This window comes from Schistocerca serialis, chromosome 5 (assembly GCF_023864345.2).
Source record: "Schistocerca serialis cubense isolate TAMUIC-IGC-003099 chromosome 5, iqSchSeri2.2, whole genome shotgun sequence".
Classification (NCBI taxonomy): Eukaryota; Metazoa; Arthropoda; class Insecta; order Orthoptera; family Acrididae; genus Schistocerca; species Schistocerca serialis.
Genome location: NC_064642.1, coordinates 384,779,552 through 384,890,284, shown reverse-complemented (window position 1 = coordinate 384,890,284; position 110,733 = coordinate 384,779,552). Strand labels below are relative to the sequence as shown.

Below are 110,733 nucleotides of genomic sequence, written 5' to 3'. Positions count from 1 at the left end.
ACAACATAGTATAATGAGAACCCACTTGTAGACGTCAGGAGTGGCATTAAATGAGGCTCCATAGTTAATAGAGCCAGCGGCTGGGGTCGCTATATATTCTGGGTAACCACTCGCTGAGTGTTATGGGTGGCCAGTCGCTGTGTTTTGAATCATAAGTATACGAAGGTGACGTGCAATGTTAGCAGTGGGCCACGCACGGAGAAGTGCAGCCAATGATGTATTTCTTGACTGTGCATAATGGAGCACGTTGCTGCTCGATGCAGAGATTTAATAGTGGTAGATACTACCGAAGTGTATAATACATTTCTTTTATTTCCATTAATGATCACAAAACGTTCAGTCCTTAGACTACCAGTTTTGGTCAGCAATGACCATCCTCAGATCTGCCTTATAACATGTCCTAATATAATAAAGCCATAATGGCATTGTCACAGAATATACACAAAATCAGCTTAGGATCATCACACAATTTGTTTTAAATATGTGCAGTGATGCTAAGCTGATAATGTGTGTATTCCGTGGCAATGCCACTACGGCTTTTGTTATTTTAGTCCCTGTTACAAAACAGATCTGTAGATGGTCATCGCTGACTGAAACCAGTAGTCTAAGGACCAGAAGCTTTGTGATCATTGATGAAATTAAAAGAAATTTAGTCAAACCAATGGAGAAGGCTAAACAGTATTTACATACCAGCTGGTCTCAAAGCATCCAGTGCACGTAAATCTGTCTTAGTTGAGCAACACCTGCAAGCTATAGCACAAAGAATCTATACTGTATCAAAGACATCAATCATTTCCTGGATCATCTGAAATCTGTCCCATCCCACTCCAACCACATACCTCGTTTGTCACCATTGATGCCATCTTCTCCATGCACACGGTCTGTTTGCTGCTGAACATTGCCTCAACCAATGTCCACCCAATTCCAACCTATGATCTCATTCCTGCTCACCTTAATCAGCTTTACTAACAACTACTTTACCTCTGACATTGAAACAGATCAGTGGCACAGCTGTGGGAACTGGGGTGGCTCCTTCCTGTGCCATCCTTTTCATGGGTCACTTGGAAGGGGCTTTCTTGGACTTGATAAGCATTCCACCCCTGGCTTGGTTTAGATACATTGGCAACATTTGTGCCATATGGACCCATGGTGAGGGTGAACTGTTGAAATTTTTGGAATCTGTAAATACAGTCTCCCAGTTAATATTCACATGATCCTATTTTGAATCCCATGCCACTTTTCGTGTTGTTGACCTCATTCCCAAGGAGAGTCAGCTGCACACTTCTTTTCACATTAAACCCAGTAACAGACAGCAGTACTTATATTTTGACAGTTGCCAACCTTTCCTTGTTAAACATTCCCATGCAGACTCCTTACAGCAGTACATCACCATTCTCATCTCAACCTTTACTGAATATAATACTCCACCAGTCTAGTCCAAGAGCAGATTTCCTGGGCTATTGTATCCAATCCTGGTACTACTGATACCTCCAAAAAGCAACTTAGGACTAGGGGTCTTGTCACTCGGTATTATTCTGGACTAGAATGTATTAAGTAGCTACTTCGACATGGCTATGACTTCCTAAAAGTGTCCACTGAAATGAAGTGCATTCTATCTGACATTTTGCCCGCCACACCTAGAATAGCTTTTTGTCTCCCTTACCCGTCCCGCCCACAGTCTCTGCGGTATCCTGGTCAGATGCTATGCTTCCTCTGCACCCATTTCCTTACCCCATGGCTCCTACCCCTGCAACCATCCTCACTGTAAGACTTGCCCTGTGCATTCTCCTACCACCATCTGTACTAGCCATGTAATTGGCAAAATATACACTATCGAAGGGAAAGTCACCTGTGAAACGACACATCGTATACCAGCTGTTATGTGAACACTGTTTGTCCTTTTCTATTGGTAATACTACCACCAAGTTATCAGTTAGGATGAATGGACATAGACAGTGGATGTATACAGTACCTTGTTCTAGAGCATGTTCTACAACATGATAGTCATGACCTTGGTGCGTGTTTCACCCCATGTGTCATATCAATTTTTCCCCTTGACACCAGTTTCTCAGAATTCCACAGTTGGGAACTGGTATTACAACATATCCATATTATTATATTTTCAAGTATATTATTTTTGTTGATATGTTAACACTAAGTAATTGGTGCCATCAATAGCAAATCTCAAGTTGATTCAATATTTCTAGATTTCCAGAAGACTTTTGGCATCATTATTCACAAGCAGCTTCAAATCCAATTGTGCATGCTGGGATTCATGATTTCCTGTCAGGTAGATCACGATTCATAGTAATTGATGGCAAGGCATCTAGTTAAACCAAAGTGATATATGTGATTCTCCAAGGAAGTATTATAGGGTCTCTCATGTTCTTAAGCTACATAAGTGATTTAGGAAACAGTCTGAGCAGTCCTCATAGATTGTTTGCAGATGATGATGTCATTTACCATCTAATATAGCCATCAGAAGATTAAAAACAAATTGCAAAATGATCTGAACAAGGTATATGCATGGTGTGAAAAGTGGCAGTCAATCCAAAATAATGAAAAGTATGTGGTCCTACACGTAAATACTAAAAAAGTAACTTTTAAAGTTTGGTTACATGATAAACACAAAAATTTTAAGGTTATTGATCAGCTAAATAGTTAGGACTAACAAATACAAACAACTTAAATTGGAACCATTATGTAGCAAATGTTGTGGGGAAGGCTGTGTTTTATTGATAATCATCAAATAAAAATGTGGGGAAGGCTGTGTTTTATTGGTAGATTGCATAGAAGATGCAGAGACTTCCTACAATATGCTTATCGATCCTCTTCTGTTTTTGCTGCACAGAATGGGATCCTTACAAGATAGGATTGATGGAGGACATGGACAAAGTTAAAAGAAGGTTAGCTTGTTTTGTATTCTAATGAAGTAGGCAAGAGATTGCAATGAATATGAAAACAAGAAAGCTATTTTTAGTTGCAGTGAGATCTTTCCATGAAATTTTAGACACATTTGCCAAAAATATTTTGTTGAGTCGCACCTACATTGAGAGAAGTGACCATGATTGGGATAAGAGAAATAAGAGCTTGCATGCAAATATTTGGGTGCTCATTTCTCCCATGTGCTGTTCAAGAGTAGGGTAGTCGAGAAATAGTCTGAAAGTGTTTCTGTGAAGCCTCTGCCAAACGCTTATGGCATGAGTGCATCTTCCTGGTGTCCTGTCAATGAGGTCAGGTCTTTGTGTTGTCATTACATCCAATATATTTCCATCATGAGAGGTGGTGCTCATAGAAAATTTAAGACATGTGACAGTCCATGTGGTGTGCTCAGATATTCTAATCAGTAGCTCTTGTCCTGCAGTAGCTAGGACTCTTGTGTTTGAATCCTAGTGTAGCAAGCATATCCTTTTAACTTGTCATGTATAACAGTGGATAATCTTTGTTTTGCTACATTGGTGCTAGCACTTCTTTTGAATTAATTTTGGCATGAAAAATTAACAGCAGCCACTGAATTGTTTGAAAATTGCAGCAGGAGAGGAAGACGATTTTCACATTTGAAATCAGCACTGGAAATATAACTACATACAATTGAAAAATCTAATACAGCTGAAAATGTGAACAGAATTGTTGCCCAATCCTACCAACACATGCACATTCCATACAAAGTGAAAGATTTCTTTCTCAAATGAAACTGGCATTGAATGAAAGTTAACATTTTCTAGCTGATGCCTCTATTTATATGATTAGTTAATTTTTAAAATCCAAAAGACAGATACCAGCATTCTTCACTGGATCTCCTGACAAGCCTCTCCCTCACAGGTCAGCTGTGGTCTGCACCACACAGTACTGCTGCTCTCAGGAGGTGAGGTACTGACATTTGGCAGCAATACCAGTGGTCAACTGGGCCTAGCAGACTTGACTCCACGAGGGGTGCCAACAAGAGTGAAGCTTCCTCACACCGCAGTCCAGGTTGCGGCAGGCAGCAGCCATACTGTCATTCTCTCTTCAAGAGGAGAGGTCTATACATTTGGTAGTTTCCAGGTGTGTAACTATATCATCTTCTGAATGAACATTTCTATAAATAGCTGATTCATTAATATAAATTGTTATGAGCAAAACTTGGCTGTTTGGTTAGTAATAGATACAAAATTATACAGTTTTTGATGTATAACATGAGAAAAGCTTGTCTGTTGCTAGCTTTTTACATCAGAAATGACAAAAACCTATTAGTGAAACAACTGGTTGCTAAAGTCTGTGATGGATTTGTATCAAGCATAGAATATAAAACTTCTTGGCAGATTAAAACTGTGTGCTAGTCCACTGTGAAGAAGGGTAGCGAATCCTGCCTGGAGAGCTCAGCTGGTGGGGCAATTGCCTGCGAAAGATGAAGGCTCCTGGTTTGTATTCTGGTCTGACACATGGTTTTGATCTGCCAAGAAGTTTCAGATTAGCCCCCTTTCCACTGCAGAATGAATTATCTTTCTAGATGGAATATAAAACTGAGAAACTATAGGAACATCAATTTAATAAAGTATTAGAGTGCTTTCCGTGCTCTTCTGTGTTTCTCCTATGCCTGTGTTGTAATACCTCCTTTTTCTTGATTTGAATAATGTTTCTTATGTGAATTGTTGCAATGTTCCTTAGCTGCTGCCTGAAGTTTCTCATTTACATTTCAGATTTTCATGTGGACTATACATTTATGTACCAGTTCTGCTCTTAATATGATTAGATGCTGTTCACCAGAATTGGTAGTGTTGTTAAACCCACAAAGTATTTCAGTACAAGTCCTTATCTCATAAAATTGAGCAGGGGCAGACAATGAGTTGCTAACAATCATGTATGGATTAAATATTCATCACTAAGATGTGTACTAGTTATTCTGCCAAAAGTATGGAAGTGATTGCTTTATGGCCTGACAAACCCTTGAAACAATCTGTCATGGCTTGGTCTGAGCAATTCATACATAGGCTCTGGGGGCAGGGGGCGGTGGTGGTTGTTTTGATGTGATTCCCAGCAATGTGTGCCTCTACAGATCAGCTGATGGTATCTGAAAGAAAAAAAAGCATCATGTTCATCCCTAATTCATTGCCTAGCAATTAAATGTTTTTGATCTGTTCCAGGCATATGTGCCACAGATATTCACAATAATTTATAAGAAGTCTGACCAGAGTAATATTTTCCACATTATTAGGTAATTGTGAACATCTTGTGTCCTCTGAAGATAAGATTATTTTTTCAGAATTTAAAAGGTTCCTTTGTTCCAAAATACAAATGAAAAATGTGTTGGTAAATTGTGGATAGAAGCATTCCTCAGTGTTTTTCACACAGGTTAAGAATTTTTCATGCAGGGTAAGAATGTCATTATCATGGAACTCTTTTTTTTTTTCAGTCCTTACATTTATGTAAGAAACATAATTGAAATAAATTAACTGCTTAATGACCTATTCTCATGGGACAAGGTTTACATAATCTGTGAGCAGTTGTTACTAAATCTTAATTGCATTGAGAGTGTTGATAATAGCTGCCTATACTTAAAGTGATAGTGGGTGGAGGAGTTACACTGAAATTATAGACGGGTCATCCTGATTTAGGTTTAGTGTGATTTCTGGAAATAATTCATATGAATACTGGGATGATTCTTTTAACAAGGTTTGAATGGTTTTTGCTCTTGTCAAAAAAGCTAGTGTTCTATTTGTAATAGCTATATATAAGAGGTAGATTGTGATGTGTTTTATAAGAATCGAGATGCTAATATTAAATTTAACAGTTTCATGATACATTTGCATTGCTGCTTAAAAGTAACTTCTCTAATGAACCAATTGAGAACGTCATTAGAGCACAACAGATTAATAAAAGGATTAAAGAGTGAGAAGATGGAGACAACACTTTTCTGCCTTTTTGTGGAATATATGCTATGGTGAAAGATTGATGAATCTTATAAACAGGAAAAGGAACTGTCTAGAGCAGTTTGATACTATAAAATTATAATTTTGATCAGGGCCAGTTTAAGATCCAAGCAACACAAGGGACAACTTGGGGCACCAAGATGAAAGGGGTATCAGAGGTAGATTTCTGTACATAGTGTATCACAATTAATAGTGCCCATTGTGGCATCTAGCTGAGAGGGATGCCAGGGGTACACGACTGCAAAATTTGTATACTATGTGTCTCAAAATTCGTACTGAAAACTGATGTGTGTGAAGGTGAGCAAGACAAAAGGAGGGGTGGGGGCACCAAATGGTAAGTTGGTTTGTGAACTGCTCTGATCTTAACTGTCAAAAATTGAAGATCGAATGTCATATCCTTTCTGCTGCACAAGGTAATTACAGTGATCCATATGCATGATAATTACCTAATTAGCTGTAAGTTAATAATATCTATTGGTACACTAAAGATGTCTAGATAGTTATGGATTTATGTGTGTTTTCTTGTTTCAGAAAGGCCAACTTGGTCGTCCCGCTCCGCCACCAGGCCACGAAGCAGCCGGTAACAGTAGCCGAAAAGATGGTCGTCCACCAAGAGATGGTCCCTGGTATTCGATTCCAGGCCTTGTGCCAAACATTGGGCCCCGACATGGTCGAAGGGCAACATGGGTTGCTGCTTCTGGGGACCAGACATATCTCAAAATTGATGAGAGCCTCATTAATTCCTTGAGCCTGACACGCTCTACGGTCATGGCCAACAAGCAGAGTATAAGTAGGTTTTAGTAGAAAATAGCAAACTAAGTGCTCAATTTTGCAACTGACTAAACTTTGAATCTTCAGAAGAATTGTGTGCATGTATGCATGACAGTGAGGATGAAAGGGGAAGCGGGAGGGCGCATTCTTTCATTACATTGTTTCTTTATTGCATTCCTAGAGACTCTGAAGTTAGTTACAGTTGCATATGTTTATGCAAAATGTTTCCTCTATATTTTGTTAGATGAATGTGTTTGTAAGTTACCAGTCTTTTCTTTTTTCTAGTTTTGCTCCCGACACAGAGTGATCACATAAGTTCCTTTAAGTGTTTAGTGATCAACAAACGTGATGGAAACTGTAGCAGTTTCAGTGGACCAGATCAGGTGGACTTCTCCCATACTGCAACTTGTCTTGATCCACTGTACAATGTGCTTTGGAGGTAATTTACAAAGATGTCCTTTATTTTTTTCTTACCCATTTAATAGTGTAGGAGCAAAATTCAAGTAATGTTTCCAAAAGAGTGCAACTGAAAAAAGTAATTTTACTTTTAACTTTTTCATTGTCTTAATCCTTTAACACAGAGGTAATTAAATTACAGCTAGGCAGATATGCAGGAAATGGACCACATAATCAGTAATCCCAGCAGCATCTGAATAAAAAATGTTATGTGGTGGCACTTTGTGGACAATGAGGCATAATAACTCTACTTAATCACTGTCATAAACTCCAATTCCTGTCAACTTGGCACACCTCATTACACATTAAACTATGTCTTTTGTAATAGCAATCAAAACAATACATGGTAATGCTAGGAGTTACATGATATTCCCCATGAGTAGCTTTTGTTTCTACTGACTCTCTCTATACATCTCAAAATGAAAGTAGAAGTATCTGCAGAAATACCAGGGGAAAAAATGCACTTTGTGGGTCGTAAGACAGACATGCAGTTTAAAGGCTTCATAACCAAAAGTCTCTGAACCCTCCATGAATGGATTTACATTTTGTGACATCAGGTTTTTGCCTCCCACAACACGTCAGTGCAGACGTAATGTATTAACAACACAGCTTTGTTTTGTGTAAGTATTAGGCAATCAAGAAACTGTCTGAACAGCACGTAACTATGGAGGCATGGACTCAGTCAGCATTATTTCAGAGTTACTTGTGCCCCCTTCTTCTATTAGCACTGTTATTTTGCAGTAAAAATGTAATTGCTCTGTTAAGCTTCCAGAAGTAATGCCAAGTGTTGCCAGACTAAACTGTTACTTTTTACTTCCATTACAGATCATCTGTCAACAACAGTGATTGAAAAATCTAGCAACAACAGATAGGACGTAGTTTTTATGATCCTGGTGCTTGCTGGAAGTTAGTGGTCACAAGAAAAAAAGTGTAACATCATTTAGAGTGGTGCAACCTACTCTTTCATTATCCTAATTAAAGTAGAAAACCTCTCCTTCATGTACTCATGTAGAAACACATTCTGGAACATCGTAAGTGGGATGTCCATGGTAGAAACTGGTACACTGCATCAAGGAACCATTCTTCAGCAGACCAGGCATCTGGTACCAGTATTATGAAGGAACAGTGGTTCAGTTTATAAACTTTGTAAATGTCAAGGTTCCTCAAAATTTATGTACAATCACGTAATTTCTTTTGTTTTTTAGGTATTGGTGATGTAATAGCCCTTTTATTTTTTACAGTAATTTTGTTTAATTACTTCTTGAACACAGCAGGTTCACAGTGGCTTCTCGAAAAAGAGCTACTTTACTCTTTTGTATCAACAAACAAAAAAGAACTCCTTCATAATTTTTAAAATTTGAATGCCTTACTTTAATTAGTTTAATAATCATCTTAAAATTTATCTTCACTTTCATACGAATGCAGTACGTGATCTCATGCATGAAAAGTATTATCACTTGGTAGCATAATAAGAATAGAACTGGCTCTTTCAACATCAAATTACAAATCTCAATTAGAAAGATGCAATGTCATGTCATTTAGATAGTCAGCAAAGATTTACTTTCATTGCATGAGGCCTTCAGCAGCTCACTTGATATGGCAGAGTTTCAGCTACATAGATTACCAAAGTGGCATAGGGATGTACATGAAGCTTCTTTCACTCGGATACCATCTGCTGATCAGCACACACACACACACACACACACACACACACACACACACACACACACACACACTCTCTTAATGTGAAGTACAACAATTGAATCATGAAAATTTCAGTAAATATAGAAGGAACAGTGGTAATTTAACCAGAGCCTAATATCAGGAGAAGCTTACACGTAAATTGCTTCAGATCAAGCCGTGACAGATTGTTTCGAGTGGTTATCAGGACACAAAGCTCTCACTTCTATGTTTGGCAGAATAATTGCTACAGATCTTGCTGATGAACATTTAGTCCACATAAGATTTTTTGTAACTCACTATCAGTCGCATCTCAATTTTATGAGGCAAGAACCTGCTCTGAAATACTTTGTCGGTTAGAAATCTGTAAATAAATGTATAGTCTACTAGAAATTTGACGGAGTTACTCAAAAATCACGCTGCACATTTTTCTCAGATGTTAGCTTCACTGTAAACTATAGAGATATCAATGAGATGAATCTGGAAGCAGTCATGGACATAAAGAACATAATGAAGGAAATCAATGATGATCTAAAGAAAACTGAGACCTCCCTTTTAGGATGTCAATAATTTGTTAACACCACAGTAATGGTTAAAGACAAAACAACTTGTGTAAAATATGGAAAATAATTTAATTGGATAGATAAAAAATCTACTCACCAAGCAGCAGCAGCAGAACATACATATAAAAGAAGGTTATACTTAGGCAAGCTTTTGGAGACAGTGACTCCTTCTTCAGGCAGAAGGGTTGAAGAGGAAGGGAGAGGGATGAAGGAAAAGGACTGGAGAGTTCTAGAACTGCGGATCAGGGGAGACTTACGAATGGGATGAGAAGGAAAGACTGATTGTTGGGAACTGCATCAGACGAGATTTGAAAACTGGAGAGTGTGAGCACTCTTACTCAGCAAGCCACCTCCTGAATGTGCCTGGCATAGACAGTAAGACTCTATTTGGGAAAATAATCTGTTATGGTAACCATATTGCACAGATTGATTCTGTAACTTTATTAACAGAAAGCTGAAGTTGACATTGACAAACTGTACCATAGAAGTAAAACTACATTCGGAATGGGGAACATAAAATGCAGAGTTCCACTAGGTTTGATTTGGACTTGGTCTTGTTTTTAATCAACATAACTGACCTCCTAAGCACTCTAAATGGTGTTTCAAAAACTGGAATGTTTGTCAGTGACACAAGTATATTGATCAAAGTGTACGAGACTACAGAGGACAGTCTGGAACTTCCTGTTTGCCACATATTTAAGGAACCACTGGTTTGGTGGAAACCTACCTCCACAGTGCTCTAACTTAGAAGAAAGTATAGTGTGGTCCTCACGATCAGATGCCAGTGTTAATTAAAAAAGAAACCTACTGCCTCCATCTTATCAACTCCGCAGATATGCTGCACACAAAACAATAAATTTAATTTTCTGCTCATGTTCCTTTTCTGAAGTCAAACTGCAAGCCTAACAACAAAATGCTGTGTGCTATCACGTACAGTCATAATCAAAAGTACCCTTTGGCAACAACTGGCTGGAGTCACAGCTATAGACAGTCCTTCTCCCTGATTGGAGTTGTCAATAAGCATGATCTCCAAATGCACATTAATTGTAGCATCATAGCGACTGATTTTCTCAAGTATTATGCATGAATTGCTCTGACAGCCATACATGATGAGAAAATGAGTAGTTAGTAGTTCTTATGGAACCATGTTTTATCTGAGAAAACTGCATTATCAGTGTGTGGGAATAAGGTTACTTGATTGTGTGTATTGCATCTAAGTAACTGTCATCTTAGTGGTAACAATGAAAATGTGGATATGGAGATATCAGTAGGAGGTTAAAGAAGGTTTTCACACTTGCCAAAAAGTTTTAAGGCGTTAAGCAATTACTAGCAGACAAAAATTAGCCTTGTCAGTACTTACATGAAGAATCCATCTCAGCTAAGGAAGTTGATAGAACCTTGATTTATCAGTGAGTGTAATAGATATCTACTGATGCCTTCATATTGGAGAATTGCATAAATACAGGACTGCAAGGAGGAGGGGAGGGGGGTGCAGGGTATTAGGACATTAATCCCATCATCCAACAAACATGCACAGTGTTCTGTTTTTGTAACTTCGAGGTAGCAAAAAACTTATGTGACTTGGTGGTATGCTCCACTGAAGAAGTATTTAGTTGGTCAAGACTGGTGGACTGTCTTTATGGAGATCCAGTAACACTTGCTACTCTTCAGATAATTTTGTTTCCACAGCCAAAAGACAGCATAAAATTGGCATTTTGGGGTTGGATGGCTACAGCTGGTGTGGGAGAATTAATTGAAGTTTCACCCAGAATGGACTCAGATAAATATAGTCATGTTTTATAAGAATGTTTTATCTCATTGTCTACCAGCAGAGGTGCCTATCATCTAATTGGAACTCAACAACACGTGCCTCCATACATCAGAAGCAGCTGCTTTAGTTATGACATGAATTGCAATATACATTCACAGTCCCCCCCCCCCCCCCTTTTTTTTTTTTTTTTTTTTTTTTTTTTTTTTTTTTTTTTAGAATCAGCACATAAATGAAAAACAACTAAAAGATGTCATAATGGATACCTTAAAGTGTTGGTGATGGAATGACCCATGAAGTCTTCAAACATAAGTGTACTTGAGTATGTTTGGGCGTTGAGGGCTTGAGTCTGTGATCTGTGTCAGGAATGTACTCAAGAGACTCTTCAGAATCATGCTTTTGCCGTGTGGGGGATCATTAGGCAATATCACCATATTGCCTGTTTCAGAAATGCACTCATGACTCTTCAGAATCATGCTTTTTCTATGTGGAAGATCATTATGCAATGTTGTCACCATATTTGGTGCTCCCTCACCACCTGCACCCCTCAAAGATTCAGCAAAGTATTGAGACTGGGCAAAAGTGGACTCCATGTTTAAAAAAAAAAATCACCTTTTATTTTAAATTTTATCATTTATATATTTACTTTATTATTTTTTGTTTGCAAATTAATTTGGTGAATGCCATATTTTTCAAGCCACAATAGTTCGGGATGATGAGGATTTGTGGTCCTTACATAAAAACGAAAACTGGTTAGTTCATTTACAGGTTCTCGTTTATTATTGTTTTTAACGTTATGTTTGATATGATGTCCATTAAATTCCAGCAAGAAAGAGCTGTATTTTTTCTCAGTTTTTTGTTATCAAATTGAGTTGACACCCCAGCTGCTCCCTCACACCTTCTATTAAGGACAGATCTGCGGATCTTGCTTGACATTGGAGTGCCCCAAACCCATGCAGACAGTTCACAGAGAGATGTGCTACGCATAGTCGAGCATTGCCCTGCTGGAAAATGGCATCACTAAACTGTTGCATGAGAGGTAATACATGATGATGCAGAAAGTCCACGAGGTACCATTGTGCCTTTGGATTTCTCTCTGTCACTATCAAGCAAGACCTTAAGTCGTATCAGTGGTTGCTTTTGCTGTAACTCCAGGAGTAATGCCACTGTGCCTCCCCAAAACATTGGAAGAACGGGACTCTCCTCAGGTTGCTGCTCTTTTCGCCAGAGATAATCATTTGAGGTAGTGCATATTGCTGAAAACATTGGGAGGCCATTCATCAGCAGTCCATGCTTCCTGGTCATGGCACCACTCAAAAAGTAGCTGTTCGTGATTTGGTGTTAACAGCAGCCTACAAATGGGACGGTAATTCCCTAGTCTGGGTGCTGCTAGTCTCTGACCAATGGCATGGGACGACAGAGAATGTTGCAGGGAGTCCATTACTTGTTCTTGGATGGTATGCACAGTTATGAAAAGATTATAATTGTGCTTGGTGCACAATATAAGAACCCTCCTGTGTGGTGGTTAGACGTGATTGACCAGAACCTTGACGACAAGTGTGCCTGTCCTCGCTTTCTGAACATAGGAACACTGTCACATCCAAATGCTGCATAAATTTGAATTCTGCACGATTCAACCAGCCAGCAAAACAGCCACCCACAATATGTTGTTGTTGTTGTTGTTGTAGTTGTAGTCTTCAGTCCTGAGACTGGTTTGATGCAGCTCTCCATGCTACTCCATCCTGTGCAAGCTTCTTCATCTCCCAGTACTTACTGCAACCCACATCCTTCTGAATCTGCTTAGTGTATTCATCTCTTGGTCTCCCTCTACAATTTTTACCCTCCACGCTGCCCTCCAATGCTAAATTTGTGATCCCTTGATGCCTCAGAACATGTCCTACCAACCGGTCCCTTCTTCTTGTCGAGTTGTGCCACAAACTCCTCTTCTCCCCAATTCTATTCAATACCTCCTCATTGGTTATGTGATCTACCCATCTAATCTTCAGCATTCTTCTGTAGCACCACATTTCGAAAGCTTCTATTCTCTTCTTGTCCAAACTATTTATCGTCTATGTTTCACTTCCATACATGGCTACACTCCATACAAATACTTTCAGAAACGACTTCCTGACATTTAAATCTATGCTCGATGTTAACAAATTTCTCTTCTTCAGAAACGCTTTCCTTGCCATTGCCAGTCTACATTTTATATCCTCTCTACTTCGACCATCATCAGTTACTTTGCTCCCCAAATATCAAAACTCCTTTACTACTTTAAGTGTCTCATTTCCTAATCTAATTCCTTCAGCATCGCCCGACTTAATTCAACTACATTCCATTATCCTCGTTTTGCTTATGTTGATGTTCATCTTATATCCTCCTTTCAAGACACTGTCCGTTCCGTTCAACTGCTCTTCAAAGTCCTTTGCTGTCTCTAACAGAATTACAATGTCATCGGCGAACCTCAAAGTTTTTATTTCTTCTCCCTGGATTTTAATACCTACTCCGAATTTTTCTTTTGTTTCCTTTGCTGCTTGCTCAATATACAGATTGAATAACATCAGGGAGAGGCTACAACCCTGTCTCACTCCCTTCCCAACCACTGCTTCCCTTTTATACTCCTCTACTCTTATAACTGCCATCTGGTTTCTGTACAAATTGTAAATAGCCTTTTGCTCCCTATATTTTACCCCTGCCACCTTCAGAATTTGAAAGAGTGTATTCCAGTCAACATTGTCAAAAGCTTTCTCTAAGTCCACAAATGCTAGAAACGTAGGTTTGCCTTTCCTTAATCTTTCTTCTAAGATAAGTCGTAAGGTCAGTATTGCCTCACGTGTTCCAATATTTCTACGGAATCCAAACTGATCTTCCCCGAGGTCAGCTTCCACTAGTTTTTCCATTCGTCTGTAAAGAATTCTTGTTAGTATTTTGCAGCTATGGCTTATTAAACTGAATATTCGGTAATTTTCACATCTGTCAACACCTGCTTTCTTTGGGATTGGAATTATTATATTCTTCTTGAAGTCTGAGGGAATTTCGCCTGTCTCATACATCTTGCTCACCAGATGGTAGAGTTTTGGCAGGATTGGCTCTCCCAATGCCGCCAGTAGTTCTAATGGTATGTTGTCTACTCCCGGGGCCTTGTTTCGACTCAGGTCTTTCAGTGCTCTGTCAAACTCTTCACGCAGTATTGTATCTCCCATTTCGTCTTCATCTGCATTCTCTTCCATTTCCAGAATATTGTCCTCAAGTATGTTGCCTTTGTATAGACCCTGTATATACTCCTTCCACCTTTCTGCTTTCCCTTCTTTGCTTAGAACTGGGTTTCCATCTGAGCTCTTGATATTCATACAAATGGTCCTCTTTTCTCCAAAGGTCTCTTTAATTTTGCTGTAGGCAGTATCTATCTTACCACTAGTGAGATAAGCCTCTACATCCTTACATTTGTCCTGTAGCCATCCCTCCTTAGCCATTTTGCACTTCCTGTCGATCTCATTTTTGAGACGTTTGTATTCCTTTTTACCTGCTTCATTTAGTGCATTTTTATATTTTCTCCTTTCATCAATTAAATTCAATATTTCCTCTGTTACCCAAGGATTTCTACTAGCCCTCGTCTTTTTACCTACTTGATCCTCTGCTGCCTTCACTATTTCATCCCTCAGAGCTACCCATTCTTCTTCTATTGTATTTCTTTCCCCCATTTGTGACAATTGTTCCCTTATGCTCTCCCTGAAACTCTGTACAACCTCTGCTTTAATCAGTTTGTCCAGGTTCCACCTCCTTAAATTCCCACCTTTTTGCAGTTTCTTCAGTTTTTATCTAACCGATAGATTGTGGTCAGAGTCCACATCTGCCCCTGGGAAATGTCTTACAATTTAATACCTTGTACCTAAATCTCTGTCCTACCATTATATAATCTATCTGATACCTTCTAGTATTTCCAGGATTCTTCCATGTGTACAACCTTCTTTTATGGTTCTTGAACCAAGTGTTAGCTATGATTAAGTTATGCTCTGTGCAAAATTCTACCAGACGGCTTCCTCTTTCATTTCTTTCCCCCAATCCATATTCACTTACTATGTTTCCTTCTCTCCCTTTTCCTACTCTCGAATTCCAGTCACCCATGACTATTAAATTTTCATCTCCCTTCACTATCTGAATAATTTCTTTTATCTCATCATACATTTGATCAATTTCTTCACCCACAATAAGGCCACTTTAAAGCTGTCTCGTCGGAGTATATGGCATCTCCATGTCATCAGCAATGCTCATTCAGCATCTGTAGTTGTTCACGTACCTGGTATGCCCTACTGGGCTGGGTAGCAATGCTAAATGTGGACAGTACTAATGCACTTAGGTGATCATCATAAGAGTTGCTGGTCTGATCATGTAGATAGCTGCCAATAGTGTGTACATCTACAAAGTTAAAGTGACATCTGACGATGTCTTCTGAATGCATCACATTTTTAGTCATCCAATGTAATAGCATATTTATTCACAACATAACCAAGCTAACAATTGGGAAATTGTGAGCTCCAACCCCCATCATACAAATTTATTAAATATTTAAATCATTTCTGAAGAAAAATACAGAAACCAGTGGGTGTAAGGAATTATTTGTCATTAAAGAATAATCAGTTTGAGGGTTTATGAGTGTGAAGTCCACCCATTTTCAGACTCCATAAAAATTTTAAAAAACATTTTGACACATTTCAAATATGTCTTTATCTAACAAATGTTATCATCTGTATATTTCATACCTGACATATCATTTTCATATGAAAATCCCCATATGTAAAAGAGTGATTTGTTAAACTCTCTGCTTGCTGTTTCTTACGTATTGTGTAAAAGGACAATTTAGAACATGAACAATTCTAGGTTGTTAATTGGTACTTTGTGTTTATCCTGCAAAATAAGCTTAAGTGTTTGCTGTAAGAAGTACATAGTTGGGGTGGATCTCTTTTTAATGAACTGTCTTTTGCTCTTTTTGAATAGAGTATGGGTTTGGTAAAAGTGTAACACTAGTTAATAATAATAATAATAGAATATCTGTCATTCCACAGCACAAGTTCATGCTGTTTCTTTTTTCCCCTTTTTGTTCTTGATTATCTTACTCCACTGCTCTGCAATGGATAATACTAAAATATTATCCTACTTAAGTGATTATATTGGGTTCTTGAAAGGTTTCACTGGAATAAAAAGAAATAAGTGCACAAGGTAACTAGTGTAATAAAATATTATGATGCACTTGCTTATAACTAAAAAAAATTTTTTTTTTTTACTTTGAAATAGCCATTTAGTAATCATATTGTCTCTCTTTTCTTTCTTTCTTTCCCTTTCCGATAAAAGAGGACCAGGAAAATAGTGATGGCTAGATCATAGGATTCTATAAAATTTCCCAAGATTTGGCAGGTTTTTTTTTAGTAAAGTGTTTTGCAATAGTAGTTTGCTCTCTTATGTGTGATACACAATCAAATTACTCATGACAGTTCAAGAATCAGAGATAAACACAACTTGTGTTGTTGACAGAATCTTCCTAATCTAATTATTGTTCACTGATGTGTTGCACATCAAGGTCATAGATAATGTTTTGACTATAATTGTACATAGCCTTCTTGGAAACGTTTTAGAATGCTGCTAGTGGGTAACAGTCTTATAATTGTCTACCATTTTAAAACTGTTTTTGTGATGAGTATTTAATTGCCTGGAAACTGACTGCAGTTGAAAGCCACATTGCAAAAGTGACGGAGTAAAACATGAATGAATGGCACACTGGTTTTCGCATGCCTCCATATTAGTCTTTACACATCAGAGATTTGTAAATTAATTTAATCTCTTGGCAAAATAAATACCTCTCAGCAATTGACAGTAGGCAAATAGCTCTATGAAGGTTCCAACCTAACCCATCAGATAACAACCTAACATCTTTTTGAGTGGCAAGATTGGGGGTGATACATATAATCAAGGGAAGTAAAAGACAGTGATGAGAGCTCTTGAAATAGGGAATTTGTCTCACATCAATATCAGAAGCAATAATAAATCCAAGTAGCTCAAAGGATAGTGGTCAGGTAAAATGGTCAAAAATGGTTTTTATTTTGACATTTAACCTCTCTGTAATTCTCCAGGCATGAGCTATTAACCTCTCTTTAATTCTTTGCGCATGAACTATACAGTATGTCCTGTTTGTGTTATGCAATTTAAACCCAAGGTGGACAGGGCTAGACTGGTGCAAGCTTGCTCTAGTGTCCACACTAGTTCAATTCCTCCCACCATGAGTGTAAATTTTGAAGCTTAAGTAAGTCACAGAGTAGTTTATGCTTTGAGGATGATGGGATGTTAATGTCAGAATTGCAGTCTATATTTTTCCTATGAATTATTCTAACAATTTATATGCCAAAAAGAACGTTTAATTCATATCAGTGATTTGAATTGCTAGCGGAAGCAAGATATCCTCTGCAATGCTCAGACTATATAATGGTTTTCTCTCAAATGACTCTTATTATGGATATTAATCACCACAAACTGACATCTAATAGGAGCCTCACACATTATCATCATCATCATGGTCTGTCGTAGAAATGCCATATTTGGAAGATTACAATCATCCCTTTACTAAGTGACAGATTGGAATGTGCCTCATCTGTGTTTCACAATACAGTACTGTGGTCAGATGAAGAGCAGTATTAAATGTTGGGGAAACCAAAATGTTACATTTAGGGAATACCTTCCAATAACCTTAAACCAAATTTGATTCATACAAATGTACTGTGGCTCATTGTAGGAAATTCATGAGTAACTGCTGCCAAGTATGGGCTCTTGAACCAATAACACTGATAAACTGATTAAATTGTGTATTCAGGAGATACTATTCAACACTCAACAACTTTTACCTACTGTATGCTACAATGTGGCAGGCCTTCATGCACAGGGAGAAGTTAATAAATACATATTTTGATGTAACAGTACTTGAAAATACACCATCCTCTGACAAATGCATGATCAGGGTTCTTGTGGTCACCTCTCATCTATATTGCAGCCTTGCCTTGCTAAACATTACTGTCAGTATTGTCAGTAGTGGAGAAAATTGGCACCAGTCTGATAACATTGGCCAGTATTCACTTGTTCGTTACTGCTGCCAACATTACTTGGTAAGCATACTTTGTAGAGAAGAAGTTTAGTAGGATCTGTGTGTCGAGACTGCTCCTGCTCCATCACAAGGTTTGTCTGCTTTACTGTTAACTATGAAATGGAGGTATTTATGAGCAGGAAACACAGGTAATGATTTGTGTGTGTGTGTGTGTGTGGGGGGGGGGGGGGGCACACTTCTTTCTGGTCAGCTAACCCAATTCTTATTGTAGGTGCACTGTGGGGAGGGGTGGTGGAAATCACTGTGTGGCCATCTCAGCATGTGAATTTGCTTGCCTTTAACTAGGTCATGAATAATATTTGTTTGATCATCTTGCAAGCTGTTGCTAGGGTGTGAACAGAAAAACGCAGTGTAGGAGCTAGAAAATTCATTATTGTTATATTGTCACTCATTGTAATTTTTTGTGTTTTGTACCTTTCTGCTATTCCAAGGTTTAAAACAGAAACAGTGAACTGTTCCCCATTCCTTCTTCCCTTCATATTTCCCACACTTGTCATTAATTTATGTTGTGCAGAAGACGTAGTGGAAAGATGCATGGAAAATACCATTTTTCCAAGTAGACTTTATTTCATTATTTTTTACCCATGATACTGCTGATGGGGAAAAGACACCAGATACATTATCTAGAAGTATAATTGTGTCTATAAATAATACCCATTGTGTTTTATCAAATTTGTAAGTTAAGTACCTAGTGATACAACCTAAATAATGAGGGATTAATATTGTGAACTACAATTTATCAATTTGTATTAAAGAATATTTCAGGTTAATTTTACTTTGTGATGACTAACAATCACTATGCAGCGTAATGTTAAAATACAGTAGACACTCTTGTCTTGCTGTTATAGAATTTTCAGTAGAATAGCACCTCATAGTAATTTATACCTTTTGCAGTTACCACCCAGGCAACCAAGAGCTCGCATGTTACAACGTTGTAGCAAGTGAAGTACCACCTATAGAGCACTCTGTACAGCCAAATCTTTCTATCTTGAGTCCCGAGCTGGCACTTCCTGTCATTCCTCACTGCCACGTGACACGCTCTCAGGCCGCCTTGCATCTTCTCGGTTGCCTCGACACACTCACGTGCCGTGCCCGTGATCGTCAAACAGCAACATTGTGTGATGAGGCACATGAAGGTCGCCAGGCAGGAAAAGTGTACAGCCGTGAGGACTTCTCAGCTGTGACACGCTTTGAAAGTAAGTCTACCTTAAACAACAATTATGTCGTTAAATTTTCTAGAAATATGCACTGGCAGGATAAATAAGCTCTGTTAATGTTAGGTGTACATAAAGTTTATATACTAACAAGATTGACATTGAGTAATTTGGACACAAAGTAACAAAGTAACTGTAAATTTTGTTGATATGATATGAAACTGATCAGTTAATGAAGGAAGAAAGTAAAGGTGGTTTCTATCAAGAATTTTTTATTACAAGGCAGGATGGCCTCACACTGATAAGAGCTTCTGCAGAAGGACACATGTCTGAGAGTGTATAGTGGCAACCTTCAGAACCTAGTATAGACTGGTGAAACCTGTGTAATCATTTAAAGATTGTCCACCTCTGTGTTCTTTTTGCTGGTAAGATTTGAAGTTCATCAAGTAGAAGGAATTCCCCAAACAACAGAATATCTGGATTTCATAAGTTGAAAATTTATCGAAAGAATGCAGTAAATTACTTCCTATCATAATATATATTTTCTACAACTAACTTTGAAATACTTCTCATACCTTCTGTGAGTACATTTGCGCACTGTTATTCAATGTGTTACAGTTTTGTGTGGAAACTTGTCTGATATAACAAGGCCATTAATACTAGAGGGAAAAAAATCAGTAGAAATGTGTGTTGCCCGGCTAAAATATTCATTATTTAAAAACATAAAAATGCTAACCATTCCTTTATTGTACACTTGACACACAGAAACTGGCAGTGGAAAATCATAGCCTAGCATGGCACAGCACTGACACGAATGAATTACAAGAAGCCATTTTTCCAGAGTACATTGAGAACATGCAAAAGGGGAATTATCTCTTGAAATATTATGCAAAAATTGTCCTGTATGTATTCCAAGAAGACAAGAAACTTTTCTGTGAATAAAATACACTGTTATTAGCTATTGATACATTACATAGACCCTTAATAGCACAAAATTTGCTAATTCTCACTGTAAGTGACTATTCATTCTGCTTGCTTTCTGTGTAAAGGGGTGACGATTTGATTCAGTGTTAACTTGCAGCAGTTCTTTTTTCTTTTTCTTCCTTGCTGTAAGGTAAATGTCCTATATAGAAAACATCCCTCTGTTCTGCTGAGTAGTTTGTTTCCTACAGTAAAAGTGATATTTTTAGGGGCAGTTCAACCAGGGTTGCTTTTAGTGGCAAGTGATAAAACTGCCAAAAACATTTGCAGTTAGCCCACTCATATTGGATGACTGTTACTTATGCAAATTAATAGCAGTCACAGTAGTAGTAGTAGTAGTAGTAGTAGTGATCACATATTAATTCCAGCACCATTTAGCAGTAGTATAAAGATTCTCAAAAGCTTATTCATTTGGCACAACAGTAGGGATTTTCTTATAACTTTATAATTGAATTCTGGTAGAGGGAGGCTACAACCAGTGACTGATTTAGGGACCACTCAAAAGTAACTCTTATAAAAGGGTTCAGGTTACTAGATCTTAGTTTTTGAAAAATAAAAAATGGATAATCATTATACATAGTGTTTTGTGTTGTCATTCAGACAATTTCGTCCATATCTGTGTTTTGACAGCGTATTGGGTGATAAATGACACAAAATCATGCCTTAGTAACAGATGGAAAAAAACTTTGATTATATTCACAAAAATGTATCTGTATGTAATTATTTAATGGTAAAAAACAGCCTGAATGACAAAGTGAAACAGTATGCATTATGATTATCTATAACAATGTATTGTATTATTCTTTCCCATATTATTACATTATCTTTCATAAAGTTAATCTTCACTTTGATTAAATACTTTTAATTATCCATGTAAAAAAATGTTCACATGAGAACTTGAACCCATGACATCCTGGTTGGTATGTATTTAATTGCTCTAATCACTAGCCCAACCTTCTGGTTGTAAGTGGGAGAACTCTCAAATGTGATGACTGTTGCCCTCATTTTTTGAAAACTGTCTAATAATCTAAACTCTGTATGGACACATTTAGAGGGCTAAACTGCTTAACTTCCTGATAAGATCGCTTTATGTGAAGGGGAATATCATTCTGGAGTAATTTATCACATCAGTTGTGGTGGCAGTATTGAGCTGCATTGACTGACAATGTAACACAGTGAATTATGTCTGTTGTCACACCATTCATTCTGTGGTAGTTAATAGCAGTTCACAATGTGTGGTCTGCTGTGCGAACCACCTCACTTTGAGTCCAGTCACTTTATTTATGAGCCATGGGTCCTCGTCAACAGGCTATTCATGACTTTGTCATTGCTCTTGTAGAGGAAGGGGATTTGTTGGTATTTGAGGCTGTGGCACAGTATGGCATTCCTGAGTGCACTGCCCAGTTGTGTATAAAATGGTATTGTGATACATAAGAATGTAGTGGACATTTCAAAATTGTATTTTGGCATGTAACAACACTGGTCCAGGATAGTAAACGTGTAATTACATCACAGCAAATTCCTTTTTTAAACACAGTACAGTTGAAACACACTACTGTGTCTCCCATGTCAGTTGACACTGTTCAGCAGTGGTTGTGGGAGACTGGACTACAAAGCAAACATGTGACTATCAAAGGGAAGCTCTTTAATGATCATTGGCTCTGCCGATTAACATTTTCTGAGGGAAGTACCTATTGTGACCGATGGAATGTAATATTTTTTAGTGGATCAGTACCTTATACAGTAAATGATGGCTCAATACAAGCACATAGTCCACATGCTACCTGTTTTGAGACCATCCTGCAAGGGATGTGTCAGTGCCTGTATGTCCATAGCAGTTTTCAGCTGGATTTGTTCTCCTGTACTTGACTGCAATGCTGCTCGCAGAACAGGATAAGATTTGTCTTCTTGACTAGCCTTCTCCTGTAAAAGATGTTAGCCATATCGAAAACATATGGACAAAGTGAAACATAGCATGTGAAAAAGCTGGAGTGACTCTGTGCCAAGAACTTGTGATGACATGTGGAATATCACCTTAGCTGCCTGGGAGAAGGTGTCAGAAAATGAGAGAATTATTATGAAATTGAAGTGAACAGCCATTGGATGGGATATTAAGTGACAAAGAAACCACTTGCTGTGCTCTTTTAAAGGCAGAAAAAATCTTATTAAGAACTGTGACTTATTTGTTCTGTTAATTTTCTGTCTTCTGTAAATTAAGTAAATTAATGCAATAAAACAAAAAATAATTGCCTACAGTGAGGTTCAGTCTACCTCTTACTGTCATGCAGTTTCTTAACAATCTGTTGTTTACTTCACCAGATTACAAAGTCATTATACAAGGGGCTGCAATATTCAGGTAATTATTGTTTTTGTGTCAGTGATCACTTGGGAACAACACAACTGAAATTCCACTGATTGCAATGAAAAATGTCCCTCAACAGTGAACATGAACAAGAGTTAACATGGCCCTGGGTCACACAAGAAGAGTAATTACTTTACAACAAGAAAATGAGAGTCACTATGTGACAGATCCACCATAATGTTAACCCATGCATCCCACCAATAGGAACTTCTCACAGAGACATCTACATCTACATCTACATCCATACTCCGCAAGCCACCTGACGGTGTGTGGCGGAGGGTACCTTGAGTACTTCTATCGGTTCTCCCTTCTATTCCAGTCTCGTATTGTTCGTGGGAAGAAGGATTGTCGGTATGCCTCTGTGTGGGCTCTAATCTCTATGATTTTATCCTCATGGTCTCTTTGCAAGATATACGTAGGAGGGAGCAATATACTGCTTGACTCCTCGGTGAAGGTATGTTGTCGAAACTTCAACAAAAGCCCGTACTGAGCTACTGAGTGTCTCTCCTGCAGAGTCTTCCACTGGAGTTTATCTATCATCTCCGTAACGCTTTCGCGATTACTAAATGATCCTGTAACGAAGCGCGCTGCTCTCCGTTGGATCTTCTCTATTTCTTCTATCAACCCTATCTGGTACGGATCCCACACTGCTGAACAATATTCAAGCAGTGGGCGAACAAGTGTACTGTAACCTACTTCCTTTGTTTTGGGATTGCATTTCCTCAGGATTCTTCCAATGAATCTCAGTCTGGCATCTGCTTTACCGACGATCAACTTTATATGATCATTCCATTTTAAATCACTCTTAATGCGCACTCCCAGATAATTTATGGAATTAACTGCTTCCAGTTTCTGACCTGCTGTATTGTAGCTAAATGATAAGGGATCTTTCTTTCTTTCTTTGTATTCGCAGCACATTGCACTTGTCCACATTGAGATTCAATTGCCATTCCCTGCACCATGCATCAATTCACTGCAGATCCTCCTGCATTTCAGTACAATTTTCCATTCTTACAACCTCTCGATATACCACAGCATCATCCGCAAAAAGCCTCAGTGAACTTCCGATGTCATCCGCAAGGTCATTAATGTATATTGTGAATAACAACGGTCCTATGACACTCCCCTGCGGCACACCTGAAATCACTCTTACTTCGGAAGACTTCTCTCCATTGAGAATGACATGCTGCATTCTGTTATCTAGGAACTCTTCAATCCAGTCACACAATTGGTCTGATAGTCCATATGCTCTTACTTTGTTCATTAAACGACTGTGGTGAACTGTATCGAATGCCTTGCGGAAGTCAAGAAACATGGCATCTACCTGGGAACCTGTGTCTACAGCCCTCTGAGCCTTCTGGATGAATAGCGCGAGGTGGGTTTCACACGATTGTCTTTTTTGAATAAATGATGAGTCCCATGAGGCCACAGTTTAACTGAAATTCCACTGTTAGCGATGAACAATGTTTTATTATGTCACTCAACAGTGAACATCAACAAAAGGTAAAGTGGACCTGGGTCACACAAGAAAATAAAAGTAATTACTTTACAACAAGGAAATAAGAGTCACTAGTTGACAAATCCATCATAAGGTTAACTCTACACCCCACCAATAAGAACTTCTCACTGAGACAATAAATGATGATTACCGTGAGGCAGAGGGAGTGGTGGCTGCACCAAATGATCGCTGAATGTCTCAAAGAACTCTAAGCAAGAAGTTTCCAGTGGGGCCACAGTCAGCGACAAGTGGCAGCGGCACACAGCAATGAGGATCGTACAGAGAAGCTGAATACAATAAGGCTGTCATCAGTAGCAAGTGACAACTACACGAGGTGATGATGAGGCAGTTTGGGAAGTGCGCTGCAGACAGTCCTACAAGGCAGTGGTCAGTAGTGCTGTGACTGCAGCTAGTGATAGCTTGACTGTTCAGAGAGACAGCTGATGTTCAAGATTGAATCTCAGCTGGAACAGACAAGTTATGTGTGTGCATGGTAGAAGCTTAAATAATAAGTTTCCAAGTGGTACAGGACTGGTGTTGAAAAAACAGTTCTGTGATTGTGGTGCTGCCTGGGTTGACATCGTTGCACGGATCTTTTCGTCCACCAGCAACATCTTGCATCAGCACCTGACCCGACACCAGTGCAACATGAGATTGCAGGAAAATGTAGTGTATCCGCACAGTGTGGCAGCTCCTGCTGTGTAAGTAGCTTCAATAGGATGTTCTCACCAAGTCTGATTTCAGTCACAAGAGTAGGAAGTTTCTGATAGTGTCTACAAATACAGAGGCTCCCATGGCAGCGGTCAGCAATGAGCCATGGCTGTACCAGATGGTGCCTAGGCAGCACGGTCAGTGACGAGTGGTGGGTGCACATGGCAATTGCATAGTGGCTCGTGGGACATATCGAGAAACTTAACCCAACAAGGCTGTGATCAGTGGCTAATGACAACCACAGAAGGTGATGGTGAGGTGGAAGTGTGCTACAGGCAGAGTCTTACTGAGGCTGTGGTCAGTTGCTGTAGGTGCATCCAGTGACAGCTTGACTACTCAGAGAGACAGCTGATGTCCAGGACTGGAACTCAGCTGGAATAGGCAAGCTATGTGTCAGGCACTTGGTTATGTAAATGTCCAGCTGAAGCTTTCGCAATTGGTTTCCAGGCGGCATGTAGGAAAAATGGTTCTGTGATTGTGGTGCTACCTGGGGTGATGATGGTTTCTCAGTGTAATGCAGACTTTCTGTAAGCTTGCCACTAAATATGTTTATGTTTACCAACAGTGCAATGTGGAGTCTTCCGCTGATCCAGTGTTTATTACTGGCAACTGAGTAGTGATGATACAGTCACCAGTAATCTGATTGTATTGCAGTACAGCCAAGTTTTAGGATGTAACACATACAGATACAAAACTTTTTGTTGTTCCACCCTTAACTCGACCTCATGACTTCAAGGGCCTTTCTACAGGTGAAATCCTAGGAATGACAAGGAGCAGATGTTCTCTTGTGTTTTTGAAGGCTAAAGGGTAACTCCCTCAAATACACACACAATTACAATTATGACCAGTAGTCTGTAATGTGATTGGCTCCTGTGTAATATGGTGGGCAGTTCAGTTTTCAGCCACTGCTTTTTCTGACAGCAGGTGTATACATTTGTAGTTTTGATTATTGTGTACAGTAACAGTCATACACTCAAAAATTTTCATTTAGAGCTCATAGTCACAGAAAAATTTTCAGTTTCCCACACGTCATTTAAAACTTTGTGCCCAGTTGCCGCAGTACAAAAGACAAAAAGTCTATAATAAAATTTTAAAAAATGTAGAAATGCAGTATATTTAATATGGAGAATATATATCTGAAAAGATTTCTGAATAACTTATTAACTGGAAGAGCTACTATTCCACTGAAGAATTTATGGATGACAATGTTACAGTCTGAGGCAGAGAATACTGATTACTATGTTTATACGTTCTCTGTTGTAGCTACACTGTAGTGTTTTATAATAATACAGAACTTCAGCCTACTTCTTTTTTTAATGAACAGGTATGTTTTTATTGTAAATATACCATGTATTCAACATGCACAATTGTCATAATTGTAAGTGACATAAAAATTTATATCAAAATATTCATCTTTCCATTTTAAACAATTTTATAACTTTAATTGTCTGTCTTGCATAAAAAATCAGATGATTTTGAAACTATACATGATTTCACATTTTTATTTGTTTCTTTAAATTTGCATGATAGAAATGTGATACTTAGTGTCTGTCTTAAGTTCAGGTATGTATTATTGATGGTGGACATCTGCATGAGACTTTAGACATTCTCATAAAGAAATCATACAGTGTCAGTTCATCTTGGAGGTCAGTTGAGTTATATATTTAGTTAGCTATGTGTTCCATTGATCACTTTCACAACTTATTATGGTGATTTTAAACATTAACATTTAAAAAAATAATTAAACATTAACAATTATAATGGTTATTGATGTCCATTTACAGGTTAATATAGTGAAAACTATTTTTGTTTTATCATAACAAGTATACACTAGAGGTGATGCAGCTATATAATTCAACAAAATTGTTGCCAGAATGGAATACATTAATCAGGGAGAAACATATTTTGAGTTTGCTATACATCAGGCAATTCGCATCATGATACAGATGATAAAAAGTTCATGGCACAACATAATTAATACCATTTTTAGTCAAATTCTACTTTACGGTTATGGAGGCTACTTTTGTGTAGTGTTATAATTTCCAACACTGTTATTCATTTTCAACTATAATAGTTTACAACAAAACCTTTGTTAAAATACCCTTTCTTTAAAGGCATGTCCTTAAGTTTACAGCAAATAAACATCACACTACTCTTATGACACACTTTAGTGCAATTATTATTATTATACTCCTTTCTCAGACGTTATGTCTGGTTAAAAATGGAAAGTGACGCGGACCTTGATCAAGCGTGACTTCCTTTTAACTGTGTGGTATATGTTACATTGCATTTAGGAACTTTCGGGTCATTGAACAAGTATCAATAATTACAGATTTCTGTAGTTGTATATATAAGTTTGTATGTAGCTGTATTGTGTTGATGCACTGGTGGATATTGTGTGGTATGACTCCTGTAGTTGATAGTATAATTGGTATAATGTTAATTTTATCCTGATGCCACATGTCCTTGACTTCCTCAGCCAGTTGGATGTATTTTTCAATTTTTTCTCCTGTTTTCTTCTGTATATTTGTTGTATTGGGTATGGATATTTTGATTAGTTGTGTTAATTTCTTCTTTTTATTGGTGAGTATGATGTCAGGTTTATTATGTGGTGTTGTTTTATCTGTTATAATGGTTCTGTTCCAGCATAATTTGTATTCATCATTCTCCAGTACATTTTGTGGTGCATACTTGTATGTGGGAATGTGTTGTTTTATTAGTTTATGTTGTATGGCAAGCTGTTGATGTATTATTTTTGCTACATTGTCATGTCTTCTGTGATATTCTGTATTTGCTAGTGTTGTACATCCGCTTGTGATGTGATCTACTGTTTCTATTTGTTGTTTTCAAAGTCTGCATTTATCTGTTGTAGTATTGGGATCTTTAATAATATGCTTGCTGTAATATCTGGTGTTTATTGTTTGATCCTGTCTTGCAATCATGAATCCTTCCATCTCACTGTATATATTGCCTTTTCTTAGCCATGTGTTGGATGCGTCTTGATCAATGTGTGGTTGTGTTAGATGATACGGGTGCTTGTCATGTAGTGTTTTCTTTTTCCAATTTACTTTCTTTGTATCTGTTGATGTTATGTGATCTAAAGTGTTGTAGAAGTGGTTATGAAATTGCAGTGGTGTAGCCGATGTATTTATATGAGTGATTGCTTGTGTATTTTGCTAGTTTCTGCTCATTTTATAAAGAATTTTCTTAAATTGTCTACCTGTCCATAATGTAAGTTTTTTATGTCAATAAATCCCCTTCCTCCTTCCTTTCTGCTTAATGTGAATCTTTCTGTTGCTGAATGTGTGTGATGTATTCTATATTTGTGGCATTGTGATCGTGTAAGTGTATTGAGTGCTTCTAGGTCTGTGTTACTCCATTTCACTACTACAAATGAGTATTATTATTATTGTTATTATTATTATTATTTCGAGAGAATGGTAAATTGTCACCAGAAAAATCTTATACCTGATTGCATTAGTAAATGACAACAAATAAAAATTTCAATTGAAAATTTCTGAGGGAGAAACCATATTCAGCTACAAATGTTTGTAAAAACATGTTGTTTGATGTTTCATCAAAATAATGCTTAAGTTTCTATGTGACACTCTAAACAAGCAAATATATAAACTGCATCTTGAAATCAATAATCAAATGGATCTTCCCCCATGCGGGTTCGGGGGTAAGAATAGGCCCGTTGTATTCCTGCCTGTCGTAAGAGGCGACTAAAAGGAGTCTCAACTGTTTTGGCCTTTAATGTGATGGTCCCCTACGGGGTTTGAACACTACTTTTCCAAATTTTCTGTTAGTGCGTACCATTTGGGGAAGGACACCTTACGTGGTGCATCTTACATCCATCTTGCCCTAAGATCTGGCACACCTGATATTTTCATGGAGTTGGACTTACATCGAGCTTCCGGCCACATCCACTGCAGTGTGTTCCAGGTAGCATACATTCCCTCCATTATGCATTTCCATCATTGCTCCATTTCTTAATGGATATTCGACACCCGACAACCAGCACGGTAGCCAGTGCCGCTGCTGCAACACCGGTACGATCCTCTCCCTTGTCATCACGTACTGTTGCCTCTCAGCTATGTCAGACTGCACCAACCCCCTTGGTTGTGGGGGGCACTTCCCCCTCTGTTTCTCCTGCTCCATCTACTTCAGGAGCTACACCACCCCAACCATTGGGGACATTAGTTCCCCCTTCCCAGCCGGAGAAGTGTGAGACTTCTTTGGCTACTCTCGCCAGGAAGGGGTCCCTTGGGGCCCTCCCATCCCAGGCTTTGCCCAGTGCCAAAGCGGACACCCGCAAATTTTTGAAGCAACCACCGGTCGCTGGTCGTAGGGCCTCACGGTCGTTGTCCGTCCCTGAGACTGACACAGTGGAGCCCTCCCAGCCAGACCAACCAAAGGCACAGCATGCAAAGCAGTCAAAGAAAAAGGCTCCCAAGCATCCTGACATTGTGGTGGCACCTGTCCCACCGCAACCTTCCACCTCTGCATCTGAGGATGAGGTGGAGATTCTGGCGTCTGCTGAGGACCTTGATCTCGCTGGTCCCTCAGACACCATGGATAGCACTAGCACAGGTGCTTAATTGGAGGCAGCAGGTGACCCAGAGGTGTAATCTGCCTTCCCAGTCCTGTCACGCCTTTCTCAGACATGGACAATATCATCCTCCAGTGGAACTGCAGCGGTTTCTTCCACCATCTAGCTGAGCTCCGACAACTCATCAGCCTTCACCCTTTCTTCTGCATTGCTCTTCAGGAAACTTGGTTTCCAGCAATGCGAACCCCCGCCCTCCGTGGCTATCGGGGTTATTATAAGAACCGGGCAGCTTATGAAAGGGTGTCTGGTGGCGTCTGCGTCTATGTCCTTAACTCTCTTCACAGCGAGTCTGTCCCTTTACATACAACTTTAGAGGCTGTCGCTGTTCGGGTGTGGACACCACAGGCTGTTACCGTTTGCAGTCTTTACCTTCCACCAGATGGTGATGTCATGCAGCATGTCCTGGCTGCGCTGATAGTGCAATTGCCACCACCTTTCTTGTTGCTGGGCAACTTCAACGCCCATAACCCTCTGTGAGGTGGGTCAGTGGTGACAGGTCGAGGCGCCACCATTGAGCATTTATTGGCACAGCTCGATCTTTCGATTTTGAATGATGGTGCCTTCACACACTTCAGTGTCTGTCCAATGGAGAGTGCATGACGACCTGTGTGGTAGTGTCCACTTTCCGATCTTTCTGTCACTGCCACAGTGTCCATCTACTGGGCGCCCTTGCAGGTGGGCTGTGAATAAGGCTGAATGGGACTTGTTCTCCTCCACTGCCGCTATTGAGCCTCCCTCTAATGATGACATTGACGCGGTGGTCCACTCGGTCACCACCGGCATTGTTACTGCTGCAGAATCTGCCATTCCCCGTTCTTCTGGGTTCCCTCGGCGGCGGACTGTGCTTTGGTGGTTGCCTGAGATTGCTGCAGCGATTAAAGATTGCCAGCGGGTGCTCCAGTGTCACAAGCGGCATCCCTCCATAGAACACCTTATCGCCTTCAAACGGCTGCGTGTTGAGCCCACCACCTTATCCGCCAATGCAAGCAGGAGTGCTGGGAGCAGTATGTGTCCACCATTGGCCTCCATGTCACTCCACCGCAGGTCTGGGCCAAGATTCAACGCCTCTATGGCTATTGGACCCCTGTCAGCATCCCTGCGCTCTCACTGAATGGAGCAGTTTGCACGGACTCCGACGTAATTGCCAATCACTTGGCAGATCATTTTGCTCTGAGTTCTGCTTCTTCAAATTACCCACTGTCCTTCCCCTCCATTAAAGAGCAGATGGAACATCGGAGCCTTTCTTTTCGCACCCACCATCCTGAATCCTACAATGTTCCATTCAGTGAGTGGGAATTTCACAGTGCCCTAGCCGCTTGCTCTGATACCGCTCCTGGGCCAGATCTCATCCACTGTCAGATGCTGAAACACCTTTCAGTGGATTGCCAGCGATGGCTCCTCGACCTTTACAACCGTCTCTGGGTCGAGGGTGAGTTTCCGTCGCAATGGCGGGAAAGTATTGTTATCCCCATTCTGAAACCTGGCAAGAACCCTTTGGAGGTGGACAGCTACCGTCCCATTAGCCTCACCAACGTTCTTTGCAAATTGCTTGAACGGATGGTGAGCCAGCGCTTGAATTGGGTACTGGAGTCTCGGGGCCTTCTGGCTCCATCTCAGGGTGGGTTCTGTAAAGGCCGCTCCGCTGCCGACAATCTGGTGAGCCTGGAGTCGGCCATCCATACTGCCTTTGCCCGCCATCAGCACCTGGTCGCTGTCTTTTTTTACTTGCGGAAGGCGAACGATACGACATGGCATCATCACATCCTTTCTACGCTTCATGAGTGGGGTCTTCGGGGCCCTCTGCCGATCTTTATCCGCAATTTTCTGTCGTCTCGTACCTTCTGCGTGCAGGTCGTGGCCTCCCATAGTTCCTCCTGAGTCCAGGAGAATGGGGTACCACAGGGATCTGTCCTCAGTGTCTGCCTGTTTTTAATTGCAATAAATGGGCTCGCTGCAGCAGTGGGAAATTCTGTCTCCGCTTCCCTGTATGCTGACGACTTCTGCCTTTACTATAGCTCCACTGGCATTGCAGCTGCTGAACGTCAGCTACAGGGCACTATCTGTAAGGCGCAGTCTTGGGCTGTAGCTCATGGGTTCCAGTTTTCGTCAGCCAATACCTGCGTTATGCATTTCTGCCGGCGATGCACTGTTCACCCGGAGCCGCGGCTTTATCTTGACGGCGAACTTCTTGCTGTGGTGGAGACACATAGGTTTTTGGGAGTTGTTTTTGATTCCCGGTTGACTTGGCTGCCTCATATTCGGCAGCTTAAACAGATGTGTAGGCGGCATCTAAATGCTCTGCGATGCTTAAGCCACACCCACTGGGGCGCCGACCGATCTACCCTGTTACGGCTCTATCAAGCGTTAATCCAGTCCCATCTGGATTATGGGAGCCTGGCTTATGGCTCAGCATCCCCATCTGCGTTGCGGGTGCTGGACCCAATCCTCCACACTGGGATACGCCTTGCCAGTGGTGCTTTCCAGACCAGCCCTGTGGACAGCATACTTGTGGAGGCAGGTGTCCCTCCACTGCAGTTACGACGCCAACGTTTGCTGGCCGCTTATGCTGCCCATGTTTTCAGCTTGCCCGGGCATCCTAACTATCGTCTACTATTCCCACAGTCGCACGTCCATCTTCCAGAACGTCGGCCCAGGGCTGGATGTACGATCGCGGTCCGCATCCGAGAGCTTCTCTCCGGGCTTGGGGCTTTACCTCTTCCACCTCCTTGCCGGGCACCTCTGCGTACACCCCCATGGTGTGTGCCTCGCCCTCGCCTTCAGCTGGAATTGGCACAGGGCCCGAAGGACTCAGTCCCTCCGGAGGCCTTCCGCCGCCGCTTTCTTTCCATCCTCACCATCAGAGCTCTGGCATTGTTTACACCGACGGCTCGATGGTTGCTGGTCGTGTCGATTATGCGCTAACTCTAGGGGACCATTCCGAACAACGTTCATTGCCAGCTGGCTGCAGCGTTTACACTGCTGAGCTGGTCGCCATCTTTCGTACCCTAGAGTATATCCGCTCCTGCTCAGGTGAGTCCTTCGTTATCTGTAGCGGCGATTCCCTGAGCGGTTTACGAGCTCTCGACCAGTGTTTCCCTCGTTCTCATCTAGTGATGGCTATCCAGGAGTCCCTGCATACTCTTGCCCGTTGCGGCCGCTCTGTGGTCTTTGTGTGGACCCCCGGTCATGTCGGTATCCCGGGTAATGAACATGTTGACCGCCTGGCAAAAGAGGCCACCAGTAAACCATCTCTGGACGTTGGCCTCCCAGAGACTGATTTGAGGGCAGTCTTATGCCGCAAAGTTTATGCTCTATGGGACAATGAATGGCACGAACTGACCACATGTAATAAACTCCGTGCTGTCAAGGAGACGACAGCTGTGTGGCGGTTATCCCTGCGAGCCACTCGCAGTGTCTCAGTAGTCCTTTGCCGGCTCTGCATTGGCCGCTCCCGGCTGACACAGAGTTATTTACTGCCCCGGGAGGACCCTGACCCTCCTCTATGCCGCTGCGGGGCGGCTTTGACAGTGGCCCACATTTTGTTGGCCTGCCCCCTTTTAGCTGTGGTCAGGCAGACATTTGTGCTGCCTGATACGCTCCCTGCCCTTTTAACTGATGACTCTGCTATGGCTGGCTTAGTTTTACGTTTTATTCGGGCAGGGGGTTTTTATCATTTAATCTGAGTGTTTATGTTTTATTTTATTGTTTGTGTTGATTCTGACCTTTGGCCTACGGTTTTAAACTGCATTTTTAATGTGTTCTCGGCTTTTCCTTTCTTATCTCTATGGTCGGCCAACCACTGTCACACTCTGTGTGATTTTAATTTGTTTTGTCTGATATCTGTCTGAGTCTTTCTTGTCCTGTGTCGTCTGATGTCTTTTCTGTTGTTCGTTTTTTATTCTCTGTGAACGATTTTAGTTTTTTTGGAAAAAGGGACTGATGACCACCGCAGTCTGGTTCCTTTAACCCCCACAAACCAACCAACAAATGGATCTTACACCTACCTTTTTTCCACATCTTATATAACATCAATAGCTAGATGAGAGAGAAACAGCTAGTCACTTGTAGAAGGTATAAAAATTTAATTCCAGTCTCTTACTTCAAAAATTATGAATTATTCTCTGACTACAAAGATTAGAAATTATTCTTCTGATTATCCCCCACAAGTCAGAACTTGAATTCAATGACAGATAATTAAACCACCAATATTTCACTTATCAGCACAAAAATTACATAAGTCACAGCTGGACTAATGTAGAATGAAGAAAATGCTGTGAGTTCAAAGATCGAAAGTATTTTTGAAATCCCCGATTTAGATCAAGAAAGTCATTTATTGCTATTTTGTTGAATACACTGAAACGTGGAACATAGTTCATAAGAGCCACTGGTCTTGTACTAATTGCCTAATTCAGGTAAAACTGGCTCAAAACTGCTTGCTAACATTATTGTATTGTATTTTATTGTATTTTTATTGATCCAGGCAATCATAGTATTGTACAGCTGTACATATGATATTGGATAGGTCAAGAGAGCTATTTACAAGTAATTTTTACAAATTGATTTTTACATTATTTTGTAACAAGGAAATTATCTATCTTAAACAAAACAGTTAATACAAAACATAGAATAGTAAGGTTGTACATACGATATTGGACAGGTCAAGGGAACATATTTTCAGGTAATATTTAATAATTTGATTTTACATTATTTTGCAATGAGGAAATTAGCTATCTTTAACAAAACAGTAAATACAAATGTTGTATGGTAAAATACAAACAGCCAGTACAAATGTAATAGTAAAGTAGTCCAGTGTATTTCATAGACATGCACAGTATATAATAATCCAGTATATTTCATAGACATGCACAGTATATAATTTTCAGACCTAATTGAACATTTATCATATTGCTTACGTGTTTAACCCCTTTCAAAAAATGATCAACTGCATAAAAGCAATGGTCCAAGAGATATTTTTTTAACTTATGTGTGAAAGCTCTTGGGTTCTTTGTTGCTTTGATTACATTGCGTAAATTATTATACATTAGTATCCCAACATTTAAAACACTTTTTTGGTAGCAGGTAGTTCTGGACTGAATCATAAGTAGGTCAGATTGCTGCCTTGTTGCATAGTTATGAATATCTCCATTGAATTTTAGTGTGCAGTCATTGTTTAACGGATATGACTTGACAAATGAGACGATATTATAAATGTAAGCAGAGGGCAGTGTCATAATGCCATTTGTTTTGAAATGTAGTCTGCATGATTCATTATGTCTTAGATTACATATTATGCGTATTGCCTTTTTTTGCATTTTGAAAATATATCTACCTCCAGGCGAGTTCCCCCAAAATATGATTCCATACTGTAATGTAGAATGGAAGTAAGCATAATATACATGTATGAGAACAGATTTTGTGACTGATTTTTTGAGTATCCTTAAAATGTAACACACAGTTGAGAGCTTTTTTGAGATATAATTTGTGAGAGTCTCCCACTTAAGATTTCCTTCAAGCCATATGCCAAGAAACTTGACAGAGTCCACACACATAAGCTCTTGGTTATTTAGAATCACATCAGGCATTACTAGTTTTTGGGATGAGAGTCTGAAGTTGATGTACCTTTTTTTTTTTTTTGTATGTTTATAATCAGTTTGTTCTCGTTGAACCATTTGCTGAGTGACGACATAAGCGGTTTAATTTTTTGGTTGTGGTCCTCTGTATCAGTACCCGTTATTAGTATACTTGTGTCATTGGCAAATAGTGTGGTATGTCCTGTAGCAAGCTTCGTGCTTATATCATCAATGTATAGCAGAAACAGTATGGGTCCCAGGATTGAGCCTTGTGGCACACCATATCTAATAGGCATTGTGTCAGAGGAGTGGACAGTAGATTGATGGGTGGTTGTATTCTTTTTTTCAAAATTAATTTCAACTTTTTGAAATCTGTTTGATAGGTAAGATTCCAACCATTTGTTTGCAATTCCTCTTATACCTTTATTTGCTAACTTCTTAAGGAGTATGGTATGGTCAATTACATCAAAGGGTTTGGATAAATCTAAAAAGATACCAGTAGTGATTTCCTTATTATCCAGTGCTTTTAAGGTTTTGTTGAGATACTCATAAATAACTGTGGTAGTTGTCTTTTGCTTTCTAAAACCATGCTGGTGTTTTTTCAATAGGGATAGTTTATTAGTAAAGTCTTCCAATCTGGTGTAAAATAATTTTTCAGATATTTTTGAGAATGAGCTAAGTTGTGCTATGGGCCTGTAATTGGCTACATCATTTTTAGAGCCCTTTTTGTGAAGTGGGGTAATTTTAGAAGTCTTTAGTAGGTCAGGGAAAACTCCATTTGTAAAGGATGCATTTATTATGTGGGTTTGGGGTTCTACAATGGATTCTCCACATTTCTTTACAATTAAATCAGGAATGTTGTCACTACCACTGGAGTACTTATTCTTTAGTCCTTTTATAGCTGTAAGTACTTCAGTATTGGAGACTTTGTGAAGAAACATTGATGCCTGTACTGGTATGGTTTCTATTAGTGTTTGGTGTTGAGTATTTGGTCTGTGGCAGTTGTTCTTTATCAGGTTTTCTGCTATTTTTTTTAATTTTAGTTTTAATGTTTTGTTTATAACATGCTGCTTACTGTTTGTTTCATTTTTTACAACTGTCCACAAGCCTTTCATTTTATTGTTAGATTCCTTTATAAATTTATCATTGTATAATTTTTTTGCTTGTTGGATAACTTTCCTGTAGATTGCAAAATAGGTCTTACAATATGACCTAAACTGATCATCGACGTCATGGTGTTTCATGTGATTTTTTAAGTCACACTTTTTTTGGCTGGAAATCCTTATCCCTTTTGTTACCCATGAGTTTGTGTGTTTGTTTCCGATTTTCCTGGATTTCAGTGGAAATGCAGTATTGAAGTGGTGGAGAAATGTTTCATGGAAGGAATTAAATATGTAGTTTACATCATTTTCTTTATCGACCTCTGCCCAGTTTTCAGCTCTTAACAGATAGTTAAAAAGCCTTATATTATCATCATTTAATTGCCTTTGCATTTTAGTTATTGTGGGATATTGTCCTATGTAATTTAAATTCACTGTTAGTATTTGGGCTTCATGGTAACTGTAACCTGTACTGATGACTTCGATTGAGTGGTGTAGTTTGTCTGCGTTTATGAAAATCTGATCAAGAGCTGTTTTTGAATTTTTTGTGATCCTGGTTGGTGTGTTTACAGTTGGGGATAGGTTGAATGAATTTGTAATATTCAACAATTCATCTTTGTTTTTTCCAGGTCTGAGGAAGTCAATATTTAAGTCTCCATTTATTAATAGATTTTTGTTTAGTGAGTGAATTTTTGTGAGTAGTGCTTCGAGGGAGTGTTTGAAGGTTTGGATGTTCCCATCAGGGGCTCTATATACATTCAGCGTCAATAGGCTATAGTCTGTTAAGATAATTAAGGAGAATTCAAAGTCTGTTTCTATTTGCATATTATTGTACTTTGTGAGGCTTTTGTATCTTAAATATTTTTTGACATAGAGTGCTGTACCACCTCCCTTACTTTTGTTCCGACAAGAATAACCAGCTAGAGTAAATTCGCCAAGTGGTGTTTTTTTTAATTTTGTCTTCTGTTAACCAGTGTTCAGAAATACAGAGAATATCTAAGCGTGGCTTTGTTTTTAGGAAGAGATCTATTTCTAGTAACTTATTAAACATTGACTGCACATTATGGTGTAATATTTTAAAGGATAATAGTGACTGTTTTCCAATGGAATGATTTTTGACACCACTCACTGGGTTTTCTTGTAGTTTTGGTTCATGAAAATTTTGCTCTGCACCTGTTTTCCTTTGGTTTGCTGCTAGCAGGGAGCTACTGGTGTTCTTGCCCATAAAAAATTCTGGCTGTAGGCTGGAGGTCTGCGTTTTCGTGTTGAAGATCTTGTCACAGTTTCCGGTGGTACTGATTTGGAGTGTGGCTGCACATTTTTTGCTGTTTCCACTTGGATGTCGTGGGATGACTGATTTGTGACACTTGACGAGATATTTGCATAGGATGTTGGTGGTGACTTAGTGCTGAGTGTGGATACCTTCCTCTTTTCTAAAACTGTTTCTGGTGTTTTCCTTGATGACCCTGACTGCATATTCACTTTTGTTGTTGTTACTGATGGCTCTTCAGCTCGTGGTGTTGCTGTTGGTTCAGCTGCAGTATTGCTCATTCTTCTGAGATTGTCCACCAAATTAGCTTCATTGGACCACAAATATGTTTGATGCCCTGGTGTAACACGTTTTATGGCACTTCTTGTTACCAGTGGACTTTTGATGGCATTCAGCAGATTAACACACAGTTTCTTTTTCCCATTTTTATGTAAGTGAAGCCCATGCCTGGTGAAGTCTTTCCGTTGGAGGAAGCTATTTACATCTAAAACTCTGATGTGTTCACTGTAAGATGCCTTCTGCATCAAGTAACTGTGCATTTGGTAGATTTTGCAGTTTTCATTTGGCATGTCATATCTATACGTATTGTGCATAGAATTAGTTGTGTGTGCCTAGTTTTTGCGATCGTTTCATCTAGTGATGTCATAAAACCACGTTTTGATCCATTAATATCATTTGCACCAGCTAAGATGACAACATAATCATTTTGTCCTAGACTAGACTTTTTGTTTTGTATATTGCATGTTGTTTCTTTGAATATAGCATTCGGCTTTATCAAAGATGTAAATTTATAGCTGGTTGTTGAAATTTCGTTCAGTACTTTTGCACAGTTCCTACCGTGACTATCTGAAAGTAACAGTACCTGTTTTTTTGTTATTTGTAAGCTGACTCATGTTTGTGTTTGTTTTCGACTTACTGCAGTCATTTTTCTTAACCATTTTTAAATTACACGAGAAGTGTTCAGAAGCACTTTGTAAGTTACCTTTATTTACTGTTTCACATTTTTCATGTTCACTCTTACCTTTGTTTACTGTTTCACATTTTTCATGTTCCCTCTTCTTCAATGGAGCGTCATTTCTTTCGTTAGTACAAATATTTAAAACAACATCACTGTACAAATTTCGAACTTTTTCCTTATGTGGCGGTTCAGAAAGGTTTTTGATCATGCTTCCCAGTAGCAGAGCATGTTGTCTTGTGGCTTGAAGTTCTTTCTGCAGTGTTTCTAATACACTGGTTTCGCGATATTCATGATACATTCCAGTCGCATCTAGATAACCGTTGCACTTTGTTCCACAAGCACACGATATGTTTTTGAGATTTACTTTTGCAAAACAGTGTGGATGATACCACACATGCATCACTGGGCAAGTTCTAATACCGCTTTTTACTATTTTATCACACGATATGCACTTTTTAGATGCTAAATACTCATACTTTTCAGAGCGATTTATTACTACATCAACGCGCGCCGCCATCTTGTATCTTGGATGCATTAATGGAAAGTTTGCAGAAAACAGTGTTCATGTTGTAAAGGCAGATAGAGATAACACTGCAATAGTCACATATGATGATGATTACATCAACAGAACTCTGAAATTCTTCCCTCAAAATATCATAAACATCTAGAAACAAATGAAATGAGATGTCATGTGGCTAGGGCCTCCCGTCAGATAGACCTTTCGCCTGGTGCAAGTCTTTCGAGTTGACGCTACTTTGGTGACTTGCTTGTCAGTGGGGATGATGATGATGATGATGATGCAGACAACACAGCACCCAGTCCCTGAGTGGAGAAAATCTCCAACCCAATCAGGAATCGAACCTGGAACCCTTTGCATGGCAATCCATCGCGCTGACCACTCAGCTGTCGAGGTGGACATAGTAACAAATAATAGGTACTAACATATATTAGATAGAACAGAGAGATGGAGAGAAAGGAGTTGGTGAATCTTAGGTAACCAGAGGGAAGGAAGATTGTGGTTTAGAGTCTTGTTGACTGCAGGTTTGTTGCAGACAGAGAACAAACTGAGATCAGGGAAGAGTTGGGAAGGAATTTGGCAGTGTGCTTTCAAAATGAACCATCCCAGCACTTCCTTTAAGCATCTTGGGAAATTATTGAAAACCTAAACCTGGATGGCAATTTGAACCTCTGACATCCCAAATTTCACTTGATCTGAGAAAGCATTTGTGGAAACCAGAAAGAAAAGCAGGGCAATAAATAAGTGGTGAACAGAAATACAGTAGACGTAGTATAAGAGGGAACAGCCAGGGATGGTAAAATTAGGAGGGAACATGAAAAGACCAAAATGGTGAAGAACAAGTTTGGTTGTACCAAGCATTTATAGTGATGCTGATTCCTACTGTGAAATTTCTAAGTAATTTTAATGGAGAGTGTGTCGAGGTCATCCGTTTGATGAAAACTGTCTTTCTTTCCCTTCCCTTTCCTGTCCTTTTAAAGCTTATTTGGCAAAACTTCAGTGGCATTACTGGCTGCAATTAATTAGTGTATTTGGTCTTTCCCATCCTTTGGTTACATAGAAAAAAATCTGTCCCTGCTCAGGCATAAGTTACTAGTCTCACCTCTCCTACCAGAAATTAAGTAAAAATTGTTCCTAACAACAACTTACAATTTAATGAATGAAAATCATCTTTAAAATGCATTACAGCTTTAAAGTTAGTGTGCAAACTCATGTTCCACTAGCTCTAAATACTGCTGTTTACCTCCTATTTCCTACAGTTATAATAACATACTAAAGTCTTAGCTGATAAATGATGATAGCCAATGTGGTTCTTTTTCTTTGGTCCCTTTAATGTTTTATGTTGTGTACATCTGGATGTGTCTTTTTCCATTCAGTAGAGATATATTCATTTCAACAGTGTGGAAAAGAAAGCTTGCTACTTACTGTAAAGAAGACATGTTCTTTACAGTAAGTAGCAATCTGTCTTTTCTGCATTGTTAATATTCCTACCTGGAGTTTCATTGTTAGATCTCTGGATTTGTCAGTTCTCCAGGATCAATGACTAGCAGATGAACCACCAGATGGCCGATCTGCATCTGTCAACATGTATACATGAAACTTGTGTATGAGTCACAAATTACATATAAAGAAATCCAAAGTATTGCAAACAGTTTTGGGAAAAAATATATTCCTGACACTAGAAAGTGTGTGACATCACCAAATAGCCATAGTCTAAAACTGGGAGTTCAGCTTATTATTGCAATTATGGAAAAGCATTGTTCTCCCCTTTTTCTCCTTTTCAGTATAGCTGTTAAAATGAAACCTACATAGAGAAAGGAACTTTTTTCTGCTAAGTTTATTCAAAATTGAGTGTTTCTGCAATTGAAGACTTTAAATAAAAAAAGACTTTAAGTGTCAAAGTCATGAATTTGAGAAAATTGTGTTTTAAATATATTAGGTAATTTATGGTCGTAATTCCACTATTAATGTGTTTTATTTGAAAGCTGAGTGTAATATGAATCTGGTTTCCAAAAGAAATTACAAACATTGTATTGTAATAGTGCAAAAAGAATACTGAAAGTGCAAATACAATGAGAAGCTCTAAGTGCCATTGTTCATTACTCAACAACAAGTTAGTAAAAGTTCATTCTGCTTTTCTAAAACTGGATGTGGTCATTATTTTTGAGGTACTGCACCACTTCAAATCTTTCTTCTTTTCTTTGCAGATGTGGTTGTATCATCAAGGGTAGATAGTTGCTTTTCTTGATGTCATGTACTTGTACACGTTTTCTCAAAATAAGGATACCTTCCCAAGCCTCAGTTTCATTTAAGTTTCTCCTGGTCTTAACTACATCAGGCTTATGTTTGTCCAACCATAGTCATTGTGTTTTGGATATATTTAGATTTGCTGTGTTTATATTACAATCTGCTGCTTTCTTGAAATCTAAGCAGTCAGACGCATTCATATTACTGATGATAAATGGCTTTATTTCCTTACATCTTCTGGAACAATACATTTGGTAGCTCAAGCATAAACAGTCTGTCCAGTTATGGTGCAGGTTAGCAGTCAGTAATGAGACTTACCTCCTGTGCTGGAGAGCTAAACATCTGCAGCCTCCACCATTTTATCTAGCACTAAGGAGTAAGCACGCAAAACATAAAGCCTGTCATATGTTAACAACAGTGGCTGTTAAAATGCATACCATCTGTCGATTGCATTTGGAACTACATTTTCATTCATACAGTTTGTGCCTTTTATACATTACTGGGCTTGTTATGTAGATCCTATTTCATACAAAACCTCAAAGTTCCTTATTACAGAACTTGTCTTCTTTATTTCAAGTCTTCAATTTTTATAAAGCTCTATTTATGCATAATTTATACATTGTGTTTATTGTGTGATTGAAACAAACAGTCATTGAAGAATAAGGTATTATTCTACAAATTTCAGGCCATGGTGGTGGATGGGGCTACTCCGGGCATTCGATTGAAGCTATTCGGTTCATGGCAGACACTGACATCCTTCTTGGTGGCTATGGACTTTTTGGTGGTCGAGGAGAGTATACAGGAAAGATTAAGGTAAGTTTCAATAACATTTATCATCTTGCATGCCACATTGTTACAGAGACCAAATTTCATGGTGAATTGTTTCAGCTCACTTAAAAATTTGTTGCAACTGAGTTAAAGCAAGGATTGGCTGGTACCAGCATAGACATGGGATGTGGTACTTGCTAGAATTACTTCTGTGGAACAAAGGAGAGTATAAAAAATAAAATAAAATAAATGAAAGTGATTAGAGAGAATAATAATAGAATAACTGATCATTTGAAACTGTGCTGGAAGGATAGCAGTTTTTACATATTCAGAATGTTGAGAAGAAAAAATTTTTGCGGGAGGTGAAGTGTTTAATATATTAAAAAGGGAGAAAAATAGTTCGTGTACAGAAAAAACTGAAACATGGTAGATTGTGAGAGACAGTTCAGTTATGAAGAAAGAAATGATGATGATATGAGAAATTGGGAGCATGGATATGTTGTTTGCAGAACTAGACTTCAAAAAATAAAAGTGGTTCATGTTTGAGAACACATTAATAATATTGATGAAATACTGATCATCTTACTACTGAAGAGTAGCTAATTTTGTTTCATCAGTATGAATTTCAGTCTCTGAAAATAAGACAACATTTATTCACAACAAAACTGTGTACTATGAAGATTAGTAACCCTGAAGTGTGTTAGAGTTTTCCTTACAGCCAAGTTCTATTTTAGTTTTTAGTAAACTTTATCCTGTGAATGTCATATGCATTTAAACAACACTGTCAGATTAATTACGATTATTATTACTAAACAAGCGGTTGTCTGAAGAGCTTCAGCCTGCCATTTTTCCACTGGTTCAAATAGTGAAACGCCAAATTAATTCTCTGTTGAGCAGAAACTGTTTTAGCATATAACTTAAATGAAAACACTTATATAGTATTTGCAAAAATGTGAAGAACTTAGTGGCCAAGCATTGAGACAATGTTGCCAGAAACAGAATATAGATAGTATCAGAGTGTAACATGGAGAAATATATTTAGATGACTAATAAATTTAAATGATTAGTCACATTGACAGAAAAGCAAATAACTTACGAGATTTAGGTGTATGTAAATGTGCACTATAACAAATCATAACAGACAAATTTAAAAATGAACTGAAAGGTGATAAATTTTAATCTCATTGACAAATTTACTTGTGATTTGTTTGTGTCTCTTGCATGGAATGCATTGGATGCAGTCCTTTGTTAAATGTATTTATAGAAGTTGTAATTTTTCTTCCATTGACTCTTAGCATGTGTGCACTGAATTTACCATGTTTATCTGTTATTGTAAAAGTTATATACAGTTACCTGGTGTGTTGTATTTAAAGATTACAAACTACACAGTTATAACTTAGGATGTTGAGAATAGGAATGTGTCATACAGTTTTGTTCTAGTATATATTTAAAAAAGATTTGGCAGCAGCAGACAAAGGTACAAGGAAAAAAAATTGCATAACTGTTTACCTTAGGAACCAAATATTCATTTATCTGAAAAAAAAAGAGGAAAGGAAGTTTGAGGGAGTGAAGCAAATTGGTTATTAAATGTGTAAGTTGCCTAGGACTCATTATGAGTGTGAACTGAATTCTCGCAAGGAAATGGTCCTATCTGACATGTCGAAACCTGCATATTCTATATGGAAGGATAAAGAAATATACTGTCAAAATTCTAGCTGCTAAAATGTACCATAAATATTTTTAAAGAAATTTTGAAAATTGCCTAATTCGTAGCCCACCAGGCAGCTGGCAAAATGTACACCCCTTCTGGTGTTGTGGCATGCTGCACAAATGTAACACAGCAGGCACATATATTTAATTGACAACACATTAGTAAACAGATAACACTGCACAATTGTAATTGTAAAGTGAATTTTGGTAAGTATTAAGAACGGAGATAAAACTGGATTAATATTCATTGTATTTTTTTTATTTGTGTCTGCTAATAGCATTTGTCTGTACAGGTTCCAGAGTTTCACAGTAATGTGGAATCCAGTTAATGTTTTCAGTCTTGTAAAAATGAAATATGAAGAAAGTGGTACTTACATGTGTCATTTGTTAGTTAATTTTGTGGACATTGATTCATGTGGTGTCTAGCTTTCATTAGAAACTGCGGAAACTTAAAAAGAAATCAGTAATAATTCTGACAGTTCCATGAATTGTGTTTTGAATGATAATTGTTGTTCAAGTAAGAATCTGGAACAAGAATGCATTCCTAACCCGAAGGAAACAGGTACAGTAATAGCTTTCAATGACAAATCATAAACTGTGAATTTCTGGTTAAACAAAGGAGGGAGAAAATGCCTAAAATTATATAGTATGTAAAGCTGGTTTCATTTCGTAATGTTTGTTTGTGAAGCACATAAACCAAAGAAAGACTGACACAAAGTTAGAAATATGCACCAAAATTAAACTTGTGAAAATGTGAAAGAAAAGCTATTCAAATGATTTAAAATTTTGCATGAGAGATAATGCACTGTTACCAAGGAGGATCAATGAGACCATGCTCTTCCAGATTGCAAGTGAGATGAAAATTGTTGGTTTCCAAGCTTCTTTGATCTGTTTAAGCAGAGTTGAGAAGTCATACAGAATAGGAATTTTAAAGTTTCCTTCAGAGCAATGTGTGGAGGGGATGAATTTAATTGACAGCAATATAGAGAAATTCATAGCTGGTTTGAAGTAAAGCTGATCAATCAAATTTCAGGAAAGAACTGCATGCTGTATCATTGCAGGGTGGATAAAAGAGAGTCAGTTGTGCAACCAATTAATGCTATGGCACTTTCGTATACTCTAATGTCAGTGATACATATGAGTGGATTACTGTTTCTGTTGCTTTCAATCTATTGTCAGGAACCTCAAGGCAAATTAAGCCCACAAATAAAAAGGAAGGCCTGATTTGTTACAGAAATCTTGTAACTGACACATCAAAATTGGCATAAATGGGAAAGCATAATTTTAGCCATTTAATTTGTAATGTCTTTGTACCAGTTGCACATCAAATAATTTGTTACTTTTGTTGAACATTTGGTTTGGGCCTAACAACACCTCCATATTTGAGTAAAACAACAAAATGGCTATTGATATCATTTTGATCCTAACCAGAAAATCTAATATAATTGAATCTCTCAATAAATATGTTTTCAACACTAAAAAACAATTTTTGGAAAGTTGCTGGCAATGTAATATTTGATGGCTCTCTGTAATTTCAAGTTTATCATCAGAATGGTATTCTTACTATTCTTAAACTTCCGTCATTTGTGCATTATCAGTTTTTGTCAACATGTTTAACAAATTTGATCAAGTATGCTTGGTACACAGTGCAATATGCAGAACAATGACATCCATCCCCAATCCGTCTAAACAAAATTAGTAATTACTGTGAAGTGCCCGAATGCATTAATTTTTCTTTTATCAGATGTGCCTGGATTAAGGAAAATGTTCATTTTCATTATTCTGTTTACACTTCGCATTTTTGTGACAACTCTAGAGAATAAACAAGAAACTGTTCCATTGTTAATAAAATATACATTACTCAAAAGCTACCATAAGAACTATGGTACAGGAATTGTCAGAAAATGATATATCTATAAGAAATATTTGATTTCCACAAATTAAAGTCGCAATTGGTGGAGGTCATCTGTAATGCTACATCAAACACATTCTTGATTCTTTTCTCCTCATCTGCCAGTCAGCTTTCGAAGCATTTCATCTGAAACAGCTTAGCTGTCAATATGACCTGCAAGTTATTCAAAAAATTTATGATACTTGGCTTTTTTGGTATGGTGTAGGTGTTTAAGATCTGCAAGTGTGCACCATGGACTTTTATGTTACACTATGCTGTCTTGTAAAGACTGTTTTGGCTCATTTGCCGAATTGTGCACTAGACAGGAAGGGCTGTACAAGCTGCTGTTACAAGAGGTGCTGCATGTGCAAAATTGAGTACCTTTCACGTTTTTTTAAGTACTTGCAGTGTGTCCTAACAGCAGAAATTTTGAAATTGCAATTTTTCGATGTGTTCTTCCTGCATACAAAATTCCAGGGTAGGTTTAAACATGTTGGATTGGACAATTCCCTTGTTGGATCTGTGGGTGATCTATTTATTCCATAATTAGTCTCATTTCCTCCAACCTTTTTCTCTCTTTTGCTGGATTCTAAAAACTGTAGTATGTGATTTTGTCTGCTACTGCCTGTATAAATAGAATGTTTTTCTATCTGTGATTCATCATCATTTCATTTTGAAGACTATTTACTTGAGCAAATTGTTATATTCTAGCTTATGATGCACTGTTAAGTCCATTACAATAACTTTGCTAATCCATGCTCCGTGCTAAAGATTGCTGCTAATAAGATATACTATTCTTTGTGAAGTCAAATAGTTAAAACATATCCCAGTACTGTGTAACCATCATTTGTGATTTTATGTACTTCAATGCTACTGAGAATGTGAACATGGACAAAAGGGGAGAGGTCATCATAGGCTGTGGAGATGGTTGGTTACTGCCCTAAAATTTACTGTCTTCATTTCCTGGTAATTTTCATCTGAAAGCTCCATGTCTGTGTCCATGTTTGATTGATTATGAAACTATTTTTTTTTTATGTTTCCACCTTGAGGAAAACACAGTTTGTTGGTTTCCTCTGTTTACCCATAAATTTTCAGTCAACATTTACTTACATTTTACAGTAGAGGAAAGAGAACCCACTGATGATGGTGTAACATCACCAAAACAGGTAGGGGTACACAGAGAAAATCAAGAAATGGTGCTTTGCTCAAGGCATAAAAGAAAAATCTTGAAATGGTTTGTGGCGTAGATAAAAGAAATGTATGAACTTTTTACTTGTAACCACACAATGGCTGTTGTCATGATACCTGAACTTTAATGAAGATCACTGAGGCGCTACAAAGTTGGTTTTGGGGCTCAGTTGGTGAAGTAGTCAGTACTGTTTACTTATGTAGGCATTTCCTCATTCCTCGCTGAAGTTTGTTGAGCATATTATGGCACTTTCAATCTTACTAAAAAATACTGTAACGAAACTGATGTACCATTTTATTTCTTAACACAAATTACTTCCAATTCATTTCTGCAAGTGAAGTGTTCTTACTTGTTTCAGTTATTTGACATTGGTGTTGATGGAGGTGAGCAGGAAATTGATGGAGAGATGCTAGCTGAGACAGAGGAAGTTCCTTATGAATGCGGTCCACGTCAGAAGTATCCCATGCTCTTTGAAGAACCCATTCCCTTGCAGGTTATTTCTCGTTTTACATACAAGCAAATAAATCATGTCCTGTCAGTAAATTTCTAGTATTAAAAATTACCAACTACAGTAATGATTTTATTGTTTATTCAGGCTAATAGGTGGTATGTAGCTTGGGCACGAGTAAGTGGACCATCAAGTGACTGTGGTTCAAGCGGACAAGGGATGGTAACAACAGAAGACCAGTAAGTTTCAAAATCAGTGTTATCACTGGCGCTGTAGTCTATATGCAAATGAAATTACATGTGTTTAATTACTTTCTGTGGTTGGTTGTCTAAATTACCATAAATATTTCTCCTCTAGGGTAGTTTTTTACTTTAAATCATCAAAAAAATCAAACAATGGAACAGATGTTAATGCAGGGCAGATTCCACAGCTCCTGTACCGTATTGTTACACCTGAAAATCAAGCACCAAACCGCCAGCTGGACCAGTCAGAACCTGTATATATACTGAGTAGAGAATTCTCTCATTCCGTGTCAAGGGTGAGTAAACTCCATGAGTGAGGCAATACTTATTAATGTAAATTGTGAATTTAAATAATTGTTTTTAAATATTTTCTAGAATACTTACAAGAACTTAGACACTAATTTGTTTACATGAGGCTTGTTTTCTTCCTGTGCATGAGGTTTTTTTTTTCACCTAATCTTCTTTGTTGCAGGAATGCTTCCAGTCACTCCTGGCTCTTCTACAGTGGAGCTGGAATACTTTCAAAGCTGCTGTCATGGACATCACTCATTTGAATGGCACGACATCAGGACAGCTAGCAGCGATGCTGGATTTAGAAAAGCTCATGTATATCAGCAGGGCAACACTTAGACTTCTGCGTACATATACAAATGAGATATACCCAAATCAAGGTTAGACACCCCAAATTTTAATGAACATTGGAGAAATTGGCATTGAAATTCTGTAATAATCAAAACATTGCTGATTTATTTCTGTTATAGTTTGATATACTTTTGACTTCTTTATGCTTATGTAAATGCTTGAATGTCATATTAGCCTCACTGTGGTGGTTTTCTGCCAGTGCACACTTGAGATAATATAAAGTTTCTGGATGTAGAGTCAATCATGGTGTGAAATAACTATTATTAAATGGATAAAACTGATATTTTGCCCAATGTTGCAGGACCTCCTTCTAGAAATTGCTGTACAGTGTTATGAGAGTCCATTTATATTTCATCATGACCCCTCTACTGGGCTGGAATCATGTCATAATTTTTTCCATGGCAAAAGTGTTTTAAATGCTGTTTCTTATTGTCTCATTTAATATTAGCAATGATTGGCAGTTTGATGAATGGTATTTAGAGTTGCAGTGACAGTTTCTTGCTAGTCAGTGAGGCCTGCAAGCTGTAATCTTCAGTTGGTCAAATGGATCCTTACATGAAGAACTCAATACATTCTGTAGAACATGTGAAGGGAGAGTGAATTTTACCTGTAAACCTGATTTTTATTTGATTTCATTTATTATTGGTCCTGTAGATCATACAATTTGTACAGCAAAGCACATCATGATATAGGACAAGTCAATTTGAAAATTATGTTTATATGGTATATGATGAGAGATGACAGTAGTGGTACATAACTCACATAGCAGAATACATACAGGATATATAGACAAAATATAAAGAAGGTGGTGTGTGATGAAAGATGACAGTGGTGCGTACTGCACATAGCAGAATACATATAAGAGATACAGACAGAATAGGAGTAACAAACAATAATTAAATTATCTTACTAAGTAGAAATATCTAGCAGTGAATATACAGCTTATTACAAGTAATTAAAATATTGTGGTACATAGTTCACATAGCAGAATACATAGGCCTATATGAGATACAGACAGAATATAGATAAGATACAATAATTAAATTATCTTACTAAGTAGAAACATCTACAACTGAATAAACAGCTTATTGCAAGTAATTAAAATTTTGTTTCAAGAAATTCATGTATGGAATAGAAACAGTGATTTAGTAGCAATTCCTTTAATTTAGTTCTCATTATTTTTGGGTTTTTGTTTGTTTTTATGTCTGTTGGGAGGTGGTTGTATATTTTAATGCCCATACATTTAATCCCATTCGCATATAATTTTGTGTTGTGGGCTATAATTTGTAACTGTGTTTTGTTTCTGGTGTCGTGTGTGGTGGTCTGCATTTCTGTCGAGGGTGTCCAAGTGCTGTACTGTAAAACAAGCTAGTTCCAATATATAGAGGCATGGCAGTGGCAGGATTTTTAACTGTTGAAATAGTGGTTTACAGTGTTTAGTTCTTTTTTTACATTTCATTATTCTTACTACTTGTTTTTGTAACTTGAAAACTGTGAGAGAATCAGAGCTCTTTCCCCAGAAGATTGGGCCATAGCTCAAGACAGACTCAAACAGGGCATGGTACACCAGCTTCAAGGTATCTACACTGGCTGTGTCTTTTAATGATCGTAATAGATAGCAGGTTTTACTAAGCTTTTGTGACAATGCCTCAATATGTGGTTTCCAATTTAGTGTGTTACTGATGGTAAGTCCAAGAAATTTGGTGTCCTGCTTGTACGTAATGTCATCTTTGCCGATAACTATAACTGCATTGAAGGGGGTTAGATTTTGTCTAGTATGGAAGTTCATGCTTACAGTTTTTTGAGTATTTATGAGTAGTCTATTTGCTACAAACCATGATTGTAAATGATGAGTAGTTTCATTAACTGCATCTTGCAATGTGTCACCTCTACTGGTTGATATTTGTGTCGTCCGCATACAGAAAGGAGCTGGCATTTTGTATGTGTTCTGGGTTCTGATGGTTAGCTTCAGTGTAAAGTCCATGTTTAGGAAGGTATGAGTAGATGAAATAAAGTGCATCATACAGGAGCCTGTCCTACCAGAAATATGCAACTTGGTTCACCTGTGGCTGTTATTAAATTACTTCAAGTGGTAGCCAATATAATTTGAGTATACAAATGCCTGTTTTGTTCATGAAACGGCAGTTTATTATTCAGTGTACATATAAAGTTCCTAAAGCTACCTCTCTCTTATTAAAGTGTACGCTGACTCCTTCTATATCCCTGACAGTTCTCCTGTGGAACATGGCGAATCTAAAGAGCTTTCTATGGAACAGATGTATTGGTTATGTTGCCAGTGGTATCCTCAAATTTTTCTGTGATGGAAATGTCTAGAACATTGTTCACTCAGGTTCATTAGACTAAATGAGAAACTACTTCATATAATTAGTAGCAAAATTGGCATATGAAGCCACCATAGTGACATGAAACCCAAAGGCTTGCATGGGGCAGGCAACCATGTACATTTTAAGAGCAAATGTCTTTTTTTCCTTTAAAAAAATTCTGATTGTAATGCTAGCAAAGTCTTTTGCATTTTTAACTGAAAGAATATATTCTCAGATCACTGTTACAATTATAACAGTCACATGAAGAAGAAAATGGAATCTTTCAGCAGTAAGTCAGTTATTGTGAACAAAAGTTTTAAACTGGATTTAAAAGACATCAACAATCCCAATATTAAAAATTTTCAGCTAACAACTAGTCATTTTAGACCCTCCGAGTGTGAATACATTGCTGTAAATGCTAGAACCACTTACTTTTTTTTGTAGGCGAGATTATTCAGGATAAGTAATTGAAGAATGATAAGAATATTCCAGAATGAATTTTCACTCTGTAATAGAATGTGCACTGGTTTTAAGCTTCCTAGCTGACTCCTGGACCACAGCTCTAGGACTTTTGCCTTTATGGGCAATTGCTCTACCGAAGGAGCTATCAAATCACAACTCACGACCTCCCCTCATAACTTTATTTCTGCCAGTACCTCTTCTCCTTTCTTCCGGAATTCACAGAAATTCTCGTGTATATCTTGCAAGACTAACATTTCTGGAAGATAGGATATAGCAGAGAAATGGCTTACCAAAGGCCTAGGGGTTGTTTCCATAATGAATTTTCATCCAGTAGCAGTGTGTGTGATGGTTGAAAACTTCCTGGCAGATTCAAACTTTGGCTAAGCCATTTTCCCATTTCATCCTCTCATCCAGATATGAACAGAGATCTTCAGTGAAGTTTTGAAGGTAGAAGAAGAGGTACTTGCAGAAGTAAAGCTGTGAGGGTGTGCCGTGAATCATGACTGGATAGTTCAGTTAGTAGAGCACTTATCTACCAGAGGCAGAGGTCCCAGGTTTGAGTACTGGTCTGACACACAGTTTTACTGTACAACAAAGTTTCAGATGAGAATATTACTCAGAAAGGTAAATGTTTTATGTTTGAAAATAAACACAATCAGAAGTTCTCACAGTAGCTGTCAGAATGAGCTCTCACTGTTTACAGATACTCTGTGTTTTGGCATATGAAATCACAGACATAAACCAGGAACTTCGAAAGTTGTAACCTATGTTGTAACTGAAAGGTGTAATTCTATTATTCATTGCTTTTTGTAATTATTTGCACTCTTTGTTCATGTCTATTACAGAACTTATATGTTCTTCCCATTACTATTTCAAGGTCCTCAATTTTCCTTGCAGTTATTTTGGAGGAGTTTTTCAGTTTAAGCTTTGCCTCTGTGTGGGAATGCCATTTATGACTTCCATTGTTGCTGAATATGATCTCATAGTTTTAGATGGAATATAATATCTTCCTTGTTTGTAGTGCAAACCATGAAGCGAGGAATTTGTTAGTTAAGATGCCATTGTTATATAGGGTCTTGTCTGTTGTTGATATTGATTCATGTTCACAATATAGTCATACTTTGCTACACTCTTAAATCCTTGCTAATTAATTTTTTATTTTTATTTTATTTATTTGCTTATTTAGCCTGACCAGATTAGGGCCTTAAGGCCTTCTCTTACACCTTACCAGGAACATCACATACAGATATATTACCAAGACATTCATGAAAATGATAACAATCTTAGAGATGATAATAAGATAATCATAGTAATAATAATAATAGTAATAATAGTTCACAACAATGAAAGTAAGGATAAATGGCAATAATAACAATAAAAATAAAACAAAGTGCATTAAAAATAATATAGACTAGTTTAGAACAACTTAAATCATGTTTAGTGCTGTCAGAAAAAGAAAGGATGAAGAACAAGAAAATTGGAATGACAGTAATAGTGGCTGTTAGGAGAGAACTTGATTTAAGTAAGCAACTCTGTAAGCGAGGAATAGGGAAAACTTGTAGTGGGAGGGGGGATTGAAGAGTGTGGGCTGCAGACCAGTATGTGGGAGAGATAGCTATTGTGAGAGAAGGTGAGCCATTAGCTTCTTTTTGAAGCCTGGAAGTGATTTAATTTTTCTGATATTTTGAGGAAGATTGTTCCAAAGTCGGGTACCGGATACAGAAAATGATTTAGTAAACATGACGGTGTTGTGTGGTGGTACTGAGATGATCTTACTTTGTTGAAATTGAGTATTTCTGCTGTGCTGTTCAGATAGTAATGTAATGGCTGAGGATAAGTAAGAGAGAGTCTGATGATTGAGAAGACGATGGAGTAAACATAAAGTGTGGTGGTCCCTACGTTAATCATAAAAACAGCATAAAAACTCTTATGGTTGCTGATGTTTCCTCCTCATAAGCAGAGATGAATAGTCAGTACATGATTAGTTTTCATATAGGTATTACACAAATTAAAATTTTTTTGTTTACTATTAATGTAGATAAAAAATGAAACATGTAGATATCTGCTAATGTGTAGCTGTTTGAGCATTTTTGCTCAACACACTATTAATTTTCTCTGGCTGCTTTCAAACCATTTGGCAATTTTGTTTTACAATTAAAACTTTTTTTTCCACATATAGAAAAATGAAATGAAATTCAATAGAAACAGATTTTATAGGATTGCAGATATTTAAATTCTTGTAAGAAAGTCACAAAACACTATTTTTAAATTAATGAATGGCTACCCAAACCTGCCATTTGTATTCTGCCATACAACCAATTATGGAAGACTCACGCAAGGTTGTGTTTTGAACAAATGTGATGTTTCCTGTCATTCAGTATAAAAATAACTATAATCTCTTTGTAATATATATTTTGGAAACTGAGTGCCTAATTGACATTTCTTATGCTCTAATAAAGAGGTAGTGAAAATTAATATCAAATTGAAATGTCACAATAATACTGTTCCTGAGTTATTTTGTTAATGAAATGTGGTATTTTATTCTAGTTGGTTCAAAGAAACTTCAAACTGAATCAGTTCGTTTGGCAGAATGTATTGGGGATGTAAGAGCACTGTTGAGGCAGATTCTATCAGATCACTTGCCTAGTTTTCACATTCCACGAAAAAGTGGGAAAGTACGGAATCAGAAAGGTGTGTAGCATATCTTTCATTGTGATACATTATTATTCAGTAAAGAATAGGTGCTTTTTTGTAACTTGCAGCAATTAATTTAGGAGCTTTAGTATTATTATTTTAAAAATCACTTGTTATAAGCTATTCAGAAATAAAAATGAAAACAAACATTTCTGATTAAAGTAAACAAAAAGATTCACCTTGCAAGTAGTTGATACAGTTACTTAAAAGGAGAATGCTCAGGAATTTTAAAGCACAATGCAAATTTTTAAGTTAAGCGTAGATGACATCAAGCATGAATTCAGTAAAACTTCGTGTAAAATTGCTATATGTACTGTGAAAGGCCATTACACAATAATTCACGAAATTTTGCTGTGAAGTCAAATTTGTCATTTTGTTGTCTTACGTGTCTAGGAGTTCAATCTGCTGCTCTGTTTTCCCATTAAAAATATTTAAAATCTCATAGTAAAGTATCAAATTAACTATATCTTTATTTGGGTTGCAGGCTCAACTCCCTACATGAAAATGACAACGAGTATATTACAGGAGTGCCATCAGACATTTGTCTCTTGTTTTCATGCATTTTATCCCACAGCTTATTTGAAGTGGACTTCTCTGTGTGATCTCTTAGCAAGTATGGATAAGGTAAGATAAAATTCCTGTAAAATGTAATTATGTTTTGCTTCTCTCTATAATAGTACTCAAAAATTTTATACTACTTCTGTTTTGAGGCTCTCCTTAAAAATTTTACTCAAATTTCAGTGTAAATTGATATTTAATAGACTGAACATCAACCTTTTCTTTCTTTTGTCCAGCATTTGTCCTACCTGTGGCAGGGTCAGTCAGTGAGTGACTATCACTGTCTCTTATTTGAAAGTTTTTTATTTTTATTTTAATTTTGTGCCCAGATGCTTTTCCTATCACCAAAAACATCAGTTATACAAAAAGAGAAAAGCCAAGTACACTACCTGTCTATGGTCTATATAAACTCCGTTCTTTGTGTATTTGTCTTTTGACTCTGTGTATTGAATTTCCGATACCACAGCCTCTCAGCGGGTGGGTTCCTCTCATCTTTGTCTGAGTAACCTGCTGCTTCTTTTTAACTTCCCCCAATCTATCTATCTTTTCTTGCCGAGAGAGTACGTGAAAGTTCGGAAAGCTAGGATTAGTGATTTCAGTTTTGTGTGTGTGTGTGTGTGTGTGTGTGTGTGTGTGTGTGTGTGACAGTACTGAAATTTCACCTCCTGAAGGACATGGCAGCCATTTTGTCTCTTTGTCACTGTATAGTTTTCTCAAATGAATTTTCCATCTGATACATTTCCACATAGTATCTTGTCACTGTTGGTGAAGACAAGTTTTTGATGTAATGTCCAAATCCTACTGTTTGTGTTAGTGAAATCAGGTATGCTACTTAATTTGCAAGATATTATCTCTTTTATTAAACACTCTAAGCCTTCCCTTCCTTATGCAACTGTAGACTAAAAAATTTTCTATTATAAAGCATGTAGATTGTAACTGCTTACAGTGTTTGTAGTTAGCATGAAGACAACTTCTTAAACAAATGTATTTTAGTTGTTTAATTTTTCAGATTCATATTCTTCTGTATAGAAATGGTGCTGTGTAGTACATTTTTCCACTCTTGTTTTGGCATATCAGGCTCCACTAAACTGTATCCCCAGAAGTGTAGTTGATCTACATCTGCATCCATACTATGTAACATTCTGTGAAGTGCATGGCAAAGATGCTTCTCATTGTGCCACATATTGGAGTATCTTCCCATTCAGTCACACATAGAGCATGGGAAGATGACAGCTTAAATGTCTCTGTAAGTCATAATTAGTTTACTCTTGTCTTCAAGGTCACTGTAGGAGTGATGGGAGGGGTCTGTAGTCTATAACTAGATTCATCACTTGATACTGGTTCTCAAAACTTAGTATGTATGCTATTATGGAAGAGACGAAGCCTGTCTTGACACTTCTGCTTGTTAAGGGTTTTCAGTGTGATCATGCTGCTCATTAAAGTCATAGATAACCTTAATAATTGAATTAATTCATATTCTCTTTTTGCAACATTTCAGACTTAGTTGCATTTTGTTCTTGTATACTAGTAATTTTCAGTCATCATTAACGCTTACTTCATTGTTGACAATGGAAACACAACAATCTGTGCAAATTTTGGTACGTCATAATTTTTGGGAACTATATGTAGTGGTCTGTTAGTCAACTTGTTTTAACTTCATGTAAGAACTGTTGTGCTGGCGATAAGAAATGTATATATATTCTAAAAGCTATATAGCTTGTTAAAATACCACACCATAACACATATTCTGATTTACATGATTACAGTACTAGAAATAAATAAAAAATTATCATCAGCAACCACAGAAAAGCACTGAATGAGAAAAGGTTGTCAGTATTCAGGACTGAAGTTAACTAATGCACTGCCCAGTATTGTCATAACTCTTCCCACAGTGACACTTAAGTTTCAGCAAAAGAAATTCTTTCTACAAAATCCATTCTACACATTAGATTGTTAAACTTAGAATAAGAAGTGTTTTGAAAAAAATGTATATAAATAGCAGCAAACCATTTTTCTGTGACATATCCAGAAAAATTTGTTATTATGTTATGTATTAAGGATTGTAACCTATGCTATATTTGTATATATGTCAGGAAGTAGCTAACATCATACAATCCCTAAAAAATCTTAAATCTGTGGGCTGTGATGAAACTCCAACAAATATCATAAAGGCAGGAAGTGACAGCATTGCACCTCAACTCTGTAAAATAGTAAACCAATCATTTGATGAGGGCTGCTTTCCAGACAGACTGAAATATGCTGAAGTCTGTCCAATCTACAAAAAGGGAAAACATGATTTAGTAAATTTCCGCCCACTGTCTATACTCCCAGTTTTCCCTAAAATAGTTGAACGAATAGTATGTAATCAATTAGAAAAGTACAATAAGGAAGGTAATATTATTCTCAATAACCAATATGGGTTTAGGAAGGGACAAAACACTTAACAAGCTGTAAATGAACTAATCTGTAAAGTAAGTAAATGCCTTGACAACAGACAAAGTGTATCTGGTATTTTTTGTGACCTCTCAAAGGCGTTTGACACAGTAAACCATAAGCTACTGCTCCAAAAATTGGGTACCTATGGCTTCCATGGAAAATCTATAAGATGGTTTTCATCTTATCTCAAAAACAGATACCAAAGGGTGGTAATACACCAAAAGGGAGAGAAAACTTGCTATAGCTGAAAAGAAATTCAAGCAGGCATGCCCCAGGGCTCGATATTAGGACCTGTTAGGATCTGTTCTTATAATACATAAATGACATGCCTAGCAAAGTAAATACAGATACAATACTTTACGCAGATGACTCAACTGCTGTAGTCTGCTGCAAAAACACTGATGAATTAGTAAGGACCACGAAACAAACTCTACAATAACTTGAACAATGGATAAAAGATAATGCTATGAAATAAAATCTTGAAAAAACTCAAATCATACACTTCAGGACCAAACAAACTACTGAATGTATATCACAAATAGAATATTCAGGTAAAGAACTGACCACAGTTGATTCTGTAAAATTTCTTGGGATAACTTTAAATAAAAACTTGCAATGGACTGACCATGTGGACAGTTTACTGAAGAGATTAAATAGTTTAGTTTATGCAATGAGGGTACTACACAAAGTAACGGATTTAGCGGTGCAGAAAACTGTATACCATGCATATTTCACAACACTTATAAGGTATAGAATAATTTTTTTGGGTGCTGAAAAGACAAACCTCCTTTGAATCTTAAAAAAAAAAAAAATCATAGCAATGACAGGAACCAATAGTAGACATTCACGCAAACCACTATTCAAAAGCCTGGACTTCATGACAATCCCTTCCATCTTCATATATGAAATACTTCTCTTTGAACAGAAAAGCTCACATCTGTTTGAAGGAAATACATTCACACATGCCTATGAAACTAGACATAAATGGCTCTGAAGATCAGAAATAAGATAAGGTCAATATTTGGGGAATCCACATTGGAGACCATTGGCACATACCTAAAAAGCAAATGTTATTATAGTCTATAAGAATTTCTAAATGAATAAACAGCAATGTTATAGTTTAGAAGAATTTATAAATAGGAATAGGAAGTAAGGATACAAGTACAAATGGTATACTTTCGAAGCCATATAGATACAAAGTATACATGTTCACTGTATATTCATGTTTATATATAGCATTATAGTTTGAATGGCGGTTTGTATCCCATTCAGTAAATCCATTTTTCATATAGGTGTTTGAAGGCTATGGTAATGATTCGATGAGTTACAAAAAGATTTAAAATATAATGTTGTATTTTTATTATAATAAGCAACGTATGTATTACGTATTTCCTGTAGTATATAAAATACTGTAACAACTTAGGTTAAAGACTGACGAGTCACCAATGTTCTCAATCGAATGATTGTATAAAAACATGTTATGTGACAATGAAGTATCTTATCTTATGTAATGAATCGTTCAATGTAGAATAAAGTATTATTATTATTATTATTATTATTATTATTATTATTATTCTTGTTGTTGTTGTTATTATTACTTCTGATGTATAATTTGTGTCATTTAAAATTTTATTATAGAGTCTTGATAAATATTTATTAAGTCATTAGTTAAATGCAAGTAGTAATTGATTGTATTCATTATAGGCTCCTGGAGAAATTACAGCCAATTTGGATCAGTTGTTAAGTGCGGTATTAGCTGCACTGTGTAGTCCAACTGTTCGACTGCGTTCAACATTTCCTATATTATGTGGCACCCTGGATGCATCTGATGTGTGTCTCAGACGACAGCTTAGTCCCTCTGACAATACAGGTTTACCAATGGTTCCCAGTATTGATGGACACCATTATCCTATACTTGTAGAACAAATGAGCTACAGGAGTCAGGTAAATGTGTTGTTGGTTGTTACATATGGCTATTTCAGTAAAAGTGGTATTGGTTGTATAAGTGGAATCTAATAAATCACAATTATTTTCCTTAATATTGTTAGTTACTCTATTTATTTTATAATTCATTTCTCTCAGCAATTTCATTATATTTTTCTTTCCCCATTTGATGAATGTGGGATCAAAAACCTACTGAAAATCTGGTTTATGTTTCATCACTGTACATTTTTTTCCAACTCAATAGATGACTTCCATTTCAGGCAGACTGTATTATATAATGTGTTGATAACTAATGATTTTTCACAGTTTGTGTGTTCTTAGTATTTTTTGTAATGTGGTTATCTGGCAGATTTCCACTAAATCTTCAAAAGTATTAATAATTTTTTCCTTCCATAACCAAATACTGAAGTGACTCTTAAACCATGACAAACATAAATAAATCTTTTTTTTGTATTTGGTGAACTTCCACAACACTTATTTTGTGTTCCAGCTGGAAGGCAGTTGCATAGTAAATAACTGGGTCTTCAGAGATGTTCTTGACAGGTTACTGGATTTAGTCACTATTCCTGTAAAGCAAGCACTGTGCCAGGAGAGAGTGACTCGCTCCCAAGAACTAATAAAGAATTGCTGTCACCTTCTGGCACGTATAATTGCAGAGTTGGCATCTCAGTCAAGTGGAACAGATGTAAGTATATGTCTTTGGTAGTATGCTGTTCATACAGAGCAGTGAATATGCATAATATGTGGTAGTACTAGTTGAATGTATTTTCTTGGCCTTTGTCTTGCTATAAACAGTGTTCTAGCAAACTGATAATTATTTGCACACAGTTACTTAAAATAAACTAGCATCTTCCAAAAATTCAGCAGTTTTCAAACACTTGTTACCTTCCTGTGTCACACTATGGTTAAATTTAACATTATCCTAAATATTTCCCCCACTTCCCAGAATTCATCAAAAGATGCCAAAATAACTCATGTAGTGTACAAGGATGACTGTTTGGACCCTTTCTCTCCATTTGATGTATTATTACCCTGGATGACAGAAGTAACTTTAGCACATCTTATTCCAGTCACATAATAGGCATACCCTATCAGACGTAGTGCCACCAGTGAAAGAAGTCAAATCGTGTATTAGCTCTGCTGTAACTTTATCAGTCTTTTCTATGGGCATGACGAACAACCAGCTGCCCACTCAAATGAATGGCCACAACTAAACTGAAGCCAAGAGCAAAGTTGATCACCCATTGGGGCACAAGTTGCTCAGCTTCAAAGGTGGCTTTAGAACCCTTGCCATTTGGACATCTATCTGTCGTCCCCTTATATCAGTTTCTCTGAATTATGTAAATGAGATTGATCCTACAACACATCCTCTGAACCCACAGTCCTTCTAGCCTCAGTTTCTGCTAATCCCCTGTAACACCCCTACTTCCACCAATAAACACAAGAGTCTGCCCCCTCCCCCCCTGCTACCCCCCTCCCATCCCACCCTCCTGCCACTTCACTCATTCCACATTCTCATTCCCCTCCTCACATCTCCTTCTTTCTGTGTTGTATCTCCTAGTCTTCACATCATTATATGCAACATGCAACTTCCCCTGTCTACACTAGAGCAAGTTCGCTGGCACCACATTCCCGTCCTGTGCACCCAATGACTCCCCCTCCCAGCTGACAACCACCTGTGCGTACAGTCCACTCTCCTTTTTGTCATCTAAGGTTTCAGTCAGTATCTTCAGGAGCTAACTAGTAGAGAGAGAGAGAGAGAGAGAGAGAGAGAGAGAGAGAGAGAGAGAGATAGGGTGCACCCCCTTCCCCCCCCCCTCCCACACACACACCCTCACACCTACCTTCATTACCCCAGAGGGGTGTTGTCAGGACAAATGGATGAGTGGAGACAGAAGGTGGTGACAGGGAGGGTTAGGGAGGTGCATGGGACTCACGATGTGGCAGTAGTGAACTCATTCCAGTTGCAGGTAGTGGAAGTTGGATGAAGAACACAGTGATGTAGAGGAATGGATTGCAAGTGGGAGATAAAACAAATGAAGAGGAAGTTATGGAGAAGAAGGGTGTGAATGCAGGGTGACTGAACAATCACGAGGCAAAGGTAAAGGTGGTGTGGGGCAGGAGCAGATATTGAGACCAGGAGGATTACAGGATTGAGGGATGCACTGCATTGTCAGCTCCCATCTACTTAATTCAAAGAAGCTGTTGTTTGGGGAGAAGGGCCCGAGAACAAGAGAATTATGTCTTTCGAGGTGTTCAGAAACTAAGTGTACTGTGACCATAACAGGTTGGTTTTTAGGTTTGACAACAATGAGTGGTAGAGGGGGTTCCCCTGACCAAAGCAAGCATCACAGCAATATCATAGTAAGTAAACTCACATTCTAGTGTCCAGCTCTGTGAAAGATGTTGGTAAGAAATCCTGCCAAGAACAAGCCACATGCTGTGATCTGCTTTCTGTTTGCAGAAGGAATAATGCCTGCCAAAATATTTTTGCAAATCAAAATGGTACAGTGAATGTTATGAACAGAATGATTGTGCGTAAGTGGTGTAGGGAGTTCAGTGAAGGCAGAACAAATGTTCATGACGATTAGAGAAATAGAAGACCTTCCATTTTGACTGTGATTTGGTTCAAAAAACTGAAGAAACTGTCAGTGAAGATCACCAATTAACAATGGATGAAATTTCTACATTGTTTCCACAAGTCTCCAGAACTCTCTTATAAGAGACACTCAGTGAAATGCTGGGATAGCAGAAATTGTGCACAAGATAGCTTCCAAAACAGCTGACAGCGCAGCAGAAGAAACATTGGGTCAGTAGCTTCCGTGAGTTTCTTGAGTGACTTGAACTGTAAGGTGAACATTTTCTGAACTCTATTGCGACTGAAGATAAACATGTGTGGCTCATTACACACCTGAGACAAAAAGACAGTCTCACAGCAGTGTCACACCAATTCCCATCTGCCAAAAAAATCAAAATTGCAATTTTGGAAAAATTGTTCTGGGAGGGAAAAGGCATCATTTTGGTTGAATTTCTGCCCCAGGGGAAGACTGTCTTAATTCTGAGACTCTAAAAAAGTCCAAAAGGAGCATTCAAATGAAAGGAGGGGAATGCTGACAGGAAGAGTTTGATTGTTGCACAACAATGCCTTCCTCACACAGCCTTAGCCACCGAGGTGCTCTTGGACTCATTTGCTTGGGATGTTTTGAACCACACCCCCTATTCCCCCGACTTGACTCCTTCAGATTATCATCTTTTCACCTCCCTTGAAGTTATACGTGAGTTGTATTAAATTTTCAACTGATGAGCAGGTGGAGATAGAGTTTCTGAAGTGGGTTCATGCAGAAAGACAGCTTGTTGGTTGTCACATGACAACCAACAAGCTGTCTTTCCGCATTAACGACCACTGACAAACTGTGGCCAAAAAACAAGTGGACCACCCTGTAGCTGAACACGCTGCCAAACATGGTACCCCTCATCTCAGTGACTGCTTCACAGCCTGTACCATATGGATCCTTCCCACCAACACCAGCTTTTCTGAATTGCGCAGATGGGAACTTAGCCTGCAATACATCCTACGTTCCTGTAACCCTCCTGGCCTCAACCTTCATTAGTCACTGTCCTGACCCATCCAGCCCCCTCCCTGTTCCCATTCCAGCACTACATGCCGTCATTTCACCGTCACACTCAGTCTTTTAATTTTTTGTTATTATTATTTTTATTTCTATCCTTTCTGCTACTTACCCCCTCCCCCCTCCGCACCTTCTCTCCTGCCCTCCATCTAAACTGCAACACTTCACTGTTCACCACTCCCATCATACTATCCCTCCCCCTCCCCGCCCCAGCCTCCTCCTTACCCCCACTCAGTCACCACTCCCATCATGCACTGGTGATGCTGCTCGCAGTGTAGTTTCAGCTCTCTGCGACTGCAGACGTGTGTGCAAGTTGTGCTTGCGTGTGTGTGTGTGTATGTGTGTCTACTGCTGACAAAGGCCTTAATGGCCAAAAGCTATGATTGTGTGAATCTTTTTATTGTGCCTATCCCGACTCAGCATCTCCTCTATATGGTGAGTGGCAACTTTCCTTCTCTTCTATTGTTAAAAATGAAACTAGTAAGCACTGAATGTAACAATAATTATTTACACCATCAGATCAACTTAAAAGTGTAACCTAAGTCAATTGTATTGTAAATAATTCTCGCCACATTCGGTGCTTCCTAATTTCATTTTTCTATCTTGCCCCAGTTATACGAGCCCCATATTGCTGTAAACATCAGTGTATACTACCATATGATGAATAGCTAGGTGATTCAAAACTGTTCATGCTAAATAAAAATTGAAGCATCACAAAAGGCTGCTCATTGCAGTTATTTCTAGAAACATTCATACATCACAGTCACAGTGCTGCACATCCATAATGGATAAAAGTTAGATAATTTAGTGATTATTCTCTTCTAATTCTTGCATGAAGTCTGCCTGAGTACTTTTTATTACAATTTGGCTATAATCAGCATGAAGTCTGCCTGAGTACTTTTTATTACAATTTGGCTATAATCAGTATTTGTTGACTAACAAGTATATATATGTGCTAATATTTCATAGGAGGACATACAGGGGGCATGTGGAAGAGTTCTTCACACATTGCCATCTCGGTTCACCCGCACCAATCAAAGCCGTACATGGAACACAGGAAATGGGTCTCCTGATGCCATTTGCTTTTCTGTTGACAGACCTGGTATAGTCATTGCAGGTGTCTGTGTTTATGGAGGTGCTGGCACTTATGAATATGAACTGGAACTTTTAGATGATGTAAGTAACAAATAACAGCACTTCAGTACCATATGAAACACTAAAACATTTATAATTTCTTATTATATATACTGTTGCTAGTACTGTTCTTTTTTCATAATATGTTGTACCTTCCTGAAAATTAAGTTGTAGAGCTACCATCTGGTAATTGCTACAGAGATCCACATGACATGGATAATGAAGCAATTATTATAGTCATTGTCCTGTTGCTGAATGTTCTGCACATTACAACACCAATGACTTTAGTTGCTACACAGTGTCCCAGACCTAAACCTCTGCTAGTATCCTTCTCATTTTCTATCGATATCACCACTTTTCCCCACACCCTAACCTTTTCTCTCCTATCACTTTCCCCACCACTTCTCTCATATCCAAACATTGTGCTTACCCTTACCACATCCCCTCACCGTCCTGCCATCCCATCACTCTCCTAGCCACTCCTTCCTCCCTCTCTCCCTTCCTCCCTTCCATCTCTCCCTCTCTACCTTCTTCCTTCCCTTCCCTCTCATCTTTCTTCCAACCCTCCCCCCCCCCCCTCCCAATGTAAATAGGCTGCTAATAGCAACAACACATTTATAACAGTTGTCAATGAGTTCACAGGACTGTGCTGGGAACATATGGATATGATATGCCATATCCAGCCGAAGTCACTCAGTGATAATTAGATGCTGCAGAGATACCACATTGAAGAGATGTTGATTGCTATGTTTAATCCATTACCTGAGTGTTCATCAAACCACAAATGTATGCGTGCAGTCCTGTGAACACAGCTGTGGTCATTTTGGAAGCAGGAGTACCCACAGCATTCTCATTGTGAAAATATAGAAGAAATGGCAACACTTGGTCACCAAAAGTTGTGTAATAAATGTTCTGGTTCATGTCCATGGCAGCCTGAATGAGAGATACCAAGTCACGGCACGAAAACACCCCCAAAACATTGTGAAACCATCTTTGGCTTCAACTTTGCTCTTCACTCATTGCAGGTTAAATACCTCATTGGGCTGTTGGTGTAATAGATGTCTTGCATCATTAAAAAAATAGGCAAAATTGCAGCTTGTTGGACCACTCTATTGCATCAAATCAGCTATTATCCAATGTATGAGTTGTTTGATCCACTGGCAATGTGCAGTTTTATGTGCTATTATGGGCAGTGGCCTTTTGCAAGATACTTGATTTAAATATCATTGCATGTTGTTATCTTGACAATCTCAGCTCAGAAAGTAGTTGAGAATAACCAGCATTCACTGACAACACTAATTCCTGTTGGGTTTGAAACCAATTATCTACATCTGTATCTACACTATGGCAGTAGGTATGCCCCATTGTACTAGTTATTATGGCTTTCTCTCATTCCATTCACTTATCGAGCATGGGAAAAATGATTGCTTAAATGCCATTTTGTGTATTGTAATTAGTCTAATTTTGTTTTTGTGATCTCTGCGGAAGCAATACACAGAACATTGTATTATAGTGTTACAGCTCGATCTGGGGTCATGTTGTTATCAGGAGGTCAAACACGGAGTGAGAATGAGTGATCCTGTAGAATACTAATGAATTATCATTCAACTAACAGTAATTAATTAGCAAGAGTTTTACGGTCAGTCTTTCTTCTTCCTGGTGCTGCCTACCAGGAACCGTGCTGAGTCTGTTCTACTTGAAAACATGAGGTGCTTGAAATCATGAGGTGGCACATCAGTGCCCAGCAAGGAATTTGCAGAGCATATGTCCTGTATTGCCTGTGACCACCGCTGTGGCCCCTTGCAGGAGGATGCGACAGCTGTGCATCCCCGCAGCCTGGCATAGCCGTGGATCTCCATCAGAGCTTCAGCCGTCTCAATGAGTGAAACTTTGCTTAGACTCAGCCTCAGAAATCTGTTTGTCCCTGTTGTTGTTTGTTGGATGGCATCTAGTTGGAAGACCCAGCAGCAATACAACGAACAGCCGGTAAGGCAGTAGTTGTACTGCTCCAGCAGTGGTGACACGGGTGCCCAGCAGCTGAGTTGAACAGCATGAAAATGGGCAGATCATTTCTTCATCCACAGAAGATCAGCTTGACCCCCACCCTCAGTCAGTCATCATTGTGACTGGCAAGTATGTGGCTTGGAGATCAGAAGTCTGCTCCACAGCTGAACAGGTGTGGATTTGCAGCAATGGACTCCAAGCTGACTACAGCTTTTAAACACTTGTTGAATTCACCAGAGCATTCTAAAATTTGACCAACGTGGTCTCCTATCAGTATCTGTAATGGAGATAGAATGACCTAATTCTGAGAATGAGGAGAGCAGCAATGACATAATTCCCCTCCGCTCTCCGCCCCGCCTCCCCTCCCTCTCCACACACTCACATACACACTGGTCACCAAATATGCTCTCATTTTCTGTGCATGTCAGCACTCTTGGCTGCATAGTGTTCAATTTCAGGGTTTCAGAGTGTTCCTTTATGCAAAGTTTGCATCCTGGAAGGTGTTCTTATGATGTCTCTAAGTGAAGTTACCATATTAGCCTCATTACGGCAGCACATTCCATCTGTTCCTCACTGTTGTTGAAACACTTAATCAGTTGGCCTTCTCTCATATAGTCTGGTCCTCAGGAGCTTGACATTCATTTGCTAGGACTGGGCTTGGTGACCCTGGGGTTCCTGAACTGGGGACTGGTAAGCACTGCCAGTCATCTGTCACGGTAAGCTATGGGAAAGCTTCAGTGACCACCATGCACACAGTGGTGGGAATGGGGAGCTTGACTTGGCTGCCAGATCATGAGGATGGTAAAAACCTCTATAAAAGCCTCTTCAATCTCAAGATGTGCTGCATGCTAATGAGGTACATAGCAGTAGAGGTGAAACAGTCGTTAGCAGGTGACCTCTGGGGAACCCACCACACTTTAATTGTATAAGGCTTACCTAGGCCCATGGGGCTCTGTCTAGGTGGGGTTTTATTTCCCTAGATGCTCATGGGACCAGGATGGATCCTTTTAAACTTTCCCTTCCTTTCACCCAGTGGAAAGTATGGGCCACTAGAAGTTACCAACGTGCATTCTAACAAGAAGGCTCAGGTAGTTAGTCCTCCTGACTCAGTCAGTTGTAACAGAATGCAAGCTGTTTGTCAGAACATCTTCATAATAACTAAAAGAAAAGAGGGCATTTTCAATTGAGTTTCACCATTCTACATACAGAAAGGTTTAAGGGTCTTGCTGGAACCTTAAAATCTGTCAAGAGCTTGTGCAGTGGGACCATACTGGTTGAAATGTCTAATTCCCAACAAGTAAAGAACCTCCAGAAAGCTCATTGTTTTGGGGAGTATGCAATTGAAACTGAACTGCACGACACCTTGAACTATAGCAAAGGTGTTGTCACTTCCAGTGATCTGACATACCACAGGAAGAACTGAAAGCCAAGTGGTTCCAGGAAGGCATTGTCAACGTGCAAAACATTATGAAAAGGGTGGATCATGATTTTGTTAAATCAGACTCTTTTATCCTTACATGTAACAAAACCAAACCTCCAGAGTATGTCAAAATAGGTAAGCATACAGCCTTATGCGCAGTTTTAAATGCCAGCACTTTGGGCACACTACCCTTGGTTGTAAGGGAGAAGCCACGTGTGGCAAATATGGTAAAGCTGCCCACAATGGAGTTGGTTGGTCCTCTCCTCCGATGTGTATCAGCTGCTCCAGGGGTCACCCTGTTTGGAGTAGGGATTCAGTGTCTTCCTTGACACAGATCCAGGAGATAAAAATGACAAAGCACATTATGTATGGTGAAGTCAAAAAGATATACGAGGCCATGTAGCAGACCACGTGGGCTGCCTCCTTTGCCTTCATTCTTAGACAGCCAGTCCAGAAAACAGATGCTGCTACACAAATGGAGGTTGCTAGTGTTGGCACTAGTGCCTGTGTTTGTCAGTTCACTTGTGCTGCTGCAGTTGCTTTGTAGCCTGCCCCTCCCAACAGCACTTCAGAAAAGACCATGGTTGCTGACATTATGGAACTCAGTGCCCATCCAAAGATGTAGTCTTGTCCACCATCCAACACTGCCACTACCACTTCTTAGATGCGACCCATCTTTTCTGCAGCAAATCCTTGCTCCTTAATGTACTAGTGTCTAGTAGAGTCTTTGTGGAATTTTAAAATTTAGGGGTCATATATCTGCAGACTGAGTTTTATGACATGAAAACTTTCTTGGATGGCATACAGTCATGGTACTTCAACTCAGAAAAACAAAACTCTAGATTTCAAGTCTCAGTCCGACTCTTTGAGTTAACCTGTTAACAAAATCCAGAATTGTGTGTTCATTTCCATTTCTACATTTTGTTCCATTCTTATATTATTTATTGTCAGCAGTACTGCAAGTAGTGTCATTTAATTAGAATGTGTGAAATCTTCAGTCTTGCAGGACAGGTACACTTCCTGCAACTAAATTGATTTCAGCTACTCCAACTTCTGTATGTTTTCCTTTTTTTTTTTTAATTTGGACACCAGTCTTTTATTATCATCATATTTACTACTTTCAGCAAAATAGTGTTGGCAATGATCCATCACATACACAACGATGGAACAGTCTGGAAATGGCACGTGGGACATTTGGTCCAGATGATTGTGTAGCTGATGTAGCAGAAATTAAGTTTGACAAACCAGTGCCCATAAAGGAGAATGTAAAGTATGCAATTCGACTGAGAAATCATGGAGGACGTACAAGCAATGGTGATGGTGGCCTAAGTTCTGTAAAAGGACCAGATGGGACTATATTCATGTTCTCTACTTGTTCCCTCAGTTTCAATGGAACAACACAGTCAAGAGGTCAGATCCCTCAAATATTATATTACAGGTGAGTTAGCTGTACAGGTATTAAGTACTTTAAATATAAACAGAAGATTGACCAAAATAATTTTAAGAAGATAACAAAACCCAAATAGAGAAAGTTGCTGAAGGCAGAGTGGTAATGAGTTAAAGAAAAACCACTAAGCCCTACAACATAAGTAATGAAAAAATAGAATTGGGGTGGGCATGCCCAACAATTAGAGAAATTAATGTAGGCTGAGACAAGCTGTTTAGCTGAAATCAAGCATTCTGGTGGAGAGCAAATTCGTGTTTAAAAAAAAAAAAATAAATAAAATCTGGGTGTTCTGTGGTTATTTATTTACAATTTACACCAGTTTCTGGCCTACAAAATGGCCATTAGGCAACATGAGATCCAATAAAAGTGAAATCAGTGGTTAAAATACCATATAGAACAAAAGTAATATTTCATCTTTGTGATAAAAATAGTAGTATTTGCTCTAAAAGTGAGGACATAACACCTAAACACAATATTTAATATGACCCACCCAGATAGTGGAGCGCTTTAAAGCACCTGTTTCCAGGACACTGGGAGGTGCTCCAGCCTCTTGCGTTAGCAAATGGAGCTGGTGTGCTGGCCAACCTGGATGTGGTTCTTAGGCAGTTTCCCACATCCATTTACATAAATGCTGGAGTGGTTCCACAGTTGCACAAATGCTATAAGAAATGAAGTCACATTTCACCATGTGACATCCATTAGACGCAAAATGAAGGTGTAAATGGATTCCTCCTGGGGGGGGGGGGGGGGGTTTATGGGATCAGGCAGTAGCTTTAAAATGTCTTTGGGGATGGTGATGCCATCATAATAATAGCCAATAAACAGGTATGATTTTCTGCGAAATTGGAAACGTACCATACCATTCCCAACCTAGCATTGGCTGTGTATGGGCACTGATATGGATGGATGGATGGATGGATGGATGGATGGATGGATGAAGTATTTAAGGAATAAGAGCAAATTAGAGGGATCAGATTCTGTGAAGATCACATGGGGAAATACAAAAGCATTCTAAATTTCTGTGGGCTCAGATTAGTGATAGTTTGGGCATTGCTTGTTAAGGATCTTCATGCAAGTTCAAGTTCAGCCACTTCTGCTACAAATCTGATTGCTGGTTTTAATGATGAAAACAGCAGTTTGTTTACTTTGTGTATTCTCATTTCTTAATATGATATAGAATAATATTCTGAGGCAATTCTCCACTTAGACATAAATTTTTCATTACAAAAACAAAAATACTGTGCTAAGACAAGGTGATGGCTTATCTCCTGTCCTCTGTGTTCTATAAAATTATTTAATTAACAAGTTAGAATAAAATTTTAATGTACCGTGTTTTTAAATGAGACTAAAAAGTATAAAATAATTGCTCTATAAAATTTGTACTTGTGACTTATTAATTGCTATGAAAATACTTGTAAGCTTTATAATGAAAAATGCGAGGTGAACGGTTCATGCATCAGTTATGTATTGCATGCTCCACACATTTTTCACTGTAAATCTTGCAAGCATTTTCGTAGCTATTAAAAATTCCCCAATCACAAATTTCAGGATTATCTATGTAGGGTTGGGAATTGTATGGGGCTAGGAGAAATTCTTTTATACTTTTTAATCCAATTTAAAAATGTCATGTATTAAAAATTTATTTTTATTTAAATAATTATTTTCTACTTTTTAGGCTTGTGTGCAGGAAACTTTGCAGCGGATTTTAAACATATTGATGAGATTACAAGAAAGACATAGGTTTATTTCAGTGTCTTTTTCAGCTCATAACATCTGAAATAGAATATTGTTATACCTACCTACTAATAATATATCAATGTGTTTAATTGTTATTTTCATAAAAAATAAAATAAAGAAGCAGGCAAAATTAATTTTCTGTGATCTTTCAATAAGTTTTTCATTTCAGCACTAGCTTTATACCCACAACACAACACTTGTATGCATATGTCACATATATAGCACACCTCTCTTCCCCCTCCCCCCCCCCCCTCCCTCCTCCCCCCTTCCCCCCCCCCCCCCCCCCTGATCAATTGTCCATAACCTCCTCCCTCCTCCCATCTCCTCCTTCCTGTGTCCACTGTACAGCACTGTTGTACAATTGTGTTTGTCGGCAAAACACTGGTATGTGGAGTATCACAGTCATTTTTGTCACTCGTGAAGCACAAGGTACACTGTTCATGTTTGGTGTTTGCAAAGAATGTGGAATAGTGTTGTGATTCATGAGGTTCACATCATGATGGGTGTAGGAAGGCCACATTGCCAGAATGGAATAAATTAATTAATTCAAATGAACAGCACACAGCAGTCGAGGTCACCAATTGTGGAATTCCAGTACATATGATGATGCATACTAGAGACCATTGCAGGTACAGAGTGCAGAACACACTTTAGTAAACAGAGTGTGATATATGAGAATGCACAACCACTTGCTACACAAGTCACAGACTGAATTGCACAGTCAGAGAGGGTCTGCATCATCAAGCCTCTCTTTGGTCAGCTATGTTGCTCTTCCCACGTATATTTTTAGAAGGAAAGTATTGAATTTAGAAGGACTTTAAGACAGGTGTGAAATTTTGTGAAGGAAACAGAGACATTGTGAAAAGATAAAAGAACATTGGAAGAAATTAAAAGAGAAAATGGATAAGGAATTGAAGTGGACCCTAGTTAGCCAAAATGGAAGGGGGGGGGGGTAATGTGCAGTATGTTAATAACAAGTAACATCTGCTTTTGTTTTAATAACTGTTAACATAAATTTACAAATAAAACAATATTAACTCATACAAGGGTTTACAGATAGATCACACAAAATGGTGTATGGAAAAAAAATGCCAAAATGCAGAAGAGACATTCAGAATACTGAAATGTAGAGGGCTGTTGAAATATATTGAGTATAGAAGCATTAGTAATTGTAGAACAGTGTGAATGGATGTATGGAGTCAGATTAAGTAGGAAGGAGATCTTAAAACAAGTGTATACTGGAAGTAAAAGAATTAAAAATAATAAACCTACTTTCCTATCATACCTAACTCTTCACTTACTTCTATATTTGGCATACCCCTGAATGTTTATCTGCCTCTTTGCATGATGTTATTAGCTTAATATTTAGTAGCAGATTTATCTTTATCAGAGAAATACATTGTAAGCTAATGAATACTCACAGATTCTGTTCTGAAAAATGATGTTTGGAATCTTCAAAGTAGATTTTCACATTTTAAATGTCTTCTTTCAGTGTCTACTAGTTGATATTTTTTAGCATTTTTGAAACCTTCTCACAAGGCAAACAAGCCCTAGAACATTTGAGCTGCCCTTCATTGCATATGCTGTATCCTCTGTTAATTCAACATGAGTGTATCCTACATGCCTGAAAAGTAGGCCCTTATTGTTCATGCAAATGTTCTGTAAGCAACCTATTTCACAGACAAGCCAAAGTTCCCAGTATCTTATCAGTGAATCAATCCACACGTTATTACTCTCCAGTAATTGGGTGACTCAATTGACTTCAGTTGTAACTCATTAGGTCTGTTGTCAAACACTACTGCATTTGTAAGTTTTATGAAGTTCACAATTTCTCTACAATAAGATTTACTTGCCTGTCTTTACACGATGTTAATATCAGAAAATTTCATCCATAGTGGACATTTGAAACACCACAATATGGAGACTGAAATTTTGTGCAGATCTGACTGAATATTATTACAACTTCTAGGTAATTACTTCATCTTTGAAAAAGCTTAGGTTGCTAATTATACTATTCATTAAGTTGTTAAAGTATACTATGAATAGTAATGGCCCTATCACACTATCCTGGGACACGTAAAAATCACTTCTGTATCTGGATGACCCAATATACAGAATAAGTGAAATGTTTCTTTTGCCTATGCCTTGGAGATTCTGTGGCAGTGCACAAAATCACACTTACAGCTGCTAATAAATCTGTGCACTCTGGGTGACATACAGTGTGCAAGACAAAGTATGCAATTTAATGCTCCAAAAATTTAATCAGAAACATTTGGCAACAAACCTGAATCTATTCTATGTGTTGTTACTCTTGTCAAATTGATACAAATAAGGTCATCTGTCTCATTGATCTGTGAGACGAGGGCTAAACTTCTCACTACTTCAATGTTGATAGTTAAAAGCCCTGTAGCTCTCTGAGTACTTCCAGAAAAGATTCCAAGATCTGACCACTGGAATGGAATATGTTCACTGTTTACATTTCCTACACTGCCTCCAGCCAGCTCCTAACAACTTGTGCTGACAATCTTGACATAACATTGCAAGAACACATTTCATCATCACTTCCAAATTTCCACAGAAACAAATTAATTCATTGGCTTCTATTAAACCTTGCCAAGTTCATCTCATTCACTAAATCACCACCACCCAACTAATTACTGCCTCTGTGATTTAATGTAAGGGTTTACAGTATTGCACTTTCAAGTGCTTGCAAACTTTCTGTACTGGAAAAGTAACTTAGATGATCACTGAGAATTACCAGCTACTCACTCCACAAGCATACTTTAGAATAACACCTCCATCTCCGAGGGCATGTGACACCACCTACACCATTAAGAGCTGCAGCTGATTATCCAAACCACTCCATGACATTATTTAACATTTTAGCCTTGCAGCAAATCAGAATAAGGAGCAGAAAGTACACTTTTTCATTGGCCATTTTTCTGCTCCCACTTATAGCACTTCCATAAGATGCTGTTTCCTGCCAGTAATTGCAGAAGTTTCTCTGCAAGGGAAGTAGGAACATTCTGGTTGTCATGGTAAAATTACTCACCCACAAAATCAGCCTAATTGGCTGTGATCACCACCCATTTAGGAGGATTAAGGAAAGAACAGTCCATCATGTACAGACAGAGCACATCCCCTCTCCAACCCCCTCACCCTGCAACTAAAATCTGGTCCTAGACCTCACAGTTGTGGACAGGATTAGCACACAGGTGAAACCACAAATATGTTACATAACATGCTACATTCTGCACATCAAAAAGTTTTCAAACTAGGGCCAGCAGGGCTGGTTGTCACACACATGAACATCTTTTCTGTGGTAGGGACCAGTACATAGCAGAAATAAAAGCTTTTTGAAAACGCAAGATCACTAAATCCCTCTCAGTATCTCTATTCATGGCTCCTGGTGCATCAAGAGTGAAGTTGAATTTAGGATGTCTGGTGTTCTTGGAGTACACAGAGAACACCAGTTTGTTCCACATGAGGTCATTATATCTTAACTCCAAACGTATTCAGACTTCTGCTAAAAATGGAAATAAAACATAAAATATGGTACTTTTGTGTATCGGTTCTATTGCCTTTTGTGTAGACTGTCGTGACCTTTTTTTTTTATACATCACCAGTACTGACTGAATGAGGTGACACAACAGTTAAGGCAGTGGACTTAAGTAAGAGAGGAGCAGAATTCAAATTCTCATTTGGTGTCTCTGACGTAAGTTTCCTCAAAACTGTGCCCTATCTAAGAGGTCCTCACGACGTTACCTTTCAACAAGATAATGGAAGACTGCATGCTGCCTGTGCTGTCTTGACCTAATTCAACATGAATGGTGTCCAATTGCACTTTTCCAGATCTATTTCCTACTGGAAACATCTGGTAACGGGTTAACAGAGAGACTGTCATATGACTACTCGTCATTCACTATGATTTATGAACTGTAGTACAGACAATAAAACATAGATAAAGCAGCTTGGAATAATATACTAATATCTGTCGTCCAACCTCTGTTCAACTTGCTGGCAAAGGTTTCACTCTGTGGATTAAATTTTGCATCCTGCATAGCCCCAAATCACATACTATACTGCAGAAGCTAATGAGAAAATTTTTGTCATTTTCTATGATTCACAGAACTGTAATTTTAAGGTCATCAGTATAGTGATTGTTATATCACCTATCTCTGTAGTTGTATGACAACTGAATTGTGGTAACATTCCTTCAGTTCCGTTAGGGAATAAACATGCTGCAGGGTAGCATTATTGGTAATGGTGAAGTTCAGAACTCCACCACAGAACACCCTACAGTGTATAAAGCAATAGACAATATTGCTATTAATACCTCTAACTACGTAGGTGCTCAAGTCGTCCTGCATGGTGCATCAGAACGAATGGCATTGACGGCAGGTAATATGATTTACCCATGTTTCTATTGTAGACCTCTGCGACATGAAATGTTCAGTATGTGGTGACGTCATGGCTGTTAAAACTTTCAAGGCCTGCAACTTTGTCAACTTTTGGTCCACAGACGACAGCAACGGTTACCCGTCCGTTACCATGCTGCTGGGTATCATTATTCGTAATGGTAAATTTAAGAAGACAGATCAGTATAGTGATTATTTTATCACCTATCTCTGAAGTTTTATGACAACTGAATTGTGGTTACCTTCCTTTAGTTCCCTTAGGGAATAAACATTGGAAGACAGAAATAAACAATCTTATCTTTGTTTTCCTATTGTCTATTTTCTTCTGCAAGTTGTCTAGAAGTATCTGGTCATTAATTATTGCACCAGTGGCTGTCCTTCCATGTGACCAAATTTCTTACGGTTTTGGAGAGGCCTTTTGCTCAAAAATGTAGCTTGTATCAATCACCTAATGTGTCAAGTTCGTAAATGCTTCCATCCTTTCTGTTAGACTATCTCTTTAATTGGTTGTGCAATTTTTACTTTATGTTTGTGCAGCAATCCGTTGGACAGGGAGAGTCAACAGACCAGCAAAGCTTGGGCAGAACTTCAAGCTTGTAAATGCACACTGTCAATGTCAGCAGCCATAGTTCAGCGCTGTAATGACTTGATGGCTCTTGGCAGAGAGAGAGCTGAAGATGTGCTTGCTACTGAAGTTCTTGGTAACGCGTGCATTGTCACTACACTTCTGCCACTTATGCTGGCACATATCAGCCCTTTAGCTACTCTTGATCCAAGGGTAAGTTCATTTTTAGATTTTTTGTAAAGTGTGAATGTGTGAAAGTAAATGTCACTAAGGAAATGAGTTTGCATTGTTTGGTGTCCTCATTTTCTGCAAGTAGTACAAAAGAGTGGAAAAATCTCTTACCAGAATTGCATGTTATTATGATTTTGGTAAAATGAATTAATTTATTATGATAATGGAGTATAGGGAATACTCACTGTAGATGAATAATGGTTGGTACATACACCACACCCATGCAGTTCTGTATTTGTCTGTGTATGTTTGGGTGTCAGATAGGAAAAGTATAAGAACTCAAGAGCTAGTGCTAGTGATCTTTTAAATGTGTCATCAAGTGGGATGGCACAGAAGTTAAGAAAGTGGACCCACATACGGGCAGACAGCAGTTCAAATCTCTGTTCAGCTACCACAGTTCGGGTATTCTGCAGTTTTTCTAGGCTGATTAAAGCAAATGCTAGGATGTTATCTTTAAGGATGACATGGTTGATTTACTTTTTCAGTAGGAACTTGTTCTCTGGCTCTAATGGTCTTTCCTTAGTTAACTGGTTTCTGGTTTATGAGGTTGTCATCAAACAATATCTGACCTTTGTCATCAAAGAGGGTACAGTACTGGTGTACCACTTTGAAAAAGATATTATAAATATGAACATGTTTTATCAAGCAGTGATGGAAGGATTAACTGACATCTAATGATCTTGTCATCAACAGGAAATTAAACTTCAGTTTTCCTTCTTTTAAAATTGTCTATGTGCTACCCATCATTAAATATGCAGATGAGTGGCTGTATGCATTTATTTTTTTTCCTGAAATAACATTATTGATGATTTCTACAAACTATTTCCTGCTGGCAGTTTTACAGGAGAGACATAAAAGAAATAGTTAGCAGATTGTTTCAAAATCTGCAAAATGTTTCCTAGGAGTATGTTTGGTAATTTAAAACCAGATATTGCTGATGATAAACCATACGCAAATCTGAAATTATTGAAGATGCTACTTTTACACCTTTGATTATAAATACATGTTTTTGCGTATTTTAATTTTATGTTACATGAAATTACATATTATTTGTTTCTTACCCTTCTTCATATTTCTCCACATCAAGAGACTGCTCTCTTAGAAAAATATTGGAATCCAACCTGAAGACAGGAAGGAAATTGTCTCTAAAAACCATATTCTAATGCAATAAAACATGATTAATTGCACTTTAAATTGCATTATGAAAGACGTGTTCCTGCTTATTTTTTAAGATTCAGAATTTCAGTTCACAAAAGCAAATACAATACAATAGCAATACTTTGTATAGGATGATAGTAGCTGTTGTGTGTAATAAAGGGCTTCATGTGCTTTTGAGATTGACAGTGAAGCAAACAAAAGATTAGCTGCCCAACGTGTCCCAACTACTAGTGACTTCTAATTATGTAGAACTGGAGAAGTTTGCCATATAGTTCTTCTTAAGAGTTAAAGACTTTTCATGTTCGTGATACATCCTGTTGCATCAACTTATCATCTAAATCATGATGGACAACACCTTCACTACTGATGGAAAGATTGTTCTTCGTTGATCGTACAAGAAGCAGATTGGGTGCTTTGTGAACTCCATCTTTAGCAACACATATTTAGCGCTACACACACAAAGAATGAAATGGTGCAATCATCTAAGAATCAAATATTATTGACACAACTGCAAAAGACTCCAAACTCCACAGATGAATTTTTGAATGGTATGTGCTCTGTTGTGGTCATTGTGAATATTCCATGGTACAAACTTCAGGTGCCTGAATATCACGCAATTCTATGAAAGTACTGTGAGTTATAGATTCCTGATGAATTGACATAAGGAAAAACTATTAAGATTTTGTTACCAGGATACTCTGAAAAGAGCTTGGCGTTATACACCAAAAGCCAAAGAAATTAGTACGTCTGCCTAATATCATGTAGGACCCCTGTGAGTGGCAGAAGCGCCGCTACATGACATGGCATGGACTAGACTAATGTCTGAAGTAATGCTGGAGAGAACTGACACCATGAATCCTGCAGGGCAGTCCATAAAACCATAAGAGTACGAGGGGGTGGAAAACTCTTCTGAACAGCAAGTTACAGGGTATCTCAGATACGCTCAATAATGTTCATGTTTGGGGAGTTTGGTGGCCAGCATAAATTTTTAAACTTGGAAAAGTGTTCCTGGAGCCACTGTGTAGCAATTCTTGATGTGTGAGGTGTCGCATTATCCTACTGGAATTGCACAAGTCTGTTGGTGTGCACAATGAACATGAATGGATGCAGGTGATCAGACAGGATGCTTACATACTTGTCACCTGTCAAAGCTGTATGTAGACATATCAGGAGTCCCACATCACTCCAGCTGCACGTGCCCCACACCATTACAGAGCCTCCACCAACTTGAACAGTACCCGCTGACATGCAGGGTCCATGGATTCATGAGGTTGTCTGCATACCCATACACGACCATCCACTTGATACAGTTTGATATGAGACTTGTCTGACCAGGCAACATGTTTCCACTCATCAACAGTCCAATGTCGATGCTGACAGGCCCAGGCAAGGTGTAAAGCTATGTTTCATGTAATTGTTGAGGGTAAATGAGTGGGCCTTCAGCTTCAAAAGCCCGTATTGATGATGTTTCACTGAATGGTTCACACGCTGACACTTGTTGATGGCCAAACATTGAAATCTGCAACAATTTGCATAAGGGTTGCACTTCTGTCATGTAGAACGATTCTCTTCAGTTGTCGCCGGTCCTGTTCTTATAGGAACTTTTTCCGGCTGCAGCGATATCAGAGATTTGATGTTTTACTGGATTCCTGATATTCATGGTACACTTGTGAAATGGTCATACAGGAAAATCCCCACTTCATCATTACCTCGGAGATGCTGTGTTCCATCGCTCATGCGCCGACCATAACACCACATTCAAACTCACTTAAATCTTGATAACCTGCCATTGTAGCAGCAGTAACTGGTCTGACAACTGCGCCAGACATTCATTGTCTTATATAGGCGTTGGTGACTGCAGCACTGTCTGCTGCCTGTTTACATCTCTCTGTATTTGAATACGCATGCCTATACCAGTTTCTTTGGTGCTTCAGTGTATAAGTAACTACCACATATGGATAGCCACTGCCGAAACAACAAACATATCTGGACATTTCGTTGACAGTCTCATTGTTGGCAAACTCAGTGGAGGAGAATTCTCAAAGCCATTACTGATTTCTTGTAAACTGTTGGAATGCACAAATCATTGAGTTATAGCTCTTATTATGACTGACAGTCTTAAAGTGCTATGGCCTGATGGAATTCAAGGAAAAAGTCCTCGTTCTGCATTTGGATGCTGTGGCTTGTATGCAAAGGCAGCAACTGCCCTGTTTTTAATCCACTTTATCTTTGTGTCCCATGTACTGCAATATATCACCGAAGAAGTGCCCAGCAGCTATCCAGAAGTAAAGAAACTAGTTTCATACACTAAGAAAGTGCTTCTCAAAGCCTTGCACCAAGTGTTGCTCTATAGAGAACTGCTGTTGAACCTTGTGCTGCCACTACAGCCTCTCCTAATGCATTGGTATACATGGATCGAAATTGTTGGGTTTCATAATGAACATTTTCAAGCCATGAAATTTATGATTAATTCATTTCTGAGAGTAACTTCAATTTCTGTGTGAGATATACAGTATGTTACCACTGAATCTAAAATTGACAGTGCTCTGGTGTGCATGCATAACAACTTCTCAACTTTGGCAACAGCAGTAAAGAATTAGAATCTATCAGGTAGCCTTCACATAAATCATTGGAAATGGTTGAGAATATCAAATGCCTGCTGAATGACATTAGAGGTGATCTAGGCAGATGTTAGTGAAAAAGTTTGATTTTGTTTTGGCCAGAAATTCAGGCTCCTCGTCTTTTGCTGCTAGAACAAGAAGCTCCAGCAGACTTCTCGCCAGAAACATTTCATCTCCTGAAATTAGCACCATCAATGTTCTGTGATGTGGAGATATCATTTTCCTCCTACAAAAACATTCTGTCTCATTGGCAGTGTTCTACTGGGTGGCCCAAAAAGGATGGTCGGATTTGAACTGCGTAGTACCATTGAAAGGTGAGGAGGGGGGACCACTGCCGGCCATCTGCAAGTCGGCCATTACACCCAGTTTGCCACGAGATGGCGCAGTGGACGGTCGAGCATCGTGTTTTTGCTGTGGAACAGTTTGTCAGAAATGATGAATTGTTTATTACTGTGCAACGATTGTTTCGACAACGTTTTGGTGTAGCGCGTGATGGACCCATTCCAGATCGCAGATCCATATCACGTTGGGTGACTGCATTCCGGACAACAGGGTCTGTCAAAAGTGGTAAATCTACAGGGCGTACACGTACGGCAGTTACTCCACAGAACATTGATGATGTTAGAGCGTCAGTGCTGCAAAGCCCGCGTCATTCCACTAGGTGTCGTGCTCAAACTTTAGGCCTCAGCCGTAGTTCGTTGCAGCGTATTTTAAGCCGTGAGTTACAGTTTCACCCATACAAAATTATGATCACACAAAAGCTGTATGATCGTGATTTTGAGCAGCGAAGACGATTTTGTGAATCAATGCTTGACATTTTGTACTCTAATAATGATGTTGTGCTTCTTATGTCAGATGAAGCCCATTTCCATTTAGACGGCTATGTCAATAAACAAAACTGCAGGTATTGGGCAGCAGATAATCCCAGAGAATTGCACCAAAAGCCTCTTCATAGTGCTAAGGTAACAGTCTGGTGTGGAATTTCAAGATTGGGGATTGTTGGTCCTTATTTTTTGAGGAGAACAACGCTACAGTCACAGTGAACTCGAAACGTTACGTTAACATGCTACGTAGCTTTTTGGTGCCGAAACTGCGAGAGTTACATGTAAATCGAGATCGAATTTGGTTTCAACAGGACGGGGCCACGGCCCACACAGCCAATGACTCCATGTGTGTTTTAAGGCGGATGTTCCCCCACCACATCATCTCGCGTTTTGGAGATGTCCACTGGCCCGCGAGATCACCTGACCTCTCAGCCTGTGATTTTTTTCTTTGGGGATACCTAAAGTCAAAAGTCTACGTAAAGAAGCCCCGAAACTTAATTGATCTGAAGGAGGCAATCAGTGCGGAAATTATGGCAATTCAAGAAGAAACAGTAGTGAAAGTGATGGAAAATTTCGAGGAAAGACTTGCGGAATGCATCACCGAGGAAGGACACCATCTTCCGGAAGTCATTTTCCGTACATGATTTTTTGTGGTTAGTTCTTGTAATTGGGTGCCTGGGAGCATTTAGTTACGTAATTGAATAAAATTAATTTGTAAAACTGATGGAGTTATAGTTATTTAAAATGTGACCATCCTTTTTGGGCCACCCTGTATGACTGCAGACACATTAGAGAAGTAGCTGGCTGTTCATCGTGCTTCCAAGTGAAAGGCGAGGTTGGATACCTTAGTGATTTCAGTGAAGTTGGTCATTTTAGTAAACACAAGTGACTTAAAATAGTTTTCTTTTATTATGGCAGTACAGATTTTCAAAATAAAAAAGTAAGTGATGCAAACTGTACCTTCTAAACACTCTTTTCATTTTTCTGGTATGTTTATATACATATTAATATAGTATGGAGGTTCAGAACTACATTTCAGTTGAAACTGTTGTTTTGTGTTAAACACTTACTAAAATATTTTGTGATATTACTTATTTTCTTACATGTTATAACCATTTGTGTTACATATTTTGTGTGTTGATATTATATAAAAATCCAGGCTTCAATGATGAGGTATCATCTAGGTTACAAAATACTCCTATACTCTAATAAAATATTCTCGGGTTTCAAGCCACGTTTGGTACGTATCATTCTCCAACATGTGTCAGATTTTTGCATCATAGTTGGTTCGTTCCAGTAAGATGGCAGCAATGCCCTTGTCAGCTGGCAGGGTGATGATGAGAGGATCCTTGTGGAGAGTACAGAGGCCTTTGCATTCAGCTCTAGTCATGTTTGATACCAAGGCTTGGCTTTTAAAATAATGCGGCTCATTTCTCTACAGAATTTTTCTGCAGTTTCACTGGGAAACTTACCAGCTGCTTGTTCTACACCACTTAATATGTCAGCAAAAGGGATACTCCACGGTGAAGGAGCAAAGTTAAGACCCTTCTTAACTGCTGAGATGGCACCCACATCAAAGTTTCTTGATGTCATATTGATCTTGGTTCATCCTGCAGTTTTTTTTGCTCTGCCGCATATTTTTGCTGTTGTGAAAGCCGACTGAATTTCCCTTTCTGCCTCTCCATGCATTTCTGCCTTCATGATGTTAGTTTTGCTACCTGTGCTGCATCGAACAAATCCCAATCTAAAGCCGAAATTGTCATTGTCAGTAGCAGGTGAATGGCCAAAAGTTGATGGCCATTTGTGTCCATCTATTTTCTGCTGAAGTTTATTCTCTCCCGTAACATGGTGAAACTGGCATGGTGGAATATTCTTCTGTTTACTTCAGTGTCACTGTCATGGTTAATGATGGTAATTCATGGAATTGTCGTCTCATCATAGCAGCGCTAGCTTAATAAATGGGCTTTCCAGGTATCCGATGCTGCACCACATCTCTTCCTCGTAGAGGTACATTATATATGAATGCATGTTCTTGTGGCTATATCCATTAATAAAATGGATATCACCATGAGAGCATGAATTTATACATACTCATATACTCTATTTCTAAAAGTGTTCTTAAACTTTTACAGCAAACACCTTTAGCAGAGAAAATAATCCAAAATATGCAGGCCACCCTCCTCTTGCTGCAACAGTAGGCAATGTGTATCATTCTGTGTGATATTGGGTCACATAAGAATAAGAATAAACAAGGAAGATGACGTATAATTGCAGGGGGTCTGCAGGGATCATATCATGACACGATGTGCCATTCCCTTGAACACCGTCATTTCACAGTTGAGTCACAGAGGCATTGTATAAGGGATGATCAAAATGTTTCCATTTGAGGGCATTGTTACAGTATATATGCAACTAGTGCGACTCTGTTGCAGGTATGTAAGTGCTGACATGTAGACAGGGTATTAGTGTGAATTCGTATCATTCTGTGTGATATTGGGTCACATAAGAATAAGAATAAACAAGGAAGATGACGTATAATTGCAGGGGGTCTGCAGGGATCATATCATGACACGATGTGCCATTCCCTTGAACACTGTCATTTCACAGTTGAGTCACAGAGGCATTGTATAAGGGATGATCAAAATGTTTCCATTTGAGGGCATTGTTACAGTATATATGCAACGTAGTGCGACTCTGTTGCAGGTATGTAAGTGCTGACATGTAGACAGGGTATTAGTGTGAATTCATTCCTTTCCAATGTGCGTGTAGTAAATGTTCACGTGGATTATAGTGGTGTCATTACGAAATGCATACAAACTGGACCAGTGTGCTGTTATTCTTTTCTTGGCTGCTGAATGACAAATACCGATAGACATCCAACGGAGAATGAAGAATCTATATGGGACAGCACATCTGTCAAAAAACACTGTTGTGGAATGATGCACCAAGTTCTGTGCTGGTCATGATTCAATGCAAGGTGCCTGTCAATCTGAGAGCCTAGCCTCTTCCAACTCAAGTGGAAGACACTCGAGCACCTGCCCTGTAGTCCTGATCTCTCCCCATGCAGTTGTCATGCCTTCAATCTGTTATGATGACGAAGAACGAATCATCACCAATGTGAATGACTGGTGGCCAATGCTAAATAGAAACATACAAATCTCTTCTTGCCATATACAGCAGGTTTGTCAGTGAAGTCGATAAGGTGCTGGCTGCATGGTCTGGGTCTGCAGCAACTAAAATAATTAGAAGTTGTTGGCAAAAAATAATATATTGTACTTAACTGGTGGTACAGGAGTCTTCATAGTCAGGAGGAATATATTTACAAACAGAGAGTTATAATGGCTGGTTCAAATGGCTCTGAGCACTATGGGACTTAACTTCTGAGGTCATCAATCCCCTAGAACTTAGAACTACTTAAACCTAACTAACCTAAGGACATCACACACATCCATGCCCGAAGCAGGATTCGAACCTGCGACCGTAGCGGTCACGCGGCTCCAGACTGTAGCGCGTAGAACCGCTCGGCCTCCCCAGCCGCCAGAGAGTTATAGAGGCATCACATAGGCCATACTTTAACTAAGTGCTTTGTTGGAGGTTGCTTCCTAACAACTGAAGGCTATACTACTTTCCTACTCGATGTCCCAAGCAAGAGTGGTTGAGCGCGTGCTAGAGACTTGTTGCAAGATACAGAGCGGCTCTAGTGGCACTAGTCTCGACTCACGGGTGCAGCAATACTAGTACGGCCCACGGTCTATAACTGCAACCCCTAACAAGTGTGGTATCGAATGTTGATACTACACAATCCTTTAAAAAAGGCCTTAAAGGTTGATTATTCCTGTCAGATGAGAACAAGCAGCAGACAGTTATGGACTACTTCATGCGCAGGACACAGTGTTTTACGAAATGGATATCTTCAATCTAGTCTCACAATGAATTTGCCTGGTTGACAAGAAAGACAAGAAAGAGGTGGAAGAAGAAGAAGAAGAAGAAGAAGAAGAAGAAGAACGAAAATGAGAAAATAAAATGAGTGTTTAAGAGATCTGAAATTTTACGTACTGTTTGGGCCCCTGCGTAAGCTTTTTGGTTGGAGAATTTAATGTGTTGCAGAATGGATGGCTTTTGCTTTTATAGTGCAGGTGCTCTCTCTCTCTCTCTCTCTCTCTCTCTCTCTCTCTCTCTCTCTCTCTCTCTCTCTTTCTTTTCCTCCAAAGTGAAGGTTACAGACTAGGCCATGTTCATTGGCAGAATTGAAACAATCATAAGTGACAGTAAAATACAGCAGTACTGTAGGAATTTTACCATGTGATATGCCAGTGTTCGTGGTGCAGACAGTAGGGGAGGAAATCTTTGGTGTCAGCAAGTGGATCGGGAGACTAATGATTGGCACTGGTATGCAATTTCTGAGCTGCCTGGTGGCTTAACTGTAGTTTCAGGATCAGCTCTTTGTGGTATTGTATCTGAAAAACTTAGATATCGGAAACTGTACGAGATCGGATGAGGAAATGGAAGAAGAGTCAAAACAGTGGGTGAATTCTCATTCCCTCAATACACCAAAACCATTCTAGTGGATCTCCTCCTTCACAAATTGTATGGCTATTCTATTCTGGTTTTCACCTTCATTGAGGAACTGATTGTACTATGCATATATTTTTTTTTTGCAGCAACTGAGAAATGAAAAGCTCTTAAAGTTGTCAGTATTAACTGCTTTCCTTGAGTCCCAATCATATTTTAATATTCTTAAACAGACATCATTTCAAACATTCCCATCATACACAGCTAATGAACTCAATCTCATGCTATTTCTGCCTTACATTATGCATCCAGAGGCAAATCTTATAATCTGTACTGAAACAGAGAAAAAAGTCCTTCAGATGAAGTATCACAGAGAAACTCATTTTCACATCATTTACATTGTAAAATTTATTTTGTAGACACTTTGACTTGTAAGCCAACTGTTCCAAGTAACTTACATTTTGAAATTATAGAAAACATTATTATTCCTTTTCCACTCGTTACTACTGACAAACTCAGTACATTTTTCCATCAGCTTTCTATGTATGTGATTTCAACCTATATCTGTCAGTCTAGTAATGGTCAACAACAGCCTTCTAGATTAATGCTTATGGGTCACAAACTGCTTTCTTGAGATTTCTGCCCAATTCATATTTATCTTTTCTGCATATTTCAGCAAGAATGGTCTCTTGCTACTGAGAACTATGACATGTATTTGCTTTACTCTTTCCATAAATCCTAGTTACAACAATTCCAGTCCCTCTCTCTTTTGGTGTCTTTCTGATTCCATGCATCCCCCAAACTCTCCAAAATACAGCATATTACATTGCACTGTGTTTGCTTCATGAACATTACCAACCCTCTTTAAGTCACTCGACAGTATGTGCAGTAATCATTGAAACTCCTTTAGAAATGTCTTCTGCCATATCCCCTGATGGATTCAAAATTTGAAAAGTGATTTATTTAATAACTATCTCCTTCAAATATCATTTCTTAGCTACCATTCATCCTTCCACATGTTTAGAAGAAATGGAACAATAAAAAATACCCCCTGCAGCTGGGATGTCAGAAGTGGAACAGAGCCCTGACTATTCTGATAGACCACAAAGCCTGGAAGACTGTTGATTACATTAAGCTTTAAAATAATTCCAAGTGACTACTTTGAGATCACAGACTTTTACTTGCAAATGAAGCGTGAAAAGACCTTATGAATCCTTAGCCAGAGAATACCAAAAACAAAACTTGACAACCTCTCAATACAAGTTTTTCATTTACTTCTTTAATATTGTAGTGTAGGCCTCATCACAAATAAGAACTTGCAGGTATATCAGACAAGTCGAGATATAAGTAACAGAGAGAAGTTGCTGTCAGCCATGTGTCTCACAGCCACACATCAGCATAGATGTATTACAAAATGATTGCAACCATAAAATCTGGTGGGTGCCTGATTGTTGCCATCAGCTTACTGGTACTACTGTTAGCTGCAACTGGATTCATACCCTCCCCTTATGCACACTTATCACCCACAAAAACAGCGATACTTTGTTTTTCAGCTCCCTGTGCACCACTGACACTGCCAGAATACGCTTCAAAGTTCATGTGCAAGTCATGAGAGCAAAATCCTTAAACAGATCTCAAGATTACTTGAAGTTGTAATTGTGTCAGGATTGTTGCCACGTGCAAAGTGACCTCAATGAAAATCAAATTTGCAAGTGAAATCATTTTCTGTTTAATTTATTTTCAAACTGAATGAATTTATGAGTGGCCACTCACAATATAATTCATTCTGTACTGTCTAGTGAGTCCAGTACTCCCATACATTACCAAATTCCTTTCTGAAAGGGACTCAAACATTATCAGACCAGACTTTAAACAATAACCAAATGTAATATGGTTTATTCCTACTAACTGAGTTGCTTCTTTTAAGCAATGTACCAAGAAGGATATGTATGACAGAAATGAAATTTATATCACAAACTGAGTACATGACAACATATGCATGGTCAAGATTGCTGAACTGTACATAATCTCTGACTTAGGACATTCAGTGTGGTGTAAAGACACCATGTAATGCAATAAGAATTCTTAAATATTCAGGCATGAAACCGAAGAAAATCTGAATATGTCAGTCTCGTGCACTTTCTCCAGGATTTTATATGAGTCCATAAAACTATACTTGTGGTTACTGAAGAACTATGATTAAGTAATTGTGAACTAGCTATATCCTAGAAAGCTCAGTTGGTGACAAACTAGGAAAGTATATGGCACTGACTCCCATCATTCTTCAAAGAAGGATTCTACATTTTTTATCACATATGGCCATGCATTTTCCTGCTGAAATAGGGCATGTGGAGTTTGCTTGAAGGAGGAACTGTGTTTTGGACTCCACTATCTCCCTCAAATAGTGTTCAGATTGTCCCCAAAGCATAGAAGATGTGATTGCATATTGTGTCCATTGGTGCTTCAAACCAACACACTTGGCATTTGACCACTATGCTTCTGTGTAATGAAGGCCACTAGATTATGACACAAATATGATCATGACTGTAGGAAATATTGTAGTAGGACTCTTCCAAGAACATACCACTTTGATACTTGGCATGTCAACAGTTCTGTTGACATGCCCAAAGCAATGAAAGCCCATCCAGTGGCATGCATGTCCAGTTCAGCTCACAGAAGGTGGTGACAAACCATCAACATAAACAAGTCCACACTCATTTCATTGCCCCCTCCCCCCACCTCCCCCACCCAATTGAAAGAACATTGTTGACAAAGCAGTATGTTCTGTTACAGCATATGTATAAATTGGGTTGTTATTGTTGCAATGGACATCAGTACATAGAGTGCTTTGATGCAACTCTCTGTGTGTCCCTATTCTGTGACAGTTCCTTCATTTCTGAATAACTACTGCAACCTACATCCATTTGTAGCTGCTGTCTCGTGGTCTCCCTCAGCAATTTTTACTTCTTTTATTTCCCTCCATTAACATATTGATGATTCCTTGATGCTTCAAGGTGTCTCAAATCAGCCAATTGCTGCTTCTAATCAAGCTGTACACCCCCCCCCCCCCCCCCCACCTTTTTTCCCCCTCAGTTCAGTACCTCCTTGTTAGCTACTAGATATAACCATCAAATCTTTAGCATTCTTATGTAGCAACACATTTCAAAAGCTTTTGTTCCCTTTTTGGTTGCACTGCTTGTCATCCATATTTCATTTTCATACAATGCTACACTCCAGACATAAACCTTCAGAAAGACTTCCTAAAACTTAAATCTGTGTTCAGTGTTAATAGATTCATGTTTTTCAGGAACGGTTTTCTTGCTATAGTCAGTCTGCATTTTACATCCTCTCCACTTCGGCCATCATCAGTTTTTTGTTGCCCAAATAGCAAAATTCATCTACTATGTTTACTGTCTCATTTCATAATCTAATCCTCTCAACATTGTTGGATTCAATTTTACTATATTCAGTTATCTTGGTTTTACTTTTGTTGATGATGTTCATCTTACAACCTTTTTTCAAGACACTATCCATTCTGTTCAGCTACTCTTCTTCCATGTCTTTTTCTGTCTCTGACAGAATTATATTGTCATCAGCAAACCCCAAAGTCTTTATTTCTTCTTCCTGAAATTTAATTCACTCTCCAAATTTCTCCTTTACTGCTTGCCAAATGGGGATTGGCTACAGCCCTGTTTCACTCCCTTCTTAGCTGTCTCATAGACTTTGCACAACAGCTGGAATAGTCTCCCAAGGATCTCAATAATTCTGAGGGTATGTCATTTAATCGAGGGGTGTTGTTTTGACTTACGCCTTTCAGTGCTGTGTTAAATTATTCTCACATTATCATATTTTCCATCCTTCATCTACTTCCACTTCTCTTTCTGTAATATTGCCTTCAAGTTCATTTTCCTTGTATAGTCTTTCTATGTATTCCTTCTGTCTTTCAGCTTTCCCTTCTTTGCTTAGCACTTGCTTGCCATCTGGACTCTTGATATTCACACAGCTGCTTCTCTTCTCTTCTCTTCTCTTCTCTTCAAAGGCCTCTATTACTTTCCTGTAGGTGGCATCAATCTTTTTCCTAGTTATGCACATTTTAAGCTTTGCATGTGTCCTCTAGCCACCCCTTCTTAGCCGTTTTGCATTTTCTGTCAGTCTCAGTTTTCAGACATACAGGGTTATTACAAATGATTGAAGCGATTTCACAGCTCTACAATAACTTTATTATTTGAGACATTTTCACAATGCTTTGCACACACATACGAAAACTCAAAAAGTTTTTTTAGGCATTCACAAATGTTCGATTTATGCACCTTTAGTGATTCGGCAGACATCAAGCCGATAATCAAGTTTCTCCCACACTCGGCGCAGCATGTCCCCATCAATGAGTTCGAAAGCATCGTTGATGCAAGCTCGCAGTTCTGGCACGTTTCTTGGTAGAGGAGGTTTAAACACTGAATCTTTCACATAACCCCACAGAAAGAAATCGCATGGGGTTAAGTCAGGAGAGTGTGGAGGCCATGACATGAATTGCTGATCATGATCTCCACCACGACCGATCCATCGGTTTTCCAATCTCCTGTTTAAGAAATGCTGAACATCATGATGGAAGTGCGGTGGAGCACCATCCTGTTGAAAGATGAAGTCGGCGCTGTCGGTCTCCAGTTGTGGCATGAGCCAGTTTTCCAGCATGTCCAGATACACGTGTCCTAAAACGTTTTTTTCGCAGAAGAAAAAGGGGCCGTAAACTTTTAACCGTGAGATTGCACAAAACACGTTAACTTTTGGTGAATTGCGAATTTGCTGCACGAATGCGTGAGGATTCTATACCGCCCAGATTCGCACATTGTGTCTGTTCACTTCACCATTAAGAAAAAATTTTGCTTCATCACTGAAAACAAGTTTCGCACTGAATGCATCCTCAACCATGAGCTGTTGCAATTGTAAATGGTAAGGCTTCTGCTTTAGTCTTTTCCGTAAGATTTTCCAAACCGTCGGCTGTGGTACGTTTAGCTCCCCGCTTGCTTTATTCGTCGACTTCCGCGGGCTACGCGTTAAAGTTGCCCGCACGCGTTCAACCGTTTTTTCGCTCGCCGCAGGCCGACCCGTTGATTTCCCCTTACAGAGGCATCCAGAAGCTTTAAACTGCGCATACCATCGCCGAATGGAGTTAGCAGTTGGTGGATCTTTGTTGAACTTCATCCTGAAGTGTCGTTGCACTGTTATGACTGACTGATGTGAGTGCATTTCAAGCAAGACATACGCTTTCTCGGCTCCTGTCGCCATTTTGTCTCACTGCGCTCTCGAGCGCTATGACGGCAGAAACCTGAAGTGTGGCTTTAGTCGAACAAAGCTTTTTGAGTTTTTCTACGTATCTGTAGTGTGTCGTGACCATATGTCAATGAATGGAGCTACAGTGAATTTATGAAATCGCTTCAATCATTTGTAATAGCCCTGTATGTATTCCCTTCTGATTTATTGATTTGCTGCATTTTTTTAAATTTTCTCCCTTCGTCAGTTAAATTCAATATATCTAAATGATTAATGGAAAACCTCATATAAAGATGTGAAACAAATACTAACAAAGAGATAGAGGGGCTGGCCAGTACTTACTTCAGCTCAGTACAGCCGATAGATACACATAAAACAGAACCGAAAATTTATGTTCCTAGCTTTCAGAACAAATGTTCCTTCATCGGGGAGGAGAGAGGGGAAAGAAAGGGAAGAAGGGAAAGGAGATTCAGTTACTCACAACCCAGGTCATGAAGCAACAGTCTTATCCTCTTTCCCTTTCCTCTTTAGCCATTCACACATCTTTTCATCCTACATAGTTGTGTTTATCTTTATACTATATACCTCTTTACTTCTGTATGCATCCTCTTTGGTTTGAAGCTGGCACAGTACTTACAGTAGAATATCTTTGGCTTCCCTCTGACAACCATGCCTCCATCCTTGCTACCCTCCCTATTTTCCTTTCCCTGTTGCTTCATAACCTGGGTTGTGAGTAACTGAATCTCCTTTCCCTTCTTCCCTTTCTTTCCCCTCTCTCCTCCCCGATGAAGGAACATTTGTTCCGAAAGCTAGGAATGTAAATTTTCGGTTCTGTTTTATGTGTATCTATCGGCTGTACTGAGCTGAGGTAAGTACTGGCCAGCCCCTCTATCTCTTTGTTAGTATTAAATTCAATATATCCTGTGTTAGCCAAGAATTTCTACTAGGCCTTACATTTTTTCCTTATTTAATCTTTCTCTACCTTTTCTATTTTATCTTAAAGCTACCTTTTTATCTTATTGGTGTTCCCTTCCCTTGTTTCAGTCAATTGTTGCCTAATATTCCCTTTGAAACTCTAAACAACCCATAGTTCTGTCAATTTATCTGGGTCGCATCACTTTAATTTATTACATCTTTTTAGCAATTTCTTCAGTTTACTCTGCAACTCATAACCAATAAATTGTGATCAGAGTCCACATCTGCATCTGAAAATACCTTACAGCTTGAAATCTAGTTCAACATCCCATTTATATAATCAACTTCCACCTATACAACCTTCTTACATCATTCTTAAACCAAATGTTAACACTGATTAAATTATGCTCTGTGCAAAATTCACATCAGTGCCATAACGGCATGCTCTGCACAAGTTTAAATGTCATAGTAATTACTTTTCTGTTTGCACTTTTTTTGATGATTCTTGACTGATTAAGCTAGTTGTTTGTGGTCACCTAAGAGGACTCTGCTGGGCCTATGTATATCGTATCTTCTGCAGTCTGAATCATTTACTGCCAGTACACTGTTCTGTGTGTTCCTGACTGTAGATTCATGTGTGCCCCTCTTTGTGGCTGCTGCAATTTTCACATATATTGGTGATTAATGGAACTACACTGAATCATCAATAGAACCATTTTCGTATTCATGTAACATTTAATCATCCCAAATATCTGTTAACTATAATCTGCCAACTACAATGAATATTCTGTCAGTTCTCTGTAATTAATTTCCTTGCCTAGACAGTAGATGGGTCATCTAGCACATATGACTCTGCCTCATCATGGAAGCATGTGATAGTTGCTCTGATACTATAACAAACAATACTAACTGATGAATATATCATAATTGCATGACATTGTCTGTGTTGTAGAAGATGGTCTTTAAATATAAATATCCATACTTGCAATGTGGCAAATAAAAGTTTTCCTAAAGAAGATTACAACTGTTGATGTGTACTCATCTATAATCAGTTATCAGAATCAATACAATTCCACGATTGTGGAGGAGAGAGCGTTCATGTGGAAGTTGCACTAACTGGCTACCAGAAACATGTTCACAGTGACTGGAAAATTAGCTACCACATATTGAAATGGATAACTGTGTTACATGGCGTATTGTAAAGGTTCATCACAGAAACTCAAGCCTCAGTCTTTAATAATGTCTCCCCTATAGGAAAAAAATAACCATGTTCTAGCCCTTGACAGTACTTTGACAAGGAAGATTCTTACTCATCATGTACCGTAGCGGAGATGTTGAGGCAGTCTGGCCCTAGCAGCCAGAGACAGTGGTCATGTGTGTGTTAGCTGTGTTTGTGTGAATGTGTGTGTATATGTTGTCCATTACAGAAGAAGGTCTTCTGGCCGAAAACTTAAATATTTAGAAGCCTTTTTGCTGTGCCAATCTGCGACTCAGCATCTCTGCTACATGGTGAGTAACAACCTATCCTTTTCATAATACTGTCATTGTTCCATCCTGGATTTTCCCTTTTTCTAGGCGTCAATAGAACATAAAGGCCAGTACCTTGACCATTACACTACACAGGCTACAAGCAAACTCGTGCCATTTTGTTACTGCTGCTGGGTGCTTGTAGACAGCAGAAACATACACCTTTTGCAGAAAATATGTTGTGTCTTCTTTGGATAGTCTTATAAAAATAACAATTGTGTGTAATATTCCAATTACATCCTCATCCATGTGTGCCTAGCGCAAATCGAAAAAATGTTTTATGTTGATGCTCTTCATAACCTTAGCTCTATTATTTATGCTGTGTAATATTGTGGTGTTAAGTGTACTAGTTTTCTGAACTCCTGCGTGGCTCATTCTTTTGAACAACTTGTAATTGACTAACTAATATTTTCGTAAGCTTGGGATTTTGATTCTTTGCTATATTGTTTCCTGTCTTCCAGATGCATTTGTAATTGATTGTCATTATTTTTAAATTTTGTGTCTAGGATCTAAGTAAACACATCATCATATTGCGTAGTGTTAGCAGTACCTCACTGTTGTTTGCTGTTGTACTTTTTTCAGAGTGCTGTTCAAGTGTTGAGTCTTATCCAAGAACTGTTGCCTCATGTCTCGGCACTTAATTTAATGAGTTCTGGTATGCACCATTCAACTGGTTCTATAGAAAGCACAGGCCCTGATTCACAAGGTTATTGTCCTTCTTCATCTATTAATACAACGTCACACCATTACGCTTGGGTTGAAAGTGAGCATCCCTACAAACCAGCTACTGTATCCAATTACAGGTAAGAGTGGTGCGTCTGAAGTTCATGTTTCTAAATCTAATTATTCCAGTACCTTATTTGTTTCAAACACTAGAACTGGCATCATTATATGTGACTCATAAAAATAGAGAGTGAGTGAGGGTAGGGGCTGGGAAGGAGGAATGAGTGAGATGGATTCCTATCCTTAAAGGATTATCTTCATTTTCTTTAGTTAGCTGCAAATAGCCTGGTGTGGTGAACAGATTTTCAGAGTGTAATAAAACAAATTAATGGAACCCACTTAGTCATCATTTCATCATCTCAATGTTCAACATGAACATCAATAATCTGTTTACCAACCATTCTTTTTTTTCCATTAGTGATAGTGTCATTGTATAATTTTGTATATTTATGGTACTTTAGCACTGATTCATATATATACATAACTAAATACATATAATAGAGGGAAACATTCCACGCGGGAAAAATATATTTAAAAACAAAGATGATGTGACTTACCATACGAAAGCGCTGGCAGGTCGATAGAAACACAAACAGACACATACATACACACAAAATTCAAGCTTTTGCAACAAACTGTTGCCTCATCAGGAAAGAGGGAAGGAGAGGGAAAGACGAAAGGAAGTGGGTTTTAAGGGAGAGGGTAAGGAGTCATTCCAATCCCGGGAGCGGAAAGACTTATCTTTGGGGGAAAGAAGGACGGGTATACACTCGCGCACACACACACACACACACACACACACACACACACACACACATATCCATCCACACATTTACAGACACAAGCAGACATGCTTGTGTCTGTATATGTGTGGATGGATATGTGTGTGTGTGTGCGCGAGTGTATACCCGTCCTTTTTTCCCCCAAAGGTAAGTCTTTCCGCTCCCGGGATTGGAATGACTCCTTACCCTCTCCCTTAAAACCCACTTCCTTTCGTCTTTCCCTCTCCTTCCCTCTTTCCTGATGAGGCAACAGTTTGTTGCGAAAGCTTGAATTTTGTGTGTATGTATGTGTCTGTTTGTGTTTCTATCGACCTGCTAGCGCTTTCGTATGGTAAGTCACATCATCTTTATTTTTAAATATAGCTAAATACATAATAATAAATGTGTGACTTCTGCACCAAACATTTATTTTCACTAATTATGTTTATTTTCTGTAAAATACATCCACTGTTTATAAAATTTGAATTTCAGTTAAATCTTAATTTGCTTGTTTTCACACTTTGTTTTCAAAGGATTCTCTCTTCCAGTAAACAACATATTCATGCATGTAAAGACAGTGTTTTCTATGTGAGTGATAAAAACTGGAAGGCAGTTGTATAGGTGCATTTCCGTGTGTGTTACAATTCTGTCATAACAACTAGTTTCGTTGAGTATTGCTGTTGGTTTTCTATATTTTCTTGTTTCATTTATTTATTTGTTACTTTTAAAATGTTTAGGTGTTTGAATTTTGGTCTGCAACTCATTTGGCTTCTTACATTGAGCTAGAATGATGAAACTAACAAAATTAATGATTTCTGAGTTCTTTTATTTGGAGTTTTCTGAATAAAACAAATCAAGATTTAGCATTCTAAGGGTGTTTTAGCTGCATAGCTGGAATGCTGTGCTGGGGGAGGGTAAGAGGAGAGGTGAGATGAAGAGAAGGGGAAAAGATTATTATGTGTGTTGGTGGAATATAATGTGTGGGTACTGCTGGTGTGGGAGCAGGTAAGGGGGTGGAGGACAGGAACTAGCGAAGTTTGAGGCTAGGGGTTACAATAATGAAGGATATGACTTTCCACTATTCCTGTTCCTTTACCACCCAGCACCCTGCTCTTCGTTGTTGATGACATTTCCATCTACACTAACATCCACAATGCCCAGTGGCCTTACTGCTATAGAACAGTACCTTTCAATATGTGACTGGATCAAAACCGACAACCACAATTACTTCTCCTTTGAAGGCATCACCTACAAACAAATCTGTGATACAGCAATGGGCACTTGCATGGCACCATCCTATGCCAACTCATTCACAGGCATCTAGAGAAATCTTTCCTAATCACCCAGAATCCCAAACCCCTTACCTGATGGCAATCCGTGTGATCTAGTCTGAATGTGAGGACACCCTATTCACATTCCTCCAGAACTTCACCACCTTACTTGATGTTAACATCCATCTCAAGGATAACTATATTATTATCTCAGTCCACATCAAACTTACCAACCAGCAATACAAGGGGCGTTTGAAAAGTCCATGCAGAGTCCGAGAGATGGCACCACCACCATGTATCGACATCATGTTTAGTTAGTAGCAGCTTTTGAAAGAACGCACACCAAATTTCAGCCATATTGGTCTATTCCTTTGTGTTTGGCGTTCATGTGAATTAAGGAAGTCAAGTGATTGTCAAAAAATGGATGAAAAAGAATTTCGTGTGGTGATTAAACATTACTTTATGAAAGGCAAAATGCCTCAGGAGACTAACGAGAAGCTTGATAAACATTACAGTGACCCTGCACCTTCAATTAGAACAGTTTATAAGTGGTTTCTAAATTTTCAGAGTGGCCATATGGGCACAAGTGATGCTGAACGTTCTGGACAACCTGTGGAGGTTACGACTCCATAAATCATTGATAAAATCCACGATATGGTGATGGATGACAGAAAAGTTAAGGTGCGTGAGATTGCTAGTGCTGTGGGCATCTCGAATGAATGGGTCATCAAGCAATTGCGGAACCCATCTTGCAGATAGCTTCCTCATGTACAAATGTTTATGCAACATATTATGTACCCATTCTGCAGACCAGTGGAATGTGTGCATGGGTGCCAGTCATGGGGTCTCCTGGATTTGTTTTGCCCTGAGTCACATACCACAGACCACCATGGCTCACCATGTTTTCCTCCCGAGGCTGTGCCTCGTCCTTCATCCGGTGACAGATAGAGCCTGCAGTCAGGCCCAAGCAACTCTCTCTCTCTCTCTCTCTCTCTCTCTCTCTCTCTCTCTCTCTCTCTCTCTCTCTCTGTGTGTGTGTGTGTGTGTGTGTGTGTGTGTATTTTCTGCTTCCAAAAAAGGAATTTTTTGTCTGAAAGCTGAAAATTTAACAGTCTTTACATTGTGTGTCTGCAGCTTAACATCTCCTCTACATGGTCGTAGCAATCTATCCTTTTCATATTGTTTTTTATGTAACTGAATTAAAATTGTTTCACTTCTTTGAGCAACTTAATCCAGACTTTTCCGTTGTTTAAAATATTTTTATCAGGGGAAAATAGCATAGGTCTAGCATCTACATCTACATCCATACTCCACAATTCACCTGACGGTGTGTGGCCGAGGGTACTTTGAGTACCTCTATCTGTTCTCCCTTCTATTCCAGTCTCGTATTGTTCGTGGAAAGAAAGATTGTTGGTATGCCTCTGTGTGGGCTCTAATCTCTCTGATTTTATCCTCATGGTCCCTTCGCGAGATATACGTAGGAAGGAGGCATATACTGCTTGACTCCTCGGTGAAGATATGTTCTTGAAACTTCAACAAAAGCCCATACCGAGCTACTGAGCGTCTCTCCTGCAGAGTCTTCCACTGGAGTTTATCTATCATCTCCGCAACACTTTCGCGATTACTAAATGATCCTGTAATGAAGCGCGCTGCTCTCTGTTGGATCTTCTCTATCTCTTCTATCAACCCTATCTGGTATGGATCCCACACTGGTGAGCAATATTCAAGCAGTGGGTGAACAAGTGTATTGTAACCTACTTCCTTTTTTTTTGTATTGCATTTCCTTAGGATTCTTCCAGTGAATCTCAGTCTGGCACCTGCTTTACTGATGAACAACTTTATATGATCATTCCATTTTAAATCACTCCTGATGCCTACTCCCAGATAATTTATGGAATTAACTGCTTCCAATTGCTGACCTGCTATACTGTAGCTAAATGATAAAGGATCTTTCTTTCTGTGTATTTGCAGCACATTACACTTGTCTACATTGAGATTCAATAGCCATTCCCTGCACCATGCGTCAATTTGTTGCAAATCCTCCTGCATTTCAGTACAATTTTCCATTGTTACAGCCTCTCGAAATACCACAGCATCATCCGCAAAAAGCCTCAGTGAACTTCCGATGTTATCCACAAGGTCATTTATGTATATTGTGAATAGCAACGGTCCTACGACACTCCCCTGCGGCACACCTGAAATCACTCTTACTTTGGAAGACTTTCTCCATTTATATTCTCAGGAAGGTCATTAATGTACAGTAAGAAGAGCAGTGGCCCTAGTGGCCCGTGTACACACTACATTGGGTTTACTCCAAGTCTTTAATCTGGTATTTTTTTCTTTCTGATATCTGTGTGTCAAGTAAGATTTTTACCAGCTTATGTGCAGTGCCTCTACCGTATAGAATTTTAGATTTTGCATAAGTCTCTTACGATTAATTAGAATCAAAAGCTTTTGATGGGTCACCAAACACCCCAGTTTTCAATTCTTCCCAGTGTTTCACCTCGTAGTGAACAAGTTCTTGTGCTGCCGAGATACTGGTTTTATGTTACTACAACCTGTATTGACTTCTGGATAGTATGTGAGCTGTAAAAAATCTTTATTAATCTTTTATATAATACACATTCGAAGATTTTTGATACCAGGGGTACAATAGCCACAGGACTGTAATTATCAGGCTCCCAGGGGTTCCCCTTTTCATATAGTGACAGTATTCTTGCAATTTTCATAATTCCCTGGTTTGTTAATGATATTGACCAGTGCATGTGACAGTTTAGTTATTTTATTTGAAGTGCTATCTGAACATCTCCCTGATTTAGTGTTTTTCAAACTGTTTATGACTCTTTTTATATTTGTCTGGGAACTTGGAAATGGGTGAAAAGAATTATTTAATGGACATGTGTTCTCTGTTAAACCATTTATACCATTAGTTGGTGGAGTTATATGGTACTTGTTAGAATTATTCGTATGTTTCCGAAGTAATTATTAAAGGTATTTCCTGCTGTTTGTGTGTTACTGTATGGAACCAAAATAATAGGGCTGACATATGGACAAATATAATGAAAAACTCAGTTAAATTGCCAACTTTCAGAATCATCCTTCTGTATCAACTCCCACAGAGTCTCTCCAGCTGACACTGAATGAAGACCACCATTGTGAGAGAAACAGTGTAGAGGAGAATGTGTTAGTCTCAATACAGACATCTTCCTCCTGGACATCCGTACTGCAGTGAACTGTACTGTGAAATAAACACAAGTGACTGAGTAAAAGTGGATAAATATGCCATGCAGAAACTATGATACTGATGTGTGTAAGGTCATCAAGATACCACCAATTGGTTGTTGGTTTGGCAGAAGGTTGTAGGAGCTTTACAAGAAAGTAATCACATGGCTAAGAATATACTTAAATATGAAATTTGAAGTTTAGGTTGGCAGTTATGACCAATTGCAATGACAAAATTTCTTGTTCTAGGTAAATTTGCATTAACTGTAATAGGGAATGCATCATTTATTCAGCAGCATCAGGCTACAGTATGGTCATTAGCTTATGTACAGTTGGCTGTTTGCTTCTATTTAAGATCTGATTCAAAATATTGAAGAAGCTGGAAGAAATAACTGTAATTAGCTTTTTAATGTGTGTCTGAAATCTGCCAGACAGTTTAATCTATGTGTAAATCACCAATAGTTTTATTGCTGCTCTCTTGTCTCTCTGATAGAATAAATAAACAATAACCATAGCAGTTAACTATTTGGAGAACAACATCTGGTTTATAATTACAGAACGAAACATTCATTTTACAGTACCAAGCATTTTTAAAAATGAGAAGGAGGCAGTAGCGTATAGTACCTTTATGGCGTTCTCCACAACTTTTTGGATTTCTCATTTAATGTAGTATTACCTGTAAAACATGAAAAATACAGTCTGGCCCATGGTTTCAATATATGAAAGATGACACGAGAGTCTTCAACGATTATTATTTATTTATCATCATCAGGTTGCATGGGAAGTGAAACAAGAAAGTATGTGACAGCAAGAGCAAGGAAGAGGCACAGGCTGATATGTAGTAAATGACTTACTGTACAGGAAAATATGTTGTGCTACTTCTGTTGCAATAATAAATAGATAGTATGTATTTTATTCTTTTGTAACTCACTGTCAGAATCATTTGATTAGTTGTTATACAGATTCAATCCCCAAATTGTAATTTGTTGTTATTCATTTTACACGTCATTGTATTGTGTTTTAATAGTGTTATGATTCATTAGATAAAACTGCTGTTTTTTCTGTTTTAGTAACTTACATATTGTCATTGCACTACCTTTTTCTTTGTGCAGAGTGTCATTTCCAGAATGCGTGAAGTGGCTTTGCATTGAATTTGACCCACAGTGTGGTACAGCACAAGTGGAGGATTCGCTACAGTTGTTCATTCCTAGCATTGGCGGTGGTAGGGGTAGTGGTGGAGCTCACTTACCTGGCAGGGGCTGTATAACTTCACCCCTCTCCCCTTCCGGAGATGAACCTGACAATGAGACAACGCCAGTTCCATACTGGCCAATTCTCCACAGATTCAGCAGAGGCAGTGCAAATTGGCCACAGACAGCTATTGTGCTTCCAGGTAAATATGTCATGTATTATTCATTTAACTATGTTCTTGATCTGTTTAGGTCCCTGAAAGAAATTTGCAATAAAGAAGATTTAGTAAATGATATATACAACTACCAATGTTTTTTCCAACCTTTACAATATTTCTTGTATGCTAATAGTATAAGTGTGACCATTTTTCTTGCCTAAGTTGTCCTTTAACAACCTATGCTAACTTCATACATTTCACTAAATTAAGAGTGTAAAAGCACCGTGAGACTAATTGTCATAAAAACTGTATCTCCAATTATTAATTTAATATCAAAATCATCATCTTTACAGGAAATGAAGTTATATTTTCTTTGGAAACAGCATCTGATTATGTCAAAGATGAAAAAGCCTGTTACTATGGATTTCGTTGTCTAGTAATTGGTTATGAGTGGCATGTTATCCCAGGAGATGGTCTGAAACACCTTGAAACAGAACTTGCATTTCTAGGTGGGATGTGTGCAGCTTCACTTATGAAAAAAGATTTGCTTCTGCCTCCTACGTCTGGTGAGTTGTCTTTGTTTTGTTGTAAATTGCTTCCTGGTGTATTTTATCTGTAATACATGTTGGCGTGTCATTTCACTGCAGTTGAAGAAATGAATGAAGATTTGGAGTCAGTGGAAGAATTTGCTCAGCAAGTCTACAACAGCAATTCTGCTCTACTTGGCAAAGGCTTTGCCCTTGCTAGCCCACCTACAATTGCCCAAGCACTTGAAGGAATTCTTCCATTCAGGTAAGTTGTGATAATTAGTATTTCGTAAAAACAAAAATTGACAAAGGCCACCAGTGCCAATGAAGTGTAATTTATTGAATTTCAAAATGGAGAAGTGTTTCCTACAGCAACCATCTCTGCATAAGAGAAAACTGACAAATAGCTGTGGGAAAGCGAAAATCAGGTCTGAATGAACTGAAATATTAGATGAGTGTAATTACAAAACATAGTTATCTCTTGTGGGTGGATGGAAGTTGGCCCCCAGTCCAGTTGTCTTTTCAACCCAGGAGTAGTAAAGGTTGGCTTTGGTATACTACTTATGATATTAATGTCCCTGCATAGCAACTTCTCATAACACTTATGTGAAGGAATTTAGACTGTAGAAACTATCCTAGTCTAAAGCCATACACTGCTATGCTGCTCTGGCCCCATATCAAGATAGGGTCTCTCAAAAGTTTTAAATTGGTGCAGTTAAGATAACAAAATATTAGAAAGATCACTTAAGTGTATCACTGAAAACCAGATGCAACTGCTTACATTGAATGAGATCAACATATGACACAATGCTGTCTATGAAATTACTAGTGACAGCTGCTGTGTGCTTAGGATGGTATACTCAGTGAAATCATCATTCATTAAGGTGGAAAAATATTTTGATAATAACAGGGCAGGCCCAAATAAATTGCACAATTACAGCACACTTATGAAAATACTGTCCCTGCAGTTGTGATAACACACAGCTAGTTGGAATGTATTTGATGTTTATATTTATCATATGGCTAGCAAGACATCATGCAAGGAAACGTTTTTCGTGAACTATACCTATATAGATATTTAACACATTAAAAAGAAAGTCATGATTATAAGTTGATTAAATTTATGATATTTACAAAGCACAGAAGGTCATAGGCTTATGTCCAACTGCTGAACATACATGGATGCCTTATTTGCTAACAGGAACTCCTCCAAACCGCCAGGAAAAGATCCATTTGGGCACGAACATATAGTGTGCTGAACAAAAAGGCATTCTGCACTACAGTCGCAGCTGAGTGATGATGTTAATCCCCCTGTGTACATTGAGTCAGCGTACCTTACACTATTTGTCCTTGTCTGTTGACTGCAGACCAGATCTTGTGATGCTGTTCAAACCCCGGTGGCCTGGTTGAGATGCAGGGCATCTTTAGCTGTTCTGGAATAGCATCATTCAGCCATATTTCTGTCCATCAATCCACTGTTGTTGCCCTGTTGTCCACCAGAGATTTTGCACCTTGTTGCGGTGGGCGACAGTAGCGAATTCTGCTTTTACTTAGTACAGGAATGTTCTCATGTATAGAGAGGTAAGGGTCACCAGCCGTTTTTGTAGACTCCCGCTTGACAGCAACTTCACAGCACAAAAATGAAGGAGCTATGTGGGTGAGAATAGGTAGCCAGAAGTTTGGAGCAATTCTGATTGTTCCTGTGATGACACACACAGTCTGGTTGAGCTGCGTAATGACGAGTCTTGTTTATGGGCTGTTGATCCAGACTGTGGCACAGTATATTGCCACAGGGTACACCAGTCCAAGAGCAGGTGTTCTTGGTGTTGGAGCTGATGATTTCCTCGTTGTGGCACAAAATTCCTGCAAGATATTTCTTAACTCCACCCTAGCAACAATTTTCAGCAAGTGCCCTTTGAAGCTGAGTATCCTGTCAAGAGTGACCCATAGATAATGTTGACTTGTGGCACTTGGCTGTAACCTCTAGTTATGGAAATACTTGCCAAAAATTTGTAGGTCTTCAGGTAAGACAGATTCAGTAATTCCCAGGTCATTGCCTTGCGGTTCGCAGAAAGAGCCCAATTGTCAGCATACCCCCATTTCCTCGATGATGTCTTCCACATATCTACTATATATACGGGGAAAACAGAAGTGGGGGCTAGCAGTGATCCTTGTGGATGGCAATTAATAAGCTTCATTAGAGGACTCATCTTATTACCCATTAGAACTTCGAAGCTCCTGTTGCTTAACACAGCATTGATGAGGTTCCCTGTTTTATGAATATAACACATTGTCTCCACACAGTATCATAAGCTGCCATTAGAACTATAAATATAGTTGAAGTCTTTTATATGTCTTGGAATCCTGTTTCAATAAAAGTTGTCAATGAGAGCTTCTGGTTGGTGCAGATGTGGTATGGGCAAAATCCTGCCCATTCAGCAGATAGGTTTTGCAAAAATTTTGCGGTCAATTTTGTTGTACAATATTCTTTCCAAAAGTTTGTATACTGTACTAAACAAAGCAATGGGTCAGTAACTTTTGCAGTTTGTTATTTGGTTTTAAGATGGCTATAATTTTGGGGTATGTTGCAGTTTGGAGGATATCAGTAGATAACAATGCCAACCAGTTTTTTACATGCTTTCCAATGTGGGTCAGGAATTCTGAATGGATGTTGTCAAAACCAGGTGTCTTCCCCGCTTTCATTTCTTTGAGAATTGTCGTTATTTCCTCACTGCTGAATGTTCTGGAGCTGTCTGACTCAGGATTACAGGCTAATTTTAGAGCCTTGAATTTCTTTTTAACCTTAATTATATGTGATCCAATTTTAGGGGTTCTATAGCCTTCATGCAGTCTGGCAGGTTGGCACCTCCAAGTTTTCTCAGCAGTCACCAGTCTTTTCTGCTTGAGGCGCAGATGTCTAAGGCATCAACTGTTTCACTCCACTGCAATGATGAGCTGTGTCAATACTGTGCAGAAGTTCAGCATCTAGTTCACAGCCAATGCTTTCACCAAACTGTTAGTACATATTTCTGAATGTATGTAGCAAATCAAATCCAGGTATTTTTATCTCTTAAAGCTGCTTTTCAGTTTGTTCATGAGTTTTCTGGTTCGCTAATCAATTTTGTTCTCATCTAATATCTTCATAGAATTTGGCATTACTAATCCCTCCAGTGCTCAGTTGACTATTGCCTTCACTGTTCAGTTCAGACTGCCTGCAGGCATTGATTTTGACTTATGCCTTGATGTGGGAATGGAAATTTTGTCATTTTTGAGGACACATTTGGTTGCACACAGTCATAAGCATTTGTGGCTTCCAAAAACTGTAAAATAACACTTTAAAAATGGAACAAATAAAAGTAACAGCAGGGCATATTGTTGATAGGCATGAGGAGTTCTTTCAGTCAACAATCATTTTATGAGATAAAATATAATTGCATAACAAAATATGGTGGGCTCAAATTCACTATTCAAGTAGATGGGGTCAAATTTGTCCTAAAAACTTAAAGGCAGTATTTAATATAGTAACAAGCTCCTGCATGGAGCACAACCACAACCACTCATCCTATGGTAGATATGTTGAGCAGCGGGTATTTTCTTCAAAACAAATGTGCACATGCTTATTTTGATCTCCGTATGATTGATCGTATAACAGTCACTTATCTTACTCAAGTGTTAACGCTTTCATGGCCACTTGTTGACAAACTGCGTGTTGACATCTGCGTTGGCTTCTCCACCCAGTGTTTGAGATTTTTCTGATGTTTCACTAGCAAGAGTTGCTGGCATCTTCAAAGCTTCACCCTCCATTGCTGGTGGTGGAGTGGAGTTAAGTTCATGGCCACAGATTATATGTACATGGCACACCAAAGTTCAATGTCTTTTCCATGATCATTTCCACTGCAGTTCTCTCCTTGCTACCTGCAACGGTCATCCACTGCAGCTTTGAAATCCAGTATCTGTTCACTTTAAGGTTTTCTTCTTTTTTGGTGAAAGATTCTCTGAACAAGTGGGTGTTATAGCTCTTCCTACAGCAAGAACTTCAGTGTCTGTGAATTTTAGTATGTAGCTGGTCACACACAGCGCATGCTCTGCCATGGCCATTTTCCACCTGCCCCAACCTACAATTCCCCTTATGTTCAGTGATCCTGGTGTTGGTTGAGTGTCCAGTCATTCTGACATAGATTTTTCTGCAGTATATACATGACACTGCAAGTGGGTCCCTTTTCTCCTTTGTCAATCTGAGACACACTTTGACCTTATTTATCAGTTTATAAATAGTCTTTGTGCCATGTTTGAACAATATAGGGCCAATTCTGTCTGTCACTCTGGGAATTTATTACAGAAAGATCATACCCAACATTTCTTTTTCTGATGTGTCACTTCGCTGATTTGTGACACTTTTTATATAACTGATGGAGTACCCATTGCACCTCAGAAAATTTTCAGGTGTTGCATCTCGCATATGAGGTACTGCAGCTCACATATTTGTCTTGCTCACATTGCGAGCATATTAATCATGCCTCTTTTCTGGCTTGGGTGGTGATTTGATAGTTTATACAGGTATCGGTCCATGTGCATCAGTTTTTATACACACTTTGTCCCAGGTTTTCACCATCCCTCTTACCAGCACACCAAGAAATTATAGCTGTTTGTTCTTTTCTACCTCCATCATAAGTTTTATGTTGAGACGGAGGCTGTTCACATGTCTTAGGAAGTCACTGAGCTGTTCCTCACAATGGCCCCATGCAACGACAGCACCATCAGTATATCTGTACCACACCTTCAGTTTACAAGTTGCCAAGTCCAGTGACTGTGCTTTGAAATGTCCCATGAAGATGTTGGCCACTGCTGGACTAAGTGGACTAGCCATGCTGATGCCTTCCAGCTATTCATAGAAGTTGCCATTCCTGACATGAAGTAGCTCGTGGTGAGACATGCATGAAATAGCTTGGTGATGCCTTGCAGGAAAATTGTATCAGTGTACTCCAGAGAGTCACTGAATGGCACTTCAAATGGTAAACAAAGAAGGAACATCCACAACACAGAAGTCATACCACCTCAGCTGCATGGATTACTGAAGATGTTCCATTAAGATTGATTTTTAGTGCTCACGGCTCACTGACATATAACTGGCAAAACACTTGGCTTTTCTGCCCCAGTCACATGTGGGAAAGACTGTCACATTCATAAAGGACTCAGGACATTTCATTGAGAAGCTGCAGAAACTAAAACTTGGACCACACAACACCTTCGTCAGCTTAGATATTGTTCTTTGTTTGCTGAAGTGCCGCTCAGCGACACTATGGAGTAGTATCAGTTCCATTTTCCTGCAAGACATCACAACTGAAGGTGTCAGATACATCAATGATACCTTCATTATGGCAAGGAAGAGCTCAGCAACTTCCTGAGACACATGAACAGTCTCCATGTCAACGTAAAATTTATCGTGGATGTGGAAAAGGAACAACAGCTACCATTTCTAGATGTGCTGGTCATGAGGGGTGGTCAAAACCTAGGACACAATGCGTTTCAAAAACTGACAGACGTGGACTCTACCTGCACAAACTGTCAAATCACCACTTGAGCCAGAAAAGTGGCATGATTAATATGCTCATAATGCAAGCGAGATTGATATGTGAGCCACAGCACCGCAGATGTGAGATGAACATCCAGAAATCACTCTGAGGATCAGTGGGTACTCTACCAGTTATGTAAGAAGTGTCTCCGAATCCCACACACTGCAAAGTGACACATCGGAAAGAGAAATGTTGGGTAGGTCTTTTCTGCTATACATTCCCAGAGTGAGAGAGATAATCAGCCTTATAGTCCACAAATATGGCATGAAGACTATACACTGAAGCGCCACAGAAACGGGTGTAGGCATGCATGTTCAAATACAGAGATATGTAAATGGGCAGAATATGGTGCTGCAGTTGGCAATGCCTGTATAAGAAAACAAGTGTCTGGCACAGTTGTTTGGTTGGTTACCGCTGCTACGATGGCAGGTTGTCAAGATTTAAGTGAGTTTGAACTTGGTGTTACAGTCGGCATCTCCAAGGTGCGATGAAGTGGGGATTTTCCCGTATGACCATTTCACTAGTGTATCGTGAATATCAGAAACCTGGTAAAACATCAAATCTCTGACAGCACTGTGGCTGGAAAAAGATTCTGCATGAATGGGACCAACGACAGCCGAAGAGAATCGTTCAATTTGACAGAAGTGCAGCAACCCTTCCGCAAATTGCTGCAGATTTCAATTCTGGGCTATTAACAAGTGTCAGTGTGCGAACCATTCAACGAAACATTTATATGGGCTTTCGGAGCCGAATTCCCACTCATGTACCCTTGATGACTGCACGACACAAAAGTTTCCACCTCGCCTGGGCTCGTCCACACCGACATTGGACTGTTGATGACTGAAAACATGTTGTCTGGTCAGATGAGTCTCGTTTCAGATTGTATCGAGCTGATGGACATGAACGGGGATGGAGACAATTGCATGAATCTATGTATCCTGCATGTCAGCAGGAGACTGTTCAAGCTGGTGGAGGATCTGTAATGGTGTGGGGCATGTGCAGTTGGAGTGATATGGGACCCCTGATATGTCTAGATACAACTCTGGCAGGTGACATGTGCATAAGCATCCTATCTGAGCACAAGCATCCATTCATGTCCTTTTTGAATTATGATGGACTTGAGCAATCCGAGGAGGACAATGCAACACCCCACATATATAGAATTGCCACAGAGTGGCCCCAGGAACACTCTTCTGAGTTTAAACACTTCTGCTGGCCAACAAACTCCCCAGACATGAACATTATCGAGCATATCTCCATGCCGTTCAGAGGAGATCTCCATCTCCTCACACTCTTACGGATTTATGGACAGCCCTGTAGGATTCATGGTGTCAGTTCCCTCCAGTATTACCTGTACTACAGACATAAGTCATGCCATGTTGTGATGCGGCACTTCTGCATGTTCGTGGGGGCTCTACACAATATTTGGCAAGTGTACCATTTTCTTTGGCTCTTCAGTGTATAAACTGACAAATAAGATCAAAGTGTGTTTCAGATTGGCATAGGAGAAAGGGGACAAACTTGCAATGTTGGGAATATACCACATACCATGTACTAGAGGAAAAGTCTGTTGGCCAATCAACCAACATCGGGATCATTTAACGTAAGTGGCATTGCAGGTTGGGGTTGGTGGAGAAATCAATGATGGCACAGCACACAAGTTCTTGCTGCAGAGAAGACCTATCATACCCACTTCTTGAGATAAGCTATATAAATCATAAACATGATAATATCTTCAACAAGGAAAAAGAAAGCCTCAAAGTGAACGGCTCCTGGACTCCCATTTTGCAGCGGATGACTGTTGCAAGTAGCAGGGCAGAATAACACCGGAAATGGCCACAGAAAAGCTCTTGATGTTGATATGGCAGGTACATGTAATCTGTGGCCATGAGCCTGACTCCACTCCACTGCCAGCAATGGAGGGTGAAGCTTCGAGGATGCCAGATACTCATGCTGGCAAAATGTCAGAAAAAACATCAAAGAAATGTCGGCAGAAGAATCTGAGACAATCTTTTATCTGATGATTAGTTTGAAACTGGTGTTCTTTGAATAGGGTGTCTATGTTTCCCACCATTTTGAGAACCAGAGGCATAGCCATTTATGTGGAATTTGAACTACAGTGTGTGTTAGCATCTTCTATCTATACCAGGTGTAGAAGTATGAAACTGGAATTTGGTTGCAGTAAAAATAGTCAGCGACAGCAAGCCATTGTCCCAGTGATGCAAATAGATGATAATTGGAAGGAGTCAAGTCTAGAAAATAAGCTGCATGCCCCAGTATTTCCCAACTAAACAACTTGATCATTTCCCTGACCCGTTTTGCAGCGTGTGATGGGATGTTATGATGGAACAATAAGACTTTGTATTGGCTTTTTCCTTATTCAGGTTGTTTTTACGTAATGCTCAATTTAAATTGATCATTTGCTGTTGGTAGTGATCAGTGTTAACAGTTTTAGCAGGTTGTAGTAGATGACACCCTTCGGATCCCACCAAAGCGATTCGGTCTTGCAGTGGACGTCTATGGATTGCATGGATTCACCCATGATTTACAATGCTAGTGATTCTCAAAATATAACGACTTTCTTTTGAATTGCTTGCTGTCTTTCAGTCAGATCATGTGGAACCCATTTTCCCCACTTTCTGCACCTTTCCCATAGCTTTCAACCAAAGAGAAATGGATTTCTGCATCACATTCAATTGTTCAATGAGTTCCTGTTGAGTTTTAGTATCATCTTCATCCAATAAGACCTGCAATTCATCTTATTCAAACTTTTTTGATGGTTTCCGGCGCTCATCATTTCTCCATCAAAATAACCACTTTTGAATTTTTTTAACCACTCAAAACACTGTTTTCCCAAGAGCATGTTTGCCAAAATCTTTGACAAGCATTCAATGCTATTCTGCAGCAGTTTTCTTCAAATGATAAAACTAAACATGTTTGAAATAGATACCGATGTATGGAACTTGGATTACTGTGTGTTGACATTCGTCATCAGCCATTACAGGAAGCAGATGGGGCTGCAGACACAGTCTCATGGGCCCTACACTGATGGCTAGCACCATCTGCAGGGATATTCCAGTTTCATGCATCTGCACCTGGTATGTATAGAAATTGGAGTTGCCCACCAGTTTTTGTCTGTATGGTTGGACTAGTCTCATGAACTACTGCACAGATTTTTTATACAGTTTCCGCTAATAGATAGACAGATTCACAAGGGAGGCTTGTGTACATAATTTATAAATTTTTCCATGCACATTGACTGAACTATGATGAATGAAATGCTGAGGCTGATGCTGATGCTGCTGCCGTGAAAACAGTGCCATTACCATTTAGCGGTGAATGGAAAAACTCCTTGGAATCATTTAGAAATGTGGGAGAAGGTCATACAGATTACCTCTTACCGGAGTGAGGTGGTCGTAGCTCTTGCTGAACTGGCCCTGCATTTGGATGGACCAGGTGGTGTGGTAGTTTTCAACTAAATGTCACTCCAATTCAGTATGAAACAGATAACATTCATGCCTATCGAGGACTTTCCTGGTATGCACTGCTTAAATCATTGAAGTTATATGAAACTAATGATATTTGGGGACCTAAGATTATTCTCTGAATTTTGATCATAACTCTACACAGTGCTCCATTGACAAAATTACCATTATGTCATACAAGTAGTCTGGCAGTAGATAATTAGTGCTACCTGTGTGAAGTTATGGTGGGCTCGTAATTCTTCATACACTCCTGGAAATTGAAATAAGAACACCGTGAATTCATTGTCCCAGGAAGGGGAAACTTTATTGACACATTCCTGGGGTCAGATACATCACATGATCACACTGACAGAACCACAGCACATAGACACAGGCAACAGAGCATGCACAATGTCGGCACTAGTACAGTGTATATCCACCTTTCGCAGCAATGCAAGCTGCTATTCTCCCATGGAGACGATCGTAGAGATGCTGGATGTAGTCCTGTGGAACGGCTTGCCATGCCATTTCCACCTGGCGCCTCAGTTGGACCAGCGTTCGTGCTGGACGTGCAGACCGCGTGAGACGACGCTTCATCCAGTCCCAAACATGCTCAATGGGGGACAGATCCGGAGATCTTGCTGGCCAGGGTAGTTGACTTACACCTTCTAGAGCACGTTGGGTGGCACGGGATACATGCGGACGTGCATTGTCCTGTTGGAACAGCAAGTTCCCTTGCCGGTCTAGGAATGGTAGAACGATGGGTTCGATGACGGTTTGGATGTACCGTGCACTATTCAGTGTCCCCTCGACGATCACCAGTGGTGTACGGCCAGTGTAGGAGATCGCTCCCCACACCATGATGCCGGGTGTTGGCCCTGTGTGCCTCGGTCGTATGCAGTCCTGATTGTCGCGCTCACCTGCACGGCGCCAAACACGCGTACGACCATCATTGGCACCAAGGCAGAAGCGACTCATCGCTGAAGACGACACGTCTCCATTCGTCCCTCCATTCACGCCTGTCGCGACACCACTGGAGGCGGGCGCACGATGTTGCGGCGTGAGCGGAAGACGGCCTAACGGTGTGCGGGACCGTAGCCCAGCTTCATGGAGACGGTTGCGAATGGTCATCGCCGATACCCCAGGAGCAACAGTGTCCCTAATTTGCTGGGAAGTGGCGGTGCGGTCCCCTACGGCACTGCGTAGGATCCTACGGTCTTGGCGTGCATCCATGCGTCGCTGCGGTCCGGTCCCAGGTCGACGGGCACGTGCACCTTCCGCCGACCACTGGCGACAACATCGATGTACTGTGGAGACCTCACGCCCCACGTGTTGAGCAATTCGGCGGTACGTCCACCCGGCCTCCCGCATGCCCACTATACGCCCTCGCTCAAAGTCCGGCAACTGCACATACGGTTCACGTCCACGCTGTCGCGGCATGCTACCAGTGTTAAAGACTGCGATGGAGCTCCGTATGCCACGGCAAACTGGCTGACACTGACGGCGGCGGTGCACAAATGCTGCGCAGCTAGCGCCAATCGACGGTCAACACCGCAGTTCCTGGTGTGTCCGCTGTGCCGTGCGTGTGATCATTGCTTGTACAGCCCTCTCGCAGTGTCCGGAGCAAGTATGGTGGGTCTGACACACCGGTGTCAATGTGTTCTTTTTTCCATTTCCAGGAGTGTATATCAAAATCAGTAAAGTAAGAAGTCACTGTCCTACAAGAATTCCAGCCTAATGATGGGTCATAAAGTGAAGCTCAAGCCTTTGGCTGACTAACCTGATGCACAAGAAATTTAAGTAGTCAGTTATAGTAGTAAGGGCCATGTCTAAATACATTGTAATCCTATAC

The 110,733-nt window shown here is 39.0% G+C and overlaps 1 protein-coding gene across 1 annotated transcript; it reads left to right on the top strand.

Moving 5' to 3' along the window:
• The first annotated feature begins 237 nt into the window (after positions 1-237).
• On the top strand, positions 238-100,568 carry LOC126481960 (E3 ubiquitin-protein ligase MYCBP2-like). Its single transcript, XM_050105923.1, has 23 exons — positions 238-276; positions 3,823-4,044; positions 6,441-6,699; positions 6,966-7,119; positions 19,189-19,490; positions 41,960-42,087; positions 47,191-47,325; positions 47,428-47,519; positions 47,638-47,818; positions 47,995-48,193; positions 53,498-53,641; positions 54,129-54,268; positions 58,343-58,582; positions 59,073-59,267; positions 63,181-63,387; positions 67,894-68,207; positions 74,909-75,149; positions 92,575-92,795; positions 99,082-99,362; positions 99,671-99,883; positions 99,965-100,109; positions 100,156-100,272; positions 100,457-100,568. Exons 1-23 carry the CDS (start codon positions 238-240, stop codon positions 100,566-100,568), a joined length of 4,281 nt encoding a protein of 1,426 aa, XP_049961880.1.
• The last annotated feature ends 10,165 nt before the right edge of the window (positions 100,569-110,733 follow it).

Bases quoted from the DNA above. Each gene is read 5' to 3' on its own strand.
- LOC126481960 (XM_050105923.1), top strand. From the start codon at position 238: ATGGAGCACGTTGCTGCTCGATGCAGAGATTTAATAGTG. The intron at 7,120-19,188 runs GTAATTTACAAA...TACCTTTTGCAG, and splicing joins CTGTACAATGTGCTTTGGAG to TTACCACCCAGGCAACCAAG. The intron at 92,796-99,081 runs GTAAGAGTGGTG...TTCTTTGTGCAG, and splicing joins GCTACTGTATCCAATTACAG to AGTGTCATTTCCAGAATGCG.